Genomic DNA, 110,529 nt, shown 5'->3' with positions numbered 1-110,529 from the left:
GTGTCTGCAACTGACCCGTGGCTGCACACAACTTACACATGGCCGACATACTGCAAAGAATGACAGCCCTTTGGTGGCCCAGATCAGGTTGGCCAGAGCTAATCCACACATGGTCCAGCACACAACCACCAGTGTGTCTGCAACTGGCCTTGTGCTGGCCCATGTGTAAGCCACCTCTGGCAAACCAGATCTGGGCCACCAACGGGCCGTCATTCTTTGCAGTATGTGGGCCATGTGTAAGCACATTGTGTGGGCCAGATCTGGGGCATACCCATTTTGCTATGTGGGATGTGTAGTGTTATTGTGTGTTGTTCTAAAGTGCATTTAAAACACAGTAGTCAACCGTAGCTTGCCTCCACCAGTGTGTGAATGTGAGAGTGAATGAATAGTGGCATTGTAAAGCGCTTTGAGTGCCTTGAAAAGCGCTATATAAATCTAATCCATTATTATATATTTTTATGAATGTTTGCACAATGTCACCCCAAAAATTGCCGGTTCCATTTTCTTTAAAAAATTATAGAGAAATATGTGGTTGCTCAAGACTTTTGCACAGTACTGGATGAATAAATTATTACCTCTACACATAGCTGGTACATATACAGTATATGCACTGGGCCATATCTCATTATCTTTTAATTCAGGTGTTTTCAATTCCATATGATTTCACACACAGGTGTATAAATCATGCACCTAGTCATGCAGTCTACATTTACAAAAATTTGGCAATGAATGGGTCGTTGTAAAGAGCAAACCTACTCAGGCCTTAACATCAGCACAAACACTGTGGAGCAGGTTTACTTGAATGAGCAGCTCCTATAGGCATAATGTGTACGTAGCTGACTTCATTTTTACCCAAACTATGTATTTTTTCTTAACCTCATTATTTCTCCTCATTATTGCCTCTGATCATTTATTGTATTTTGAATACTCTTGCACTATTTCTATCAGTGGACTCCTCATGAACAGAAAATCATATCTGATTATTCACTGATAAACCAGATTTTTACTAACTCCCAACTATAAGATCCTGTCATTCCCACCCAGTTTACCAGGATTTATATTTTAGGAACCAAAGATTCTCTGACTGACACCAGCCATCATCCTCAGGACATTCAGAGGGATCAGATGCAGAGAGCTGTGGTACTGGAGCATCGAAGAGCTCCTCGAGATGTAAATGATAGACTACAGAAGCTAGAGATAAGGGTGGGGGAGATGGCTCGGGTGCTGGATGAGGTCAGAGCTCAGGTAAAGTGATGCACTTAAAGCATGAGTTTCACAAAACATTGACACAGTGAACCATGACATGACGTACTAGGATTTTTTTTGTTTTTTATAACAGACTGACAGACTGTTGAGCCTGGAGAATAGGATGGAGGAGCTGGCTCGTAAGCTGAATGTGGCCACTGTATGAGCAAAAAATCACATAATGAAACATGACATGGCATACTGGGATTTTTAATTTTGATTTATTACTTATATTTTTACTTCTTTGGCCCAATGGCAAACTATAGAGAAATGATAGCCTGCAACATCTGGAGGATATATCAAGGGAGCTGGATCGCATGCAGAAAACGATCAACACTCAGGTAAAGATTGCACTTAGTGAGTTTTCACAAAACAATGACACAATGAAACATGACATGACATACTGGGATTTTTTTTTCTTTTTTTCATAACAGACTGACAACCTGTTGAGGCTGGAGAATAGGATGGACAAGCTGGCACATACACTGAACGTGGCCATTGTAAGAGCCAAAATGACATAATGAAACATGACATGACATACTGGGATTTTAAACTTTGATTTATTTACTTTTATTGTTACTTTTTTTGGCCCAATGACAAACTACAGCAAAATGATAGCCTGCAACATCTGGACAATATCTCAAGGAAGCTGGATCGCATGCAGAAAATGTTCATAGCTCAGGTAAAGATTGCACTCAGTCCAATGAGTTTTCACCAAAAAATGACACACTGAAACATGACATAACATACTAGGATTTTTAAAAAAAAATTTTTTATAACAGACTGACAAACTGTCGAGGCTGGAGAATAGGATGGACAAGCTGGCACATACACTGAACGTGGCCATTGTAAGAGCCAAAAATGACATAATGAAACATGACGTGATATACTGGGATTTTAAACTTTGATTTATTTACTTTTATGTTTACTTTTTTGCCCTAATGACAAACTACAGCAAAATGATAGCCTGCAACATCTGGAGAATATCTCAAGGAAGCTGGATCACATGCAGAAAACGGTCAAAGCTCAGGTAAAGATTGCACTCAGTCCAATGAGTTTTCACAAAAAATGACACAATGAAACATTACATAACATACTAAAAAAAAATTCTTTTTTTTTTATAAAAGACTGACAACCTGTCGAGGCTGGAAAATAGGATGGACGAGCTAGCACGTACACTGAACGTTGCCATTGTACGAGCCAAAAAGGACATGATGAAACATGACATGACATACTGGGATTTTAAACTTTGATTTATTTACTTTAATTTTCACTTTTTTGCCCCAATAACAACCTACAGAGAAATGATAACCTGCAACATCTGGAGCATATATCAAGAGAGCTCGATCATATGCAGAAAACCGTCAAAGCTCAGGTAAAGATTGCACTTACTCTATGAGTTTTCACAAACAAATAACACAATGAAACATGAAATTACATGCTTGGATTTTTTTTTCTTTTTTTTTATAACAGACTGAAAAACTGTCAATGCTGGAGAATAGGATAGACGTAACCACTGTGCGAGCCAAAATTGGCATAATTAAACATGACATGGCATAATTAAACATGACATACTGGGATTTTAAACTTTTATTCATTTACTGTTATTTTTACTTTTTTGCCCCAATGACAAACTATAGAGAAATGACAGCCTGCAAAATCTGGAGGATATATCAAGAAAGCTGGATCATAGGCTGCACTTGGTCAGTGTTGAGGTAAATATTCCACTTCATATTTCTTGATGCATGTTCAATCATCCAGGTATGGAAATTCCAATGTTGATCCCCCGAAAGAACAACTCTTCTTACAATGCTGTGATTGCAGCCATTCCCCAACTCTCTGTGAATGGTAATCATGGACATTGATAAGTGGTTTTGATTATGACAGTTTACATATAAATGATCAAGAAACTGACATCTAGAGCCCATTGTTAGTCAGTGGTGCTAGTTTCAGTCATTGTGCAAAGGTACTGTTTATAAGGTTGGAGAAACCTGGAGTCAGCTGAGACTGAAGAAGTCACTTGGATGATTGATGAATCATTTCTGCCACTGAAACTGCTACGTCCAGATAAACAGAATCAACCTTTTAGGATTTCACTTCATAATATTCCACAATGGTCCCGCAGGCCCACCACCCGCAGGAGGCGCCATAGGGGTCGGGTGCATTGTGTGCCGGGTGGCGGCCAGGAGCGGAGGCCCTGGCGGACTGACCCCCGGCTGCCAAGACTGGCAATAGGGACATGGAATGTCACCTCTCTGGTGGGGAAGGAGCTTGAGTTAGTGCGTGAGGTTGAGAGGTACCGGCTAGATATAGTCGGGCTCACCTCTACACATGGCTTGGGCTCTGGAACCAGTCTCCTGGAGAGGGGCTGGACTCTGTCTCAGTCTGGAGTTGCCCCTGGTGGGAGGCGGCGGGCTGGGGTGGGTATCCTAATATCCCCTCGGCTTGCTGCCGGTACGTTGGGGTTTTTCCCGGTGGACGAGAGGGTTTGTTCCCTGCGCCTTAGGGTCGGGGAACGGGTCCTGACTGTCATCTGCGCTTATGCGCCGAGTGGCAGTTCAGAGTACCCAGCCTTCTTAGAGTCCCTGGGGGGGGGGGGGGGGGGGGGGGGTGCTGGAGGGTGCTCCACCTGGAGACTCTGTTGTCCTGCTGGGAGACTCACGTGGGTAACGACAGCGAGACCTGGAGGGGCGTGATTGGGAGGAACGGCCTCCCTGATCTGAACCCGAGCGGTGCTCTGTTATTGGACTTCTGTGCTAATCACAGTTTGGCCATAACGAACACCCTGTTCGAACATAAGAGTGTCCATAAGTGCACGTGGCACCAGGACGCTCTAGGCCGTAGGTCGATGATCGATTTTGTAATCGTATCAGCAGACCTGCGACCATATGTTCTGGACACTCGGGTAAAGAGAGGGGCTGAGCTGTCAACTGATCACCACCTGGTGGTGAGTTGGATCAGGTGGCGGGGGAGGACGCTGGACAGACCTGGTGCACCTAAACGCGTAGTGAAGGTGTGCTGGGAACGTCTAGCAGAGGCCCCAGTCCGCGAGATCTTCAACGCACACCTCCGGCAGAGCTTCAACAGCATTCCGAGGGAGACTGGGGACATTGAGTCCGAATGGACCATGTTCAGCGTCTCCATTGCCGAAGCTGCTGCATTGAGCTGCGGCCGCAAGGTGGTTGGTGCCTGCCGTGGTGGTAATCCCCGAACCAAATGGTAGACACCAGAGGTGAAGGGAGCCACCAGGCTGAAGAAGGAGTCCTATTGGGCTTGGTTAGCCTGTGGGACTCCGGAGGCAGCCGACAGGTATCGACAGGCCAAGCGGAATGCGGCTCGGGCAGTGGCTGAAGCAAAAACTCGGGTGTGGGAGGAGTTCGGAGAGGCCATGGAAAAAGACTTTCAGACTGCCTCGAAGAGATTCTGGCAAACCGTCAGACGTCTCAGGAGGGGAAAGCGGTGCTCTACCTGCACTGTGTATAGTGCTGGCGGAGCGCTGCTGACGTCGACTGAGAAAATTGTCAGGCGGTGGAAGGAATACTTCGAGGACCTCCTTAATCCCACTGACACGTCTTCCGAGGAGGAAGCAGAGTCTGGGGATGAGGGGAATGACCCGCCAATTTCCGGGGGCGAGGTCACTGAGGCAGTTAAACAACTCCTCGGTGGCAGAGCCCCTGGTGTTGATGGGGTCCGCCCCGAGTTCCTGAAGGCTCTGGACGTTGTAGGGCTGTCCTGGTTGACACGCCTCTGCAATGTTGCGTGGAGATCAGGGGCAGTACCTGTGGACTGGCAGACCGGGGTGGTGGTCCCCATCTTTAAGAAAGGGGACCGGAGGGTGTGTTCCAACTACAGGGGGATCACACTCCTCAGCCTCCCTGGGAAAGTCTACGCCAGGGTGCTGGAAAGGAGAGTTCGTCCGTTAGTCAAACCTCGGATACAGGAGGAACAATGCGGTTTTCGTCCTGGTCGCGGAACACTGGACCAGCTCTTTATCCTCTCCAGGATACTTGAGGGTGCATGGGAGTTTGCCCAACCAGTCTACATGTGTTTTGTGGACTTGGAGAAGGCATTCGACCGTGTCCCTCGGGGTGTGCTGTGGGAGGTGTTGCGGGAATATGGGGTGTCTGGCCCATTGCTACGGGCCATTCGATCCCTATACAACCGTTGCAAGAGCTTGGTTCGCATTGCCGGCAATAAGTCGGACTCGTTCCTGGTGGGTGATGGGCTCCGCCAGGGCTGCCCTTTGTCTCCGGTTCTGTTCATAATTTTTATGGACAGGATTTCTAGGCGCAGCCAAGTGGTGGAGGGCTTTCGCTTTGGTGGCCTCAGAATCTCATCTCTGATTTTTGCAGATGATGTGGTTCTGTTGGCTTCATCGGGTGAGGGCCTCCAGCTCGCACTGGAACGGTTCGCAGCCGAGTGTGAAGCAGCGGGAATGAGGATCAGCACCTCCAAATCTGAGGCCATGGTTCTCAGCCGGAAAAGGGTGGAGTGCCCACTCCGGGTCGGGGATGAGTTCCTGCCCCAAGTGGAGGAGTTCAAGTATCTCGGCGTCTTGTTCGCGAGTGATGGGAGAAGGGAGCCGGAGATTGACAGACGGATTGGGGCTGCAGTAATGCAGACGCTGCACCGGTCCGTCGTGGTGAAGAGGCAGCTGAGTGTAAAAGCGAAGCTCTCAATTTACCGGTCGATCTACGTCCCCACCCTCACCTATGGCCACGAGCTGTGGGTAGTGACCGAAAGAACGAGATCGCGGATACAAGCGGCAGAAATGAGCTTCCTCCGAAGGGTGGCTGGCCTCTCCCTTAGAGATAGGGTGAGAAGTTCGGCCATCCGGGAGGGGCTCAGAGTAGAGCAGCTGCTGCTCCACATCGAAAGGAGCCAGCTGAGGTGGTTCGGGCATCTGACAAGGATGCCCCCTGGGCGCCTCCTGGGTGAGGTGTTCCAGGCATGTCCCACCGGGAGGAGGCCCCGGGGCAGACCCAGGACACGCTGGAGAGATTATATCTCTCGGCTGACCTGGGAACGCCTTGGTATTCCCCCGGATAAGCTGGAGGAGGTGGCTGGGGAGAGGGAGGTCTGGGCCTCTTTGCTTAGGCTGCTGCCCCCGCGACCCGGCCCCGGACAAAGCGGATGAAGATGGATGGATGGATGGAATATTCCACAATGAGTTTTCATGAAAAATGGCATGAAACATTGCAGGACATATCTGGACATATATTTTTGTTTGTTTGTTTTATAACAGAATGAAAAACTAAAGAGAGAGATGTACTTCCTGAAATCATGTTTGAAGGAGCAATGCAAAGAAGGTGACTCATGTTCTTTCTGTGAGAGCTATTATCTGTCATATATCACTATCGGTGTTTCTTTTCATTTCATTCAACAGTCAAATGCTTGGGCACACCTTCTCATTTAATGGTTTGTCTTTGTTTTCATGATTATTTACATTGTAGTTTCTCACAATGTAAATAATGTAAATAAGGCATCAAAACTATGAATGAACATATATGGAATTATTTAGCAAACAAAAAAGTGTGAAATAACTCAAAACAAGTTATACATTTTAGATTCTTAAAAATAGCCACAATTTGCTTTGATTATTGCTTTGCACACTTTTGGCATTCTCCTGATGAGCTTCATGAAACCTGAAATGGTTTTCCAACAGTATTGAAGGAGTTCCCAGAGATGCTGAGCGCTTGTTGGCCCTTTTGACTTTGCTCTGTCATCCATCTCATCCCAAACCATCTCGACTGGTTTTAAGTTAGGCAACAGTGGACTCCAGGTCATCTGGCAGAGCACTCCATCACTCTCCTTCTTGGTCAAATAGCCCTCAGACAGCCTGGAGGTATGTTTGAGGTCATTGTCCTGTTGAAAGATAAAAAATGGTACAACTAAACGCAAACTGGATGGGATGGCATGTTGCTGCAGGTTGCTGTGGAAGCCATGCTGATTTCATTGTGCCTTCAGTTTTGAATAATTCCCCAACAGTGTCGCCAGCAAAGCACCCACACATCATCACACCTTGTCCTTGATGCTTCACCGTGGGAACCGTGCATGTAGAGACCATCCATTCACCTTTTCTGTGTCTCGCAAAGACACGGCACAAGGCAGAGGGTCTCAAAGATCTCAAATTTGGATTCATCTAACCAAAGCACAGATTTCCACTGGTCTAATGCCCATTCCTTGCATTTCTTGGTACAAACAAATCTCTTTGCTTGTTTCTTTTTCTTACTAGTGGTTTCTTAGCAGTTATTCGACCATAAAGGTGTGAAGTCGTCTCGATTTTCTGAGGCATCTGAGGTCCTTCAACATCTGTCGTACAATGCTCAGGATTTTCTATGAGTTTTTTGTGGCCAGTGCTATCCTCTATGCTGTTCCATGCTGGGGCAGCAGGTTGAGGGTCGCAGATGCCAACAGACTAAATAAACTGATCCGCAAGGCCAGTAATGTTGTGAGGATGGAGCTGGATTCCCTTAAGGTGGTGTCTGAGAGGTGGATGTTGTCTAAGACAAAACAATGCTGGATAATACCACCCACTTCATGATGTGTTGGCTAGTCACAGGAACTCATTCAGTGAAAGACTGAGATTACCAAAAAGCACCACTGAACAACACAGGAAATTAATCCTGCTCATGGCCATCTCTCTATACAAGTCCTCCATCTAATGCACAGTAAACACTGCAATAGTTACACCCTTTTTGCACACGCTCTTTTCTACTCTGTAATATTCTATTTATTTATAAGACCTCTGTTAGTTCTTGATATTTATAATTGAGTGATGTCTATATGCTTTTACTTAAATTTGTAAAATCTGTAACATATTGTATTGTTTAAATTGTTTAGCCGGTTATTGTTACTGTCTTAGAGCAGTTGTAACCCACATAATTTCCTTAGGGATTTATAAAGTATTCTGATTTTGATTCACGCAGTCTCCTCTGAACAGTTGATGTAGAGATGTGTCTGCTACTGGAACTCTGTGTGGCATTCATCTGGGGTCTAATCTGAGGTGCTGTTAACTTGTGATTTCTGAGGCTGTTGACTCAGTGAATTTATCCTCAGCAGCAGAGGTAACTCTTGGTTTTCCTTTCCTGGGGCGGTCCTCATGTAAGCCAGTTTTGTCATAGCGCTTGACGGTTTTTGCGGCTGCATTTGGGGACAGATTCAAAGTTTTAGCTATTTTCCCAACTGACTGACCTTTAGTTCTAAAGTGAAAGACAGAGATTACCAAAAAGAGATTACCTAAAGTAATTCATTAAAGTAATGATGGACTGTCATTTCTCTTAACTGACTGGTTCTTGCCATAATATGAATTCTAACAGTTGTCAAATAGGAATGTCAGCTGTGTACCAACCTGACTTCTGCACAACACAACTGATGGTCCCAACCCCATTAAGAAGGCACGAATTTCCATAAACGAACCCTGACAAGGCACACCTGTGAAGTAAAAACCATTTCAGGTGACTACATCATGAAGCTCATTGAGAGAAGGCCAAGGGTTTGCAGCGCTGTCAACAAAGCAAAGGGTGGTTACTCTGAGGAATCTAAAATTGAAAACTTTTTTTTTCTTAGCTGCATATGGTAAATGGTAAATGTTAATGGCCAGTATTTGTATTGCGCTTTACGAGTCCCTCAGGACCCCAAAGCGCTTTACACATTCAGTCATCCACCCATTCACACACTGGTGATGGCAAGCTACATTGTAGCCACAGCCGCCCTGGGGCGCACTGACAGAGGTGAGGCATATGTATATACATCTTGCTTCATATATTTGATGTCTTCAGTATGTATCTACAATGTAGAACATAGTCAAAATAAAGAAAAAACATTAAATGACAAGGTGTGTCCAAACCTTTGACTGGTAGTGAAAGCTTATGCATAAGTTCAACAAGGAAGATCTATGGTCTCACATCTGTCCACTCCCAGGTGCTGCTGGCTAAATCTAAGCTTTATCACTTTCCCACACTGGCATCACTGGTCTAGTCCAATCACCTTCTCCTGGTCTGCTCCAGGCCAATCAGCATTCATGACACACGTCTCCGAGTGAGTGTCCAGCATTCAGACAGCTACCTGAGGACACTCTTCATGTGAGAGAAAATCTGCTCACACAGATATGTAAAGCCAAGCTCCATGAACACGCGCAGCTATGGATTCCAGCTGCTTCAATGTTGCATTAACTGGCATTAACTCAGCCAGAGTTGGGAGACAAATCTAGCTGCTCATTAAAGATTTCTGGTTTGATCAGAAAAGAAAACATTGGACCATATACCTGAAAGTCCCAAAAACGCATTGTGAATTCTGTCTCGAGTCTATGGATGTATCCGTGTATTTCCGTGGTGCTGATGCTGTGCTGAGCGGACAGCTCCTGAAGCTTTTGAAACATCGGAATGTGGAGAGCTAACAACGTCCCTCTCACCAGTAGGCTAAGTTATTTTTAGCCAATTACAAGTTGAATCTGGTAGTTGGGGTTGTTAGCTAAGATACCGTCATTAAGAAGTGGCACAACTAATATGTCTATGTGAGCTAATTTGCGAAAGAAAGAAAAGTATTTCTTTGTGCCCCCCTATCCCTGTTAATGCCCTACCTGGCCCCCCTGGCAAAACTTTGCTAGACCCGCCCCTGCACAGTTACCAGCTGTCAGCTACTTGGAAAAGGATCCTGATGTTATTTGTCTCCCAGAAACAGTTCATAACTTCAACTCATTCATGTCACCTAAAAGGTAAACCTGTTTCTCCATCACCTGTTCAGCTCTGATGATTCAGTAAGGACATCTCCTGGTTTCATCTTCATGTTTCCCTCTCACCAGATAACCAAACCGATCATGACCAGCAGCTTTACAGCTGTGGCTCCAGCAAACATCAGCTGATACTAGAAATTAATATTAAATAAATTCTAACAACAGCTGATCAAGCTTAAACGTGCTGCTGTTGTTTAGCGTGACATCTGCTGGTTTTCTCTTTCTGGCGCAAAGTGGGCGATAAATAAACAAGAGAGAAAAGCCGATCAGCTGATCATTGATCAGTTTCATGATTGAAGTAGCAAAAGGATAGGGAGGAGAGAGAATGAGAGAAGAAGAGGCAGCTGTGCAGTGTAACGACAGAATAAATCCAGCTTTGTGTCTTTTTCCATTCTAGCTGAAGTACGGGACAAATCGCGTTCCTTTTCAGCTCAATATGAGACGCGTAATATTTTCTCTGAATACGGGACATTCCGTTTTTACGGGACGGTTGGCAACTCTACTAACTAACCTTATAAATGAAATATAGTTCACTATCAGTAACATCATAACACCCACCCAGCTGTATAGACACTCTGTCATGCTAGCTAGCATGCAGTACGAGTTATTGTAACGGACTGTAAAAAGTCAGCACAACGAAAATAAACTCCACCTAAACTTGGTTTATATCTGACTCAGATAGTCTGCAGGTCATAACTTCTTACCTGAAGTTTAGTTCACCTGACACTCGGACCGCCCCGCCTCAGGTCTCTCCTCTTGCCTTGTAAATCTCTGACAGGTGAGTATATCATATATCTGTAGAGTGTAATGTTGTTAGGGCTCCCTTACACAGACTCTTCAGAATCAGAATCAGAAAGGGTTTTATTGCCAAATGTTGAGCAGGTTTACAACATTAGGAAATTGCTGCAGTGCTTCAGTGCAAACATACAGGGAGTGCAGAATTATTAGGCAAATGAGTATTTTGTCCACATCATCCTCTTCATGCATGTTGTCTTACTCCAAGCTGTATAGGCTCGAAAGCCTACTACCAATTAAGCATATTAGGTGATGTGCATCTCTGTAATGAGAAGGGGTGTGGTCTAATGACATCAACATCCTATATCAGGTGTGCATAATTATTAGGCAACGTCCTTTCCTTTGGCAAAATGGGTCAAAAGAAGGACTTGACAGGCTCAGAAAAGTCAAAAATAGTGAGATATCTTGCAGAGGGATGCAGCAGTCTCACAATTGCAAAGCTTCTGAAGCGTGATCATCGAACAATCAAGCGTTTCATTCAAAATAGTCAACAGGGTCGCAAGAAGCGTGTGGAAAAACCAAGGCGCAAAATAACTGCCCATGAACTGAGAAAAGTCAAGCGTGCAGCTGCCAAGATGCCACTTGCCACCAGTTTGGCCATATTTCAGAGCTGCAACATCACTGGAGTGCCCAAAAGCACAAGGTGTGCAATACTCAGAGACATGGCCAAGGTAAGAAAGGCTGAAAGACGACCACCACTGAACAAGACACACAAGCTGAAACGTCAAGACTGGGCCAAGAAATATCTCAAGACTGATTTTTCTAAGGTTTTATGGACTGATGAAATGAGAGTGAGTCTTGATGGGCCAGATGGATGGGCCCGTGGCTGGATTGGTAAAGGGCAGAGAGCTCCAGTCCGACTCAGACGCCAGCAAGGTGGAGGTGGAGTACTGGTTTGGGCTGGTATCATCAAAGATGAGCTTGGGAAAGACCCACAGCATTGTGGGAATTATCGCCCAATTTCATTAATTAATGTGGATGAAAAAATTATTTCTAAGATATTAGCTTTTAGGCTTGAAAAAGTTCTTCCGTATTTGGTGCATAGGGATCAGGTCGGTTTTGTGAAAAATAGAAGCTCTGCGGATAATCTACGTAGGTTATTGCATATACTCTGGAAGAGCAGGACTAAGCTAGACCCTGTCGTTGCCTTCTCTTTGGACGCAGAGAAAGCTTTTGATAAAGTTGAGTATCCTTTTCTGTTTCATACCTTGAAGAGATTTGGTTTCGGTCCCTTTTTTAGGCAGTGGATTCAGGTGGTATACACAGATCCAATGGCTACAGTTATTACCAATGGGATAATGTCACCCTCATTTTCGTTAAGTCGGGGTACTAGACAAGGTTCACCCTTATCACCTCTCATTTTTGCTCTGTTTTTGGAGCCTTTAGCCATAGCTTTACGTGAATGTAAGAAAATTAGAGGGGTGGATTTGGGTCAAGAAGAACATAAAACTTTTTTGTATGCAGATGATATTTTACTGATTTCAACTAACCCAGAACAGGCCGTTCCTGCAATTTCCTCAATTATTGATTCTTTCTCTGTAATCTCTGGATACACTATAAATTGGTCTAAGTCTGAAGCTATGCCTATTTCTAAATTGTGTCCGCCTGTTATGAGGAGTTCATGGCATTTCAAGTGGATGCCCGAGGGTCTGACTTATTTGGGGATTAAATTGACCCCTGGTTTAGACAACATAATGAAAGTAAATATTTCCCCAGTGATTCAAAACATCCGTTCGCTGTTGCAGAATTGGGTTAAAATAAATCTGTCCCTTTTGGGCAGAATTAATTTGGTGAAGATGATTATTGCCCCTAAACTTCAGTACTTTCTTCACATGTTACCGATAGCAGTCCCACATAATTTGCTAAAGCTTTATAATACATGTGTAGAGGGTTTTGTGTGGGCAGGTAAAAAGCCATTGTTCAATCGGTCTAAATTATATGCTGCTAAAGAGAGTGGTGGGTTGGCATTGTCTAAGATGGTCTGGTATCATTATGCTTTCTCCCTCTCTCAGTTAGTTAAGATACATAATTCCTCTACTGATAAGCCATCATGGGTTGGGATTGAGGAAAGTCTTGTGGCCCCTTCGTCTTTAGAGGCCTTCCTTACTCAGAAGGGAAGGCCAGTACCGTTTAAAGATCCAGTACTGTCTTTCATGCAAGAGACCTGGCTTAGAGCTCACCAATATACCAACAGCAGCCCTTATCTCACCGCTAGAGCCTCTATTTGGTATAATAAGAAAGTATTAATAGGTAAGAAACCGGTCTGGTGGGAGGCCTGGGCTAGGACAGGTATTAATCAGATGGGGGACCTATTTGGGCAGACTGGCATGAAATCGTTTGCAGAAATCAGACGAGAATTCAATTTGGATCCAAGGGAAATTTGGAGGTTTTTTCAAATAAGACATTGTATTAAAGCCATTTTGAAAAATAATCTAGACCCTCCATCTAGTGTTCAGAAGATGTTTGCAACCCCTGACAATAACAGAATCAGGGCATCTAAATTTTATGGGAGCTTCAGAGAGGCACACGCTCCCAGTTTGGGGGGACTGAGGCGGTGTTGGGAGAAAGATCTGGGTATCCAGATCTCAGAGGACAGTTGGAAGATGCTGATCTCATCATGGTATGTTTGCTCACCTGAAACACAGTCTCAACTTATCCAGTACAAGTTGCTTCACAGAAACTATTGGACACCCAGTAAATTAGTCAGGTTGAAGCTAGCAGATAAGGACATTTGTTGGAAATGTCAGCAGGAAGTCGGGACTCTAGTTCATATGTTGTATACATGTCGGAAAAATGATTATTTGTGGGATGGGATCATCAACTTGGTGAATGATATTTTTAAACTTAATCTTTCTAAATCTCCAGCTATATGCGTCCTGGGCCTACTACCTGACGATAACATTCTCTCAAAAAAACAGAGATTGTGGATGCGTCTGGCTTTCATAACTGGTTGCAGGGTAATTCTTAGGCATTGGAAGTCATCCAGCCCCTGTTCTTTCAAGGAATGGACCGAACAAATGTCTAGGATGGCATCATATGAACGGGTTATGTATAGAATGAAGGGAAGAGAAGATATTTTTGAGCAGGTCTGGGGTCCCTTTTTGCGGTACATTGACAATGTCTCTTAGACATTATGATAAATGGTCTCTTAGAGGGATATTTCATGTGTCATTGGTATTTTGGTTGTTGTCTTTTTTTTTTTTTTTTTTTTTTTTTTTTTGCACCAGGGGGTTTTACCCTTATTCGTTTTTGTTTTTGCTGATGTTTTCCAGGAGGCGGTGTATTATTTTGTTTCTCCTGGGTTTTATTTATTTTATTTATTTATTTATTTATGTAATTTTTTTTTTTTTTTGTTAGTGTGTTGTTTGTTTGCTTGTCTTAGTTTGTTTGTTTGTTTAGAAACGGACAGAGAACTGACAGTATGATTATTGCAGTTGTATATTTATTTATTAATGTTTCTGTCCATCCAAAAATATTAATAAAAAAAAAAAAAAAAAAAAAAAAGATGAGCTTGTGGGGCCTTTTCGGGTTGAGGATGGAGTCAAGCTCAACTCCCAGTCCTTACCGACACCTTCTTCAAGCAGTGGTACAGGAAGAAGTCTGCATCCTTCAAGAAAAACATGATTTTCATGCAGGACAATGCTCCATCACACGCGTCCAAGTACTCCACAGCGTGGCTGGCAAGAAAGGGTATAAAAGAAGAAAAACTAATGACATGGCCACCTTGTTCACCTGATCTGAACCCCATTGAGAACCTGTGGTCCATCATCAAATGTGAGATTTACAAGGAGGGAAAACAGTACACCTCTCTGAACAGTGTCTGGGAGGCTGTGGTTGCTGCTGCACGCAATGTTGATGGTGAACAGATCAAAACACTGACAGAATCCATGGATGGCAGGCTTTTGAGTGTCCTTGCAAAGAAAGGTGGCTATATTGGTCGCTGATTTGTTTTTGTTTTGTTTTTGAATGTCAGAAATGTATATTTGTGAATGTGGAGATGTTATATTGGTTTCACTGGTAAAAATAAATAATTGAAATGGGTATATATTTGTTTTTTGTTGAGTTGCCTAACAATTATGCACAGTAATAGTCACCTGCACGCACAGATATCCCCCTAAAATAGCTAAAACTAAAAACTACTTCCAAAAACATTCAGCTTTGATATTAATGAGTTTTTTGGGTTCATTGAGAACATGGTTGTTGTTCAATAATAAAATTATTCCTCAAAAATACAACTTGCCTAATAATTCTGCACTCCCTGTATAACAGCTCTTGTTTGCTGAATAGCCATAATGCAGACAAAACACAAACAACAAAAAGCACAGTTCAAACTGGAATGTAGAACTTATATGATTGAGCAAACAAGGCGCACACATGAGGAGATGACGAGGTGACCAGGAACAGGGATAAACTGAGGGTTTAAATATGCAGGATGACGAGAGGATGGGCAACAAGTGGAAAGACACCTGGAACTAAGAATCTAAAAGCAAACACCAGTAGTTCTGGACGTTGGTGATGGAACTGATCTAGTGGATCGGGCTCAGGAACTTGTACAGGTGCAGGAACCAGCTGGGCCCTAGCCACCCTCACCTGGGGAACTGGAACTTTTGAACTGGGGCAGGGGTAGGCAAGGTCCAATTCCATCTCACTCATGCCTCAAGTGTCTGCATTTGGGTCCTTCTCCTCTCTGCCTCCTCCTCTCTGCCAGTATCACAATCTCTCATTACAGATTTTGTGACACTGGCAGAGATCTGCACAGAGCACTGCTGCCTTTGACTGAGAACATTGTTGAGCAGTGGAAGGAATATTTCGAGGACCTACTTAATCACACTGGCACATCTTCTGTGGAAGAAGCAGAGTCTGAGGACGAGGGGGACAACTCAGGGGGTGAGGTCACTGAGGCAGTTAAACAACTCCTTGGTGGCAGGGCACCTGTGGTTGATGACATTCGCGCTGAGTTCCAGAAGGCTCTGGATGCTGTAGGGCTGTCTTGGTTAACACGCCTCTACAATGCTGCAATGACTGCAATGCAGTCAGTGGTTGCTGGAGTACTTTTCTATGCTGTGGTGTGCTGGGGGAGCAGCACAGCAAAGAAGGACTCATCCAGGCTGGAGAAACTGATCAGGAAGGCTGGCTCTGTGGTCGGCATGAAGCTGGACACTCTGGTGACAGTGGCAGAGAAAAGGACACTAAAAAAACTGCTGGACATTATGGACAATGCTGGGCATCCTCTGCACACGGCCAGAAACAACCAGAAGAGTCTGTTCAGTGACAGGTTGCTTCTCCCAAAGACAAGAACCAACAGACTTAAAAACTCCTTTGTCCCACACGCCATCCGACTGTTTAACGCCTCTCTGGAGGGGAGAGGGAGGGGAAACAGGAGGACAAAAGAGGGGGGAACAACTAAGCTGTAGTGCCTCTTCACTTCACTGTGAGATACCTTTTTTGCAATACTTTTGTTAATAGTCAACGGTGCAATAGACCTCAATACTTTAAATGTGCAGTTCACTTGTATTTTTATTTTTATTCCTATTTATTCTATTTATCCCCTTCATATATTTTATTTATATATGTCTCTGTATTTATATATGTGTGTGTGTGTGTATATATATATAATATTCTGCTCACGCTCTGTAACTTCTGTCGGTGCTGTGCTTTTGGAAACCGAATTTCCCAGAGGAACCCACCCGAGGGATTAATAAAGTTTTGTCTTATCTTATCTCTTATCTTATGAGATCAGGGGAGATACTTCTGGATTGGCAGACTGGGGTGGTGGTTCCCATCTTTAAGACGTGGAGAAGGCATTTGACCATGTCCCTCAGAGTGTCCTGTGGGAGGTGTGCTTCTGGAGTATTGGGGTGTCTGGCCTATTGCTATGGGCCATTTGATCTTTATACAACCGTTCCAAGAGCTTGTTCTGCATAAATGGCAATGAGTCTGACTCGTTTTTGGTGGGTGATGGACTCCACTAGTGCTGCCTCTTGTCACAGTTTCTGTTGGTAATTTTTATCGACAGAATTTCCAGACATAGCCAAGTGGTGGAAAGCTTCCACTTGAGTAGTCTCACAGTCTCATCTCTGCTTTTCGCAGATAATGTGGTTCTGTTGGCTTCATCGGGTGATGGCCTCCAGCTTGCACTGGAGTGGTTTGCAGCTGAGAATGAAGCAGTGGGAATGAGAATCAGCATCATCAAATCTGAGGCCATAGTCCTCAGCCGGAAAACAGTGGAGTGCCCACTCCAGGTCAGGAACGAGTTTCTCCCCCAAGTGGAAGAGTTCTATCTTGGGGTCATATTCACAATTGACGGGAGAAAGGAGCAGGAGATCGACAAACAGATTGGTGCTGTGGCTGCAGTGATCCGGACCCTGTACCGGTCCATTGTTTACCCTCACCTATGGCAACTAGCTGTGGGTAGTGACCAATAGAACCAAATCTCTTGGGTGGCTGGCCTCTCCCTTAGAGATGGGGTGAGGAGTTCAGTCATCTGGGAGGGGTCAGAGGAGAGCTGCCGCTACTCCACATGGAAAGGAGCCGGTTGAGGTGGTTTGGGCATCAGATAAGGATGTCTTCTGGGTGCCCCCTGGGTGAGGTGATCTAGGCATGTCCCACCCAGAGAAGGCTCCAGGAAGACCCAGGACACACTGGAGAGACAACATACCTGTTGGCTAACCTGAGAATGCTTTGGTGTTCCCCCAGACATGCCAGGGAAGTTGGCCAGGGACAACTTCCCTGGTAACTGCTCAGGCTGCTGCCCCCACGACTTGGCCCCGGATAAGAAGAAGAAGATCCATGGATGGATGGATGTTTCAACCAATTCTTGTCATTTCACACAGTGAAGGCACTGTGTGAGCAGTGGTTGGCAATGAGATTGTCTTGCATATATTTTTGCCCTTCGGTTGACGTGTACATCACTATACGCTATACGTGCTACACATGGTGTTTTCAATATATTCCCCGCAGCACTTATCATGACTTTACGTACCGTAGTTCCATACTATTTTTTTTTATTACAGTTTCCTTTATTTATTAAAGAAGTTCTTATTTTCTTGTTTGTTTTAGATGCTACTGTGGTGTGTATATGTATGTGTATATGTGTATTGGCATTAAACCTTGTGAACTGACTGCATGTCTACAGCTCATCTCCTATTTAAATAGTGCCTGTTACAGTTCCCATATGCTTGGCTTGATGACAAAAATGCCTTTTGGCACAGTGGGCAGCCTCACTCAGAATAATGTAGCTCAGGCGGTAGAGCAGGTCATCTACTGATCGGAAGGTTGGTGGTTCGATTCCTGGTTTCCCCTAGTCTGCATGCCAAATGTCCTTGCGCAAGATACTAACCCCAAATTGCTCTCCGATGCATCCACCGGAGTATGAGTGTGTGTGTGTGAATGTTACTTAGAAAGCACCTAGAAAAATGTGCTTGTGTTAATGGGTGAATGCACAAGTTGTGTAAGCGCTTTGAGTGCTCAGAAGAGTAGAAAAGCACTATATAAGAAGCAGTCCATTTACCATTTAATGACCTCTCTAAAATGACTCTGGAAGACATTGTTTTGAGTCTTTTGGAGTCATTAAAACAACTAAATGCTGAGATGACTTTGCTGTTTAATAACTTGTTGATCTGTTTGGTAGGGAATCTCCCAGAAAAAATGAAACCCTGTCCAGATTTCTTTGCTCTTTTTTCCACAGTAAATATCATACATTGCTAACAGGCTTGTTTACTTAGTATGTGGAAGACACTTCTGGTTATAGTTAGAGTCTATAAAGTGTGTGTGTGTCAACATTGCATCCAGCAAATGATATATGCAAACAGACTTACTGAAGTTTTCACAGATGATGTGGACTAATGATTTTGTTTCCTCTCCATGGGATTGTCCTGGTCACGTGTCCCCCTGATTCTAAAGATACATGTGATGTGAGTATTTATGTTCAGCCACAATAAACAGCAGAGACAAATGGGTAATGAATTTAAATAAGTCTTCTTGTCCTGTTTTTCATTTCATTATTTCTGTCATTTTTGTATCTCTTGATTTGAATAGAAGGACAATAGAGAGTGCCCATCCCGGCCATGCCCTACTCAGAACTGTGCAGAGAATGTGCCCGGCTGTCCAACACATACATGTGATGTGAGTCTTTGATGTTCAGGCACAATAAACAACCATCAATAATATTTAATGAGCTTAAAGGAAGTCTTCAGGTCCTGTTTTTCTGTTCACTCTTTCTCTAATTATTTTTTTCCTCTGAATTTGAATAGACGGGCAAGAGGGAGTGCCCTCCTCAAGACTGCAAAGAAGAGAATTTACCTGGACACTGCACTGAGCAAACCAGAAGTAAGGACAAAAAACTTTACTAACCAATACATCTGGGAGAAGCATAAGAAAAAAAAATTAAACATGTCTTTTTTAGCACTTAAAATAATAATTAATTTTCTCCAAACTCTTTGGTAACTCTGTCTGGACTATTTATTGTATCGCTTGTTCTTCAGCTGCTTGCTTTAGGGATGACCACAGATCATCTCCCTCTATCTCACACTACCCCTTCCATACTTTTCTATTACACCAACCCTGTGTATGTTATATACATTATATATTCTGATCATTTTTATAGTTATCCTGACATAACTTTGCTTTCTCCTTTTTACTTTAATTCACAAAACTTGACAGGACAACAAATATATATTAAAAAAAAAGGACCTTCTTGTTGGTTTGGGGTTGTTAGAAACAAACTCTGCACTGAGCATCTTCATTGCAGAAAGGTTTAGGGTGGATAAAAACACATTTTGATGTACAAATAAAATGTATTTGCTTTTTTCGCTGTAAGATTTTGCACAAATATTTTAATATCTTCATACCTAGAAGCACAGGAATAATACAATAATGTGATGTGTTTACAGGTTGCACCCATTCTGGTGTAAATTATAACAATGGAGACTCTTGGAGGTCGGTGGAGAGTCCTTGTGATATCTGCCAGTGTTTGGTGGGTCTGACAGCAACTACATGCTCAGGTTTTCATCTGGTCACTCACCTTCATCTCTAATAATGCTGTTCACTCTTCAACACAGGACGGTTATGTTCGCTGTGAGAGGGAGCAGTGTTACACTCCCTGTAGAAACCCTGCTGCTCCTCCTCCAAATACCTGCTGTCCAGTCTGTGAAGGTGGGCTTAATTGCTTTGTGTAATAAGGTTTGTATATGTGTTAGACTGTAGAGGCATAATGTGTCTATTTGTGTGTCTTGTAGGCTGTGATGTGAATGGACATGAAGTCCCTAATGGAGCTGTGATCCCTGTTGGAGACCCCTGTGAAGAGTGTAGATGTGAGGTGTGTCTATAAGTTAACATTAGATTTGATTTTGATATGTGTAAGTGAATTAAGGATTATTTTGTTTGTTCTTTCTCTCAAAGAATGGAAATATGGTGTGTTCATACGTTTACTGTCCTGCTCCATCTTGTAACAATCCAGTGTATCATGCTGACGAGTGTTGTCCACGGTAAGGAGCCTGCCTGCTGCGATCATCCATATCATATTTTAAGCCTGTAGAGTTCTTGTCCTTTTAAAATGTATTTAATCAATGTTTACATAAACCTGTAGATGCGAACAGTGTGAATATGAGTCCAAAGTGTATGGAAATGGAGAAAGTTTCACCTCAAAGAGTGACCCCTGCCTCCAATGCTACTGCTCTGTGAGTTTAGTCTGATAGTTATGGTTACATGATGTTCATGTGACTGAAAAATGGATCTAAATTTATTTGTCTTTCAGATTAGCTGTGATATATGTGACAACTAAGTGGAGAATTTGACATATACATTCAATATTTTTCTTTCTCTGTCTCTTAGGCAGGTGAAGTGTTTTGTAGAAATATGGCTGCATCATGTCCTACATCACACTGTACTCATCCAGCTAGGCACAGAGGAGAGTGTTGTGCCACATGCAATGGTCAGTGTCAAAAATATGCGTCTAGTTCCCTCACATATTTCAACTTTTACAGAAACAACCGATCAGCTATTTGTGTTTTTTCTTCCAGACTGTCAGTATGATCAGAGGGTGTATGCTAATGGGGTAATGCTCAGGCTTCCTGGGAGTGGACCCTGCTTGCACTGCAGGTGTAAGGCAGGTGTATATAAAATGTTTTGTATCTAGTGCAAAAAAATCAGGCAAAGTGTGCGTTTTATGGCTTTTCCCACATCAGGAGACATATTTCTGCTTTCTTTGTGCTTTTTTCTTTTCTGGATTATAACACAGTTTGACTTCACACTTTTCATGCCTGTTAATATCACTGACAGTTCTTTTGGTGCTTCTGTTTTAGGGTGGGAATATAACTTGCCATGAGAAGAAGTGCCCTCCTGTCCACTGCTCCAACCCGATTACACATCCACATCTTTGTTGTCCAAGCTGCTAAAGAAATTTCTGACTCACACACACACTTACAGTGCATGTGCTGCTTACAAGTGAGTGCCCTATATGAAAACCTTCTCTTGCTATTGTAGCATGTATATTGGATGAGGTGGAATATGAAGACATCCCCAAAGACCCCTCTCATTCCGTTACCCACACCTTTCCAAAAATGTCAGTGTGAATTTGTGCTGTACACAGAATTGTAATTTTTGGATCCCCCATTTTAGCCAACCTACAGAGACCCCGGACTTGGAGGTTTTGGATTTTTTTTCCAGGATTCACATGTTTATTTTTAATCATATCTTTTTTTTCTTGTTTTTCCCAGGGATGTTTTAGGAAGACCGAGGTTGGTGCCAGTATTCTTTTTTTTTTTTTTTTGTAAATAATAGCCTAACAGCTCTGGATCAGCATGAGGCTATGTGGCAAATCCTGACAAGAAACCACAGGGGGATGCCCAGCGGAGAGACTAAAAGATTCCCCTATGTTTTGAGGGTAAATGGGAATCATAGCACTGCAACTGGCTTATTTCAAATCAAATCAAATTCAAATTTTATTTGTCACGTACACAGTCATACACAGTACGATATGTAGTGAAATGCTTGGACAACTGCTCGTGACCTAAAGAGAACAAAAAAGGAAAGGCTATGAATAAGATAGGAAATAAATATGAAAAATTAAAAAGGGTAAATTTAACTAGGAAGGAATAAAATATAAATTAAGGTTAAAAATGAAATAACTGTACAACACAAATTAGAATGAAGGGTAAATTTAACTGGGAAGAATAAGATAAAGATAAATATATAAATTAAAGTTGAAAATAAAATAACTGTACAACAAAATACACAATACACAATATAGAACTATATAAGAATGTATGAAGAAATCTAAATATAAATAAATATATACACAATAACAGCAGCTGTACAAGTATTAACTGGAAATGAAGAATATAGTGACCAGTGTTGTGCAAAACCAAAGTCCAGAAAGTCCAGTGTGTGTGTAAGAACCATATGTGTGGGTCAGTACTGTGTGGTGGTGTGATTGAGAGACCGTATCGCCTGCGGGAAGAAGCTCCTCCTCAGTCTCTCTGTGTTGGTCTTCAGGGAGCGGAATCGCTTTCCTGACCTCAACAGAGAGAACAGTCTGTTGTTGGGATGGCTGAGGTCCTTCACGATCTTCCTGGCCTTGGTCCAGCACCGCCTGCTGTAGATTGAGTGCAGGTCAGGGAGCTCGGAGCGGATGGTGCGCTCAGCTGACCGCACAACCCTCTGTAGAGCTCGTCTGTCCTGCATGGTGCTGTTCCCGAACCAGGTTAAGATGTTTCCCGCCAGGATGCTCTCTATGGTGCACGAGTAAAAGTTCCTGAGCACCTTGGAGGGCAGTTGGAAGTCTCTCAAGCGTCTGAGGTGGTAGAGACGCTGTCGGGCCTTTTTCACCACGGTGTTGATGTGACAGGACCATGACAGGTCCTGCGTGATGTGAACTCCGAGGTATTTGAAGCTGTCCACTCTCTCCACTGGGCACTCGTTGATGACGGGGGTCTGGTAGTTCCTCTCCTGCTTAGTGCTGAAGTCCACTATCAGCTCCTTTGTCTTACTGACGTTTAGAAGGAGGTTGTTCCTCTGGCACCAGTTCTCCAGATTCCTAATCTCCTTCAGGTAGGCCGTCTCGTTGTTATCAGAGATCAGGCCCACCACGACGGTGTCGTCAGCAAACTTGATGATGGTGGTGGAGCTGGTAGTGGCCACACACGTTGAACGTTGAACAGCCTGTTTTTGTTTTGTATCACAACGGTGTATGTTTTTTTTATGGGTAAATCTTGTTTTATGCATTTCAGCATTTTCTCACATCTTTTAGTAAACCTCATTAAACAGCATATCACATATATAGCAGTAATAGACATTTTAAGTCACATAAATTTCTCGTGTATTTGAGAAATGTCACATTTATCACACATCACTAAGACATCAGTGTCGATCAGTAAGATTTGAGTATTGATATAAGATGAGTACTCTACATGTGTGCTGAGATATTACTGTAAATTTTTACATGTAGTTTTTCTGATTCCGAGTATGATAGAAGACAGATACCTTGTGGCAAAAGATGGGCTGGCTTTGAATGGAGTGAAGTACGCAAGTCTGTGGGATCTCACAGGACACTCATCGGAGAAAGTGTTTTAGAAGAGATTGTACACAAGGAGAGAACTGGAACATGACAAATTTTCTGAATATCTGCCGCAGTACATCAAAGTGTAAAATTCTGCAATTTTATGATCCTGAGTGTTTGAGTCTGCATGCTTACTACAACAACGGCCAGGCTTTGCTGCTTGTCTATGCTATTGTTTTGCTATTACAAACAAAAAGTAAATCAGGCCTTCAAGCCCAGTTTTTGGTATTACCTATTCTGTATTTTGGGGCTAAACAGTAATCAGTAATCAGATACAGGGTACCTGCCAGCTAACGAAGAAGTCAAAACAGTAAGATAATGCCACCATCTGCTTCATTTCTTGTAACTATAACTTACAGTAGCCACAGTCCAAGTACAGTTGACATTGACTATACATAGAAAGGCTATTTCAGTTCACTAAAGGTAATCAGAGACATTTTTGAAGAAAGAAAAAGATTGACTGTGTTACTTCCTACTACTCAAAAACCACCAGATTCCAGTCAGGTTGCCAGAACCTTGGACCAGAAGTAATACGATAACATAAGTATCCATAAAACATATTTCATCATCTCATCCAAGTCATTTATACTGACAGAGATTAGAGTTCAGACTGGCTCGTGATGTCATCAGTAAACGCTAAAGAAAAAGAGAAAAACAGTGTGTTACTTACGTAGTCAGCTACTTCCGTGCAACTGATATAAGATGCGGTAAGCTGAACACAGCTTCAACTGTCTGTTTGTTGAAAAATAGTAACGGACCGCATTTTCTTGTTAGTAACTGTAACGGCATTGTAACGATAGGAATAGTAATTAGTTAGATTACTTGTTACTGAAAAAAAGTAACGCCGTTATTCCCATCACTGTATATCAGTCATGTGTTGTGTTTGTTGTGTTGGCGCAGTCCAGGGTCACAGGAAACACTTTCCACACTCCAACTGTAACCACTCAGTGCACCAACCTGTAGGGATGGGAATCGAGAACCGGTTTCCAGCAGTCCGTTGTTGATTCTTGCACTCTCACTACAATCAGCTGATTCATGGGTCAGAGCATTACTTTTATTTTTATAGGAGAAATGATGAGAATGCAGTGGTAAAGTGGAGACAGCTCCAGGATAGAAAAAGCTGCATCATACTGTTAACACAACTTTGGCTCTTAGCAAGCACCTGCACAGACAGCATGCTAACAACTCAAAGCACTTGCCTCATTCACACAAGAACTTTTTCTAAGTAAAGAATACATTTAAAAATATCCCACTCACTGATTGTTTTCCCCAACCTTATGTTCATCAGGATACACTGGCTGCCTGTCCGTCAGAGGATAGACTTTAAAGTTCTGATGCTGGTCTATAAAGCTCTGAATGGTTTAGGACCAAAATACATCAGTGACCTCCTGACCCAGTATGAACCTTCCAGATCCCTCAGGTCATCTGGATCCGGTCTTTTATCAGTTCCCAGAGTCAGAACCGGACACGGAGAAGCTGCATTCAGCTTTTATGCTCCTTATATCTGGAACAAACTCCCAGAAAGCCTCAGATCAGCTGAAACACTCAGTTTATTTAAATCCAGGTTGAAGACTCACCTATTCTCAGCTGCATTTGAATAAAGCACCAAATCCACACTTTTAAGCTTAAATTTCAAAACTTACATTTAACTACTGATTTTATCTACTGTTCTGATTTTATCCGTTTTGATTTTATATACTGTTTTGTTTGTTTATTAGTTTGTTTGCTTGTTTTAATCAATTTTAAATCATGCTTTTTATTTGTTTCTAATGTCTCTGTAAAGCACTTTGAATCACCTTGTTGTTGAATTGTGCTATACAAATAAACTTGCCTTGCCTTGCCTAGATATTATATTATCATTACAAATATCAATATTGTGTAAGTGATTAAGGATCAGCTTACTGTCACAATCTGGTAGTAGGAACTCAAGCGCAGAGCGGTTAGACGTCTCCAAAAACAGTTTATTTACAGCACCAGTGCACGATATATACAGTGAAGGGAAATCCAAACTCCAGGGAATCACGGGGAAGCTCTCTCACACTCACTCACGTCTTCTTGCCCAAACTCACCCACGTTCACACAGCAGGGAAGTCACAGGTCCGGGGAGGAAAGTCTGTAGCAGAAGAAAGGGAAGTCACTCACAAATCACAAAGCAAAGGTTCACAGGAGCTGGGAGAATCACTAACGTCTGTAGTACAATTATCCAGCAACGAGAGGAACTGTGTTCCAGCCTCAAATAGTGCTCCTAGGTGATGACAGCTGATTGTTGTCAGGTGTGTGGGCCAGGGGCGGGAGCCCACAGTGAGCTCCTCTCTCCCAGGCAGAGAGGGAGAAAGAAAACCAAACAACACATGTAGCCTTGTGGGGCCGGCCAGGCAGGCACAGGGACCATGACACTTACATTCCCAGATCCATTTTTCAAAGCGTATCAGAAAATTCTCTACTCTCTGTCTGTCTCATCTCAGTGTGCATGCTAAATAGACAGGAGTTCAGCAATGGGCAGGCATGGATGCTGGGTTCCTCTTCATATTTGAACACTACTGAAGTGATGGTCTATTTTCACATGTTGGTGAGGTGCAACTCCCGAGTGTCTTAAGTTCCTTTTTTTAGGTGTTGTTTGTGTCACCTTTTTTAACTGAGTAGTCAAAAATCAGTCAGATCAACAGTAATCTGTCATCCAAGGTCAAGTAAAAACAAATTTGAGAATCCACTCATGTTGGGTTCAGTTAGGATTGTAAGGAGACTGGCAGTGGTAACTCAACTTAAAGAAGGAAAAACCCTCCACTCAGAATGAGACACTGACAACAACTTAAAGGGGGAAAAAAGTGATTTGAGTGTATTCTACATTTAAATGGTCCAAAACATAGACATGAACAAAACATTTAAATAATTTCAAACAAGTAATCTTCAACAATGTACAATATATCACTTAAAGTGTCCATAAATGTATTAGGTAGCTGTCCTTTCAGTTCAGTGCACTTAGTATCCAGTGTTCTTAGTGTAACCGAGGACAAGGGATGAGTAAACGGGGCAAAGAAATAATTGATCATTTATTTATTACATAAGTTAAACATACAAATTCCCAGTCGTTTCCAGACAGGACTTACAACACATCCTGCTGATATCCCAGCTGCACATGAGACTTACCACACAAACTGTGCGAAATAACACTACAACCCGTCACACCCCGCTTAGTGACACTGCAATCGTGGCACACACTGCAAACAATTCGGGTCTCAGCGCAGCTGGGAATCAGTGCTATGTATGGCCTGTGATCTGAGAGATAAAGGGAAGTGGCACAAACAATTAAAATAAAAAACAAAAGAGAGGTTAGTCCGCCCTTACAAAACTTACTCTCAATCAATAACCGCCTCTACGGCTGGACGGACTAACCAAAACAAAATTACAAATCAATCAAAAGAACAAAAAAAGGACAGCAGAGACAGCACAGCTGAAAAACAAAACATTATCAATTAAAATATTACCCAATAAAATAGCAATTTTATAAAACCATTCAAAATCATGAAACTAAAACAAACACTCAATATTGATCAGTTTCCCTGCGCGCAGTCGATCTAGGGCTTGATCAATTCTTCTATTAAAATTTGTGGTCACACTAAAAAAGTCCAATGACACATTAAAAAAATAGGCACATGCAATAGCAAAAGATCCAAACAAAAAATGGCAAAAGTCTCTTACCGACAGTGTACCCACTCGCACCTGAGTGAATTAATTGCCTCTGGTTTTTTCCACAGAAGAGCGCTGACTTCACCCCACACACCCACTACCTTTTCACAGCTCTTCAGCCAATCACCTGGCAGAGAGCAACAAACTGCCAGGTGACACTTGTTACATTAGTAAATTATTTGGACTGTCTTTGGTCACGGGTTTGCTTTTTGATGCATCAGTTTTTGTGTTAAGTGGAATCAGATCTGTACGGTGGTCCTGAGAGGCCAAACGGACTGCAACTTCAGAAAACACTTGCAAAAAGGAAAATGCCTGCAAAAAGAAAAACGCTGCAAAAAGGAAAATGCCTGCAAAAAGAAAAACGGTGCAAAAGCACACACAACACAGCGGAAATGTTTCTGGGGAGACAATAACCCGACCGACCAGTTGCACGAACCAAAACATGCTAACAAGTGCACTGGGACTGGGAGACACTTCAAAGAAGTGGAAGCGGGGCGGCCAAAGAGTAAACTTTCAAAAGTAAGTTCTGAATATTATGTCACTTATTTATGTGCAAATGTTTAATTACAAAGGATATTAAAACATTACTGTTGGCCACATGCCGGCAAAGTTATGTGACATTAGCGATGTTTGTACTTTCAGTGTTTACTTTGTTTTAAAGCCTTTACTTTATTAGGGCTGCCACGATTAGTCGACTAGTCACGATTATGTCGACTATTAAAATCGTCGACGACTAATTTAATAGTCGACGCATCGTTTGAAGCTTTGTAAGATCACAAAGGACGCAGGAATGAGTAGTAGGATTTAAGAGTGTAATAACGGACTGAAACAGAAGATGGCAGCACTGCATGTACAAGGATGCCAGCTGCCGTTAAACCCCGAAGAAGAAGAAGCTGTGTCCCAGAATTCATAGCGCAGCTGTCAACAATGGCGGCAGCTAGTAGTTTTAACTTTACTCTTATTATTCTTTCTGGGTCACAAAATAAACGTTTAACATATTTTCAGGCGAGAATGTAGCTGTGTAAACCTCAAATATCTGCCCAGTTTATCAAGACACCGCATATTTTCAAAAGCGCTCCGACGTTTTCGGAGACGTCTGTTACCCACTAGCTCGTTAGCTAGGCGGGGGCAAGGCTAACTAGAGCCGTGAGAACACCGGACTCCCGGCAAATAGTTTTCAAACCCACCGCTGTCTTTCGCTAGTCAGGTTAAACATATATATAAGTCACTTAGATAACTTAAAAATGTTAGTTTGGCTTTCTTTAGTATTTTATTTGTTCCTGAGTAAATCGGTTTGGCTGAGATTAAAGTTATAGTTTTTGCACAGCTAAAACTGTCAAGCAGACAGCTGATTATCAGAAGTGTGAGACGCTGGAGAATATACTCCGGTGTCCTGTTATATTTTAGAAAGCAAGGAGTTTATTAAACTTCACCGAAACAATCTGCAAATTTCATTAAAAATTAATAAACTACCATCTTGTCTTTATTTTTAGTTAGCACAAACACTTCAAGCTGTAAGCTAATGATAGTTATATAAGACCAGATGCTGCTGGTGCAATAAGCTGTACGCTGTACGTCCAATGGATGATGATCTGATTAGTCGACTAATCGCAAAAATAATCGGTGACTAGTCGACTATCAAAATAATCGTTTGTGGCAGCCCTATACTTTATACGCCATTCGATAGTTGACCTTAATCTTACAGAGAATGTGATGATTTTATGCGTAATTAAAGTCAGTCATATATCCACAAACACGACAAGCTGAAAGTCAGTGATGCTGCTCGGTTTGCAGTCCTGAATATCACGGCACAAGCAGGATTCACTGAATATATGTATAAAACAGTTGTCACAGTGTTAGCTTTATTACACTGATATTTTTTTTGAGACATTCAGTGAGATTCTGGGTGTGCCATAATTGTAGCGACACAAATGACAAGATATTATCTCATGTGCATGTGTGTCATAAACATTATTAAAATGTGTTTGTGTGACACCCTTAGAGTAAACTTGCACTATCTCACTTGCCGGATATCTTTATTTTGTGGAGCACTTTGTTTCTCTTCTGGACTTTTATGTTTTTGTTTTTTTGATATTTATCATTTAGATTTTTGTTGATGTATTTGCTGATTTTGATTTTCTCATTACAGCCTCTACATTGCCCATTTTGAATCTTGTTCACTGTGAGTTTGTGTCTCACAGCTTACTTGTCTTCTGGGTTTTCTGTTTAACTTGGTTAATTATCAAGTCTTTGGTGTGTTGTTTGGGGTTTACTTCCCATTCCTGATTACTGTAATTATGTTCAGCTGTTTCTCATTCCTTTCTCTGTTCTGACTTCCGCAATTAGCTTTTAAGTACAAGTCTTTTTTTTTACAAGTCCCCTTTTTGTTGTCCTGAGTGCATTGATTAATGGACTTTAGGTTGTTTTCGTTTTGTTTTTTTTTTAATAAAAATTACTGCCTTTTGTTCTGTCTCCCTCCCACATCCGGTATTTGTGTCCAAGCAATCGGAAAAAAAAAAAAAAAAAAGAATGTCAGCAAAGGTTCCAGTGATCAGTGCAGTGTTAAATAAATTTACAGTCAGTTTGATTAATCAAAGTTAGTTAAGCTTCAGCTCCTCATAACAAAATCAGTAGAAACAATAAAAACAGAAAAACACAGAACTGATTTAAAAATGATGCTAAGCTTTCCCTTTTGAATTAGATTTGACTGCATGTGTCAGGTTTGCCAAATGGCAGCTAATAGGAGCTAATTGCAGGAGTTCCTGCTATTAGAGCCAGTGAGTTTAGGACTGTTTGTTTATAATGCCAACAGTCCAAACAAAATGGGATTCCTCCCCAAACACACATTTTCCATTTCCTGAACACACAAGGGCTGTGTCCCAATTCAGGGTCTGCACGCTTGAAGTACGCGCACTACGCGTACTACGTACGGTGCGTACTATAAGTACGAGAAGTGCGGAAGTGAGAGGCTTGTGAAATGGGACGGTATACACTTAGTCGTGCTGCTCAGGTTGCCTAGCAACCATGATACTAACCGCGAGACACGTTACATACAGCATTGTTTGACAGAAATGGAGAAAAATGTTTTGTTAGTCATTCATTTTTGTCATGACATCACTGTTGGCAGAGGTATGAAAATGCACAGGAAAATCCGACGTGCATGGCAAACTTCATCAACAGCATTTAGGGAGGAATAAACACACATCAGCCTTCGGCCATTTTTGATGAACGCATACGCCCCCTAGAGCGCGCTAACTTTATTAACAGCCACACAAATGTAAAGCACACATCAAACATAAATAAACCATTTGACTGTCTCCATAATTGAGAGCATTTTCTCTTCTTATTTCAACAATCACTTTGATTAGTTGCGTATCTGAGGCTGAGACCACGGGACTATAAAACATGATTGTTGGGCTTCTTTTCTGTGCTGAACAGTCATGTAAGATTAGTTAGTAATTAATTAGTTAGTTAGTTAATGTTGTTCATGAGACTAAAGTCATCTCACTGTGGTAACTTTAATTATTAAACATTCGCACATAAATAAGTGACGTCATATTCAGTACTTTTGACAGTTCACTCTTCGGCCGCTCCATCTTATTAGGGAAATTCCATATACATAAATGTAAATTTCAAAACTCAACCCCATCATTTAATTTGTTTTTGATTGAAATTGAATATTACTTAAACTCCCTTAAATTAACTTCCAATAAAAAAGGTTTATCATTGATTGAAATTCATTCAGAAATGTTTAACGAATGAGCTGTCACAACTTTCAAGTACAAAGTTGTTATGAAGTCTGTCACATTCCCCCCCTTTTTTCTTTTTTTTTATCCTTTATTTATTTATCCTTCTTATTTCATTGTACTGTATATTGTTACTCTTATTTGCCTTGTATGTCTACTGTACAAACTGAACTGGAATGACTGACTGTTCGCTTTATAAGTTCAATAAAGTTTGGGAAACAAAAAAACAAAAAACCTATTCGGCCGCTCCCTTCTGCCGGCAAAATTATTCAGACCCACCGCCGCGCTATGAATTGTGGGATATATGGGACCACGAAGCGTGCACCGGACCACGCTTGATATTTGGGGAAATCGACGGCGCATTTGGAGTATGCATTTGAAGTACACTTCGAATTGGGACAGCCGTCGTTGCGTGGCGGTGACGTAACCGCACTTGAAATGCGTACTTTTTTCCTGGAAATGTCTCCTAAATTGAACAACTGTTGTCCCCCCCCCCCCCCCCCCCTCTCTCTCTCTCTCTGTGCAGCCATCTCAGACAATGGCATGCTCACCCATATTCCCTTTCCTGACTTCATTAGACACTTACAGGGACATTGTCCCTGAGAATGAGAGGGGTGGAGGTCATTGTTGTGGGATAATTTCCGTTTTCACCACTCACATCTGGTCAGACAGTGGTTTGCGGCACATGACAGAATGCTGGTTGAATATCTCCCTCCCTACTCCCAATTCCTTAATCCCTGAGGAGTTTTTCTCTGCCTGGAGGTAGAAGGTTTATGACCGGCATTCACATGCACAATTGGCCGTGCTAGCAGCCATGGATGCAGCATGTGACGAGATCACAGCAGAGGGTGGATTCGCCACTATAGGAAATACTTTCCTCACTGTATCGCAAGGGATGATATCCGTTGTGATGTAGATGAAAATATGTGGCCAGACAGACAGGAACATCTGGATGTGCTAGAATGATTTACGTATGTTCAGTTACAATATGTACTGTTATATTGTTTACATTTGTGCACAGCTCTACCAAAAGGGTGTTTCTCAGGTTTATTCTAAATACGTGACTGTAGAGTATTTTTCTTTTGCACAATGTTACAAACAGCCTACACAGTAAAAATGTGAAACATGCGTATTCAGTGGAATGTCTAACTTTACTGTAGATTTTACTATAAATGGCTGTGCAAAAAGTGTATAGTGCTGTCTTGAGCATTTTCAGGTAGTGTCACCGAGTTCTGACCTTCTTTTTTCATTGGAAAACACTGAGAGAATACTACATTGTCCATTTGACTATCTTGTTCATAAAGATGGTTTCACGACTTCTCATTTTGATGACAATGGCAGTTTCATTGACACGAATATTTGCTTTTGAGGAATGGATTATCGAATTTGAGCAAGTGGGTTTTGCAGTTTGCACCAATTGTTTTGAGAAATACAGTAACTGTTGTGCAAATGTTAATAGTGATGTGAGCAAAGCACCAAAGCGACTGAGAAAAACTGTAAAACTGATTTAAAACAAATTACTAGTGATGGCCAAACGAAGCTTTCTGAAGCGTTGAAGCTTGTGTTAAAAAACGGTTCATTACTATAAGCTTTTCAATAGTCATCTCTGGTGACATCTGGTGGCCAAAAATATGAAGAGCAGCTTGAATGTACAACTTAGGATGAACTGTTTCATTATGATTGCACACTTTACAGAGCTGAATTGATATTCTGTTTGATATTATGTAATAGTTCCGTCTGATATCAGCCTGATATCAGACAGACCTCAGAACATGTATTTTTGGGTGAAAAAACTAAAGTTATGTCCATTTACCCAATTTCCTTCGGGGTCAACCTTCAGGATCAATAAAGTTTTATTGAATTGAATTGAATTAATAATAGATCATTTTGATGAGTAAGCCTTCCTTGTTTAAACATGTGCCATGGTGTGTGCTCCTTTTGCTTGTGACTTCTTGATGTTTTTTTACTAATAAAAAGAATACACTACATATAACAATCTTATAGGGAATATGCTTGTGCTGTGAGGTCCCTGCCTCTGTGTTTATGTAATTAACCAGCGGACTGGTAGGTTTACATATAATATACTACTATAAATATAACTATATGTCTAGTGTATTTCTTATTTAAATTTTAGACCTGCGAGCAGAACTGCTGATGAACTGTTTTTTTTATTTTAGAATAGGCAGAGCATCCTCCTTTCCTGGCTCCATGTCTCTAATTATGTCACACACTGGTTCAATCTCTCGCACAAAATCACCACCAAAACACCACAAATCCTGCCAATGATTCATTTCCTTATAAACCCTGAATCAGGTATTGAAGCAGTGATGTGCCGAATGAAGCTTGGAAGCTTGGGACGTCATTGATCACTTGACTCTGTTCAGACGAACCAAGCCTCGGCACAATGTTTCTGAAGCACTGTGCTGATTTTTTTTGGGGGGGGGGCACATGCACCAGAGCTTCAGTTTCAAACAGACCATCGTTACCATTGCAATAGCCACCGGCGCACAAGGACCTCAAATTAAAGCAAATGGCTCAAAAATAAAGAAACGGCTCAAGACCCTGTTACGTCCCTCTGCAGCTTCTAATCGTCTCAGTGTTTTCAGCTGGTGCTAATTGGCCACACCTAGTCAGGTGTGGATAAAAGCATACCTGAGGCAAGCTTTCCGGCAGTGCACTAGTCTTTGCCTTGGTGGCACCAGCCATTTTAGCCAACCTGGTTTTCCATTTTAGGGTGAAACCTCTTCTCACCCACACTCTGTTGTTCGTCTCCTTTTTTTTATGTTGCGGCTTTTGAGCCGGGTCGTAACACCCAATACTATTACTTTTTTATTCAATTATATGATAAAATAGGTATTGCATACTTTGAAATGAGTCATTTTCCAAGAGAGAAACTTTGTGAACAGACTCTATCAAATACATTGGTACAGAAAACAAGAAATAAGACTTCTTGACCTTCCTCAGCTTACACTGTCAATGAAACAAAAAGAAGAAGAAGAGGAGGAAGAAGGAGAGTGCAAAAATACTTAAATCTATGGCATAAATGTGAATTTATACTGTCCATTTGTTCAATGTAGGGTTAGTGTTTTGTGGGGGTTGGAGCTTCCACTGTGTGACTGCAACTACAACCCTATTTTTACATACAAAACTTTTATTTTAACTGCTGTAATTGGAGGTGGCCACTGGATGTCAGCAGAGAAGCAAGTTTAAAAAAATGGAAGATAAATGACAGAAAAACAGCGGACATTAAAAAATAATGACACTAACATCATTTTTGTCATGGTCTCGTCCTCCATGTGTGGACCAGCCCTCTGGAGGAGCGGTGGAGAACATTGTGCTGTCTGCAACATGATTCAGTGTGGTCGGTTTGGTGGTGAGTCATGATGGTCTGGGGAGGCATACCCATGGATGGACACACAGACTTTTACAGGCTAGGCAACGTCACCCTGACTGCAATTAGGTATCGTTTTGAAATCCATAGACCCTGACAGGCTTTACCCTGATAAATAAAGCATATATAAAATTCATTTTGCTAAAACCTGGTTGAAGCTTCTATACTGTGGCAGGAGTATTGTTTCCGTCTCAAAATGGCTTGATATAATTCATGAAAGATATTTCTGAGCTATGTTTGACAGATTATGCACCAACAAATAATATGCAACAGTTTAAATACCAGAAATCACTTTTGAAGGAAGATGAAGGAATTGATATAATTGTTTGGGCCCACACTCTCCTGACCTAAATCCACAGAGCACCTCAGGGACAACATGTTTCCATTCATCTGCACCAGGATGCACTTCAGTCTGTCCAGATCTGGGAGGAGATACCCAAAGAGACCGCCTGTTGTTTTATTAGGATCATGCTTCTATGCATACAAGCATGTGGAAGCCATACAAACTACTGAGCACCACTTTGAGTTGCTGCAATAGAGCTTCAGCGAAATGTACTGGCCTGCTGAATCATTTTTTCTCTTTGATCTTCAGGGTGTATTCAGCTGTCTGTAGATTGATCATTTTCAATTCCATCAACCAAGGTTTCGTCATTTTGTTCCTAAAAATTACCCAGTCAATATCAGTATGATATCAGTATGAGCAGTGTATATACATTAAAGAAATGACGTTCTGCAAGTATCTTTATGATATTGCATTATCGTACATGCTATAATCAATCCAGCCCTCTTTGGTTCAATTACTATAGATTGTGGTGTTATATGCTGTGATTTCTGTTGGCTGGTGGTCAGATCTGTTTTGAAAAAGGCATTTTTAATGCCAGTAACAGGCTGTACCCTGATAAATAAAGCATATATAAAAGTCATTTTGCCAAAACCTGGTTGAAGCTTCTATACTGTAGCAGGAGTATTGTTTCTTGTTCAAATTGGCTTGATAATACATCAAAGATATTTCTGAGTTACGTTTGACAGATTATGGACCAACAAATAATGTGCAACAGTTTAAATACCAGACATCACTTTTGGCACATCGGGAGTATTTAAACTGCTGTAAATGACTTGCTGACCTATAATCTCTCAAACAAATCTTTCATGAATAACAAACCACTTTGAGCCAAAAATGACATTTCTATCACAAGGCAGACGCGGCAATCACTTTTTGACAAAATAAATTTTACGTGTTCTTTAAAAAGACTTATTTACATAAAGGATTGTGTCTGTTTTTGAAGACAGAGCTGGTCAGAAGGATTTCAAACAAATATAATACTTGTAAAATTATTATATATGGATATTTTCATAATAAGAAATGAAGGACTAAACAAAAAAGGAAGGAAGGTTTTAAGGACTGATTTACTGGAATAGTATACTTAACCTGGAGTTCATGTTCTGGTCCCAGAAGAGGTTTCTGCATAAATTGTTGTGATTTTGTTCAAAATTCCTTCATTACTCTGTTAACTTGCCCCAGCTGTGTCTCGGCAGTCCTCCTGTAGTTTAACCTTGACAATGTGAGCATCTGCCTTTTTTCCAGAAAGGGTAACAGTCTTACTTGAATTAACAGTCACTAAAAACTGGGAATGTTTTGGTGTTTTTTGTTTTTTGCCCCCATGTGGGTTCAGTTAAGAATACTCCTTTATTCTCTTGGGCTGTGGGCTATGGGTTGGTAGATTTTTGGGCAGTTTATTTTTAAATTATTATTATTTGCAGATTAACTGTGAAACTAGACCACATTTCCAAAAGGAAAGAGCCACTGTACAGTGATGGTGAGTGCAGCTTTTTACTTTTCACTGATTGTTACAGAACAAAATGCCACTCTGGTGCTACATTGAAACAGCAGTTCCTTGAAAGAGTTTCTGCATCTACAATCAACCCTCTAGGAGTTAAGTGAGGAATTCCTCTGGGATGGGGTGGATGGAGGACTTGTAACTTTGATTAAAACCATCTAACTAGCACGATGGGTGGGTCTTTGTTCAGATCTACAGTAATTGTGTAGTTAATGGATGGAAAGCAATTTGGCCTGATAAGAGAATCTCCCATCAACTCCATCCATTAAGAATCACTTGGGTGTTGTATCATCTCTTCATTAAGATAAAACAGCATGTCTTATTTGTCCTGTAAGTTTCACAGCTAAGAATTATGAGATTTGTATGGGAAAGAATCTAAAATAAGAGTCATTGCAGTGATGAACATGTCAGCAACATGAGGGATATAGATTCCTGGGACAGAGGGTGGGTGGATAGGCACAGTGGGATGCAAACTGGGGTTATTTCCAAAACAGTAAGACATTAACACTCACATTTACTCTCTCTCTCTCTCTCTCTCTCTCTCTCTCTCTCTCTCTCTCTCTCTCTCTCACACACACACACACACACACACACACACACACACACACACACACAAATATTTTGGGATGCTTCAGCATGGCTCCCTTCCAGTCTCCATACCAGGTTTTAGCTGATTACCAGAAACAGGGGTCTCCACTGGGTGGAGATGTTTTTTCGAGGAAAAAACAAGGAAAACAAGACAAGAAAAGGCCGTCACGGATGTCTTTTTGGTACTAGAAACTAGATGAACTCTGCACACCTGAACATTTCTCTTACGTGAATATCTGCGGCCTCGACCCCTTTCATGTAAAACATGTGATATCTTGATAAAAGTTGTGAATGAACAGAATTTCACTACTGCCTTTTAATCACTGCCCAAGGGGGAATGTAAGACTGTGTCAGCAGAGGAGAGACTCAGCAGTGTTGTAAGATCGGGTGGGTTTCCGCCCAGTTAAGCGGTTCTAAAGATTTATCGTGCGGGTTAAAATTACGATACAACAACAATCCGGGTGTTTGGGATCATTTTGGCGGTTATTTCTTGCATGTAAATTTTATGGGTTAATTCGAAACAAGTACCATGAGTACAAACACACACACGCGCTCACACACGCACGGCGGTGCAGTGGGACCTACGTACAGTTAAGGTGCTCACGGTGAATAAAGCGCACGGACTCCTATACGTAGTGTACGTATGCAGTGAGTGCAGCACTGATGTGCACGGGTTGCTGTTTGGGTTGCTTTCAAGTGATAGGCGGGACTGTGGTCCAGACCTCTGGCAATAATCTCTCTCTCTCTCTCTCTCTCTCTCGCTCTCTCTCACACACACACACGCACGCACACATTTGTGTGTCTCCGTATGTGTGAGTATGTGTGTCTGCAGTGCCTGTGTTCATTCCTCTTCGACGCTAAGCAGCACAGTGGAGCGTAAACTCGGCTATAGGATCTTTATATTTTGAAGAGTTTTGAATAACTTTTGGGCTGAAAACCATCTGCAATATCTGGCAACACTAGATCCAGATGTTTCACGTTTCCCCTGAGCGCTTTTTGGAGAGGTCTGCTTGACGAGGAGCAGTGACACACTGAACGTTAAACTCAACGATCCATGGCTAAAAGGACGATAAATGCTGTTATATTTGTGTAAAGTATTTTGATTTTGAGCTTTTTTTTCCTTTTGGCTGAGGAGAATGGAGAGGAAACTCAGAGCGGTTGTGCTGCTGGAGATACATTTGCTCTTCGTGTTCTTCTTGCACGGACAGTCTAGTGCAGATAACGAGAATGGTAAGTTAACACACAGGGTCACGGGGGTCATGGATTGTTTATTTTACTGTTTTGATCGAACTTTCTTAAATTATAACTTTAAGTGTGAATTAATCTGTTCACAGTCAGTGGAGCTATAAATGGTATGTGGGGAGTTGTTTTTTGTTTTAGTAAACCCTGGTATTTAAATACTTAAGCTTGATATAATGTCTTTTTAAAAAATCACAATACAAAAGCTGACATGTAATTAATGATTTTTAATGTTCATTCTTGCCCAGTCCCACATTTGTTTATATTGAGTGTTCATTTTCGAAGAAACTATAGTTTTAGTTTTTAAAAAGTTCAAAATCTGACATTTGGAAAGGACAATTTGCCTCTAGCAGTGATTGCTTTTCACCTTGTATGCATGTCCATCTACTTCACAATACTTCAACATAATATAAATACATCTACGAACAACAAAACAAGCTTTTATTGTCATGTTCCATTTCTATCTGGTCCTGAAGCACCAGATATCAGATTTAAAGAGAGTCATAAGTTGAAATTGCAGACAGATGAGATAAGGGTGATCTTGGTTTCAGGTCACTGAGGTCACTGACCAGTAGATCTCTCACACAAAGCTTCACAATCATCATAACCCAGAAATCACAGTACTCTACTCCAGAACTCATGTCATATGGATGTGAATGTGACAGTGTCTCTTATTTCTTTTATAGTAATTGATCTTGTGGAAGCACTAAACCTACCTCACCGAAAAAGTGCGAGCAGCGGCATGATCTACAAACTACGTAACAGAGCACCCCACCTGACACTTCCCGCTGAATATTCTCACTTCCTGTACTCCAACCTTCAGGGTAGCATGGGTGTTCATGTGGTGGGGCGCCAGGCGCCTCGATCCACTGCCACCATCTTTTCTCTTTCGTCTGCATCTTCGCCTATACTCCAGATCATCTCCTCCACTGTCAATAACACCCTGCGTGTGGACTACCAGGTTGAAGGAAGAGCGCACGACTTTGCCAGCATTAACCTTCTGGACACAAACCCTTTTGCAAGTGAAAAGTGGGGTCATCTGGCTGTGAGCCTGGAGCCTGACAGACTGGCATTTTTTGTGGACTGTCAAGAAGCTGCAGTTTTTCCAATAGAAAATGAGAACAGGATCAACCTAGAACTGCCTCAAGATGTTCTCATCACTCTTGGCAGCACATTAGGGAAGAGAAGCAGTAAATTTAGTGTGAGTTTACTTTGCTTACTGCATATTTGCTTCCACACAGAGAACATAGAGAGACATCATCTGAACTTCTTTATTAACAGTACTCTGTTTGTATTTTACACAATACTAGGTATTGTCCTATAAACCTTGTAATCGAAGGAGACTGTCTTTTGTTGAAAATAGTACCAGGAAATATAGTCAGCTTAGATTTACCGTGTGCATAATTACAAATAAAACATCAGATAGTATATCCAAGTATATGCAGTATATCCATAATCAATGCCATTATTCTACATAACAAATACATTATATGTTTTATGTACTGACTGTATTTTTTCAAATGCAGGGATATTTGAAGGCAGCAGAAATTTCACTGAAAGCATATCCAAGGCGCCCATGGAGCTGCAATCTTACAGGTAAGAGCAGATTCCATCTCTCCGTCCGTCACAGTTTTTATAGGAAGGTGGGGTTACATCCTGGAACGGTCACCTGTCGATTGCAGACATAATGTATAGAAACAGACAACCATTCACAATCACAATCACGCCGATCACCAATTACCCAGTAGCCCTAAGAAATATGTGAATATATGAAGCCAGAATATGTGAAACAGAGTACTCACACAGGCAGTGGTGCAGTGAGGCCTACCAAGGTTTTTAGCAGATGATTTGATGTTCCTGGCGACGGGGTCTAGTAACTGACTAACTTCCTATTATTGCAAAGTGGAAGCAGCTAAGAACCACAGCAACTCAGAGGGTTGCAGACCAGATAAAGTTAAAGAGCGAGGTCGGCAAGTGCTCAGGAGCATGATGTGTCAAAGTCACCAACTCTCTGCAGAGTTTCAAACCTCTTCTGAGCGCAAACACTGTGGACCCAGAGCTTCATGGCATATGTTTGCATGGCTGAGCACCGCCTGTAAGCTTAATGTGTAGGTGGCCCAGTACTTTTGACCATATAGTGTATGATGATATCATTCTGCCATTTGGTCAGAACTTATAATGTGTCAAAAATGTAGTATATTTCACTTCTGAGGAGTTCCACCATTTGACTGATTCTTATTTTAGATCATCTATTTCCTCCAGATGCACATGACCCAGATTCCCAGACTGACTCCAGCAAACCTCACAATGATTTACCCAGTAAACTTCAAACAAACCACAGATCACAGGACCAAACCAGCTATCATCCTCAGGAGATCCAGAGTGATCAGATGCAGGGAGCTGAGCCTCCTCGAGGTGATAATTCTGCTTCTCAGGAACAGAAAGATGAGACACTGAGGGAGCTGGAGAGCCAGATGACAAAGCTGACTAATGAGTTGGGCATCATAAGAGAGCAGGTAAAGATCACACTTGGTGTATGAGTTTTCATGAAAAATGATATAATGAAACATAATTGCAGGGTACACTAAGATTTTTTTGTTTGTGTGTTTGTTTTATAACAGAACAAAAACCTACAAAATCGTGTAAAATTCCTGGAGTTATGTCTGAAGGACCATTGCAGAGAAGGTGACTAAGCTTCTGTCTGTTTGTGAGATCTGTCACGGGTGTTTTATGTTATTGTTTTGTTTTTTCAAATTTTAAATTCGTTGTATTCACGAAGATACGGAGAAAATGTAAATATGTCTTTGTGTCTCCTGTCAGCAACAATATTGCACATAATTAGTAGCTCTTTACTGATAGCTATCACGGCTTTTGTTTTTCCTGGGGGACACAAACAGAACAGGCAGGTATTTTTGACCCACACTGAAGTCAACTAGACTAGCTTCATAAAATGTTTATGAAGAACACTGCTGTCCAACCTCTGTGTGGTGAAAATGTATTCAGGGCCTTTCAACAATGCTACTGACACAATTATACATGAAAAGATTGGCATTAAATTTGTGTTTCTCAGAGATTCCTTAAGAGAATTCCTCCTTCCTCCTCTGTGTATGTCTGTTATACTGTCTGTAAATATAAAATCTCATAAGGTTTTGAATGATCGCTGATAAAACTTTGTAAAAGTCCAGCGTGGGGTGATGTTAACAATCCTTTAAAATTTGGCTTAGATCCACCGAGGTCTTCAAGGTGAACTTTATTGGTGAAAAACTGACAAAAAGCCTAATAAATTAGAAACTATAATTCTTAAGTGTGGTGTGTATTGTCAATGTAGAGAAAGTACCATATAAAGATTTAAAATATGTCAGATTTGACCTCTGACCTTTCCTTCAAGATCAATAGATTGATCCAAAGGTCAAAGTGATGATAATGCTACATAGAACTATTTAAAACTTTTTTTCTTACTGCCATTATTTGTGTTGACAACATATAAGTATAAAATAGGGCATATGGGGATTTTAAGTATTGCGATCGTGGCTCAAGAGTTGGGAGTTCGCCTTGTAATTGGAAGGTTGCCGGTTCGAGCCCCGGCTTGGACAGTCTCAGTCGTTGTGTCCTTGGGCAAGACACTTCATCCGTTGCCTACTGGTGGTGGTCAGAGGGCCCGGTGGCGCCAGTGTCCGGGAGCCTCGCCTCTGTCAGTGCGCCCCAGGGTGGCTGTGGCTACAATGTAGCTTGCCATCACCAATGTGTGAATGGGTGGATGACTGGTTGTGTAAAGCGCTTTGGGGTCCTTAGGCACTAGTAAAAGCGCTACACAAATACAGACCATTTACATTACTTTTTACCTCTGATCTTTTCTTCAAGGTTAAATAAGGTCAAGCTTTCATAAAATGGCTTTTATCTTTTAAACTATGTTTAAAATTCTACTGCATTTGTTTGTATTGGCAACATTTGGGAAATGATCATTTGCATCCAAATATGTCTTACTTGACTATTTCCTTATGTTGAATTACATGGCAGAGCTTCAGAACGGCTTGAGGTTGGTCACAATTGCTAATGAAGGCAAGCTTAGAAGCCACCTTCTTTCAGGTTTTGTATTACTATAGCTTTCTTTTAGTTTCTAATAGTGTATGAAGTATTCTCTTTCATTGTCATCGGCTTTTGATTTGTTATTTACAGAATGCAAACCTTTAGTCTCATATATGGTAGTCAGTGGATTTTATCACCCTTTCCTGTTCAAGTTTATGTATCTTATTGTGTTTTATATTTTCTGTCTGTATCTACATAGTAAACCAAAATTTTGGATTTGCGTCAAACTACTTCTTAGTTCAATTTTTAGACAGAATTTCTAGGCATAGCCAGATAGCAGGAGGGTTCCTCTTTGGTGGCCTCAGAATCTCATCTCTGCTATTTGCAGATGATGTGGTTCTGTTGGCTTCATCGGGTGATGTCCTCCAGCATGCTGGAGCAGTTCACAGTCAAATGTAAAGCGGCAGGAATGAAAATCAGCACCTGAGGCCATGGTTTTCAGCCAGCAAAAAGTAGAATGCCCATCCCGGGCCGGGGACGAGTTGCTGCCCCTACTCTGTGAAGTCTTCCTCCTCTCCCCTGGGAACAGCACTAATTTCCTCTCATTTGGTCCCTGTTGGAAATAGTGCATGTTGGGAGGATGCTGTATCAGCAAACAAAGGCAAGGGTTCCATTACATGTGTAAACATTTAAAATCAAGGCATCTCTTATGTGAGCAGAAGAAAATGACAAGTTCAGCAAATTATAAAAAACAGCATATGTGTTTTCACCTCTGTACTTCTCAATTCCATATAATGCGTCACTTGTAGTGACAACATAGAAATGATCTCTGCAGTACCTCTTAGATTCATTAGATTCATTCTCATTCTCTACTTTTTTTTGGGGGGGGGGGGGGGTGATTATGTGTATACGGCTGTCTTATGAACATGGGCACAAACGATCCACATCATCGCCCAAAGGGTATGAGAAAGCCAGGAAAATACTGGGAAAAAAGGATTTCAAATGGTTTCGTTCCATCATCAGAAAAAAACTATCCAAACAACAATATGTCTATCTTTTAACTGAATAATTTGTCAGTAATGTGTTGCTACACTGAAACTAAGCAGTTCCTGCGCGTTCTCCTTGGTGCATTTGAAGAAACTGTGTAAAAATACATGTGCATATGAAACAAAGACATGGGGCTTTTGCCGATGTTGGACTAGCCTCATTAAGGATTCCTTTAATTAAGTATTCTCTTGATTTTCCCATTTTTTCCCCCACATTTAGCCCACTGTCCCCTTTCTTACACCCCACTGACCTACCTTTGGCACTTGCTTCATTGCTAGTACATACGTAGAGCAGACAGCTGCAAGGGCACCATGATTACACACACTTGTGGACTCACACTTTTAGCAAATGCATTCTTGGCTTGCTAAAGGAAATGCCTTTAGGCACAGTAGGCAGCTTTACTAACCTCTTGTTTGCGCGGTGATTATTGCCTTCTCTTGCACACAAACACATTGTTTGAGTCATTACATTGATTAAAGGCTGAAATACCCAAGGTCAGCAAATTATATTCAACGAGGAATGTAAATGCTTATAATAAATGTGACTTTTCTCTTCAGTGATTGCTGTACTATAAACATAATCTTTTAAATGGACAAAGACATAATAGAGGAAGTTATTAAGACCGTGATTTCATCTGTTTGGTAGGGAATCCCTCAGAAAACTAACATTCTGTTTCGCACACAGTAAATATCCTGCAGTGTTAATAGACTTGTCTGACTTAACGTCGGAAAGTATGAAGACAATTCTGGTTATGGTTACAGTCCATAAAATGCGTATGCGTGTGTAAAGGCAAGCCCGTGTATATCACATGAGAACCATGCTGTTTGTTATTACTGGAAAGGGAGCAAAGCCAGATGTTCATCAGTGACTCAGTGAGAAAAGGTAAAGAAAACCTGTGGAGACAGACAGAGATGGCAGAGGGTGGCACCAGAAAAATTTAGATTTTCTTATTTACAGTATACACTCCAGCATAAACACAACCAAAGAGCAGAGTCAAGCAACTGGCAAGGTTTATTTACAACAAGATTTCAACTTGTAAACTTCAATAGGAAATGAAAGCTTTACTGCTTGTAAAAACACAGTATTTAGCTATGTTAAAAACAGCACTAATGAGGCAGGCAGTGAGTTGCAGGTACAGGAAGCAAGCCATGGGCAGAATCAGAGGTGATCGATCCAACAAAGAGTAAAGAGAAAAAGGTTGACAGAGAGACACAGAGAAAGAAAGCAGAATAAAACTCCAAGCCTGCATAAAATCCTAACTTACAATTAAAGACGCAGAAAAAAATTGTGATCTAAAGACTTTGTTTGATTTCCAGGGGTCCAGTCAGATTGTCCTTTTCACAATGGGTCCAACTGTACTGAAGATCGCTGTCAGACAAGAGCGTGTAATGTACGTGTTTGATATTCAGTCGCAACAAAATAATAATGAAAAACAATAAATGAACCTAAAGAAATCTGCTGGTCCTGTTTCCTGTTCATTGCTTATGTTATGTTTATTTTTCTTCATTTAAATAGGAGGATAACAGGCAGTGCCCTCAACAGCCGTGCGCTCCTCAAAACTGCCCAGGAGAGAATGTACCTGACTGTCAGAGAAGAACATGTAATGTGAGTATTTAATAATTAACCACAACAGATGATTTTCAAACACATTTAATGAGCTCAAACAACCTTTCTCACACTGTTTTCTGTTGATTCTTTCTCTCATTTTTGTTTCTCTTCATTTAAATAGGAGGATAACAGGCAGTGCCCTCAACAGCCGTGCCGTCCTCAAAACTGCCCGCAGGAAAATGTACCTGACTGTCAGACACGAACGTGTGATGTGAGTATTTCATATTTTTCCATAAGAAATGGAAAAATGTTTAATAAGTTTGAAGAAGTCTTCTGCTCCTATTTTCCATTCCTTTTTTCTTATTTTTTCATTTTAATAGGAGGATAACAGGCAGTGTCCTCAACAGCGATGCCCTAATCAAGACTGCAGAGAGGAGAATGTACCTGACTGTCAGACAAGAACGTGTAATGTGAGTATTTAATAATTAACCACATGACAGTCAAAAACATTTAATGAATTTAAAGAACTTTTCTGGCACTGCTTTCAGTTCATTCTTTCAAAGAGCGATATAAAAGACCCCTGTGAGTATACGATCAAGGGAACAATTCATCCTGCGTAGGGTATGGTCACCAGGGCCCCGCCCTGAAGCCAGGCCCGGGGAGGGTGCCTGAAGGTGAGCGTCTGGTGGCCACTTGTGTGTTCTCAGAATCAAATCCCTGCTTTTTGCAGTTGATGTTGTTCTGTTGCCTTCATCGGGCGATGGCCTCCAGCTCGCACCGGAATGGTTCGCAGCAGTCAAGTGTGAAGCAATGAAAATGAGAATCAGCACCTCCAAATCTCAGGCCATGGTCCTCAGCTGGAAAAAGGGGAAGTGCCCACTCTGGTCAGGGACGAGTTCCTGCCCCAAGTGGAGGAGTTTCTTGAAGTCTTGTTCACGAGTGACGAGAGAAGGGAGCGGGAGATCTACAGACGGGTTGGTGTTGTGGCTACAGTGATGGGGATGTTGTACCGGTCCTTTCTTGGTGAAGAGAGGGCTGAGTGTAAACGTGAAGCTCTCCATTTACCGGTTGAACGAGATTCCAACCCTAACCTATGGTCACGAGCTGTGGGTAGTGACTGAAGGAACAGATTACGGACACAAGCGGCAGAAATGAGCTTCCTTTGAAGGGTGGCTGGCCTCTCCCTTAGAGATAATGCGCAAAAAGATGGATGGATGGATCTTTCTCTCATTTTACTTTCTTTTCATTTAAATAGGAGGATAACAGGCAGTGCCCTCAACAGCCAAGCCCTCCTCAAAACTGCCCACAGGAAAATGTACCTGACTGTCAGACACGAACATGTGATGTGAGTATTTCATTCTTTTCCATAATAAACAACAATCAAAAATATTTAATAAGGTTGAAGAAGTCTGCTGGTCCCATTTTCCATTAGTTTTTTTTTATTTTTTTGTTTGTCTTCCTTTTAATAATAGGATAACAGGCAGTGCCCTCAACAGCCATGCCCTAATCAAGACTGCAGAGAGGAAAATGTAACTGGCTGTCAGACACGAACGTGTGATGTGAGTATTTCATATTTTTCCATAATAAATAACAATCAAAAATATTTAATAAGCTTGAAGAATTCTGCTGGTCCTATTTTCCATTCCTTTTTTCTCAATTTTTGTTTGTCTTCCTTTTAATAATAGGATAACAGGCAGTGCCCTCAACAGCCATGCCCTAATCAAGACTGCAGAGAGGAAAATGTACCTGGCTGTCAGACACAAACGTGCAATGTAAGTATTTGATGTTTACTTCATAATAAATGACAATCAAAAATATTAAATAAGCTTAAGAAGTCTTTTGGCCCTTTTTTCCATTCCTTTTCTCATTTTGTGTTTCTCTTAATTTGAATAGGAGGATAACAGGGAGTGCCCCCCTCAAGACTGCCCACAGGGGAATGTACCTGGAGGCTGTGCCCAGCAAATCACAGGTAAGTACAGAGAAGATAAAGCATACTAAACAATACATTTGAGAGGAACTAAACTTGCCTATTTGGCAAGGTACACATTCATTCATTTTATGCACACTGGTAACTCTGTCTGGCATTCATTGTATCATTTCTTTTTATTTCTTTTGGCTGGTCCCTTTAGGGGTCACCACAGCAGAGCATCTCCCTCCATCTCACCCTATCCCTTGCATCCTCTTCTGTCATACCAACCATCTGCATGTACCCCTTCACCACATCCATGCTTTTTACTGTATCACCCATGGTGCATAACTTGTAAGCCTACACTGGCATTTTTATAGCTATCCAAAATAATTCTGCGTTCCACTTTTTTACTATAACAAATAGCATGTGCTGTCCTAATCACATATACTCAAATTTCCAGTTGTCAATGTCACAAAAATTGACAGGACTCAACAAATATGAAAACAAATGGACCTTCTTGTTGGTTTCGGGTTGTTAGGAACTCTGTACTGAGAATCTTTCTTGCAGAAAGGTTTAGGGTGGATAAAAATCTGTTTAGATGTACAGATTAATATCTTCATACCTAGAAGCACAGGAATAGTACAATAATGTGATGTGTGTTTACAGGTTGCACCCATTCTGGTGTAAATTATAACAATGGAGACTCTTGGAGGTCGGTGGAGAGTCCTTGTGATATCTGCCAGTGTTTGGTGGGTCTGACAGCAACTACATGCTCAGGTTTTCATCTGGTCACTCACCTTCATCTCTAATAATGCTGTTCACTCTTCATCACAGGATGGTTATGTTCACTGTGAGAGGGAGCAGTGTTACACTCCCTGTAGAAACCCTACTGCTCCTCCTCCAAATACCTGCTGTCCAGTCTGTGAAGGTGGGCTTAATTGCCTTGTGTAATAAGGTTTGTATATGTGTTAGACTGTAGAGGCATAATGTGTCTATTTGTGTGTCTTGTAGGCTGTGATGTGAATGGACATGAAGTCCCTAATGGAGCTGTGATCCCTGTTGGAGACCCCTGTGAAGAGTGTAGATGTGAGGTGTGTCTATAAGTTACAATTAAATTTGACTTTCGTGTGTGTAAATGAATTGAGGATCATTTTTTTTTTGTTCTTTCTCTCAAAGAATGGAAATATGGTGTGTTCACGCGTTCGCTGTTCTGCTCCATCTTGTAACAATCCAGTATATCATGCTGGGGAGTGTTGTCCACGGTAACAAGCCCGCCTACCACCATCATCCGTATCATATTTAAGCCTGTACAGTTTCACCTTTTTTGTTGTTTTTAAATATATTTAATCAATGTTTACGTGAACCTGTAGATGCGAGCAGTGTGAATATGAGTCCGAAGTGTATGTGAATGGAGAGAGGTTCACCTCAAAGAGAGACCCCTGCCTCCAATGCTACTGCTCTGTGAGTTTAAACTGACAAAGTCTGAATAAAAATGTATCAAAACTTACAGAGTAGCCATGATATTTGTGACAACTAAGGTTAAAAGAATAAGTGATACATATTCAATTTCTTCGCTAGGCAGGTCAAGTGTCATGTGAACACATGGCTGCATTATGTCCTACACCACAGTGTACTCATCCAGCTAAGCACAGAGGAGAATGTTGTGCCTCATGCAATGGTCAGTGTCAAAATATGCATCTAGTTCCCTCTACATTTCAACTTTCACAGAAACAACCAATCAGCTATCTGTGTTTGTTCCTCCAGAGTGTGAGTATGAACAGAGGGTGTATGCTGATGGGGAAATTTTCAGCCCTTCTGGGGGTGGACCCTGCCTGCATTGCAGGTGTAAGGCAAGTTTATGCAATATACACCCAAAGAAAGTGTGTGTCTAGTGCAAAAATCTCTTTGTTTTTTCACTCAAGAGGAGGCATGATTCTTCATTTGTTTCATGCATTTTTCTTTTCTAGATCATAGCACTTTTTATGCCCATTAATATCTTTGACATTTCTTTTGTTGCTTCTCTGGTTTAGAGTGGAAATGTAATTTGCAACGAAGAAAAGTGCCCTCCTGTCCGCTGCTCCAATCCAATTAGACACCCACATCTTTGTTGTCCAGTCTGCAAAAGTAACTTCTGACTCATACACATTTAGAGTGCAGGTTCATACGAGTGAGTGTCCTGTATGAAAACCTTCTTTTCTCATTGCAGCATGTGAACTGGATGGAGTGGAATATGATGAGGGGTCCAACTGGCAGCCTGAGGGTCCTTGTTCCAGCTGTACCTGTGCAAATGGAGAGGCCTTATGCACACGCACACAGTGTGCTGCCAACAACTGTCTGCATCCCACCAGGATTACTGGTAAGACTGTGACCCTAACTCTTATAAATGCTATATTTATTACACATTAATTGAAATATGTCTTTTTTGTTTTGTTTTAATTTTGATGATTAGGCCGTGTGTCTGGTGAAAATCAGGCATCTATATATCAAACTATGATCAGTCAAGCCAGCCTACTCGGCAAAGGCTTACTCTCCTTGAGGAGTGTGGACATTTTCAAGTCAGCAGGCTTCCCCATGAGTGTGGTTGTGTCTGCTGAACTTTGTGAAATGAATGTGTAAAATATTACGTTTATGTTTCTTAATTAAATTATGGAAAAAATGAACTTTTTCACAAATTCCACATTTTTTGAGATACTTTAACAAACTGAATACTCTGTCTCGTTTTTTAGGCTCCTGTTGTTCAGTCTGTGACAGCTGCACTTATAACCAACGTGTCTATAGCAATGGTCAGAGTTTCGCGACCCCTGACCAACCTTGCCACACCTGCACTTGTCTGGTAAGAATCCATTCATTAACACATTCCCTATCACTTTTTATCTTTGCACCTGCTAACATCTTCTCCTTTCATCTTATGCTCAGCATGGCACTGTTCAGTGTGAGAGACAATCTTGTCCTCAGCTTAACTGCAGGGACTCCTACACCCCTCCTGGAGACTGTTGCCCCAGATGTCGAGGTACCTAAAACTCAGACTGTGATTCTTATCATAGGTAAACGTGATCTATTCTGAGTGAGGTGACTGTAATGTGTGTGTTTGTTCTTGTCAGACTGCTCCTATGAAAACCGTGTGTTTTTGAATGGAGATGTTTTTCCCAACCCCGTGAGTGTGTGTGAGGAGTGCACATGTGCGAGTGGAAGGATTGACTGCCATCAGGCACAATGTTCTGAGCCTCGCTGTAATGCACCGATGCCTGGGCAGTGCTGCCAGAACAACTGCAATGGTGAGAAAGTTTACATTTGCTGTAAGGAAAATAAACAACTCTGAGAAATTAGGATCTCATAATTACAACATTGCTTGTTTTACTGCTGCAGGCTGCAGCTATGTAGGGAAAGAATATTCCAATGGACAACAATTTCCCCATCCTACTGACTCATGCAGGACATGCAGCTGCACTGTAAGAATAATGAGTACAACACCTAATTCAATAACATGTTGCCTTCTTAAAGCAGGTTTTCATTTCTGTTTGTGTTTGTCATAGAATGGAAATGTCCAGTGTCTGATGAAGAGGTGTCCACCACTGACCTGCTCTAACCCTCATGTGATACAAGGAGAGTGCTGTCCCCAGTGTCCTGGTAAGGATATGCAAGAACAGAGTCCTTCTGGGGCGCTTGTTTGAAAAGTTATTTTAAAGCATTAGCTAAATGAATTTCCAGTGCAACAGTAAAATTGCATGAGAGAATCACCAGCCAAATATGCCACAAAATAGAGTTTTAAAAAGCCTTTTTTCGCTGTTATACAAGCCATTTTTGCTCTTGCAGAATTCTCTTTATCTTTTTTGATGACTTAAAATATCTAGAAAAAGTAGTACAAAGCACAGTTACCCCCCTCAAATAAAAAAATTCACAAATCTACTTTGAACCAAGAAAAAGGCACTCTTCGTCACTCCACAATTCAAAAGTTTACACTAGTAATGTAAACTACATCTAGTAATAGTTTTTTTGAGTGAAGACAAAGGTAGGGGAGTGGGGGAATGTATATACAGAAGCAGCAAAAGAGGGGGAAAGGTAGGAGTAGGGACTCTAAATGTAGGAATTATGACTGGTAAAGGAAGAAAGGTGGCTGATGTGATGGAGAAAAAGGACGCTAGATAGGAAGGCTGTGTGCACAAAAGCAAGGAGCATCGGAGGTGGATTTAAACTGTTCTACCATGGTGACAATAAGGAGCCAAATGGAGGGGGGATAATCTCAAAGAAAGAGAGTGAACAGACTTACATGGACACGTAGATATTGACAACCGAGGCAGTGAGGTGCTGGATAGGTATGTGATAAGCAGAGAAATGTGGAAGGAAAGATGGCAGTTGGCTTTGCAAAAAGGATGAAAATTTTTGGGAAAGCATATTTCAAGAAGGGAGAAGAACAGGGTAGGATAGGGTAAGATAGGAAAGAGTGGAGACAGGCGGACTACATCTTGTGCAGAGGGTGCAATCTGAAAGAGGTTGGAGACTGCAAGTGGAGAATGTAGCTAAGCAGCTTCATTAGGTAGTCTGTAGGATGAATTTGGAAATCAAGAACAGAAAGCAAGTGAAGGCAGAGGCAAGGATTAAATAATGGGAGTTGAAAAAGAGTGCAGAGTTCAGGAAGGAGTTGAGGCAGGCTCTGGGTCGTAGGAAAGAATTAGCAGATGACCGGGAAATTAAAACTTAGGTGGTGAGGGAAACGGCCAAGAGTGGAGATGCTATGATTTTTGTTGGGAGTAACCAGGATGGACAGGATTAGAAATATTAGGAACAGCTTAGGTTGAGGTTAGAGGCAACGCTAGGGAGGCGAACTTGAAATGGGCTGGACATGTGCAGAGGAAAGAGAGTGGATGTAAGGGGTAAATGGTTTTGAATATGGAGTTGCCAGGCAGAATGAAAAGAGGAAGACCACAGAGGAGTGTCATGGATGTAGCGAAGGAGGACATGGAGAAAGTTGGTGTGACTGAAGAGGATGCTAGAGATTGGGTGAAATGGAGGCAGACAATCTGCTGTGACGATGGAGGAGGAAGAGGAATAATAGCAGTTTCAGGACTACACTGCAAATAGGAACTGGTCAAATACTGTGTTTGTATGCTTTACATACATATATAATGAGAGAATATAATTTAAATATAAATACAAAAATGATTTGGTGATGGCAAAATATAAGTTATACCAACGACTATGAAGCTGACTCCTGAAAGTTTTTATGGTAAATAATTTCACAGTTTTTGTTTTCTTCAGCTCCTCAGTCAGACTGTGTGTATGAACAAAGCTCCTACAGTCACTTGGAGCATTTCAGCGACCCCAATAACGACTGTCGATCATGTGCCTGCACCAACGGGACAGTTCGCTGTAAACGAAAGCGCTGCCCGTTCGCTCACTGTTCTCACCCCATCAAACAAGACTGCTGTCGGAGCTGCGAAGGTACAAGTTGTCATGTCCTTAATTAAAGATCAGAACACTACTGATATTTGATGCAGTTGTTTATTGCGTCTTTATTATCAATTATTTTTCTCTCTCTCTCTTTTTCTCAGGCTGCTTATATGAAGATCAACAGCGAGTTAATGGGGAGATGTGGGATAACCCATCAGAGCCATGTGTTGAGTGTGCTTGCCGTGACGGCTCTGTCCAGTGTCAGAGGAAACGCTGTCCTCCCTCCAACTGTAAACACCCAGTCCAGAGAGATTGCTGCATGTCCTGTGATGGTGAGAACCTGAGCCAATGCACCAATCACTGGCCTCAGTTAAAGTCATTTAAAAATGATCTTTTTTTGCATGTATTAAACTGTAAATTTCTTCTTGCAGGCTGCATGTATAATGGTAGAGAATATCTTGACGGCACTGAGTTTCATGATGGCAGCGACCCCTGTGTTGTCTGTCACTGTTACGGAGGCGATGTCACGTGCTCCAGGATACCCTGTGATGAAAAGTGCAGTCACCCTTACAAACCACCAAGACAATGCTGTGGAGAATGTGACCGTATGAACGCTTAATAAACTAACTGTGCCCACACTGATATTTTCCCCCAATTTTTACAATTTGACCAACTAAACACATCTTTATTTGACAGGCTGTTCCTATAATGGCGCAGTCCTCATCAATGGACAGTCCATTCCTGACCCAGGAAACCCTTGCTATGAATGTATTTGCCAGGTAGTATCAGCACACCCACACAGACATTCCTATTAGCTTTAGACACCATGTCATGCTTATTTCTCTTACAGAGAGGCTCGGTGCAATGTAGGAGGAAGCGGTGTCCTGAAGCCCTTTGTCCTAATCCAGTCGCTGATGCTTGTGGTTGCCCAGTTTGTGGAGGTATCAGCGATCAACACATCGCAGCTCATGTTAAGTAGAATAAGTAGGTAACTGATGCTTTATTGTGTATGCAGGTTGTCGTTTTGAAGGTCTGACTTATGCTGATGGACAGATTCTCCTTGAACAAGAAAAAGCGTGCGAGGACTGCAGATGTTCAGTGAGCGAGAGCAACGCATTATTTAAACCGCTTATTAAGTTCACCATCATGGCATCATGTTTTATTTTTGTTTGGGTTTTGGTTGTTTTTTTTAGAGAGGAGAGGTAGTGTGTGAGCAAAGAAAATGCCCTGCTGTGTCATGCCCACATCCAACTCTCAACAGCTGCGCATGTGAAGTGTGTGATGGATGTAACTTCTATGGACGCGACTGTTTGAGTGGGGAGCAATTTGCACACCCTACAGATAGCTGTCAGCGCTGCTCCTGTCAGGTACTGCCATGCATCATTTTCAGCTCTATCAACTGTGACATTCAGTATACACAGAAAAATCAGAAATCAGAAACTTTAGAGATTACAGGCTTATATTAAGAACCAAACCTGCAAATATCTGTCATTTCAGATTATGTATGCTCGGAAAGTTTATAGCTTGCTTTTTCACAGAAGATGGCAGATGTTATTTGATATGCACCAGTTGCAAATGATTCCCTAGTTCCAACTGAGCATTGTTCAAATGCCACAACCAACCCGAGTATTGTTTCTGCCCATGTCTATCACTTTATGACCACAGAGCACCATACTGCTGCATTGAGCAGGATAACGCACAAAGCTCAGATCATCTTAAACTGGTTTGTTGAGCGTGACAATAAGTTCACTGTAGTCACATAGCCTCCAGAGTCACCAGAGCTGTAAAGAAACATTTGAGGACTTAAAAGAAGCAAGCTACAAATGTTTTGTAACCACGTGTAAACCATTTAAACAGTATATGTTACTTAAGGAAGATACATTTAGCTAACAATTTGTTTAATAGCACAACCCTAACCCCATCAGCACATTACAATTTGGTGAATTTTTCTTTTATTTTGAAAAACTGCCAGGAAATGTTTTCACTCCCTGTTGTTTTAATATTTGTTAGTTTGTTTAAAAAATATTATTACAGTTTCCCTCATGAGGCTTTGATGGATATTTTATTTTTATATATATTTATTTTATTATATCTAAAAAGACTTTGGTTTAACTACTTTCAAAAGGTTATGTGTTTTTATTGTAAAAAAAAGTCTTGTCTCTAACATATGTATCTATCCACAATTCAAAAAGACTAAATCTAACACTGAAACTAATAAAAACATAACTAAAATTAAATATTTTCAAACAATAAAAACTAAACCGAAACAAAAAACTGAATTAAAACTGAAGTAAAAACAAAAAGTCAAAATGAAATAAAATTAAAAACTCATTTAAAACTATAATAACTCTTCATATTAGAAGTGACTTTTTACCAGGCATTAATTTGCACTTGCTTTTTTGTGTGTGTTTGTATGTGTGTTGTGTAGAATGGTGGTGTGGTATGTGAGCAGGAATCTTGTCCAAGCATTACCTGTAGCAATCCAGTGACACGTCCTGGGGAATGCTGCCCCATCTGTGACTGCTGTTTCTATGAGGATGCTGTTTATTCTAACGGCGAAAGCTTCAGGCCCCCATCAAACCAATGCCAGAGCTGCACCTGTGTCGCGGGCACTGTTGAATGTGTGTCCGACGGCTGCCAACAAGCACCCTGCGCTCAACACGTTTCCATGTCAGAGCCGTGCTCAGGTACATCCTGAAACGATAAACACACAGCCAACAATTCATTATAAAGAAAGCTAGGATCCCGTATGTATTCACTTTTTAAATATAACAAGGGTTTCACAGAAAATTAACCTGCATTAGTATGTAATCTTTACTGTTTTCACACTGTTAAACAGAAATGTCACAGAAGTACAAAGAGTATAAATCCCATTTTGAATTCAAGCACCTGATCACAAAAATTACACATCTCAACAACTTGGAACACGTTATTTTCACCTTTTATGGACTAATTTGGAAATCTGCTTCCTTTGGACGAAGACTATTAAGACGCTCACTAACTTGAGACGCTGAATCACTGACCTTTATCATTTTGTTCCTGGTTACAACCCCTGTAACAAGAAGTCAGTTGTCTACCCAGACCCCTTGACCCTGTCACCACTTTATTTTGTCATAATAAGTCTTTGTTTAGTCCTTGATCTTGTCACCCAGTTGTTGTCTTCCAGACCCTCCACCTTATATGTTTTGTCACTGTTTAACACTTGCATGTAAACCATACCCAGCCCATACTCTTGTTCACCAGTATAAATGTTGTGTTTTGTCAGTGGGTCAGGGTTGGATTACCTTCCCAGACCCACTCTCTGAATTGGTACCAGAATACTCAATAAACATACCACCACAGCAAACTTTCAACAGTTTGGTCCCGTGATCCATTTGGTAATACGTTTAGTTGGAGACTGTTACTAAGTGGTCAGTGATCCTTTTGAAAACACAGTTATTGTTCCTGTGTGCTGTCTAAGGTCTGTGGAACTGCATGGCCTTAGGATTTGACTAAATTGCTTAAGGTTTTGACATTTTAGTTAACAGAGGACTGAAGAACAGAAAAAAAATTTTTAAATGCATCTGAGAGTTTTAAAAGTTTGAAAAGAAAAAAGAAACTAAGAAAAATTAAATGACATATGGGTTCATAGTGGGAGTAGGAGTACATCAGGAATGTGCTTTGAGCCAATTCTCGTTTGCAATGCTGATGGACAGTCTGACAGAGAAAGACAGACTGGAGTCTTTGTGGACTTTATATTTCTAGACAATATTGTGATCTATAGTGAGAGTGGTTTAGAGTCAGTGGCACTATTAAAAAAACGAAAAAAAAAGACAAGAGACGGAGTTCAAGGTGGCAGAGTTAAGATGCTAAGATTCTGATTAGGAGTGACCAGAATTGACAGGATATGAAATGAATATATTAGAGGCTCAGCTGAGGTTGAGCATTTTGGAAAGGTTAGAGAGGCAAGGCTGAGATGATTTGGACATGTGCAGAGGAGGGATGGTGTGTATGTTTGGCAAAGGATGTTTAGGATGGAGTTGCCAGGCTGCCAGGAAAAGAGGAAGGCCACAGAGAAGATTCATGTAGTGAACGAGGACACGCCGAGAGTTGGCGTGGCAGAAAAAGATGCTGGGGATAGGGTGAAATAGAGGCTGATAAACCGCTGTGGTGACCCATAATGACAGCAGGTGAAAGAAGAAGAAGTTAGAGATTATTGGGAAAACATCATAACAATTTGTGTTTTTCTTTGTTGTGACGTCATTGCATGTTTTCTTTTGTTTGTCAGAACTTGTCTGTTTCTTTTGTGAAATGTCGTTTGATGTTTTCTTTTCCCCCCTTCAAAGTTCTACAAGAAAAACCAAAGAACATATTAATGTGATTCTGCTGGGATGAAAGGAGCCTTTAGGAGAAGTTAGTGGAGCATTCTTAATGCTGAGAATGAGTGTGAGGTTGAAAGCGAAAGAAATTCATTTTAAAAAATGTGGGGCCCAAACATCAATCAGTGAGATTAACAGGTCTCTTCAGCACATGGGCTCTACTTACTCATCACTATCGGTACCACAATATAAGGCAATGCAGACAGTGAAAAATGTGGTGCAAGACTCAAAGCCTACATGTGGCTGAAGAACAAGCTGAAAATATAGATACCTAACAGAGGAAGTTCCAGGTGTACTGTATGACCTTCTACTGGTCAATGAAGAAAGAGGTCATGACCATCATCCAGCACATATCACCACCTTGCACCATTCCCTGGCAGCTGCAGTGTGTGTGTTTTCGTCCCAATGATGGCTTTGCCTGCAGTATAATTTCACAAACCCGGATGATTTCAATTACAGCCAACATCAGGTGAAGGCTCAGCTGATACCCTTCTGTGCATTCTATTGGCCATATCTCATATGGGATATGCTACTTAAGCTGCTTCAGCCTGCAACAGCTACTGTTACCCCACAAGCTCCTTTACACACCCACATTTTCCATTTTGTGCTTTTAATGCTATTTCTGACTTAATTCAATGCTTATTGTCACCGATAACCTGCTCTGTTCTGTCAGGACTCCTGATCGTGCTCTCCCTGCCTTTACCCTTTTCATGCAGAATGATGGGGAGGCTCAAAACCCTTGTGTCCAATTTTAAATTACTGTAGTTGAGAGAGAAGTAATATAAGTAATTCTGACAGAACTAATAATATATCCTACACTACAACTTTACACAGTTTTTTCTTCCACACTCAATCTTCTACCTTTTTGTCAGTTTTTAACATTTATGTTTAAACCATGGCCCACTCACAGTCGCTTGTTCATCAGTCTTAATGCCATATTTTGTCGGCTTACCTTCCCAGGCCTGCACTCTGGGTTGGTAATCCCACCCTGTACTGTAATATACACAACATTAGAACAAACTCTGACTGACTTCTCCAACATTTTCTTTCTCTGCTACTCTTGGTCATGTGACTCAGTATGTATGCTGAATGGACAGGAGTTCAGTGATGGGCAGACGTGGACCCTGAGTTCAAACCACTGCTCCACCTGCATCTGTAAGGTCTGACTTTATAAATCTTGTTTGCAGATATAGATTTTATTCTTCTCCATATTTCCTTTCTTGTATTGAAGTGCTGATCTGTGATATTCTCACAGGCAGGAGAGGTGCATTGTGCAGTTCCTGAGTGTCCTAAGCTTGCTTGTGTGCATCAGGTGACTGATCCAGGAGCCTGCTGTCCTCGTTGTAGAGGTAAATAAACTAATGGAAGCTCTGATCACAGGTGGAATAGTTTGTCAGTGACTCACTTTTCCTTCTCAGGTTGTGTTTATGCGGGAGAGGAGCATACAGAGGGCAGCAGCTGGTTTGCAGACTCAACTCCATGTATGACATGTATGTGCGTGGATGGTGTGACCACCTGCTCTGAAGTACACTGTCTGTCTCCATGTGTTAACTTCATCAGTGTGCCTGGGGAGTGCTGCCCAATGTGTGCTGGTGAGCATATTTGCCTTACATTTTCTTAGTTTCTGTTTCTCTGCAGTCTCTCCCAGTAGTGAAACCCATACGTAGCCATACAGTAGTGAAAGCCATACATTTAATATAAAATATATGTGTTCATATTCTTTTATTGTCACAATCTGTCATTATTTTTTGAGCAGACTGTGTATTTGAGGGCAAAGTATATGGACCAGGGGACAGTTTCCATCCAGCCAATGACCCCTGTCAGATCTGCACATGTGAGGTATGAAACAAATAAAAATCATCTCTGTATTGGATCATGAAATTTTGGTTTAGGTTATTTTTTTATTATAACTTATTGGCTATACTAAATCTGTGTTTAAAACAGGGAATTCACAGTCTTACAGTTTCATTACTCAGATTGATAGTGAGATTCTAGATATGCCATTACTGTACTGACACAAATGACAAGATATTATCTCATGTGTGTTATAAAAATGGTATGAAAATATCATGTGACAACCTTAGAATAAACGTTTTTACAGTTCTCAGATCTGATCCTTGTGTTGTGGAATGCTTTTTCAATACTGTTTCCCAGTTTTCCTGTCTTTGTGTGTCTCTGTGCTTAGTTATCTTCTAGATTTCCTGTTTCACTTTGTCAGTTAGCATCTCTTTGGTGTGTTGTCTTGGGCTTGCTTCCTGTTTGCTGATTACCTTGATTATGTTTAGCTGTTTCTGATTCCCTTCCTGTCCCCACTTAGCCAGTTATCTTTATATATAAATCCTATCTTCTCTTCATTCTCTGTTGTGCCGTCTGTTATACTTCCAGTTGTGTTTCCCGTTTTTTTTCTACTAAGTGCCTTTAGTTTTTGTTACTTTGCTTTATGGAATTTGTTCAGTCTGCTTCCCACACAATGTGCGATCCATGCAGGGTTTAGTATTTTAAGTCAAAGTGATGAATGATGTTTTCAAAGTCAGTTAAGCTTCAGTTCTACTTACTGTAGCAAAATTGCTTGAAGCAGTAAAAACAGAAAGACAGAAATAACGTAAAAATAATGCAAGGATTTCTCTTTGGAAGATATTTGATTTCAGTGAGATTTCATCATTAAATAAATATAGATAGATGGATAAATGGAGTGATAGAAGCTGTAATAGTAAAATCTGAAGCAGTTTCTTGACATTTTGTGTGTTTCTCAGGTGATGCCGGATGGAGAACAGCACCTGAAGTGTTACCGAAAGCAGTGTCCCAGTCTGGTTGACTGTCCTAAGGGCAACATCTTGTTCTCTGGACCGGACTCTTGCTGTCCTGTCTGTGCACGTTAGTAGCAAACAAATGAATAAATAAATTATATGTGTATTATCTCTGCAGTATTGCTGAGCTCTCTAACATATGTGTCTATATTTAGAGCCTCTCAGTAACTGTACCCCTGCACTGATTGGTAATGAGGTGTTGGCAACAGATGACCCCTGTTTTACCTGCCAGTGTAAGGTAAAACAACAACACTTTGGTGTGATACCTCACAGATATGGAATAAAATATTTACAGTTAGGATATTTCAGCAACTACAGAGTTTCATTATGGGGTGATGCTGTCTTTGGGTGATCTCCCGTACAGGACCTGACATGGACTTGCTTACACAAAGTCTGCCCACTACTCACCTGTCCTCTAAATGAGCAGTTCACCCCTCCAGACTCATGCTGCCCAGTGTGTAAAGGTATAATGTGATAGAACAGCAGCAGTCTTAACATTTAGATTCTTGGTATTAATACATCTCTGTATATGTTGGCTCTCCTCTGTTCCTCGCAGATTGTGTAATTGAGGATCAGAACAGGCGTGTTGTGAACGGCACCAGCTGGAAAGACAGCAAAGATGACTGTGTCACATGCACCTGTTTTGTAAGTCAACAGAAATCTAGACACCCATCATAAAGAATATATATATATATATATATATATATATATATATATATATATATATATATATTATATATATTATATATATATATTAATATATATATGATATATATATTCTTTCGGAAACGTAGCTGGTAATATATGTCATTGGCATCGGTGAACCACTGTCATATGTCATATGAAATGCGTTTGAATTTGTTGCTTTTTTTTGCTTTCACTTTGCAATGCCCAAAAACTGTGTATAGAGAGCGACAGCACTGATTGGTGAGTGATGATTAATGTTGCGCACAATTTCCTCTGACATCGTTTATCCAATTCGTTAGGCTTCTATGCAAACATGACAAGTGAAATCTCCGCAGCAAAGCTTAAACATGTGAAGGTTGATCACGCAGAGAATCGCTGAGCGTTGTGTGAGTGCGTGTGTAAAAGCAGCAGGATATATATTTTAGTTCTGCTGAGCCAAATAAGACAGGTCAGGGTGAAGAAGTGACAGCCAAAGAAAAGCTTACCACAAAATGGAAAAGTTATGACAAATCAGACTATAAGGCAAAAAGAAAGTGCAGCTTTATGGTTTCATGGACAAAAGAATTTCTGTGGCTGCAATATGACGAGCTAAATAACCAGGGGTGCACATAAGTGGTCCGCAGGTGCGCATTCGCTGTCAAAATAAAAAACGCGCACAAGATAAGAAGTTGCAACGCGTGTTTGCTACATAAGATTTTCAGGAGGAGGACAGACATTTGTTTAGAACTCTTAAAGATGTCGAAGAAGCTCCTTTAAGCAATTACTGTGATGTTCCTCCACCTCCAAAGAAATGTCAGAAGGAGTCCGAACCACAAAAGAAGCACGTATTCTCGGAAAAGTAGTTGCAGGAGGTGAGCTGGCTTCAAACAAATGATGAACGCACAGAGATGTGGTGCGGAATGTGCCGTGAAAATTTAATAAATGACAAATTAAAAAGGCATGAACATTTTTTTTTGTATCGAAAAAATATCGAACCGTGACACCAAAGTATCGAACCGAACCGAACCGTGAATTTTGTGTATTGTTGCACCCCTAATATATATACATATATATATTAGGGGTGCAACAATACTCGAATCGATATTGAACCGTTCGATACAGTACTTTTGGTTCGGTACGCATATGTATGAACAATACAAAATTTTTCATTTATTTTATCAACTTTTCTTCTGACGATGCTGTCTGTGTTGAGCGCTCAGTGGATCTGCGCTCGACAGTGCAGCCTAGGCGGAGTAGTCGAACGCAGATTCACTGAGCGCAGTGCAATATTATATTATATTATAATTTTAATAAATGACAAATTAAAAAGGCATGAACATTTTTTTTTGTATCAAAAAAATATCTAACCGTGACACCAAAGTATCGAACCGAACCGAACCTGAATTGTGTAACTGCACCCACAAGGTCTGCAATATATATAATATAAACCAGCTGCTAGTTAACGATAAGACACCCAATTGGCTAATTATGAACCGACGGTCCTGATAGGACCTGCCATGTACTTACTACCTGCCTCAGTACTTACATGGAAGCTCCTGTCAGGCATCATATCGGCTAAGATGAACAGGCACATGGGTCAATACATGAGCGCGACACAGAAAGGAATTGGCCAAGAATACCAGAGGCGCAAAACACCAGCTACTGGTGACAGAACAATAGCCGAGACTGCAAGACCAGACTGACCAACCTGTGCACGGCCTGGATGATTACAAGAAGGCCTATGACTCAATGCCCCACAGCTGGATACTGGAATGCCTAGAATTGGTACAAGATCAATGGACCTAAGAGCCTTCATCAGGAACTCAATGGGGATGTGGCGTACAACACTAGAGGCAACTCCAAGCCCATAGCACAAGTCACCATCAAGTGCGGGATCTACCAAGGAGATGCTCTGTCCCCACTGCTGTTCTGCATAGGCCTGAACCCCCTCAGTGAGATCATTAACAAGACTGGCTACGGATACCGACTACGGAACGGAGCAGTTGTCAGCCACCTCCTGTACATGGATGACATCAAGCTGTATGCCAAGAGTGAACGAGACATCGATTCACTGATCCACACTACCAGGCTATACAGCAATGACATTGGAATGTCGTTCGGACTGGAGAAGTGTAGTCGGATGGTATCAAAGAGAGGGAAGGTAGTCAGAACTGAGGGGATTGAACTACCAGAAGGCAACATTGCAGACACAGAGGACAGTTACAAGTACTTGGGGATCCCGCAGGCGAATGGGAACCATGAAGAGGCCGCTAGAAAAGCTGCAACCACCAAGTACCTGCAGAGGGTCAGGCAAGTCCTGAGGAGTCAGCTGAATGGTAAGAATAAGATCCGGGCCATCAACACGTACGCCCTGCCCGTGATCAGGTACCCTGCTGGGGTAATAGGCTGGCCAAAGGAGGAGATAGAAGCCACTGACATAAAGACAAGAAAGCTCCTTACCATGCATGGAGGGTTTCACCCCAAATCCAGCACCCTGAGGCTGTACGCTAAGCGGAAGGAAGGGGGCCGGGGACTGGTGAGTGTCAGCACCACAGTCCAGGATGAGACAACGAACATCCAAGAATACATTGGGAAGATGGCCCCAACTGACCGAGTGCTCAGTGAATACCTCAGGCAGCAGAAACCCAAGAAAGAGGAGGGAGACGAGGAACCATCATGGAAGGACAGGCCCCTGCACGGTATGTACCACCGGCAGATAGAGGAGGTGGCTGATATCCAGAAAACCTACCAGTGGCTGGACAACGCTGGACTGAAAGACAGCACAGAGGCACTAATCATGGCAGCACAAGAACAAGCTCTGAGCACAAGATCCATAGAGGCTGGGGTCTATCACACCAGGCAAGACCCCAGGTGCAGGCTGTGTAAAGATGCCCCAGACACAATCCAGCACATAACAGCAGGGTGCAAGATGCTAGCAGGCAAGGCATACATGGAACGCCATAACCAAGTGGCCGGCATAGTGTACAGGAACATCTGTGCCGAGTATAACCTGGAAGTCCCGAGGTCAAAATGGGAGATGCCCCCAAGGGTGGTGGAGAATGACCGAGCTAAGATCCTGTGGGACTTCCAGATACAGACGGACAAAATGGTGGTGGCTAACCAACCGGACATAGTGGTGGTAGACAAACAGAAGAAGACGGCCGTAGTGATCGATGTAGCGGTTCCGAATGACAGCAATATCAGGAAGAAGGAACACGAGAAGCTGGAGAAATACCAAGGGCTCAGAGAAGAGCTCGAGAGGATGTGGAGGGTGAAGGTAACGGTGGTCCCCGTGGTAATCGGAGCACTAGGTGCGGTGACTCCCAAGCTAGGCGAGTGGCTCCAGCAGATCCCGGGAACAACATCAGAGATCTCTGTCCAGAAGAGCGCAGTCCTGGGAACAGCTAAGATACTGCGCAGGACCCTCAAGCTCCCAGGCCTCTGGTAGAGGACCCAAGCTTGAAAGATAAACCGCCCGCAGGGGCGTGCTGGGTGTTTTTTATATATATATATATATATATATATATATATATATATGTGTGTATGTTAAAAAAGAATGTGGTACACAAATACAAGTGGAAGGGTTTAGTTTTTGAGGAATGACTTAAAAGACACAAAAAGAAGGGTCCAGCGCTCTCCAGCTGCAAATACTGAGGGGTTGATTTTGATCGTTAAGCTAAGGAAAACACTTAAATTTCACCTAACTGAAGACATAATATTAATATGATTCTCCATTCACACATACATACATCTGATCCAACTTATCCCCTATCAAATTCATGGTCTTGGGAGTGTTGGAGCCTATCCCAGTTGACATAGGGCGAGAGGCAGGGTATTCTGGAAAGATCTCCAATCACAGGGGTTAAAATTAACACTTAACCTAAACCCATGCGTGTCTTTGGACTGTGGGAGAAAACTAGAGAATGCAGAGAGAACCCACGCAGAGAACATGCTAACTCCACACAGAAAGGCCACAGACTTAGGTGGAAGGCACACCAGCACGTTGCCACTAATGTTATATTTAAAAAAATAGCATTTCTAAAATAGACCTTTTTTTATTTACTGAGATTATTTTCTTAAGAAGTCTGTTTGTGGTTGCATCCTCAGTTGGGCTACATTGAGTGCAGCATTGAAGAGTGTTTACCTGCCATTTGTCTGGAAGGACAAAAGCAAGTGAAACTTCCTGGGAGATGCTGCTATGAATGTCAAGGTATCACAAAATAAAAACAGCTGCTGGCTTTTCACCTCTGGGTATTCGACACTGGAATGATGTGACAGATGGATGGGGTGTATTCTTTACAAAGATTAAACTTTGTTGTGCATATGTGTTGTAGACTCGGAGGTGTCGTGTTTGTACCAGGGGACAGTGTTTCACTCCAATGAACACTGGGAGGTGGATGAATGCACCAGCTGCACGTGTTTGTCTGGAGACGTACACTGTCGCAGTGAACGCTGCCCTCCCCTCACCTGTGCAAATGTGAGTGTTATTGAAAAACACACGCACAAAAATTTTTTAATGGCGTTTCATGATTATCTGAAATGTTCCCATGATGCTCACCCATCAATTTGCAGAGAATCAGTTATTATCTGACGTTTCTCATCTGTGTTCACACGCTGGCTATTTTCACAGAGCACATTTTGTCACTGCAGACTTTTTGTTTTTTAAATCATTTTAGGTTCATCATATTCTCACACAGCCAGTGTTAACACAGTCTGTTTGTGTGTTTTACTGCCAGGATGAGATGCCTGCAGTTATCCCAGGTTTGTGTTGTCCTCATTGCCTTCCTCGTCCAGCTACTTGCAGTGCCTTTGGCGATCCTCATTACCGGACCTTCGATGGCCGCATGCTGCACTTCCAGGGAACGTGCACATATGTCCTGACACAGGATTGTGAGAGTGGAGATTTCAGGTGAAATTCATCCCAAACAATATCTATAATAATTAATTGTATAAAAAGTAGTGCTGTCAATAGATTAAAAGAAATTAACAAATTAATCTCACAATTATCTGTAATTAATCGCGATTAATCGCAATTACTTGATCCTGATAACTTGATTTTTTTCAACTTTATATTTAAGCTTCTAACTGACATTTATGCAATATAATAAAGTAAATGTAGAATAAACAAGAAATTCAAATTCAAATAGAATTTGAATAGTTTTCTTCAATCTTCTCCCGGATGCATTAATTGCGTTAAAAGTTTTAATCGCAATGGGGATTAATTCGCGTTAACTCGTTAATTTTCGGTGGCGCTAATATATATATATATATATATATATATATATATATATATATATATATATATATATATATATATATATATATATATATATATATATATATAGACATAGACAGAATCGTTTCGAGTATTTTGAGTCATTGTGTGCTCCAGATGTGTTCATCGAGTTAAAATTTATAAACGCGTTAAGCATGATGGTGGATTATTTTGCGTTAATGCGTTAATTTTGACAGCACTAATGAAAAAGAGATTCTTTTTCTGTTCAAACAAACCACAACAGTACTGGTTCTGTGTTGAGGTTGATGATATGGAGTACCTCCCCAAGAGGTGCAGTTGCCATCATTGCCTCACAGAAAAAATAGTCTTGGACATCCTAGCTGGCTGGAACTGGAGGTGTTTCAGAAAATAGATGCATTGTTATTGTATTTAAAGCACAAAATTTTGCTAAAAGGTAACAAGTAACAAAACAAGAAAGCACATTTTTGTTTTTACAGTGTTCATGCTACAAATGATGATCGTGGACGTAAAGGAGTGTCCTGGACTAAAGAGGTTACTGTGTTTTTGGGTGATGTCACAGTGCAGCTACTGCAGGACTGGATTGTGAAGGTTTGTATGTAAATAGACCATAAAGGGTTTTACCCAGTGAATTTTATGCTTAGTGCATTCACTCATCCATCTCCTCTTTTATCCAGGTGAATGATGAGGCTGTAACTTTGCCATTTCTCAGGGAACCATACATCTATATCGAACGGCAAACCAACACAATTTTACTCAACACTAACATTGGTCTGAAGGTGCAGTACTCTTTGTTTTTCTGTCTCTTTACCTTCTCACAAATTTGGTCACTCCCAGTTTTGTAACAAACTGGTACATCCACTCGCCCACCTTAGGTGCTGTGGAGTCCTCGTTCACATGTAGAAGTAAGTGTGCCAGGCTCCTATAAGGGCCACACCTGTGGTCTTTGTGGAAACTTCAACAACTACTACCAGGATGACCTCCGGATGCCAAATGGACGAATCACCCTATCTGAGTCTGAATTTGGAAACAGCTGGAGGGTAAAATCAATACACAGCAGTAATACAGAGACTCTATAAAATACATAGCTTATCACTAATTTTGACTGCATGCAAATGAAATAACTTTTTGTCATTTAAGGTCACAAATGGTACCCATTTCCGCTCCTCCTGTCGTCCTGGCGAGAATGTTGACCCTTGTAAGGATGCAGGCTACCAGGCCAAAAAGGGGGCCAACACTCGCTGTAAAATCCTGAAGTCTGCCATCTTTAAGCCCTGTCATCCCGTGGTGCCTCCTGAACAGTGGTACGGAGCTTGTGTTTACGACCTCTGTGCTTGCGGTGCCAATACTGATGACTGTCTTTGTGACACGTTGGAGGCCTACGCGAGCCAGTGCAGAGCAGCAGGAGTCATCGTGCAGTGGAGGAGCGCGTCTCTGTGTGGTGAGTAAATCACCAGAAAGTGGCAAATATACTCTAGGATGTATATTATCATTTCACATCGAGCGTGCATGCCGGCAACCAGCTGTCAGCTTCATAACCAACTTTAAACTGTCACGGGCCCAGCTTTTTAAATTTTGGGTCTTGTCTAGTTTTCAGTTGGTTTCAGTTTATGTTTTATATCCTGAGTTTCTGTGTATTCCTGTCTTCTTAATGTTCCCATGTGTGTCCTAACCTCATCCCTGTGTTTTGTCCTTGGTGTTTCCTTCTTTGTGTTTGTTTCCTTTTCTGTCTTTGTTTCAGGTCTATGTTTCTGTTCTCATGTTCTGCTACTTCCTGTTTTATTTTGATAGTCTCTCATCTTGTTTGCTCTAATCTCCTCTTGGCTATTTTGACTAAAATGTGTTCTTTGTCACGTCCTCCCTTTTGCTGTGCGCTCTCTTGTCCGTGTGTTCTCCTAGAGTCCTATTTTTCGGTTTGGTTTGTGTAATTTCTGTAATTTGCCAGCAAGCAAAGCTGAGTTTTTGAGTTTATTTCTCTTCCTGTGTCCTGCCTCTGGGTCCACAGTCTGCTTGCCACACGGCGTTCCATGACATAAACTGCTTAATGTTATAAGGAAGTAATGCAATATGATTCATTCTGAATTAAAAATAAACAGCCATTGGCCTTACTGCTGTCAGCCACCCGGAAATTTCTGCTGAGGATCAGTAAAGGTCAAAATAAGACATATGCTTGAAGCTATAGTGCTCACAGTGTTTTCTTTGCTCCTGTCTTCCACAGCTGTGGGCTGCCCAGTGGAGAGGGGCTTTGTGTTTGATGAGTGCGGCCCCCCTTGTCCTGTAACCTGCTTTAATGTCGATGTACCTCTGGGAGTGATAGAAAGCCACTGTTTCAAGCCCTGTGTTCCAGGATGTCAGTGTCCTGCTGGTCTGGTCCTACACAACAACTACTGCATACCACAAGAGAAGTGTCCAAAGATCATTCATGGCAGCTCCTCAAATGCCACAGTTACTGAATAAGTGGACACTCACTTATAATTTCACACGCATGCACTGTCACTGCATCAGCCCCATGTTACTGTATACAATGGAAAGATTTCCAGATGAACCTCCATGACCTGTGGACTCCACATACTGTGTTTGTTGGTTTTTATAAATATTGTAACACTGAATATTTATACTACTTAAAGATTTGTCATTTAATTCCATACCTAGTTTGTTTCACACATTTACTTTAACAGTATTAGCAATTATTTAAAGTTGTTTATCATGCAGGTTACATTTTTAGCACTGTGCAATGTCTGACTGTTCATACAGGAAGCCATATAATCTCAGGTAATCTTTTCCTTCTCCATTTTATAAATAAAAGTTTCACTAATATTTCTGTTGTTTCTTTTTCTGTGTTCAGAGACAAACTTCATGTTGATATTTAATCACCCATTTGGCAACACTGTCCTTTCTGCACACATTGTATTTATTTGAGTAGAGTGTATTTTAGTGAGTACACATCAGGTCAGCTACACATATGAAAATGTGTGAAATAGCTTTACAATTCAACAAATATGGTAAGCAGTTTTCAATAATAAATCAGCTTATTTCAGGGTGATTCTCAATGATCAACTGCTTATAGACCTAACCACCTCATTATTATTACCTTTATTTGACCAAGAAATCCCACTGAGGTCTCTCTTTTTTTTTTTTAGGGAGAGCTGGCCAGACATGTTTACATTCACTTCTTTCTCTAAATTGTCCATGGTCCAGGGTGCTTTGTAAGAAAACACTGGTGTCCCTAGATATGTCATAACTTTAAGCAAATCAAAAAAAGAAACCGGCTCATATCCCTTTGTTTTCCTCTTAACAGTGATGTTTTTCTACAATAAGACAAAGAAACACAGCCACTTTACAACACTATAGTCTGTATATAAAAGTTGTATGTAGCCACCATGATATCATCTATTATTTTCTGGACTCTGGACAATTTGAAGTTTCAACAGGTGAAATGGTTAAGTGCTAAGCTATCAGATAACTAGTAAGCTTGTTAAACAAGATATATAAGGTATATGGGTTCATCACATGGAAGCAGATTCCTTTTAATTATTGATAATCATGCAAATAGTATAGCAGTATCATACAGATAAAATACTAGAATTCTACACAACAAAACTGGAGCATAAACTTCTGCAAACAGAGGTGAGACCCAGGCAACGCATACCTGTCAATCACAGCACCCACACCCCTACATTTAAGGCTTAATAAAACCCAAAATGGTTAGTTTGTTTTTTTTTTAAGTTGATCCACCATACAGCTTTTGAAGAGAACAGAAGCCTAAATCACATACTAGGACTTTGTATGCCTTAAAAATAAAGTAAATAAATCATTTGACACCACAGACTTTAAAATAAAGACAACACAACACTAAAAGGCATGGAGCCACTGACTTTCACTACGTGTTAAATGTTACAGAGCACTACACTCAGGTGTAAAGCATCACGTGGTCATGTATCACCTTTCACTCTCTGACAGATACACTGTCACTTTTTGTTGCTGGTAAGCTGATCCAGCTGTTTCCCAGAGGACTGCCGTAACCATAGTAATATGCTGCATAATTTATCAACCTGAAAACATGGAGCAGGTAGGATACTTTGCTGTGGCTGTGTGAGAAATGCATTTGTTTTCCTTTTGTATGTACAAGGTTGAATTGAATGAACTGAAAATAAATGTAATTACAACCATGTGCTTTGCTTCAGGATTACATTGCTGGTCTTTACCAGTCTCTAGGTATGTCTGTTGGCGCAGAGTTTACCCCTGAGGATGTGAGTCTCCTTTACAGCAAAGTGTTTCATTTTTCTTCCAACATCACTGAAGCACATACAGCTATGAGGAAGGTACCAGCTCACACATAATTAGACACAAACACAAACAAACAAATAGTAACAGAATACTACAATGGGGCTGTTTGTGCTTCAGATTGCAGGAGGAGACAGTAGCTGGACCTGTATTGGTGAAAATGTTTTGGATGTTCTCTTAGAAATGGAAAGGGAAAGGGAAAAGAAGGAAATGGTACAATTTTTCTTCTTTAATATGATAATATCGTAGCTTAACTCCATAATCAAAATATTATTACTACTGCTCTTATAAATACTCTTATCTTCAGCTATACTGGGACCTCCTGCTACTAAATACTGGAAATCCCAATGCTTTTCATCACACGATGGATTCCCTGCTCCAGAATACAGACTTTAATACTTTCGAAAAGGCATACACCTCAGATTTAGGATCCCTACAGCAGGTTGGTACAGGTATGTACTTGCAGAACTGTACACTTTCTCCTGCATTAATGCAGTTCATTATTTGCCCTCTTTTGCTTTCCGCAGATCGGAAGATGGGGAGGGGGGAAAGAGTTCTCTGGGAAAAAGACATGTGTGAAAAGGCTCAAAAAAGCAGCCAGGCAGTACTGGGCTAGGTGAGCATCTTTTATTGAGGGTGAGAAGTTACTCAGTTTATAGCAAAATGTGTTATTTTAATATTAAATTTGTACATGTATTGATTTTTATTGTGTGTATGTATGAACCACATAGTACACCGTTGTTAGACTTACAGCCACATCACCCAGATTACTGTGTTGCATGTGTGAAAAGCCAAAGATTAAAGAACCTAAAAGGAGCAAAATTCGTAACTGCTTTTTCTTTAATACCCTAGTCCTTGTGGCAAATCTGTGCATTATTCAATAATATTAAATTGTGGTTTGCATGTAGCACATCAAATCGCTAAAGCAAGTAGAAAACAACTCGGTGACTGCAGCTTAACTGGGTGTACTGATGTGAGCAACAATTGTATTGCCAGTTAACACAGCTTTTTACTAAGGAGGATGTTTTATCTTTCAGAGGTTATTCAATATTACTTAACCTGAGTATTAAGGAGCAACTGAGCATTTCAGAGATATACAGTTTTCTAATATTACAAACCACCCCTTTATAGTGAAGTGCTTACTTGCAATAGCTATGTTGTTAATGTGTCTGCTTCTACTAAGATTGGCATCACAGGGTGTGTGGAGCATACTGCCCTCTACATGGCAGAACCAAAGTCAAAGGATTACAGGCCAGGCGTGGGGCCATGTCTCCTTGTCAGACGTCCTCCTCTTGGTGGATGTCAAGTATGATGTGGTCACTCAATTGCTGTATACAGAAATGCTTCAGGAGCACCATAGTAAGGAAATGTTCCTCTACACTGTCACCTAAGTACACCTTAATCACAATGAAGGAGTCTGCTTTGGATGCTTCATGTTTCTGTCATTACTTCTTTGTTGATCCACAGCTAAGAGCGTCTGGGAGATGATGCCGACATGGCAACAGCATCAGGAAGTAGAACAGTTGGAGGATCGTGCAGATGAAGCTTTGGCATCTGTTGATATGCTCAGCTTAGCTGAGCTGCCAGGAGCTTTCAGGATGTACAAGTAACACACATAGATCATGTTTTTGCTACTTTGCTTGAGTGTTTGAACTTGGCTACACTGCCACTGGTCGGGGATATAAGGAGTCAGTGTGTTATCCAAAAACTAAAAAAGGATGTGCATAAACAACTTTGTTAAATAGCACACGTAACGGCAAAGAAAATGGTTTATCAAAACAGATGGGTTAATTTGTAGATCCATCAATTTTCCTGACTGCTTATTTAACTAAAGGGTTGAAAAGGGATAGATCCCATCTCAGGTGGCATAGGCCAACAGGCAGGATACACTTTGGACAAGTTCAGCACAGGGAGAACAAAAAGCAACAGACGATTCACACTCACATTCATACGTACTGGCACTTTAGGGTCTACTATTAAGATGGCATTCATATATTTTTATTATGTCTGTATTATGGATGGAAAGCATTTAGTTTGATTCATGTTAAGCCAAAGCACCATGGTAAAGCTTATTTCCCTTCAGGGCCTGTATGAGTGCATCTTTTAGAAGTTGTCCTGAGCAGTCCTGGTCTGCCGTTTCTCTTCTGAATGAGTTGCACAAATTTTGTCAACAAGAACATGATGCACTTACAGTCCTGCATGAGAGGTAAATTATTTCAAGTAGTTTCATACATTTGACTTAAGAGAGTTTTTTGGGGGGAAATACCACCATGAAACCCTGAGAGGGAAAGGGTTGATTCATCAATCTTTTATCTTCCAGGCTCCATGGGGAGAGCCTGAAACTGTTGTGTCTGTACGTCAGGTTGGCAACTATTAGAGCTCAGAGAGAGAAACTTTCCTATACAGCTCTTCTGGCTGCTCACCAGTCCTGGGAGACATGGTGAGCCAAAACAACACTCAGAGTATACAACAGTTTGTATTCACAATCATCAAGTTTTCATATCCTTTGTGTACTGTCTGTCCATTCAGGCCACATGTTAACGGTCCACGTAGAGCAGAGCAGGCCTCCTTGTGGCTACATGGAAAAGCACAAGAGAAAGAGTATGACTTTGAGACAATAGAGCAGGTATTACAAATCAGACTGTGGACAGCAAACTCCTGTTATAATATTGCTCTCAGATTATATACATGATCTTTTTTAGTGGGTTAACATTACTTTTATAAGTAATAGAGCTACATTTTTGGTCCACTTATAGCAGTCAGTGCTGCAGCTGCTGGTGCTGACTCAAGAGGAGGAGAGGAAGCAACTTATCACATTAATACATGGAATCTCCATAAAGGATGTGCAGGCACCAGCATTCACAGTGCCTCCAAAATATGGTAATAAATAGTTTTATTTTTCCCAGCAGAATTTATTTAGAATTTACTTCTTTTTGATTTCCATCATTTCTCCACTTCATTATCTTCTTTCCTGTTTCCTCGACAGACAATCATCATCAAGTTCCTTTGAGGAATGGCTGTATTAAAAGGCTGCATCAAATTCATGCTTGGTTGCAGGCACACAGTGGTACTCAGAGCCCTCTACAGCAAACTAACCCTGAACCACAACCGATGGCCCAGCTCAAAGTGCAGGCCTACAGAGAATGGTCCCAACTTCTCCTGGAAGACTGTGCCCTGCTTCTTCTAACCCATCTAACAGAACTTCAGGAAGTCCAAGCTTCTGCTTTACTGCAAGCGATGATGGATGGGGTGAGTCGAGGCAATCACAACATACAAGTCAAAGCAAGAAAACCTACAAAAGGCTGTAATGTTAATAGTGGTGCATCTTGTCTCTTTGTTTAGAATGCACAGCTTCTCCAGGCTTTGCAGGATAAATATAAATCTGAATTTCAAGCTCAGTGCTTTAGCAACCTGCTCCACCTCCTGATCTCAGATGCTCCCCTTAGCTCAGGCTCTGTGTTAAATCCTTATCCAAACTTTACTGAAACCAGCAGCAGCAAGCAAATCATAGTTCAGTCCTCTTACACTGGACAGGCAGAAGTCCAAAACATGAGTGGGGGATCAGCTGAAGCTGAGACGGTTGATTCAAGCAAAAGCAGCAACGGTGTAGTGAATGAAGTCCAAAATGCGGATGGGACTTACAAACACGATTTCTGTTCAGGTATTAAAAACATTTAATAACTAATTATCCTAATAAAATAACATTTTCCTAAAACTGTGGGAATAATATGCTTTGAACTCCAACAGGTTGTGGAGCAGTCATGGAGGACCTGCCCTACTTGGAGATCCTGTGTGTGTCAGATGCTCGTGAGGGTCTTGCTGCAGATGGAGGAGCCAAAGAGGAAGCAGAGGGCAGTGAATTAAAGAGCCCCCAGAGCTGTGAGAAACAGGGCTCTTTAATCACCCTCGCCTGGAGCAAACCACCAGAGGATGACATAGACAGCGCAGCAGAGCCTGCAGATGGGTGTACAGGACAGATTCAGGATGGTGCAAGAAGTCTGAAGACGCAAGCACGGCCTACACAATGTGATGTGTCAGATCAAGAGAGAGGTGGAGAAGAGCTGAAACCTACTGGGTTGAAGTCTGGTACTCCAGATCACTGTGACACACAGTCTGCAAACCAGCAGTGCAGCACAGTAGAAGAGGTACTTCATAAGAGTGTAGCAGAACGTAATTCACTGTGACTGTCACTGAACTCATGTGTTCACTTTCTGAATTCTTATTAGCTGGCCTTCAGTAACAGACAAACAGCCGATCAACCAAATGAAGGAGAAGCTGTATTTGAATGTGGCTTACAAACACATGCTTTGGTGGCAGAGAGCAAGGAAGCCGCACAGCCACACCCTATGGCTGATTCCTCTGAAGCTAACCCACATGCAGACGACTTCTGCTATGGGACATGCAAGGACATAACTAATGCTGACAGGGTTGTGACTGAGGTGGAAACAGAGTCCAAGCAGTGGGACATGACAGACCCTGAACTTGATTGCTATAAGGAGCAGAAATACTGTCCAGAAGAAACAGTAAGAGTAGTCTTGACATATTCTGGTTAGATCGGTTCTCATTTAAAACATACAACCAGCTATTTTCCCACCATGTTCCAGGTAGACTATAGCCTGTCAGAGTGTAAGGCAAAGAAGGAAGCTTCTCTGATGGAGAGAGAACGAGTGAGCGAACCGGTGTCTGCAATGGAGAGAGAGAGGACAATGCGCAACCTAGTGGACATGCAAAGAAAAGTTGAACAAAGGCAACAGAGAGACAGAGAGAGGCAACTGCTCAGGGTGAGACAAGGTGTAGAGAGGGACACTGCATGCTCATGACTCAGAAATGAAAGCAGAATTGATGTTACATTGTTAGCATGTCTTTCAGGTTCAGGAGCGCCTGTCAATCATCCAGAACAGAAAGGCAGAGGAAGACCTGCTTGGCCTGAAACACACAGACAGGATAAAGCACCTTACTCAAGATCTACCACTGGTAACTACATATTGAGGAACTGTATACTTAAAAAAACCCCTCAAAAACAATGAATTAGCATGCTATCTTATCATCATATTGTCTACTTTTTAGGAAGATAAGAACAAGCAGAAGACTGTTGTGAAAGAGCGTCTGGAGCAACTCAGAAGAGAGCGCTCTTATGTCATGCAGTCTAAAAGAGATAGGTAAATGACACCCTCTTGAATCTGCCAGTCAACACCAAATTAATATTGACCGCATTTATTTCAACACTATTTTTTAATCCTTTAGAAATACCACAGGGTTTAAAGAACTCCTGGGTCCAGTTGCCCTCCAGAGCAGAGACACGGAGGATGCAGAAGACTGAGTCACAACACAGTCACAAAAATACCAACAAATGTACGCTTTTCTTATTTTGAATATATTGAGGCACCAATTGTCTAATGTGTTTAGGTTTAATGGTGCAGATTTTCTATCAGCAGTATTTCCTTTTGTTCGGGGTTGTAACAAAACTTATACAGAATGCTCAGAAACCAGTACAGGTTGTACATATGAAAACAGAACAGCTCAATGAACTTGCAGTCATTTATTGTACAGTTTAATCATAATCTCGACAACCATAAGCATCAACAATAATGTAATTTACCAATGACCCTTGTGTACAGACTATCCCGTGGGCTAAATTAAATACACAATGAGTCACAGAGGTGCGTGATAACAGTCTACAGTGGCTCCATTAACTTCTCTTCATCTGAACATAACATTTATTACCATTATGTAAGAAAAAAAGTTGTGGCTAAAGAAAGACACTGCTGTTGACTCTGAATGCACCTGTGGAGTAGGACTGTATTTATTTACAGGTATATGGGGGTGGGACTCTTATAACATGTTGAGGGACAAAGGTTTGGCTAACAAGAATAGGGAGATATGTATAACATAGAGGGTTTGGTGCAGGCTCAGTGGTTTTCCTGCAAGCCAGGAGAACTTCTCAGTCCTGGTGAGAATAAAACTGTCCATGTGGGGAAGATTCTCAGCAAATAAACATTTTTTTCTCCTTCCCTAACTTTATATAATATCCACTCGCACTGCAGTCCAATATAAAGCAGGAATACCTACCACCCTAATAAGCCGGAACATTCCACAGCAGCTCCCACACACTGAGCCACTGCATAACACACATACAAGTAGTATACAAGTTTGACCTCCACTCAAATGAACACAAAACTTCAAGTTCAGAGGTCTCAAACACACTAACCCCCCGCTTCAGACATGCAATTGTTTCCATTAATCAACTGAACTTGTCGGCTTCATGTCTGAACATTGATCGTCTCTCTTCAATAATGGCAAGACTGTGAATGTGCATGTGTCTTGAATCAGTAACGACTATAATTTGAAGAGTTGTATATGATGCTTTTTTCCTGATCCAGAAGAGAAATGTTTGTCCCTGGGTGGATGTGTTAGGGGAAGGGTACAGCTCTCCAAGGAGCACCATGCAGTACAAATACAGAACCTGCCCCTTTTTACACTATTGGAGAGAACTAAACATTCGAAAATTTACTTGTCTTCAATTAAAGAACCTTAACTAAAGTGCTATACATCTGCACAGCATAATTTTCTCACTTTAAAGATTAATGAATGTTATCTCTGTCTGAATGTCTGAAAAGGGGCTTATCATTCACACCTACATAGACAAAAACAGCTTACATATGAGAAAAAAACAAAACAAAAAACAAATGTGCCTGGCAGGCAGGTAACTTTAGTCAGGCCTTTAATATGTGTGTGTGGCAGCTAGGAACTGAACAGAACCAGCAAATCCCATTTTCAAAATATGACACGTATAATCAGGTTAGCGCTGATGGGAGCAGGGCACTTTAATAGTGGTGACACACTGAAATCGAAACACCTGTGGTGCCAGATGTTTATGTAATGTCTGGACCCTAGTTTTACACGGGCAAGCTCTTTAGCAAACGGCAGCATGCGCTTGTGTGTAAAAGATTTTAAACTATATTTTTTTACAAGACAGTCAACAAAAATTGAATTTTATACATTACCTTTCATTATAGGAAAGACGAGTCTAAACATTTAGGATGAAAACAAAGGGATCTAAATCATGTTAATTCAATAAACCTCTGAAAATGGGGCCACCTTCCTGCTGCTGGCTTTGAAGAGCACTACTGTTCATAAACATAAAATGATCATAACACATCCAGGATCACTGTCTTATGGGCACCATGGAGCTGAACGAAGGGGGGGGAATTTTGTGTGAGACTAAAAAACAAAAAACAAAAAAGAAATTATATATATATATATTCTCTTTTTCATGTGAGTCTTGAGAGGAGGAAAATGTATGAGTCGCAAATCTTGAATGGTGTTAGCAATGGGACTTTTGTGTTTTTATGCTTCTATGTGTGTGCAAGTCTGTAGTCTTTCTATTGGTGTGCGCACTGCACTCCTGGGCCATGATGACCGCCTTCCTCATCAGAACTATCATTGTAGGCCTCTCTCCTGGCTCCGCTTCCTGAACCTTGACTTCTGTCAAAATCTGTTAGGTCAACTTCCTCGGCATCTGCTGCAATAACGGGAGTCTCCGCACGGGCAGGCAGCAAGCACTCGAGTTCCTGAAAGAAGACAAACATCCATCACGACATTGTATTCACTCTAACATTTTGCGAGTTGTGATTTTTGTTTTCTCTATTGCAACTCACATTCAGCTTTTCAGGGTTAATCCAATTGTTTTCAGGGAACTGGACCTCAAACTTAATGTAAAGATCTCCCTTCTCAAATGGATTTCTGTACTGAGGCATCCCCTCTCCTTTCACCACTCGAATGCAGCCTGCCACAAACACACAAAGGAGAAACGGCACACAGATTCAACAACAATTGTACACTAGAGTGCGAGGTCTATGTGCTCTCCAACAGAGTCTAAATATAAGATGGATCTAGCCACAGTGATATCATCCACTGACATCATCTCTCGCACTGAGCATTATCACAGTTGCTGTGTTAGTGAGGTATTGATCCGACAGTGAAACCAGGGGACACAGTAAACTATAGGGAACCACAAGGTAGGCTTGCCCTAAACCATACTGTGATTTATGGTCCTTTCAAATCTGATAGGTAGGGGTGCAACGATACACAAAATTCACGGTTCGGTTCGATACTTTGGTGTCACGGTTCGATATTTTTTCGATACAAAAAAATGTTCATGCTTTTTTAATTTGTCATTTATTAAAATTATAAATATATATTTGAACTCAAACGTACAGTTTTTTAATTTAATGTTGCTGAAACAACAAAGGGATAAAATAATAAATCTGATCGAGAAATCACTCATCTTTGGAAAAGAGAGTTTATTACAGAGAAATGGCTCTTTCCAAAATAAAAGCTATACTATACGCTTCTTCTGGGCTATATTCTCAGCAGCATATTAAACATATCAGGTCCCCATAAGGAGAATCACGTGCTAACGGCTGTCTAAATGACTCGGGTAAAGTTTGTAGCATGTGTGCTTGTTGTTTTTGTCTGCTTCCACTTGTCTTTGCACTATGGTGATGTCGGCGTAAATGTGCAGTCATATTCATTTTGTTCCCACTAGTGCTGTCAGCGTTAAATTTGCAAAAAAGCAGCATATGCATCAAAATAAACTATTTCCAGCAGTGCAATATGAGTCCTAAGAATCCCAGAAACGACACAGAAAGTCATAAAGTAAAAGATAACTTTTAAAAAGAGCAGTATAGGCCCTGAGGCCCTGATCGCAAAAAAGACTACATTTCCGCGAAAATGACGTCACTTCCGGTTTCGGGCAGGTAATGGCGGAAATGCAAAAGTTCGCGCTGACGTCTATTCCAACGTAGGAAGTGTTTTGAACAGCTGATCAGATCGGTAAAGCGTGTTTCTGGAATATTATGTTTTTGTTCCTGCAAGCGCTTTTTATGCAGTTTTTGCAAAGCTTTATGTGGAAGGAAACCGTGACCTAGGACACGCTGATGGCATCAGATGTAAGTACAACTCCTCCGGTTTCATATGCAAAAAAAATTTTTGCGCTAGCTTATGTGGTTGCAGTGCTACTGGGATTTAAAAATAGTTACGCATAACAGAGCGTTCCCGCTCCGATCGGCTCTAAAGGGTTAATCTGAAATGACGTTAACGCCACAACACGGCAAATCTCCGTTAATGAGCAAACTGCGCTAACGCAGTAGTTCCCACCCATGTAATTGAGCATTGCGTGGCACATCCGACATACTGTTTTACTTTTGTCCATGACGCGCTTGCCTTCAGGGTCATACTTCACATGAAGACCAAAATAGTTCCAAAGGCCAGATCTGAATGAGGGTGGGGGAGGTTCAATTTGCCATGTTGTAACGAGCTTAGCTTCTGTCTTGCTAGCTTGCGCTGCACTCAGTGGATCTGCGCTCGACAGTGCAGCCTAGGCGGAGTAGTCGAACGCAGATCCACTGAGCTGTCAACACAGACAGCATTGTCAGAAGAAAAGTTGATAAAATAAATTAAAAATTTTGCATTGTTCGATACATATGCGTACCAAACGGAAAGCACTGTATCGAACAGTTCAATATCGATACGAGTATCGTTGCACCCCTACTGATAGGGTCTAATATTTTCACATTTAAAATTTTTTAAAAATAATGAATGGTTAAAAGTAAGATTTGAAACTAGAGACACCAAAAGAAAACCCAAAACAAAACAACTTTATCACAAATTTCATAGCTCAACTTCGCTAATTGGTTGATTTCCTAATATAAACAGGCTTCTTTTTGGGAACAAGTGACGTCGCCCCCTGCTGCCCATTAGACAAAATTAGTTATACTATACATCAGCATTTCGACTTTTCTGACATGGAAGCTACATCTATCTTTTATATACAGCCTGTGGTTTCCATATTTATTCTGAACCTGGAATTTATAATATAATATAATATAAACTATGGTGCAAGTTGTCAAAATTGTCATGCAAACGATATTTTAAGACTTAGATTATACATGTGTCTGTGCTTATCATACATGCTAATGCCACAGTTTTAACTCAAATGCAGTTTTATAGTTACATGTTTATTTAGAAAACTAGTGTTAGATTTTACATTGTTAAGTTTGAAATGTCCCAAAAAAGTATATGTATTCTCAACAACTTGAAACAATGACAGCTTTTTCACAAGACAGTTAATTATATAGCACAACCTTGAGAAATTACCAGAAAATTCTACAACACCAAGGTGACTTGTTAAAACAATCTAATTTTGTTTTCAATTTGGTTCACATTAGATGTTTATATTCTCTCTTTTATGCTGTCCTAAAAATAAATGCTGGCACCAACACTTGCAGTAAAACATAAGTATTCATCCAATAAATTTCCTTCTGTCCAACCAAAAAAGAAAGAATGTCATAACAGAAAAAATAAATTAAAGTAAAGGGAAGATGTTTACCTGGCTCAATGACCTTTCCAGGTGGGTATTTAACAAGCAACTGACGTCCGTCGAGGTGTGTGACTGTGAACTGGAAGCCGCACAGAGCCTCAACCAGGCCGATACGATGAACCATGTGAAGATCGCTGCCATCACGGCGGAAATCCTATTTGAGATATAAAACCCATATTTGTTGCTTAGGTTCATTACATCAAATCGCTTGGATAAATGTAGACTTTATTCATTATCCAAGTTATTCTATTATTAAAAACAGTTTTGTAATCAATAGGAGCTGTCTGTTTTGGGGTACCTCATGTTCTTTCTCTTGCAGCACCAGAACTATATCTCCTGGTTCCATGCCTGGTGCTTGGTCAGCTTCTCCAGTGAATGTGATCTTCTGTCCATGTCTCATGCCTTTGTCCACGTGAACTTCAAGAACCTTAGTCTCCTTACAGACTTTATGACCCTCACACTTTCTGCAGCGGTCCTTTTCATTTATCACTTCACCTGGACAACAACCACACACACAGAATAGAAGACCTCAGAGAGCTGTTTTGCTGCAGTTTGTACATTAACTTTGTTTTTAATGTCAGTTTGCAGGTGTGTGGGGATACATTACCCTCCCCATTGCAATCTGTGCAGACTGACTGCATCTGCTGAACCATTCCTGGGGCCAGCTGTCTAATCATGATTCTCATGCCCCGTCCTCTGCATGCTACACACTTCTGCACAGCTCCTGCCTTACCACCCTGACTAAAAGCCAACAGTAAAGTATCAGCATTATTATCCATTTAGAGCAACTGCAAATCATTCATCAGACAGCCTTAAAACTACAAATCAATATAATTTTAACAAAAAGGAAACTCACCCATTACAGGCACTACACAGCACATTCTTACTGAGCTGCAGTTTTGTGGTTTTACCATTGTACAAGTCTTCAAGAGAAACCCTGTAACAACACGATTTGTAAGTACACATACTGCATTACATATGCACCATCCACTGAAGCATCCATCAAACAACAACACTTACTTCAGCGGGTGTACCATATCATCTCCTCTCCTCCTGCCTCCATTGCGTCCTCTTCCTTGTCCCCCCATGAACCCAAACAGTCCTCCACCAAAAATGTGAGAGAAGATATCCTCCATGCCAGGTCCTCCTCCTCCTCCCTCCCGTAAGCCTTGCTCTCCATAGCGGTCATAAAGCTCCTTTTTTTCTGGGTTTGTCAATACCTCATATGCAAAACTTATCTCTTTAAACTGGAAAATGAACAAAGCACAATCAGACAGGTTGAACTGGTGCATGAAGAAAATAAATTCAGTGCACCTCAACAACAGTTCCCTTTTACAAAGCACAAAGGACTTAAAAGAGGCTTTAAGATTTGAGTCATAGAGAAATAAATATATTTTTAAAAAGCATTCTTCTCTAGTGGAAAGCCTGTGTCACATTTTGTACTCTAATCTGTGCCTAGGAGTAATCCTCAAAGCACTGGGCTATGTGATCATTATAAATGGAGGCGACATCATTTCTGCATGCCCAATTGTTGATCAACTGAGCATCCTTTGGTGCTGTTGCTAACACTACTGTTTTGGTGCATCATACCTTGTCTCCAGCTTCAGGGTTCTTGTCAGGGTGGTACTCTTTGGCCAATTTGCGGTAGGCCTGTAATAAACCAAAAAAAATAAAAAATATCAGCGTGAAGAAAGCTGGGTCACAGACCTAAGCTCATGTGCCTGTAGCAAGACGCTTCAATTAGCTTGCTGTCTAAAACAACAGGATATAGTCAAGATCATGGTTGCATGTAACATGTCAGAAACTCAACAACACTGCTTCCAAATAGTCAGCTTTTGACTTGCCAGCGTTATTTTGAATCCCGATAGACGGAAATACAAGGTCTTTATTACGAGACAAAAATAAGATGAATACACAAGCTGTATAAGTTGTGTTATGTCGGGTTTTGCAGAGGACGCAGCAGTTGTCAAATATGAGCCATTAGCATCTGCTTGATGTTTGAATGGATTTTAAAGGGAATAACGCCTGGACGTTGGCTAATGTAGCTGCACGAATGGTGGCATGAACGTTAGCTTGTGACCATCACACACGTTGTTTATAGCGTTGCCTACCATCAATACTGATAAGCATGATCAAGTATTACACTGGGGTTGGCAGTTTATTAAGCTAAGTGTCTCGTTTAGCGAGTGTTGTTTCGTTACTGAGTTGGTGGGGACTATTTGCTGGAATTTAGCATTAGTAGCCGGCAAGCTATCACACTCGTGTTTACCAGTGTTATCTCTGTTTTCAAAGAGACTAACTTCATCCTTATCACGTATTTAGAAACACTTATAAGCAATCATTTAATGCCAATGTGTCGCTTAAATTATGTTTAAAAGTCCGGTGATGTATCCCGCTGTTATCCAGCTCATTTTACTGGCTAAGCTAGCTAAACATCCATTAGCTTGTTTGTAGGCCACATTTGCTCTGGTGACCTCTCTTCCTCTTTTTTCAATTTTGTTTGAACTCCAAAACATTCATTTCACTGTAGCATTTACGTACCTTTTTAAGTTCATTTTCAGACGCAGACGGCGAAACTCCGAGGATGTCGTACAATTTAGTATCCACAACGCCCGACATGACGCTAACCGGCAACTACAGAGAGACCTTCTCCGGAGGAGGTTCAGCTGTGCGACGATACGCGGATCTACCGGCTGGGACTGTCCGGACTTTTGCCAGAAGCAGCACAGACAAACACCCCATGACAAAAAGATGCTGAAACATGGCACATACTTATTATTCCAAAACAAATACATTTTCGTTTAATTTGTATGATATACGTGTAATTAATGACTGATTTTGTGTGTGTTTACAAAAAAAAAAAACAAAAACATTAGGGATTGTGTTAATCTGTTACAAAACATTGTTTAAAGCATGAAAGTCACACTTTCCACATTGGTAATCTGGTTAAAAATATGTCCCAGAAGATACATTTTCCGGACTTATTATATGTTATGGTTATTTTCTTTTAGAACTTTGAGTGTACCATAATACCACCACGCTCAACAGCTCTAAGCCTTGCAGTCTTTATTTAAGCTGAGCCTATCCTTAATAGCTGTTAGGCTGACACAACATAAATGTAATTTTAACAAGATCACTGATCAAATATCAGTCAGTGTGAAGATTTTCCATCCTTTCATGCATTTTCTTCTGCTTTTACTAGACTTAAATCTTAATAACTACAAGTGGCTCTAAGCCTGATAACGTTTTCTTCTTCTTCTTTTAAAAAAGAAGCCAGTAAACAAACAACGAAAGTCCAGACTATATATACAAGAAACCACGAGCAAAAAGAACTTATGGAGCATACTGCACAAAGGAACCGAAAACATGAGCTTTGGCACAGGAATGACTACCTGCACAACACAAGAAGGAAACCATAACACATGCTGACCAAGTACTCTTGCATTTGACACAATGCAGACTATCCCTCTCCTTTCTTCTGTATATTTATCTCATTCTATATGCACACATAAACCAGTCCATGCAATGGTATGATAAATATAAAAGAAACTGAGTTACTAGACAGATTGGTGTGCAGCATATTTCCTCAACCGTGGCTTTTAAATTGCCTTAAGAGCAGAATAAAGAAAGCTTGTATGAGAGTAACTCGTTCATTCATAATAAACTAAAGCAAAACTAAACATTTTTCAGCAATAAAACCTAAACTGAAACAAGCATACTGAAACAAGTGACTCCACCCTGTGATACAGCTCCACGGTGCAGCTTAAGACAAAATATAATTAATGAATATTCAGACCCGTAACCCTACACAGTGGGAATTCATGTGCAGGTAGAACAGGGACATGTTCAGGTGTGAGTTTTCGTAAAAAAATCAAGCCGGAAAAGACAGTCCCTGCACTTGTCGCTTACTTTACGTGCACAACTAAATAATTTTCCTGCAATATTAAATAAATGCTCATGTATGCATTATTGCATTCTTCACCCCAGTTTTAAAATTAAAGTGTTTATTTTCATAAAGAAAAAAAAATGTTTGAGAGCATGGATGTGAATGTTAAATGTTGCTGCAGTGCTTGATGACAGCAGATAAATATGGACTTACTGGATGTTTACACAGTTGATGGACAGCCGAACTTTTTGATTACGTTTAGGTTTTAGGTAGTCGCCATTTTGATTTCCAAACCTGACTATTTTTATGTATTTTTTTTCCCCATTTGGTCCTTTGGACTCCTGAATAATAATTTACACCGTGTCAACACAGCCCTCCCAGCAGCAGCAGAGCTAGCCGCTGAGTAACACGGCTGTGTAAATGACATTGCAGCCGGTGGAAAGGGTAGTATCGTTAAGCTAACAGCGCAGCCCTGAATAGGCTGCGATGGGCCTCCGAGTGACCTGACAACCAAAGTCGCCGAGTTGCAGTTCAGCTTCCAGATGTCCACAGATTAAACAATGGCTCAAAGGTAACGGTGGTATGTCTTTTTTGGGAGGTAAACATGTGTAGCCCAACGTAAAGCCTGTGCAAGCGATCAGAAGACGGTGACTTCAAGCTAGGTCTGAATCAGGAGCACGTCGTCCGACCACCTAGCTCACCAGCGGCGATAAATACTGACCTATATTAGCTTTAATCTGAATGTGGTTTGTCTCCAGTAAGAAATAATAATAATAATATTATTTTTTTTGGGGGGGGGGTTGTTAGCAACTCGACTGTGGCACTGCTTGCTTTGCTAGCGGGCTGCTTTACGATCTGCAGTCAAGGTACGGTAAGTGAAAGTGGTTAAGGGAGACAGTGATAAAGGAGATAAGTTAACGTGGAGTTAAATGCACGGATTCGCTATCTAACACGGCTCCACGCTGACTTGACTGTTACCCTGTTATAACTAAAATCCGCTAACAGCTCAGAGTAACCGTTTACAGCTGCTCTTAGGACGCCTTGGCAGGCCTGTCACGGTTATGCTGTTGTATTAAATTTTAAAATCCACAGATGGCAATGACGAATCTGTAAACCCAGATTCCCGAGACACCTGTTTATCCCCTGCGTGTTTGTTCAAGGGATGTGTGCACAAGGGTGGCGTACTCCGACACCGTTCAATGTTATGCAACTACTTTTAATGGTCTCTAGATATGTGTAACTTATTTCCAGCCATATTTTGTGCTGTAAAACGATACGCTACCCTCTTGTTTTCTCGCGTTGACGAGAGTTTGTTTGTAAACATGTGTTTGCATCTAAGAGATAATGGACTCATGATGGATGCTTCGTACAAAGTGTGGTCTGATTTGGTTTAGTTTGCGGGGTGGGGTGGCTTTAGGTGAATATTTAAAGCCTTAACAAAGCAAGCAACATTTCCTGCCTCTTACAATATTCAGCTGTCATCACCACCACACCTAGACTCAAGTTTGCTAGCTCCCAGAAACCTCCCATACTCAGGCATTTCTGTCACCGAAGGGTCAGTGTGTGCATCTTTCTTATCTCCAGTCATTCTTTGCTGATGCAAGTGCATGTGTGAGTCCCTTCCCTAAGCAAAGTGGTTAATGTTAATACACGAATGAGCAGCAGTAACTCAATTACAGATGCATTGCTTCCTGTTCTTTCCAGAGAGGAGTCCAAGCCTCTTAGCCTGAGTTCAGCCCTTCATCTAGCTCTGAAGAAGGCAGAGGCAATATTACTGTAAATGATTCTCCAACATTTGTTGTTCATTTTGCTGCTTCCCTTTTTTGGGTTGAAGGCAACTCTGCTGGGTTGGTGTGTCTGGTGTTTAGAATGAGTAAAGTGGGTGTGTTTCCACCTTCGCTATACTCAAATGAATATTGTCTCTGATGTACAGGTTGCACAGTGTCTGTGAGGCAAATGGCTCTTTAGCAAGATCCAACTGAGTATACTTCTCCTTGTCCAAATGTAAGCATTCATAAATAAATTAAACTAAATCAAAAATTAACTTTTGCGTGCATTCTACACCATCCTGTTGCTTATCTCCGCACCACATCCTCTTTTGCTCAACAGCAGAGTGTATGCTACGGTGACGTCAGTCATGTTTTGGAAGTTTGATTTACACACATCTTCTCATCTGGAGGCTTTACTGGACAAGGAGGATGTCACTCTCGCTGAGCTCATGGATGAGGAGGATGTGCTGCAGGAGTGCAAGGCCCAAAACAGGAGGTCTGTTTAATGTCTACTTTGGTGTAGCTGCAAATTATTACCACATTTCGCATAATCAATCACCTTTGCTGTAATGCTTACTAAATTAATAAGTTGTGCATCTTATGTCACCGTTGTGGTTTTGCAGGCTTCTTGTGCTCTTGTGCCAAGACCAGAGCATGCAGGAGCTGGTTCGACTGATTACTACAGAGCCTCCTACTGGTGTAGAGGAGACAAAGCGCTTCAAGTAGGTGCTGTTGTGTAGAATATTCTAATGTAGTTTATTATATTCAGGGTAAAAATATATTCCTGGTGCTGCACTACATTATATCTGTTACCAGCCACTTTGTAGATGAGCCTGGATTTTAAGAGGATTCAGATTTGCTTAAACAATGTTTTTAATCCGACTAAAAGAACAGAAATGATTCCCCTAAATTAGCAAAACTATTTAATTGCCCGGTTGCCAGCAAACCAATGAAAGTCCTGTCCAGATAATTTTATCTTGTTTTGTTTTTCTTTGAAGTGGAAAATATAGCAATAATTTTGTTCCTCCATCATTTTACTGCAATATATGTCCATGCCATTTACAACAGGTATCCAAATATAGCATGTGAGCTGCTGACAAGTGATGTGGGAGTGATCAATGATAAGCTGGGTAATGAGGAGCCACTCCTGGAAAGCCTGTATGCCTTCCTGGAGCAGCCATCCCCACTTAACCCCCTCCTGGCATCCTTCTTTAGCAAAACTATTGGGAACCTCATCACACGGAAGACTGAGCAGGTAACACACACGTACACCGCTACATCAAAAGGGCATGCTTAATAAAGATGACGGTTACATTTTTGTGATGTTGTTTTCAGTTAATAAGTCTGAGGCAAGTTAATGGAAAATACTCACAAAAAATGTACTTTCACCCAAAATTGTTTTAAAATTCTGTTTCTTTTGAGGTGCCAACATGCATGGTTTATTTTACCCTTTTAGTGTCCGAGTTGATGATTTTAGTGTAAGATTGCTTGTTTATGAAACAACACATAATCAAAACTGTCCCGTATCAGAAGGGAATTATTTTAGTGAACCATTATTGTCCAAAACAACTTAACTCAAAAATGAATGGCTGGACTGCAGCTTATATAGTCTTCCATTTAAGGCTAACATTCCTGCTTGTATTAAGCCAACTAAAACATAAAGAAAGCTTATTACCTCTACATTTCATTTGCTCTGAACTTTGTATATATTTGTGTGTGTGAATAGAAGCTCATTTGATTCTGATGTGGGGTTTCAGATTTTTTAGAGTAGCTTTTTAAGACTTTAAGTAAGGCAACTATCTCACCTATATCATGACCATAAGGGACAGTCACTGGGGCAGCTGTCACCGGGTGAAACAGAGTACAACCCGAACAGTTGCTCATGATGAATTGAATCATAATTGAACTGAATCTGAATCAGAATACTTGAAATTATGTGGTTATAGTTGCTCCAACGAAGTTAAACAAATATTGCACAGGGAAGATGGCGTAATAGAAGCATTTGTTATGTGTGTGTGTGTGTGTGTGTGTGTGTGTGTGTGTGTGTGTGTGTGTGTGTGTGTGTGTGTATAATGGTTTATCTGTCTTTGTACTACGGTGTCACCCACAGTGTTAGATTTTATTGCATTTCAAGTTGTATTGCTCAAATAGCAGTATATCGTTTGGGAAATAGTGTCACATTTATGCAGCGCGAGTCAGTCTTGAGAAATAATACCACTTGTTTGACAGCAAGCTCCTTATCCCATTCTTCAGTTTCCTGTTTTGTATAATCATTATTTTCTCTGCTTTCTGTACTGTTTAGGTGATTAGTTTCCTGCAGAAGAAGGATGGATTTCTTTCCTTGGTCCTGAAGCATATTGACACGTCAGCCATGATGGATGTGCTCCTACGCCTTATCAGCTGTGTGGAGCCACCGCCTCTACGACTGGAGACACTTACTGTACGAGACAAATAGACCCACATTCAGAATTTCACATAAATCTGATTTTTATTTATTTATTTATTTATTTTTTTTAATTATTATTATTTTTGTCTAGTTGTAAAGCAATATTTTTCTCAACAGTGGCTGAATGAACAAAAACTGGCCCAGAGACTCATAGAGCTCATTCACCCTGAGAGGGATGAAGAGGTAGTGGAGAATTTCATAATTTTTAAATTTAACAAATATTTTATTTTGGTCTTTAAAAGTGTGCCATTGCTTTTATTCACAACGAAACCATTCATAAGACTGAGTGTCCAGATGTGATTGTTGTTTGTTTGATTTTTGCCCAACACAGAGGCAGTCAAATGCATCGCAGACTTTGTGTGATATCATTCGTCTGAGCAGAGACCAGGCCAGCCAGCTCCAAGAGATTTCACAGCCTGACCCACTGCTGACTGTGCTTGAATCGTAAGTTGGAAAGACTCACATGCACGCAGGTTTATGCTCTCTAAACAGGATGCAGCGATACTAACGTACTCCGTTTTGTTTATACAGGCAGGAGTGCGTGGAGCAGTTATTGCAGAATATGTTCTCAGGAGAGAGAACTGAGAGCTGTATCGTCAACGGGATTCAGGTTCTTCTGACCTTACTGGAGATCAGGAGGCCTGTGTAAGTGAGAAACCTCGAACAATTTCTAACAGTGTGAAGCTATTCCAGCTAAGTTTCTCTTTACAAAGCTCTCTGACAAGCCTTCTCATTTAAAATTTGGGCATTTTAATCTCTTTTTAAACATTTGTTAAAGTTTATTTTATATCCCTATTTATTAAGCCTTCCCAACATCTATTTTGAGTTTTCTGTTTTTGTTCCTCTGTCTTTATGGCAGGGTGGATGGTGTAATGGATGCTCAGGGATTTGAGAGAAGCTACACTGTTAACAGCAGTATTTTGTTGGCCATCCAGCCACACTTGATACACTTCCACCAGCTACTTCTGGAGCCACCCAAGGTACATAAACAAGTCTTTCTATGATGAATGATAATGTAGCCGCTTGAGGGTATTTAAGATTGTTGTGTGAGCGTTTCCCTAGGTGAGAACGGGCTTTTAGGAAATCAGGTATCAATAAATTCAGTCTGTCCACATACATTCCATTTTGTATGGAAAATCAGGAATCCCCTGTGTATTTCATCAAGGTGTTAGTGCTCAGTTTCAAAAATGATGAAATTGCCCAGTATAAAAGTGCAAGCTCTTTTAGCTCAAGTCATGCTGCATGACGCAGGCTTTCTTTTGCTTGCTCCACCAGCCTCTTTCTTTATCAGGTATGTTTGAGTCTCTGCTGTTTACATGCCGTTGTTGTACAGTAGTCAGACCTGTATAACAAAACAAAAACCTCTAGATCGTGTTTCCCCAAATTCCTCTGCCTTTTATCCATGTAGCGAGAGCCTATGCTGACGACTTTGGGTGTGCTGGAGGAACCGCTGGGGAACACGCGTCTGCACGTAGCCAGACTAGTGGCTTCTCTGCTTTATACCAGCTCTGCTAGCCACGCAGTCGTAGCACAGGAACTCTGCAGACTCAATACACTGAACCTCCTTCTGGTGAGAAAATCTGCTGCACTTTTGACAATTTATTTATGTTGAGAAAACATTACGTGTTAAATACCCCTTTGAAAAATACAGGACCTGTTCTTCAAGTACACCTGGAACAACTTTCTGCATCTCCAAGTGGAGCTTTGTGTTGCTGCTATCGTCCGGCCCTGTGCCCACGAAATGAGACTTCAGCCTGGCTTGGTTACCCAGGAAAAAGTCAAGCCTCATCCAGATGCAGCACCAGAACAGGAGTTGAACGAGACCCCGACTTCTGAACTATCAGACAGATCTGAAAACTCTGCTCATAACCTAATGGTGACTCATGTGAGTGTCTCTGCTTGTATTTGTGAAGTAGAAGGGTTGATCTACAAGAATGGGCAATGTGGCATCTCTTTCGGAATAAATAAATAACTGATTGACTCAATGTTTTTGTTTCCCAAGTTGTTTCAGCACTGCCAACTCGTCCAAAGGATTCTAGAGGCTTGGGAAGGAAATGATAAAATTCAGTAAGTAACTTTGAGATCTTTACATGAATTTGTGGCAATTGGCGGTAATCTCTGGGTTTCTCCAAGTGTCATATCTATTTGTTCAGGTCAGATCGTGGTATGCGACGAGGCTACATGGGGCATCTGACCAGGATCGCCAACACAGTGGTGCACAATCTGGAGAAAGGCCCGGTTCACACCCAGATCAGTAGCCTCATTGCAGGTGTGTATGTGTTTGTGGACACATGGACTCATTTCTGTGTGGAAGAAAGCAGTAACTACCACGAATCACACCAAACTGGCTTATGGCTTTCATAATGCTGCTGTTGTGTGTTTGCATGTAGAGCTGCCAGAGGACTACAGAGGGCGCTGGGAAACCTTTGTAGATCAAACGCTGTCTGAGACCAACAGAAAGAACACCATAGACCTGGTAAATCCTAATTCATGCACATCTGTAGAATTAAGAACCTGTTTTTCATTACACACACATTCAGAGTTTTAAGCACTGCACAAGTGTTGATCTTTCCATGTTAAGGTTGGCACTGGCAACCCTCGTCCTTCCTCAGAGGATGATATGGAGAGCCCCTTCCCCAAAGAACTGACAATACAGCAGGTATGCGTACACACACACACATAAGCACATATTTAAAATATTTCTTGCTTCTCTTATGGGCTTTTGTGCTGTAATTATATTTGTTATGATCTGTTTTTAGGCCTTTTCAGACTACCAGATCCAGCAGATGACAGCTAACTTTGTGGATCAGTTTGGCTTTAATGATGAGGAGTTCACTGATCATGATGACAGCATTGGGTAAATTAGCTGACATTTTTCTCAAGTGATGGTTTATTCTTATTTCACTCGTGTGTGAGGAGGGTGTGAATCCTGGTTCTTTTTGCAGGGCAACTTTTGATCGGATTGCAGAGATTAATATCAATATTGATGCTGGCCATGACAGTGTAAGTTGATTTTAAAGGGGTTTTCTTTCTTTCCTTAGGCTGTAAATATTTTTGTTCATTCTTAACTATACATTGTTTTTTGTTTTTAGGCACTGAAGCTCAGAAAACAAACCTGACAGCTAATTATTTTGTTTGTTTTTTGTGCAGGCTAACACAGCTGTATTTGAGGCTTGTTCCAAAGAGAGGATTCAGCCCTTTGATGATGAGGAGGAGGACATCTGGGAGGAGAAGGAGATTAACTATGCAACACAAGCCAAGTCCCGGAACAGGTAACTACATGGCTTTAAATAAAGATGCTCTCAACATCTTTATTATTATCATTATTTTTGCTTCAAAATGATGGTTTTGTATTCCGTGCAAATTTCATATGTTTCAAGGTTTGGTGGGTCACAGTCCTCCCAAAGCCAAGCAACCAGTAAGACCTGTGACATGACAGAAACTTGTGAGAGCTCCAGCAGAGCAGCAGACTCAGACTCTGACGAGGGAGAAGACCCTAAATATGATCTGGACCCTTTTGCAAGTCCGGACCAGACCGAGGCAACAACGAGTGAGATATGATATATCGTGTAATCGTGTATAATTGTTTTGCCGTAGTTGTATTTTAGGTCTAAAGCAGGTTTTAAGTGTCACATGTCATGTATGTATGCTCTTGTTTGTTTGTTTTTTCAGGCACTGGATGGGTAGCAGACTTTGGAGAAGTGAATTCAAAGGCTCCTGCAGCAGGAGCGGGCTTCTCAGCCTGGGACGCTCCAGTGTCTCAGCCAGCTGCAACAGAGGCCGAGGAGAAGGGATGGGCCAAGTTCACAGACTTTCAGCCTTTTTGCTGGTGAGTTTGGGTGCATTATATGTAAGGAGAGTTCATTGTCTAAAAAGCATCTAATTAAAATTATAAGACTATATATCTCGTGATGATTAATATTTTATTTAAAGGAAATGCTCATTTGGCATAATTTTTTCTATGATAGAAAGACGTACTTTTCAGAGGAAACTCGAAGTAAAACTAAAAAAAAAGGTGCAAAAATGTCTAAAAACCATGAGTTTTTCTTTTTTAAAAACATTACAAAATTTCCTCCCTGCCCAGTGACACGTTTTTTGAAGTGGTAGTGCAAAGGAGAACATTTGTGTTCAAAACTAACGACAAACCATTTTAGTCACATGACCAGTATTGTTAGGATATGTTCACCAACACTGAACACTGTGCATAATTTTTCTATTTGAAACTATTGAGATCGGCTCTTAAAAAAAAAACAAAGATACGGACTTCTCCATATCTTTTCCATATCAAGGTTTTTTCCATACAGTGCACATTCTGTTGTAGGCTATTCCAATCACTATAAACAGCAAGTCCAAGGCAGAGCTTTGCTTTACAGATGTTATATCTTCTTGAGACTTTATTACTTTTCTCTGGATTTTTGATCTGGATTGGTGGATTCTTTAAGAGGTGAAGTAGACAAGGTATTCATTATCAAAGGTGATAGCTAATAAGCCTTTCAACACTGATGCATCTGTCATTAGTGGCAGGGTCACTGTTTACAGCATAGTGGGGCAGTACAGATTAATAACATTAAAACTTTTGTTAGATTAACATTAGGGCTGTGCAATATGACCAAAATCTCATATCCCAATATAAAACATCTATTGTCCCGATAATGATATAACTCACAAAAAATTTAATATTTTCTGTAAATTCTGTGAATCTCGTGTAGGTGAAGTGTCTCCAGCTGGGCGTCATGTACCTGGAGTCGAGTGCTTTAACCGATGCATGAAGCTATACATTTTTAGACATAAGTTGTAACGGCCGCCGTTTTCTTTGTGAGTATTTATTGCACGGCGTGCTGCAGGGAAAGCCTGTTCTAACATTTGAGTCAAAGGTTTATTTTTTAGCACCTGACGACTCTTTTTTTTTTTTTTTTTTTTTTTTTTGCTTCTCATCCGTCAATACTCTGCATACTTTTTCACGTGATTCAGTTTCTTTTGAAAATTCTCAACAGGATCTTGAGCTTTATTGTGAAAGGTTTATGTGGAAAATAAACAAGCGGACATGCGATGGCATTACCGTCGTTGTTGCTAAGGACAACCCATAAAAACAGGCGCTTGTCTGTCTGTAGTGTGGTTATATTAAATATAAGAGAAAGAGAGAACTTTAAGAAATTAATATAGCCACTACAGTGACCATCAAAACGATGAAAAAATATTGCCCTAAACAGTTTATTTTGCGACACCACGAAACAAATGATAGCGTAAAATTAAACGATAGACGTTTTTATATCGTCATCCGATATATATCGTTATATCGAACAGCCCTAATTAACATGTTAACTTGTGTTAGTTTAAATCATTGAAAGCTTGAGCTGTTGTGGGGAACACAAATCGTTTATGCGATTTGGCTTCCCTGTCATCCCTGTTGGACAACGTCTCCCACCCCATGCAGCAGACTGTGACAGCACTGAGCAGCTCCTTCAGTGGGAGACTGCGGCACCCACGGTGTGGGACGGAGAGATTTCGCAGGTCTTTCCTCCCCACTGCTGTCAGACTCCACAACAAAGACTTTAACTGAACAAACACACACATCCACACATGTGCAATAACACTAAGTGCAATAATCTTTTCTGGCATCGTTGTATTTTTACTCAGTTGTATATAGCATTCGTATTCTATTTTTATCTTATTGTATATTTTTATTCTATTTTATTCTACTGTATATAGTATATTATTTTATTCTATTCTGTACAGCTGTGTACTGTATTTATTCTTATTGTATTCTAATTTTTGCGTCATAACTTTTGCACTGTCCACTTCCTGCTGTGACAAAACAAATTTCCCACATGTGGGACTAATAAAGGTTATCTTATCTTATCTTATCTTATCTACTCTACATTCGCATGCAGTGCCATACTGTGTTCTTTGCTAGCTGTTGTGAACAAACTGAGTGCCTTTTCCTAGTCATTGATTTTGCATCTGATTTTACAAGTATCACAGGTAAACAAATACAACCTCCACATACAAAGGGTGTGTGTAGTTTATTAGATGCAGTGCATTTTCTCTCTGTTTTATTATTTGTGTGACTTATGTCCAGCAGCTCTGAAACAGGCCCGAGATGCAGCTCACCTGTGGACTCAGAGCTCAGTGGATCAGACATCCCCAAACCAAACCAAAACCGTAAGTAGCCTCAGAATGACTGACTGTGAATATTTTGTAACACTTCACTCAAACATAAAAAAACTACAGAAATGGTAAAAAGTCTCCACTGTATTTCTATTCAACTCCATATATCATGGTCCACAGGAAGGATATCTAAATGACAACGCCTCTAACATCTCTATCAGTCAGTTGGTTAACTTTATGGCAGGTAGGGCTGCTCGATTATGGCAAAAATGATAATCACGATTATTTTCACTGAAATTGAGATCGCGATTATTTGACGATATTTATTTAACCCTTTAAGACCTACCATAGAACCAAGTCCGCCAGAGCTTATATTATTTTTTTACATGTTGTAGTGCCATTTGTGGGAGCATTTCAAGTTGCTAAATAACTGTTATAGCCCATATTTTAATAATATGTATGCATTAAGTCCATAGTAACTACATTAATTGCAAAAAAGTGCAATAAACTACAAAAAAATTTATATCGTTTTTGTTTTGTTTTTTTACATATATTTCTACTTGGAGAAATTTAAGAGGTTTATCCCTCAAAACTTTAAATACAATAAAGTTGCAAAAAATAGTTTACAACAACAGGAAATTTATTTTGAGTGTCTTCATAGTTTTATTTTGGAGATACACCAATTTTTATATACTGCAGGAAAAACAAAAAAAACAATCCTATGATGCAAATTTGCAAAGAAAACAGCATGCGCATCAAAATAAACTATTTCCAGCAGTGCAAGCATCCCAGAAACTATTCAGAAAAGTCAAACATGACCAGTAGATGTTTTTAAGGCCTACAAGTAAAAAAACTACATTTCTGCGAAAATGACGTCACTTCCGGTTTCGGCCAGGAAATGGCGGACATGCGACAGTTCGCGCTGACGTCTGTTTCACTGTGGGAAGTGTTACGAACAGCTGATCGGATCGGCAAAGCGTGTTTCTGGAATATTATGTTTTTGTTCCTGCAAGCGCTTTTTATGCAATTTTTGCAAAGCTTTATGTGGAAGGAAACCGTGACCGAGGACAAGCTGATGGCATAAGATGTAAGTACAACTCCTCCGGTTTCATATGCAAAACAAATTATTGCGCTAGCTTACGTGGTTCAGGTTCTACAGGGATTTAAAAATAGTTACACAAAACGGAGCATGCTGCTCTGACCGGATTTAAAGGGTTAACAATGACTTTAAAAAATAATATAAAATAGTGTGCAACACCACTGAAGTTTTTTTTTTTTTTTTTTTTTTCCTCTCTTTTCAACCAACAGCAGTCACTCTCCTCTCCAAATAACTTCTGCTTAGCTTTCCGAGCTTTCCGAGCTTCCCTCGGGTCCTCTTAATCAGCGGTCTCCAACCTTTTTTGCGCCACAGACCGGTTTATGCCCGACAATATTTTCACGGACCGGCCTTTAAGGTGTCGCGGATAAATGAGGGAGGGGCTAATAATCGGCTCCGTCATTTTTAATGATCGTTGAAAGCCCAGATCGTAATCGTGATTAAAATTCGATTAATTGAGCAGCCCTAATGGCAGGTAAGCTTTTCAGATAACCATGCATCAATTTTACAAACTGTTTCTTTCCTGTTAATCTCAACAGCGTGTGTGTGGAGTGTTTGCGTGGCAAGGAAAGCACCACTAGTGGCATCAGACAGCTCCTCCTCCAGCAGCTCCGACAGCGATGAGGAAGAAAGAAAGACAGAATCCACATCCAGTGAGACGGTCACCACAGAGACCATCACCACAGGTGCTGGCAAGGAGACCATCCGGCTCACCGTTGACGCCAAAAATGAGAGGGCAGTCTTCAGCAGGTGCACATTCTCTCACACAAATAGGGAGATCCTGTTCTGTCTGGTCCAGTGTGCCAGGCTTTGATAAAGCCCTCCTTTCCCTTTGCTCTCCTGTACAATTTTGCTTCCCCTTCTCTGCTTTTTTTCTGATTATCCTCCTCCCCCTGTTTGTTCCCTCCTTTCTCATCTCCCCTTGACTCCAGAGTATTCAGACCTGCAGTCAGACGGTATGTTGTGCTTGAGGTCCTGTGCTCTGAAGTGTGGAATGCTTCCTGGAGTTGTGTTAAGGATTTAAGATGCGTTTTGCTTGTTGCCTTTAACAGGATGAGGAGTAATGATTCCTTATGGCATAATTCAGGCCAAGCCTAATTCATAAAAAAGAAAATCCACTAACTCCAACCTGGTGACTTGTAGAGTCTCTGTATTCTCTGTGATTCTCAAATATAACAGAAATTCACTGTGCATTTATGAAAGAAAAGATGGTTGACTATTTGTTACCTTACTTGTTTTATACAGTATAATGATGAGAGAAGAGTAGCATATTAGTGCTGATTGTAATGATGTGATATTTTGGTTTTATTTTTAATCATAACATTAGGGCTCGATATGATTTTTCATTCAGAGAACCCTCACCACTAACGGTCTGTTGGATAGCATGCTATGAATAAAGGTTGCCACCTATCCAATTTATCAACATCCTAACAAACCAGTACATTAGCAAATTACTAACAGTGCACCAACGAGCATGCTGGAGTTAAAGTCCAATCTGAACTCAGTGGACAGCGGGGACAGAGGCCACAGATCAGAGCAGATGGAGACAATTTAGCAAGCAGCAGAAAGGAGCATCTACAGTACTCAGTTCAGCTGTCACTTGTTTTCGTAGCTAAAGCTGTAATTCTTGTTTTGTTTTGTTTTGTTTTTTTTCAGCGACGTGCCAGTGGAAGGGCTCGCTAACGATAAAGAAAGTGGCAAAGGTGAAAAAGGAAAGCAACATGAGAACAGTTCCAGCCCAGTTACTGCTGATTCGGCTAACCAGGCAGCTGCTGTTACACAGTAAGTTTGCATTTGTGTGTTTTGTATAGAGATGAATAGAGGGATGAGATCACCAAACATTGCATCAGTGATTCATCCCTGTCAAAGCACCTCTTTATGTGAGAGCTCTTTGACGAGTCACCGCACAACCTACGCACATTTCTGACCTCAAGAACAGAGGTGTAACCTGTCATATCTAATTGGCTGCATTTCTTAGAAGCTTTAAGGAGTATTAAATCATGAATGTTTTATCTACGTCCAGGGCAGCCAAAAATAAACAATTTTACATCACTTACAGGACTGTTGTGGTGATTTACAATTCCAGAAATGGGAGATTTTTTGGCCTCTTTGTTGAATAATTTAGTTTCTGTCATACAACAACATACAGCATCATTGCATAGGCTGTAGATGGATACTCTGCTGTAGTTGAGCAGTTTTTCTGTCTTTAGTAAAAGTTACTGAACCCCAAATTACAGTTGGAACAAATGAAAGTTTATGAAGTATGTAAATGGTACAAATTTTTCTTTTTAAAGATCTATTCTTTAGAGACACGTGTCACATGTGACACAAGTGCAATATAGATTACATGCTGAAGGAATATGTTGTACACATGCAACCTGCTGAGCACTGAATAAATCCCAGTTGCAAAGTTATTACATGTATTCACCATGCGATGCAGAAAATATATAAATTAATTTAAATTTTTTAATTAAAGATTTGTAAAATATATAAGCACAAGTTAAATTATACTTGGTTCTAATCTTTTGTAATGACCCCTTTGCACAGCTGGAAAATCAATTAATAGAATACAGGTTAGTTAAGAATACGTATTCAACAAATCAAATTTATTTCACTTTGATCTCGCAAAAAAACTACAGGGAGGCCATAAGAGGATGTGTGGAACAATGTAAGAACTGTTTGTAAGGTTATATTTGTAAAGGTTTATAATGTTCAGCTGCCATGTTAGAAACAAACAGCAGCACATATTGTAGAGTCCAAGGAATGGTGCATTTGTGATGGTCATGAATTCACAAGATTAAGATTTTTCTGCAGCTTTACAATTGAATTTTCTTTGCAGCCACAGTGCATATTATAGTCCATTTTCCTACTCTCTTGTCAGTTTTTAAAAAAATATTTTTTATTAGATCATCTCTCCTTCCTTTAGGTGAAAATATGGGCTAGTGAACAAATAGACTGTACATAAAAGATGTACACACCCATCATGATATTACCTGTTGGTTTTGGATCTAAAGCCTTGGTGTTGTGCTAAGGTAATGATAACAAGCTGGATTTCCAAACTTGAATGGGCCAGTGTCGTTTGACATGCATAGCAACAGTAGCCACAAGGAAACCAACTCGTCTGAATTCTCTCTTTTTTTTTCTTTCTTTTTTTTAACTGACAGAGAGATGCAGTCCCCCGCTAATGGACCGGCCTAACGAAGTGGTGCAGGAACACACTTCATACCTGATCATTCAACACACAGCCACGCCACCTTTGCTTCCTGTTAGCAGTCCATCAATACCCTCGTTTGTGTCTAAAAGACGTGTAAGTGAATGGAAGATCCTTAGTGCAGAGCTCGAGCAGTATTTATAATGGATACCAGAAATCAACACATGGGTACTAGTGATGTCTCTAATGCGCCTTCATGACATCATTATAAATGAACCGCTTCAAAAAGAATTGTGTGTTTTATGAAAAACATTTCATTGTGCCAGGCACACCAAAGGCAAACTGTGTTACATACGAACTTTTTCAAGATGAATTTCTTTCCCGTTAAACTTGGAAATGTAAACACCTTTATCTGTCGGGATCTACTGATGTGCCAGCTGCACTTTTAATGTTAAGAAAACACCCTATTCTGAAATTTGACATTTTATTAAATTAAGCACCGGGATTTCAGATTATTTGGGTCTGTCTGCTCTCCAGGTATAAATATGGTCCAGTGGATTTTTTTCTGTTTTCTAGGAGAGCATTTGACTGTTTACACTTTAGTAACAAAAAGCATTCAAATAATCAGCCAAGATTACAGACGCCAAGATGCTTGCAAAGCGCTAGCTAGCTGCCATTTTGTGTACAACATTTCAGTCTTCGTGCCGGGCAGACAGGTCATTATAGCAAATATGCGACTTATCTGATCATTTCTGAGTCAAGTAAGTTTTTATCTCCTTTGATCACATGACGCGCAAGTGCTCTCTATTTGTTAGTTTGGAGCATTGGATTTGGGGGCCTCGCGTGTGTCACTTCCTCCTCCTGAAAGATTCAAGTAGTTTAGGGGTACGTGTGTGCGCGCGTGTGTGTACTGTTGTGTCCATGTGTATAGACGTGTGTGCCGGCGTGTGTGTTTGAGCTCTGTCTGAGGTACAGAGTACGTTTCTCAGGTCAAAGGAGAGGTATGCAGATAGAAAGAAAGCACACCTGTGTAACACACACGCAGACACACAGTGCCATACACACACAAGTGTACACAACCATATCTAGATGCAAAAAAAAAGGAAAAAAATGGCAGCCCACGTATAAGTTCATACCACCCTCAGAGCTGTTTAAATGTAATATTGTGAAATTTGAACCTGTATTAGGTTGTGGCTCTTCTTGGTAATCTGTAAACGTAATATAAATGTAAACAGTATATATATAAACATCATATCTATTTTTGGAATAAATCCAGTGTACGGCAAGGCGGTTGTTTTGCAGGTTGCGATGTGTGTATCGTATGTGTGTCGTACTGTCGAAATGAGGCAATAATGATGTCTGTGTTTCGGTTAATAGGCCAGCATCAGTTCATGTTTCTTTGCTACATGCTTCCTACATGGCAGTTTAGGAGTGTGCATGCTGTGAATACGAGTTGGTCGTCTACGGTACGTCTTCCATTTTGTTTATTTTGAGGATGATTCTTGTTAATGACAACTTGGGTCTTTTTTTTTTTTCTTTATTTCCACCCTGTATCAATTTTAAACCCATTTTGCATAATTTAAATAGTCAAATTCAGGGGGAAAATTATGATAAACAATAAAATAGTCCATGTACTGCTTTTTGATCATATCGTTTGTGTACGCATGTGTTTCCACTGTAACAACGGTGATTAATTTAAACTGGATCTGAACAAATGTGTTTGTTAGAGCAATAATAAATCAACAGAAGCACATTAGGCACAGGTTTTTATAATCGGTAAATTAATGTTGCCTAATTTAGCTGCTCCATTTCCTGCTTTAACTTCATTTTGGATTTTCAAAAGACCGGTCAGACCAAAACACTTAAATTTACTTGGCAGATTAGAGGTGCCCAGTGGAGTTTACTTACAAAGGAAATATTGTGACCTCAGGTGTCATTCACCAAAACCCATTGTTCTCTAAGAAACGTCTGGAGTGCATTTCCTTTTGCAATGCTAATTCATTGGTAGATATTTCAAATCCAGCATTGTTTACGTTCTTGCTTACTTGGTAGCAGTCTTGTTCTTCCTGTCGATCAGTGTAGTGTCTGCAGCCACTTGCAGGAATGTGTAACATTACTCACATTCTTGCACAAGTGGAGCAATGGCAAGACGCAGAAAAAGGTGCGATAGAACTGCTAGAGGCCGAGAATTCCGGGGGGGGGGGGAACTTGAGTCGGTAATGAAAGTCAACATTAGTTGCAGCAACACCATCAGTGCTCACTGAGGTGGCACGCCATTAAGTTAGCTGTCTGATCTTTCCTGCTTCATCAAATCTATGCTTGTTATAAACAGTTAACCGGTTTAATCCAGTCTGGTCATAATCAGATTACATTAAACAACACAATACGTAAGAAAACGTGACCCAAGTTGTACTGAATTATCCTTTAAAATCTGTGTGTGCCAGACAGTCATCCTTTACGTCATCTTTCTCCTCGTCTCTCTCTTTCTCAGGGTAGGAGTCGAATTAAATTGCATTTACCTATGGAACGATTCTCTGAGATTGTTGTATTTATTTTAAAAGCACTTTTTCAAGAAGCACTTTTTGGTTTTTGGTTTTTTAATTTGGTGGCGCTAAGCGCCCCTACGTAATTCCCTCCCTCAGAGCGATGGGAATGTTTGACTTGACGAGTGAATCACGTAGACACTTTAGAATATCTTTTTGTTGTTGTTTTTTCTTCAATGCTTTCTGCCAAAGTGTGTCTTCCCACCAGTGTACAACTGGGTTTCATATCTGTGAAGTAGCCTCTTTTCTTGCAGTGGTCTTAGAGGTGTAGATTTATCTGAAGCAGCCTTTGTTTGATCCATTGCTCATGTTTTTTTTTTTTTTCTTTGTGAATCATGTGATGGAGTTATTAGCTGGAGAAGAGAATGCCACAAGTCAAAGAAAGACTTTGAAGATTCGTCTTAGATCACAGCTCTTTCTTCCTCCTCTGCTTTCATCTGTTCACCGCTTTGAGCCGTTTGAAGTGAAACTGCACAGAGCTAGCACCGCTTCGTTGTCAGGGTTAAAAGAGGAAAAATAGGGCTGCGTTTGTCAGGGTTGTTCACATGGTCAGAATATGGCATCCCACCCGTCACTAAGCCTAAGCAGTGCTTCTGGCCTATACCATTTGTGTGTATGTGTATTTAATGCATGTTTGTGTGCCCCCTTCAGTTTGAGTGTTTTAGCTACGGGTATGTTGTCACATTATGCATAATGGTACGTTGCATTCATCTCTAAGTGCCATTAAGTTTGCACATTAGCCTCGTTCACCTCTTTTTGGGCATTCGCTGTATTGCACAGTGTGTGCCCCGAACTTTATTGAGAAACAATGGGTGTGAAGTTGTTACTTACCAATTACTTATTATTTACACTGAGACCATTTCAAAGTTTTTTCTCACATTATAGCTTATTATTATATTAGGGCATGTGTGTGCAGATGTGTGGGGGAGTGGTGGGAAAAACAGCCGTGTGGTTAAATGCCTTTTTTTGTAAAGCGGACTGATGCTGGTGTCTTTGTTTTTGGGTTCTTTTTTTCATTTAGAGTAATGTGTCTGTTACCTGTTGTCAATTTAGCTTGTACATTCAGATATGAACCTAATAAATATGTCAAAGATAAATACGCCTCTGTTTGTGTGACGCTTACTGTAAAACACACACACACCACACAGTACACAGAGAGAGAAAGAGTCAACAGGACATGGTCTTTGGAATATGTTTACCTTAAGGGAAGTTGAACAGGTGGATTATGTTGGGTCCCCGTCTCCCACACATACAATCAGTGCTACACCCTCACAGCGTCTCCTCTGCTGCAAACATAAACCTGCCTGTCAGTTAGATGTCAGTGTGCTGCAGGCATCAAGTAAAGTTGGTTCACATAACAGCTGAGAAGGACCTGAAGAGCCTTCATTTGTGCTCATTCGCTTCACTTACATTTCAGTTTTTCAGCCTGTGGTCCTCTCTATATGTAGCTACCGTTTTACCCGTGGGTGTATGGCTTCTTTCCTGAGCTTAGATGTTTGTCATACTAATCCTGGAGCACAGATACTGTTAAGTCTTAAGAGGTAAGACTCTTTTCTACCATTCTCCCTGCCTTCTTCCCTTCTTACTTACTTTTGCACCAGGGAAAAAAAAACAAACACCTTTTAAGGTTTTGATCCACACCTGCCTGCTCTCTCTGCGCAGAGTGCATGAAGGAGAGTCTGTTTGCAGTGGGTGGAAAAGGGAAGAAGGCGGAGTTGTGTTTTTGTACTTTTAATGGGTTGTGGAGAAACCTGCCTGTCTGCTTGGAGCTGGGAGAGGAGGAGCCTGTGGGGTGTGGGACTTCAGACAAAGGAGACATAAACACACTGACACTGGATCACTGGAGCAAAAAAAGAGTAGGAGACGACTAAGGGAGACGATTCCCAACTCTTGGACTACTTTTTCGCTATACTTTGGAGAAAACAAACTTTATGTAGAGGAGATTTTTGAGGGGGGGGTGTGATACCTTGGATCGGTTTGTGAGCTGAGACATGTTTGTGTTGGAGCAGTGGTGGCCATATGTTGCCCAGACTGTGTAGAAGTGTGTGTGTTTGGGATGGAAAAGTGGAGCTGGCACGATCAACATTTCTGCTCTTAGCTTCACGCCATGGGGGGGTGCCATAGTTACCCCTCGGCTAAAGAAGCAGACGGGAAGACCCTTCAGCCCTCTGACATCAGCAGTGACAAATTGTAAGTTATATCTCTTTTTCTCCTTGTTTTTTTTTTTTTTTATTGCATTTCTTTGTTTGTCCTGTCAATCTTTTACTACTTCTGTATTTTTGATAGAACAAACACTCATGTTAAAAAGAGGACAATACTTATATCTGTTAATGGTGTGTAAGAAATGTGACTAGAAAGCTGGTTGCACATGGTTTACTCAGGAATGTTCTCCAGATAAGACTGTGTGCGTGTGCGTGTGTGTGCGCGTGTGTGTGTGCGTGTGCGTGTGTGTTACATATTTGCCTGATGCCATCAGTGACGGTGGATTCCTCTAACAGCGGGAACACATTATGAGCAGCAGTTAAAACTAATATGAGGAAAGGCACTGGGAAAATGTGTTTTATCTGAGTTACTAGGCAAATGTTTTGCTCCAGGTTGAATCTTTTACAGCCAGCTCGCTGTAGCGAAGAGAAACCCGCTCATGGACAAAGTAAAAGTGGACAGATGGCCGAGTGCAGGAGAGCAGGGTCACAGAGGAGAGTGTTTACACAAAAAACACAACATGACAACTAGCTTTGGGTTCTTTGTTTTTGTGTGCTGACAACCTGTAGCCAAGAGAGGAGGTGACTGAGTTAATGTCAGTGAGCTGTAACAGAGCAGGATGTGAGCAGCTGATGTTCCTGTGGACATTAGGAAAGTTTGTCATGGCTTGGCAAAGCTTTGCTCTACTGTACCTTTGCACAGCTAATGTTTACATTGATTTCTGACACTCTTCCTCCCTTTCTGACTGCTCTGACCTTTCACGTTTGACAAAAGACCTCCTGTTTAAACCTTTACACAAATGATCCCTGGCAGCCACTCTCTCTCACACACACTAACACATTTATACAGGGGGGAGTGAAACCCCATGGAGAGTACTGTGTTTTCCTTATCACAGCAGGCAAGGTCATACTAAGTAAACCCTCAGCTGTTGCGTGTGTGTGTGTGTGTGTGTGTGTGTGTGTGTGTGTGTGTGTGTGTGTGTGTGTGTGTGTGTGTGTGTGTGTGTGTGTGTGTGTGTGTGTGTGTGTGTGTGTAAGAAAGCTGAGCGTGACAGCTGCCTGATCCACTACACTTTTAATATTGCAAAGTCTTGACTAAAAGTCTGAGTTAGCCTGCTCTGATCAGGAGCAACTATCCTGCATCCCTGCTTTGAATAAAGTCAAATTCTGCTGCCAGGTTTGACTCTCCATCACACTGTAAACATCATACATTCCCAGTATTCTCTATCTATATTGTCACACCTTCCTGATTAATAAGCCCTGTCTGTAGCTTATCAGTAGGTGCAGTATATAAACCGATGTAGGAAAAAGAGATGTTTTCCCAAAGAGGGTTGGCCTCAGCACTCGGCTCTACATTATCCTGCACAATCTTGCTCAGTTATTTGCTTTCCAGCATTGACCGCTGCAGCAGTCTGCTTCATTAACAGTAATTACGCTGGATCTGAATTGACTGCCTTCATTACATTAACTGCTGCTGTATTGGATGTTTAGGTCTGCAGTCACAGCAGTGCTCGTATGTTTCAATGTGTGTGTGTCAGCCAACACAGAGCAAGATAGATGAAAGAACTTAAAACATCATATCTACTGAGTGCAGCAGCAGTCATTAATCCACTGACCCGTTGGTCGTTAGACACAGCGATATTTTTCGGTCTCCCACTCTTTCTCTTTCTGTGTCGGCTTCATTAACTCTGAACTGTCTTCTCAAGGGGGATTAATAACAATAACCAGGAAGCGCGTCCATATCTGCAGCAGCAGTATGTGTGTCAGCGGATCACACATGCAGACATGTATGCCCTCATAGCTCTGCCGCCTGGCGTCGACAAGGCAGAGTGGCTTGCCAGCAACAGTAAGTAGTAACAGATTTGTGTTTGGACTCATTTCTCTGTAGCTCTTTAACTCCCAACACTTTTCTTCTTTCTGCAAAAACAAAGAAGAAGAGAGAACAGCAACGTGCGCAAGATATAATGTTGCTGTGCTTATTTATTTTCTTTCCAGCTGTGGCATTTTTCAAGCATATAAACCTGTTCTCCAGTGCCCTATCAGAGTTCTGCACTCCCAGCACATGCCCAACTGCCTGTGGACCAGGCAACGCGTAAGTTACTCAGTATTATACTGCAAATTGTGGCACCGTATGCAGATACAAAAGCTGTTCTTGATGTATAATATAATATTATATTCATATTATATATGGGTAACCTTGCACACTATATCTGTTGCAGTCATTGGGGTAAAGTGCAAGCAATCAGCATGTGCTGAAGTAAAATGTCCAAGCTCCTAAATTATGTTTATGTGAATTGTTTTAAAAGTTCGTTTTTCCCTTTTTCCCAACACTACTGCCAGCAAACGGCCTTTTTGCTAACAGCATTAGGAGAGCTTGCATGAGGTTGACCTAAATGTACTATAATCAGTCTTTAAGCTGAGCTCTGAGCAGCTTCTCAGTCTTTATCAGCCCAGGAGTGCCATCACAATATTTACCCTTTAAAAAACATCAAGTACGGATTCTGTTGTTTCCATGTTGTGTAAACTTTTAGTACGCTTTCGTCCTCAGGGTTTATGTTTGGACTGATGACCATGGCAGGAAGCTTAAGTGCTCTGCTCCACTTTACTTTGACTACGCCATGTCATACATTCAGGACCTACTGACTGATGAAGACGTGTTCCCTACAAAAGCAGGTAGAGTGCATTTACATCGTGTGTTACCTAATTGCACGGCACGTTTCAGTTTCAGTTTTAGTTTTAAACTGTCATCTCTTCCTTGTTTCTCCAGGTGCAAAATTTCCGACAGGCTTCGTGTTTATGGTCCAGAAGGTGTTTCTGTTGTTGTTCAGGACAATGGCTCACATTTATTGGTCTCACTACACACAGGCCCAGCAGGTGGGTCTGCACCCGCACCTCAACACGCTTTTCATGCACCTGACGCTCTTCTGCCGGCACCATGAGCTGCTGGATCCAGAAGACACTGAGCCACTGCAGGACCTCATCACAGCTTTGGGACGACAAGGGTGAACTTAAAGGGCAGCCGCAGATATTGTACAATCACATCATTGCACGCTTATTTATTTCTTAAAGCTGATTGTCTCTCACCACTCTGGGCCAAATTTAAACGTATTCCCCAGTATAGATTTTTAAAGAAAGCTCTATAAGGAGAGCAATGCAAAGAAACAATGCTCCTGTTCTGTAGAATTGGACTGAAGTGTATGACTATTGCATGCTTTGTTTTGTTGTTGTTGGGTTTTTTTTTTGCTTTTTTAACATAATGGTGCACTATTTTACTTTGATAAGGTCAAGATCTTCAAGGTCACTTAACCAAACAAACCCAGTTTGTGCCATTTTTGTATTTTGTGCACCGTGCAAAAATGCTGCATCTGCATCTTCATGTATTTTAGAGTACTTTGTAATAAATATTTGTGAGCCATTATCTGTACAGTGGAACTGAAAAGCATGCATACTTTATTTTGGAGAAATTAGTGAATGCAAAAAAGTGGGAAGAATTGGTTAAAGACAGGGAGGGACTTTGTGTTTGATCCTGAAGTGGGTGCTGGTGCTGTTTTATTTAGCATATTTTCAGGTCTTTGGTTTATAATCAGCGCCACCTGCTGCTAGTAAAGGAATCCAGCACGTATCACATTTTCCCTGCACCATCTGTAAATATTTGTTTACATACTGGATTTATGATTAAACTGACTTATGAGAGTTAAATGGTGGTTTTTCTGTTTTAATGTAAGGGTGTTGACAAAACATCTGGCTGCACTGGTTCTCTCATTTCAGATGTGAACGCCGTTTGAGGCCCACAAAGCCAAGGGATCACATACTGTAAACATTGAATTGTATGAATATTTTTGTTTCTTTTCAGAGTCGTCTTTTTTCTTTTTAGTGCTGCAAAACAAATAGAAAATGTGCCTCTTCAACATACAAACTCTACTGTACATTCTTCTTGGTTAACAGCGTTGTTTCTGGGAAGTGTCAGGCCACTCGAGCCACACTGCATTAAATGAGCCTAACGGGCCCTGTGCCATATGCAGTCTTGATCAAAAGTTTACGTTTAAAAATAGCGAAAAATTCATATTTTGCATATTTGTATCTTAACATGGTTCCAGGTAGAGTTTCAACATGCAACAAGAAGAAATAGGAGTGAGACAAAACAATTTTTTAAGCATGCAATTTATTGAAAACAAAGCTTAAACTGAATCAAGCTGTTTGATTTCTGATTTTGGGGGAGCTTACAGGTTTTTTTTAAGATGTGGTCTTAAACTTTTGATCAGCCATAAAAGTTCTAAACATTAACTCAGTAATGAGTAGCTCCACCGTTATTGTTGATCACTTCAAAAAATTGTTGCGGCATGCTTGATGCAAGCGTTTCCATGAGGTAAGTGGGAACATTTCTCCAAGTGGTGAAGAGAGCCGCAAGAAGGGCATCTACTGTCTGGAACTGTTGCCCATTTTTGTAAACTTCCCTAGCCATCCATCCATCCCCAAAGGTTCACAGGGAACATGCAGGATGGTCCAAAAGAGTGCTGTTATTGTCCTGGAAGAAGTCCCTTGTCCTGCGGGCATTGTGTACTGTAGCGTTGTCCTGTTGAAAAACCTAGTTGTTACCACACAGACCATGGCCCTGTCATGAGGGATGCTTTCTGCAACATCTGGACAAACCCAGCGCCCGTTTGATGCCCCTGCACCACCTGAAGCTCCTACTATTACTAATTATCCTTACGTATAATTAGTAATTTAAAAATGATGTGCTTACCCCTGATGGCATATATGTCAGCTATGCTTCCATTAAACAATAAGCTCTCACCTCACTGCCCCCCCTCTTCTATTTATTAACACTATTTATTTACATATTTCTATTTTTACCCGATTGTATATTTGTACATTTTATATATTTTTTTCTCTAAATACTGTTCATATGTATATAGTGCTGCAGAAACTCTGCACCCCCCACCACGTTTGCACCGAGTAGGAGATGCTCTGTATGTCTGTATAGTGACAATAAAGGTATTCTATTCTATTCTGTAGCTTCCAGGTCATATGAAAATCTGTTTTCATCTCTTTTTCTCGCATCTCATGCCCCAGATACAGACATAATCAGGATATATTATTGCTTGGCTATTTTTATTTAAAACATTTTTCCTTTGCCCAATATAAGCATGTAGTCCTATATTTCTCCACAAAGAGGCAGCAAAAACCCCTACATTTTACCGACAGACTTAAAAATACAAAGAAATTTGAAAAATGATTAACCTAAAAGAAATGTATTTATTCATTTCATAACTTCATTACTGAACAACACTGTTGCAAAAAATGATTGATCTCTCATTTCAACTGCAAATTCTGTTCAACTTAAAATGAAAACATGCCTCTTTCATTATACAGGGTGGGCCATTTATATGGATACACCGTAATAACATGGGAATGGTTGGTAATATTAAAGTCCTGTTTGTGGAACATTAGTATATGTGAGGGGACAAACTCCTCAAGATGGGTGGTGACTATGGTGGCCATTTAGAAGTTGGCCATCTTGGATACAACCTTTGTTTTTTCAATAGGAAGAGGGCCATGTGACACATCAAACTTATTGGTAATGTCACAAGAAAAACAATGGTGTGCTCGGTTTCAACGTAACTTTATTCTTTCATGAGTCATTTACCAACATATTACTACAGCACATCTTGTGGTCACACCCACCCTTAAAAATAAACGTTTATTCAGCACATAAGCAAGCCTTATATGGAGTGCTGCAGATGCATTAAAATACTTACGACTGACTTACTTGGGACGTAAACTGAGGAGGAGAGACAGGCCCTTTGGCCTACATACTTCAGACACCCTTAGTACTCGTGTTTCAGACCAAATAAAGGGTTTTTGTCTTTGTTTTTAAATCTTTATCTTGTTTGATTGTAGTGATATATATATGACATTTAGACACATAAAAACTTGCAAATGTAGACACAAAAGCCTTGGTGGAAGTTCCTTCCGTGATTTTTACTGTGATGAACCTACTGTGTGCCATAGTTTTGTGGTAATCATTCCACAGTGAAAAGAGAGCTCAACAGAAAATGGAAGTTCTGTATTGCAAGTGTGTATGCGATGTGAATTCTGATTGATTTGAGTTGGATTACAGCTCATAACTGCAGCCAGATGGCTGATTTCCACTCAGATTTCAACCTGAGGTGTTCAGCAGACACAAAAGACTGAAACTGAAACCCTTCAGAGAGGAGGCAGGATAAGTCTGGATACATGCACACACTCCCTCACACACGCATACACACAAAGGTTTGTTCTTTGGGTAGATAGGAGATGTGTTAATGCACATGTGGGACTGAGGTAAGGCTCACCGTATTGGAAACTGAGCTTACAAGGTAATACTGCAAACTGCTGAGTCACAGACAAGCACAGCCATGGCGCTTTAATTAAGACCTGAAGCCACCTCCACATACAGAGCATTCTTTTAATCAGGTTCAGACTCTGAGCTGCTCATCTGTGTCCTCCTTCACAGTAAAGAAGAGTTGTTCTTTTACAAGAAAACTGAAGGGAACAGTATCTGACAGCCTCTGGCCAACACAGAGACTGATTCTCTCTAGTTTTCCTTACTTTTTTGAACTTTCATAATCAGGGGATAACATAACAGTAGCCAATCTGTCTTACATGATGTTAATTTGAACATAAAAACATTGGGTTTGCATGCGTTTAACTGGCTCGTGCATCATGTCACAGCTGTTCAGATTAACTCCATGCGAGAGTTCTGACCCCCATGTGGGAAACATGTGGGTACAATTTGCACAATGTCATCTCTTTACAGGTCAAAAATATGAGCAGCCATAAAGCCAGGCACTGGGGTGCAATATGAGTTCATATACTGCTGTTGTACTCAGGTTTCTTCAACAAAACACATCTTTAATGGAGATGGTGGAGGTGTCATTTTTCAGGCAATGTTTTTTTTTCTCCTTAGATTGGACCATATTCGGCTGTAAAGACAAATGTCAGTTTTTGTTGATAACTTTATAAATGTCACAATAACCTGCTCTACACTGCAGGGAGAGTGATTTAAATTGGCATGTTGGGATAAAAACACTCACTAACCACTTTATTAGGTATGTCTTGCTAGTATCTGTTTAGACCCCCTTTTGCTTTTAGACCTACCTTTGTTCTTCGTGGCACAAGATTCAAGAAGGTGCTGGAAACATTCCTCTGAGATTTTGGTCCATATTAACACGACAGCATCACACAGTTGCTGCAGACTTGTTGGCTGAGACTCTCCTATTCGACCACAGGTCAAAGGTGCTCTATTAGATTGCAATCTGGTGACTTTGAAGGTCATCTGAGTACAGTCAACTTATTGTCATGTTCAAGAAACCAGTTTGAGATGATGTGAGATTTGTGGCATGGCACGCTATCCTGATGGAAACAGCCAGAAGATGGGTTCCCTCTGGACACGAAGGGATAAACATAATCCGCAGCAATACACAGGCAGGCTGTGGGGTTTAAATCATCTTCAGTTGGTGCTAAGAGACCCAAAGTGTACCATTACCATTATGCCATATTCTAATACTACAATCCAAATATTGCAGCAGAAATCAGGTTGCATTTGAAGTATAGTCTCAGATTTCTGTTCTTATTTGACAGAAGTAAGTTGCATCCAGTAGTCTTCTGCTGCTGCAGGCAGTCAGCTTCAAGGTTCAACATGACATATTTTTCTGCAAACTTTGGTAGAAATGAGTGGTTGTTTGAATTACAGCTCAAGCCAGTCTGGCCATTCTCCTCTGACCTCTCCCAGCAGTGAGGCATCTTCACCCAGAGAACTGGGCTCACTGGAGATTTTTTGCTTTTTTGAACCATGCTCTA

The 110,529-nt window shown here is 41.0% G+C and overlaps 4 protein-coding genes across 14 annotated transcripts; 3 read left to right on the top strand and 1 right to left on the bottom strand.

Annotated features, from left to right (window-relative positions):
• Positions 1-1,026: 1,026 nt before the first annotated feature.
• Positions 1,027-21,345, top strand: LOC113024966 (kielin/chordin-like protein). Its single transcript, XM_026172265.1, has 21 exons — positions 1,027-1,245; positions 1,340-1,405; positions 1,512-1,586; positions 1,680-1,745; positions 1,853-1,927; positions 2,028-2,093; positions 2,201-2,275; positions 2,373-2,438; positions 2,546-2,620; positions 2,886-2,960; positions 6,491-6,554; positions 18,677-18,687; positions 18,812-18,898; positions 19,027-19,102; positions 19,666-19,748; positions 19,834-19,927; positions 20,011-20,090; positions 20,174-20,259; positions 20,361-20,451; positions 20,606-20,705; positions 21,257-21,345. Exons 1-21 carry the CDS (start codon positions 1,126-1,128, stop codon positions 21,343-21,345), a joined length of 1,620 nt encoding a protein of 539 aa, XP_026028050.1. The 5' UTR covers positions 1,027-1,125.
• A 6,098-nt stretch (positions 21,346-27,443) lies between these two features.
• kcp (kielin cysteine rich BMP regulator) lies at positions 27,444-67,639 on the top strand. 7 transcript variants are annotated; one of them, XM_026176078.1, is made up of 53 exons: positions 35,683-35,744; positions 35,916-35,971; positions 37,716-37,810; positions 38,506-39,020; positions 39,346-39,415; positions 40,064-40,335; positions 40,441-40,504; positions 44,209-44,282; positions 44,408-44,497; positions 44,622-44,711; positions 44,821-44,910; positions 45,696-45,785; positions 45,913-45,999; positions 46,126-46,212; positions 46,334-46,409; positions 47,016-47,098; positions 47,184-47,277; positions 47,361-47,440; positions 47,526-47,611; positions 47,720-47,810; positions 47,928-48,027; positions 48,114-48,199; positions 48,380-48,473; positions 48,556-48,705; positions 49,076-49,182; positions 49,266-49,359; positions 49,451-49,624; positions 49,716-49,798; positions 49,883-49,976; positions 51,606-51,788; positions 51,899-52,069; positions 52,169-52,342; positions 52,434-52,516; positions 52,588-52,678; positions 52,753-52,835; positions 52,931-53,104; positions 54,166-54,424; positions 57,173-57,255; positions 57,351-57,444; positions 57,514-57,687; positions 57,852-57,934; positions 58,849-58,969; positions 59,058-59,140; positions 59,267-59,366; positions 59,459-59,547; positions 63,676-63,778; positions 63,903-64,045; positions 64,305-64,477; positions 65,302-65,413; positions 65,500-65,601; positions 65,698-65,862; positions 65,963-66,263; positions 67,041-67,639. In XM_026176078.1, the coding sequence occupies exons 3-53, from the start codon at positions 37,717-37,719 to the stop codon at positions 67,277-67,279; spliced, it is 6,498 nt and encodes a 2,165-aa protein (XP_026031863.1). In that variant the 5' UTR covers positions 35,683-35,744; positions 35,916-35,971; position 37,716; the 3' UTR covers positions 67,280-67,639. The 7 variants fall into 7 exon arrangements, with proteins under 7 accessions (XP_026031861.1, XP_026031865.1, XP_026031860.1 ...); XM_026176079.1 differs by lacking the exons at positions 35,683-35,744; positions 35,916-35,971 and adding exons at positions 36,720-36,762; positions 36,913-36,967; XM_026176076.1 differs by lacking the exons at positions 35,683-35,744; positions 35,916-35,971 and adding an exon at positions 27,444-27,536 and having other exon boundaries at positions 40,082-40,335.
• Positions 67,640-74,630: 6,991 nt separating this feature from the next.
• On the bottom strand, positions 74,631-82,200 carry dnaja2b (DnaJ heat shock protein family (Hsp40) member A2b). Its single transcript, XM_026176074.1, has 9 exons — positions 82,029-82,200; positions 81,078-81,137; positions 80,508-80,734; positions 80,344-80,424; positions 80,095-80,228; positions 79,786-79,982; positions 79,497-79,641; positions 76,765-76,892; positions 74,631-76,677 (listed from the first exon to the last, which is right to left on the bottom strand). Exons 1-9 carry the CDS (start codon positions 82,104-82,106, stop codon positions 76,489-76,491), a joined length of 1,239 nt encoding a protein of 412 aa, XP_026031859.1. The 5' UTR covers positions 82,107-82,200; the 3' UTR covers positions 74,631-76,488.
• Positions 82,201-83,564: 1,364 nt separating this feature from the next.
• Positions 83,565-106,386, top strand: ppp6r2b (protein phosphatase 6, regulatory subunit 2b). Of its 5 annotated transcripts, XM_026176073.1 has the most exons (29): positions 83,565-83,944; positions 85,307-85,377; positions 85,483-85,638; positions 85,766-85,864; positions 86,211-86,397; positions 87,445-87,582; positions 87,706-87,771; positions 87,920-88,032; positions 88,120-88,233; positions 88,448-88,568; positions 88,997-89,158; positions 89,240-89,473; positions 89,591-89,655; positions 89,742-89,857; positions 89,979-90,064; positions 90,170-90,247; positions 90,348-90,445; positions 90,534-90,591; positions 90,739-90,860; positions 90,969-91,138; positions 91,261-91,417; positions 93,671-93,750; positions 95,332-95,542; positions 95,725-95,748; positions 96,449-96,574; positions 104,394-104,533; positions 104,683-104,779; positions 105,236-105,360; positions 105,455-106,386. In XM_026176073.1, exons 3-29 carry the CDS (start codon positions 85,511-85,513, stop codon positions 105,691-105,693), a joined length of 3,354 nt encoding a protein of 1,117 aa, XP_026031858.1. In that variant the 5' UTR covers positions 83,565-83,944; positions 85,307-85,377; positions 85,483-85,510; the 3' UTR covers positions 105,694-106,386. The 5 variants fall into 5 exon arrangements, with proteins under 5 accessions (XP_026031858.1, XP_026031853.1, XP_026031855.1 ...); XM_026176068.1 differs by lacking the exons at positions 104,394-104,533; positions 104,683-104,779; positions 105,236-105,360; positions 105,455-106,386 and adding an exon at positions 97,957-101,583 and having other exon boundaries at positions 83,566-83,944; positions 93,668-93,750; XM_026176070.1 differs by lacking the exons at positions 104,394-104,533; positions 104,683-104,779; positions 105,236-105,360; positions 105,455-106,386 and adding an exon at positions 97,957-101,583 and having other exon boundaries at positions 83,567-83,944.
• Positions 106,387-110,529: the final 4,143 nt, after the last annotated feature.

This window comes from Astatotilapia calliptera, chromosome 7 (genome assembly GCF_900246225.1).
Source record: "Astatotilapia calliptera chromosome 7, fAstCal1.2, whole genome shotgun sequence".
Lineage (NCBI taxonomy): Eukaryota > Metazoa > Chordata > Actinopteri > Cichliformes > Cichlidae > Astatotilapia > Astatotilapia calliptera.
This window is presented reverse-complemented; position numbering and strand designations above follow the sequence as displayed.

Bases quoted from the DNA above. Each gene is read 5' to 3' on its own strand.
- LOC113024966 (XM_026172265.1), top strand. From the start codon at position 1,126: ATGCAGAGAGCTGTGGTACTGGAGCATCGAAGAGCTCCTCGAGATGTA. The intron at 20,260-20,360 runs GTAAGGAGCCTG...ATAAACCTGTAG, and splicing joins GCTGACGAGTGTTGTCCACG to ATGCGAACAGTGTGAATATG. The intron at 20,452-20,605 runs GTGAGTTTAGTC...TCTGTCTCTTAG, and splicing joins GCCTCCAATGCTACTGCTCT to GCAGGTGAAGTGTTTTGTAG.
- kcp (XM_026176075.1), top strand. From the start codon at position 27,460: ATGCTAACAAGTGCACTGGGACTGGGAGACACTTCAAAGAAGTGGAAG. The intron at 49,183-49,265 runs GTAAGAATCCAT...TCTTATGCTCAG, and splicing joins GCCACACCTGCACTTGTCTG to CATGGCACTGTTCAGTGTGA. The intron at 65,414-65,499 runs GTTTGTATGTAA...TCTTTTATCCAG, and splicing joins TGCAGGACTGGATTGTGAAG to GTGAATGATGAGGCTGTAAC.
- dnaja2b (XM_026176074.1), bottom strand. From the start codon at position 82,106: ATGTCGGGCGTTGTGGATACTAAATTGTACGACATCCTCGGAGTTTCG. The intron at 81,138-82,028 runs GTACGTAAATGC...GGTTTATTACAG, and splicing joins CTGAAAATGAACTTAAAAAG to GCCTACCGCAAATTGGCCAA. The intron at 80,425-80,507 runs GTAAGTGTTGTT...GTGTTGTTACAG, and splicing joins GATATGGTACACCCGCTGAA to GGTTTCTCTTGAAGACTTGT.
- ppp6r2b (XM_026176073.1), top strand. From the start codon at position 85,511: ATGTTTTGGAAGTTTGATTTACACACATCTTCTCATCTGGAGGCTTTA. The intron at 85,865-86,210 runs GTAGGTGCTGTT...CATTTACAACAG, and splicing joins GAGGAGACAAAGCGCTTCAA to GTATCCAAATATAGCATGTG. The intron at 90,446-90,533 runs GTAAATTAGCTG...TTCTTTTTGCAG, and splicing joins GATCATGATGACAGCATTGG to GGCAACTTTTGATCGGATTG.